General features: G+C 33.2%; 13 protein-coding genes and 1 long non-coding RNA gene across 32 annotated transcripts in view; 5 read left to right on the top strand and 9 right to left on the bottom strand.

Moving 5' to 3' along the window:
• Window positions 1–13956: 13956 nt before the first annotated feature.
• Window positions 13957–20296, bottom strand: LOC115965678. Of its 6 annotated transcripts, XM_031084960.1 has the most exons (5): window positions 20116–20295; window positions 19490–19531; window positions 18830–19171; window positions 16310–16498; window positions 13957–14309 (listed from the first exon to the last, which is right to left on the bottom strand). In XM_031084960.1, the coding sequence occupies exons 3-5, from the start codon at window positions 19094–19096 to the stop codon at window positions 14226–14228; spliced, it is 540 nt and encodes a 179-aa protein (XP_030940820.1). In that variant the 5' UTR covers window positions 19097–19171; window positions 19490–19531; window positions 20116–20295; the 3' UTR covers window positions 13957–14225. The 6 variants fall into 6 exon arrangements, with proteins under 6 accessions (XP_030940820.1, XP_030940822.1, XP_030940817.1 ...); XM_031084962.1 differs by lacking the exon at window positions 19490–19531 and having other exon boundaries at window positions 18830–19086; window positions 20116–20296; XM_031084957.1 differs by lacking the exon at window positions 19490–19531 and having other exon boundaries at window positions 18830–19234.
• Window positions 20297–27769: 7473 nt separating this feature from the next.
• On the bottom strand, window positions 27770–28450 carry LOC115963451 (transcription elongation factor TFIIS-like). The gene is made up of 2 exons (XM_031082445.1): window positions 28384–28450; window positions 27770–28299 (listed from the first exon to the last, which is right to left on the bottom strand). Exons 1-2 carry the CDS (start codon window positions 28448–28450, stop codon window positions 27770–27772), a joined length of 597 nt encoding a protein of 198 aa, XP_030938305.1.
• Window positions 28451–31490: 3040 nt separating this feature from the next.
• LOC115965281 lies at window positions 31491–33718 on the top strand. Its single transcript, XR_004086018.1, has 3 exons — window positions 31491–31622; window positions 31920–32337; window positions 32630–33718. It is a non-coding gene; the product is annotated as an uncharacterized LOC115965281 (long non-coding RNA).
• A 202-nt stretch (window positions 33719–33920) lies between these two features.
• On the bottom strand, window positions 33921–44977 carry LOC115965280 (ADP-ribosylation factor GTPase-activating protein AGD1-like). 5 transcript variants are annotated; one of them, XM_031084452.1, is made up of 19 exons: window positions 44933–44977; window positions 44665–44741; window positions 44260–44360; window positions 42233–42303; window positions 41699–41761; window positions 40984–41028; window positions 40196–40261; window positions 40025–40072; window positions 39837–39932; window positions 39696–39737; window positions 39061–39285; window positions 38581–38712; window positions 38268–38492; window positions 38038–38124; window positions 37639–37947; window positions 36398–36543; window positions 36227–36320; window positions 34479–34972; window positions 34258–34369 (listed from the first exon to the last, which is right to left on the bottom strand). In XM_031084452.1, the coding sequence occupies exons 1-19, from the start codon at window positions 44975–44977 to the stop codon at window positions 34258–34260; spliced, it is 2478 nt and encodes an 825-aa protein (XP_030940312.1). The 5 variants fall into 5 exon arrangements, with proteins under 5 accessions (XP_030940313.1, XP_030940314.1, XP_030940315.1 ...); XM_031084453.1 differs by lacking the exons at window positions 41699–41761; window positions 42233–42303; window positions 44260–44360; window positions 44665–44741; window positions 44933–44977 and adding an exon at window positions 41196–41256 and having other exon boundaries at window positions 33921–34369; XM_031084454.1 differs by lacking the exons at window positions 41699–41761; window positions 42233–42303; window positions 44260–44360; window positions 44665–44741; window positions 44933–44977 and adding an exon at window positions 41217–41237 and having other exon boundaries at window positions 33921–34369.
• A 2341-nt stretch (window positions 44978–47318) lies between these two features.
• On the top strand, window positions 47319–51358 carry LOC115963203. 4 transcript variants are annotated; one of them, XM_031082132.1, is made up of 2 exons: window positions 47319–47452; window positions 48701–51358. In XM_031082132.1, exon 2 carries the CDS (start codon window positions 48780–48782, stop codon window positions 51027–51029), a length of 2250 nt encoding a protein of 749 aa, XP_030937992.1. In that variant the 5' UTR covers window positions 47319–47452; window positions 48701–48779; the 3' UTR covers window positions 51030–51358. The 4 variants fall into 4 exon arrangements, with proteins under 4 accessions (XP_030937992.1, XP_030937993.1, XP_030937995.1 ...); XM_031082133.1 differs by having other exon boundaries at window positions 47319–47458; XM_031082135.1 differs by lacking the exon at window positions 47319–47452 and adding an exon at window positions 47832–47866.
• A 4754-nt stretch (window positions 51359–56112) lies between these two features.
• On the top strand, window positions 56113–57474 carry LOC115965524. Its single transcript, XM_031084771.1, has one exon. It carries the CDS (start codon window positions 56225–56227, stop codon window positions 57023–57025), a length of 801 nt encoding a protein of 266 aa, XP_030940631.1. The 5' UTR covers window positions 56113–56224; the 3' UTR covers window positions 57026–57474.
• Window positions 57475–59436: 1962 nt separating this feature from the next.
• Window positions 59437–65713, bottom strand: LOC115965522 (receptor-like protein EIX2). Its single transcript, XM_031084765.1, has 2 exons — window positions 61782–65713; window positions 59437–61688 (listed from the first exon to the last, which is right to left on the bottom strand). Exon 1 carries the CDS (start codon window positions 65677–65679, stop codon window positions 62581–62583), a length of 3099 nt encoding a protein of 1032 aa, XP_030940625.1. The 5' UTR covers window positions 65680–65713; the 3' UTR covers window positions 59437–61688; window positions 61782–62580.
• Window positions 65714–80554: 14841 nt separating this feature from the next.
• LOC115965523 (ADP-ribosylation factor GTPase-activating protein AGD3-like) lies at window positions 80555–90344 on the bottom strand. 4 transcript variants are annotated; one of them, XM_031084767.1, is made up of 16 exons: window positions 90197–90344; window positions 89922–89998; window positions 89477–89577; window positions 86324–86394; window positions 85792–85854; window positions 85080–85124; window positions 84292–84357; window positions 84121–84168; window positions 83933–84028; window positions 83816–83857; window positions 83177–83401; window positions 82698–82829; window positions 82385–82609; window positions 82155–82241; window positions 81757–82065; window positions 80555–80749 (listed from the first exon to the last, which is right to left on the bottom strand). In XM_031084767.1, the coding sequence occupies exons 1-16, from the start codon at window positions 90239–90241 to the stop codon at window positions 80561–80563; spliced, it is 1821 nt and encodes a 606-aa protein (XP_030940627.1). In that variant the 5' UTR covers window positions 90242–90344; the 3' UTR covers window positions 80555–80560. The 4 variants fall into 4 exon arrangements, with proteins under 4 accessions (XP_030940627.1, XP_030940628.1, XP_030940630.1 ...); XM_031084768.1 differs by lacking the exons at window positions 89477–89577; window positions 89922–89998; window positions 90197–90344 and having other exon boundaries at window positions 85792–85850; window positions 86324–86355; XM_031084770.1 differs by lacking the exons at window positions 85792–85854; window positions 86324–86394; window positions 89477–89577; window positions 89922–89998; window positions 90197–90344 and adding an exon at window positions 85313–85350.
• A 3295-nt stretch (window positions 90345–93639) lies between these two features.
• Window positions 93640–96147, top strand: LOC115963447. The gene is made up of 2 exons (XM_031082442.1): window positions 93640–93788; window positions 95037–96147. The coding sequence occupies exon 2, from the start codon at window positions 95116–95118 to the stop codon at window positions 96145–96147; it is 1032 nt and encodes a 343-aa protein (XP_030938302.1). The 5' UTR covers window positions 93640–93788; window positions 95037–95115.
• Window positions 96087–102311, top strand: LOC115963445. Its single transcript, XM_031082440.1, has 6 exons — window positions 96087–96975; window positions 97106–97323; window positions 97716–97809; window positions 99517–99588; window positions 99688–99726; window positions 101150–102311. The coding sequence occupies exons 1-6, from the start codon at window positions 96166–96168 to the stop codon at window positions 101876–101878; spliced, it is 1962 nt and encodes a 653-aa protein (XP_030938300.1). The 5' UTR covers window positions 96087–96165; the 3' UTR covers window positions 101879–102311.
• Window positions 102312–109893: 7582 nt separating this feature from the next.
• Window positions 109894–113088, bottom strand: LOC115963160 (receptor-like protein EIX2). Its single transcript, XM_031082057.1, has one exon. It carries the CDS (start codon window positions 113063–113065, stop codon window positions 109979–109981), a length of 3087 nt encoding a protein of 1028 aa, XP_030937917.1. The 5' UTR covers window positions 113066–113088; the 3' UTR covers window positions 109894–109978.
• An 8281-nt stretch (window positions 113089–121369) lies between these two features.
• Window positions 121370–129039, bottom strand: LOC115965385 (signal recognition particle subunit SRP68). Its single transcript, XM_031084591.1, has 13 exons — window positions 128857–129039; window positions 128595–128661; window positions 128351–128461; window positions 127818–128013; window positions 127426–127511; window positions 126975–127170; window positions 125578–125689; window positions 124249–124376; window positions 123741–123947; window positions 123504–123613; window positions 122628–122757; window positions 122081–122227; window positions 121370–121819 (listed from the first exon to the last, which is right to left on the bottom strand). The coding sequence occupies exons 1-13, from the start codon at window positions 128912–128914 to the stop codon at window positions 121604–121606; spliced, it is 1764 nt and encodes a 587-aa protein (XP_030940451.1). The 5' UTR covers window positions 128915–129039; the 3' UTR covers window positions 121370–121603.
• A 2861-nt stretch (window positions 129040–131900) lies between these two features.
• LOC115965809 (glycerol-3-phosphate acyltransferase 9-like) lies at window positions 131901–137214 on the bottom strand. Of its 3 annotated transcripts, none has more exons than XM_031085101.1 (13): window positions 137122–137214; window positions 136909–136995; window positions 136756–136813; window positions 136530–136648; window positions 136187–136286; window positions 135414–135509; window positions 135203–135299; window positions 134160–134247; window positions 133984–134080; window positions 133529–133617; window positions 133072–133191; window positions 132843–132941; window positions 131901–132303 (listed from the first exon to the last, which is right to left on the bottom strand). In XM_031085101.1, the coding sequence occupies exons 1-13, from the start codon at window positions 137205–137207 to the stop codon at window positions 132255–132257; spliced, it is 1185 nt and encodes a 394-aa protein (XP_030940961.1). In that variant the 5' UTR covers window positions 137208–137214; the 3' UTR covers window positions 131901–132254. The 3 variants fall into 3 exon arrangements, with proteins under 3 accessions (XP_030940961.1, XP_030940964.1, XP_030940962.1); XM_031085104.1 differs by having other exon boundaries at window positions 136909–137013; window positions 137126–137151; XM_031085102.1 differs by having other exon boundaries at window positions 132132–132303; window positions 136909–137011; window positions 137122–137208.
• Window positions 137215–139970: 2756 nt separating this feature from the next.
• LOC115965325 (probable alpha-mannosidase At5g13980) overlaps window positions 139971–142447 on the bottom strand; it is an 11270-nt gene continuing 8793 nt past the window's right edge. For both annotated transcript variants that reach the window (XM_031084515.1, XM_031084517.1), the window contains 7 exons: window positions 141698–141810; window positions 141473–141557; window positions 141271–141381; window positions 141099–141194; window positions 140813–140860; window positions 140569–140637; window positions 139971–140479 (listed from right to left, as the gene is read on the bottom strand). In XM_031084515.1, coding sequence (XP_030940375.1) covers window positions 140276–140479; window positions 140569–140637; window positions 140813–140860; window positions 141099–141194; window positions 141271–141381; window positions 141473–141557; window positions 141698–141810 — 726 coding nt within the window. In that variant the 3' untranslated portion in view covers window positions 139971–140275. The remainder of the gene's footprint in view (window positions 140480–140568; window positions 140638–140812; window positions 140861–141098; window positions 141195–141270; window positions 141382–141472; window positions 141558–141697; window positions 141811–142447) is intronic.

The following is a 142447-nucleotide window of genomic DNA, read 5'->3' as shown; positions in this document are numbered from 1 at the left end:
TTGGTGGTTGAATAAGAGATCTGAGATTCAATCTTTGTCTATACCAAAAATCGATTGATGTCTTGGTTTAATGATAATGAATTATCATTAGGAACAGACGTCATAGATAAAAACTTTATAAAAAATAAAAAAAAAGTTATTCGATGACAATAGATGCAAGAATTGCTCATCTAATAGAATTAGCTTAGGTGATGTATTGACAAAAATCTGATCAAACTCGACCTGGAACATTGAGCACCCTTATATTTGTTCTTTCAACTAAATAAATATAATTACATGACATTGTATTTCATACAATTCGTTTATTTATATTTTCAAACTCATAAATTAAATAACATCATAGTGAAATGTTATTTTTACTTTCTAAATACTACTTATAAGGTGAAGGTTGATTCTAAATTCAAGATATTAATTCCATTCAAATCCCAATACAAATATAACAATCCTAAAACTAAATCATGACCAATGTTCTAGTCCTCATTCGAACAAGTTTTCATTTCTTCCAAATAATATATATATATATTATACTGCTTTTAATTTTAACACCTGCAACCAGACTTCCAAAGGGTACAAAGCTTTGTTATAATTATATATATGTGTCCATAAACATATCAGATTATAAGAAAATGAGCATGATCAATCTAAAATATTGAAGTTTAGTTAGACATTTAATGGATGAAAGTACAGGTAGTGTGTAAAGAGGCATAACTCACAAGTACTGCAGCACGTGAAATAACTTGGGACCTTAGACACAAACGTGCTCCATTTCTAGCCATACATGCAGGTTGACAGTACTTGAGCTACTTGATGATGATGCATGTATCTTAAACTTCCATCCTCTCAAAAACTATGGGAAGCTTATTTTGGACAAACATATAGGTACGTAGGAATCCAGATCCAGTGCAGGTTACGCATTTAATACCCATAGGGGTCCATAAGTTGTCTTATCAAAGAAAAATGTTCGGTTAATAGATATTCTTAAAACCTTTGTTAAAGAATCATTTTAAATAATTATTAAAAAAATTAATTACTTTTTAATTTTTTCATAATTTTTTTTAATTAAAACATTTTATAAAAATATATTTAGAAACTACTTTTATTTTTTGTTTTCAAAAGCTTGTTCTTAAGAATAAAAACAAAAAATAATTTTATTATGGTTTCAAAGTTTAAAACATCTCATTTGGTTAGTTTAAAACAACACAAAACTTAGTGAGCATTTCTTGACCCTATTAACTAAGTGATGAACCATTTTTTTTTCCTTTCCTTTCTTATCTATTCCATAACACTTTATTAATAGAAGGCAAGATACATGTGTGTAAATTGTCTTATGTCAACACAGCAGGTGCATGCACATGTTGCCAGAGCAAAACAAGCCCACTAAATATATAGGCATTGTATTGTATCTTTCAATGGCAACCAAAAGCTGAACATGAAATATAACCTGCAATCATGAGTTTTTGGTGGTGCACATATAGGTTGATGGTTGGTTCAACAATGGCAGTGCGGCAGGGAGGATTTCGTAGATGACAATAGGGAGTGGAGGAGGCAGAGTGTGGTGGGTTTGGCTGCAAGTTTCAAAATTGTTGGTTTTTATTTTTAATTTTTAATTTCCATTTTTTTGCCAAGATTTGAAGTCTAGTTTTATTATTATTATTTTTTAAGAATTTCAAATTATGGTGTTTGCTTCTGATAATTGTGCTCTTTGTAATCAAATTAAGACACTAATCAGTTTTTTATTCAGGCAGAGATAGAATTTCAAATCTCTTATTCAACCATGTCTAATCTCATTTAAGTGCGTTAGTTTCTCTATGTTTTCAAAATTTAAAACAACTAATTAACTATTTTCAATTTCCTTTGAAAATTAAGATTTGGATACAAATCTTGATTTCTATCTATTTTAAGTTACCAAACATGTTTTTTGGTTTAGAAGATATAAAATAGTTCTTGAAAACAAAAGATTGGGGGAAAAAATAGTTACCAAACATTTCTAAATTTTTTTATACCTTTTACGTTCTCTGATTAGACAGTTGATTTAACTTTTCATCTTGACCATTTACACTTTTATTGGATCTCAGTCGTAGGTGATACAAGTGTTTTAATCAATGTAACAACACTATCATCTAGTACCCTAACATGTTTTTTATTTTTATATATACTTACCCTTATCTAAAATATTTTACAAACCAAAGAAAATTAAAATTTTAATCATATTTAAATTGCTAGACCAAATCCTTCTTAGATTTCTTTTGTCCATTGTATTTAGAAAGAAGGAACAAGGTAATTACACATTAGTCAAAAGAAGAAACATTATTAAAACGGAGCGTTCACGATATCTATCTATCTATATATATAAAATAAGACCAACTTGATTTGTTGAACATCTTCTTCCACAATATCATAGCAATTTTCAAAGTTATTCTTCTATTACTTTATGGACTAAAAGAAAAAAAACAAGAAAATGAGGTAATTGTTAATGTTTTTGTTTTTGTTTTTATCGGTTCACACTGAATAAACGAGAAACATGCATGAAACATATAGTCACATTTACATATATTTTCCATATGTAGAGGGGTGACTTTGCTAATATAACAGGTTTTCAACCTGAGTTCACCCCTTGGGAAAACCGACAATGCCAATCAAGTGGAATTTCCCTAACAGCTGTTATTAGTTTCTTAGAAAAATATGTTAATATATAGTATGCCAAAACTGAAATAGTTTTATTCTGTTGATAAATATGAGAGGATTTGTCAATTATGCATATTCTTGACTCCACCGATGCAAAATAATGAATAGACTTATTAAACAAAATAAAACATACATCATCATCTATTTTTGGTAAACAACATACATCATCATCATCGTCATCATGGCTTTAAAATTATACCTACTTTTAAATAAAAACATGTTAAATAACATTTCAACCAAACTTTTGGATCGCTTATAAGAAATTAAAAATTACAGATTAGATGATGTCATATCTTATATTCTATATAGTGTGTGTGTCCATTGAAGATGTGTTTAATAGATAATGATTGAAAATTTAACCCTAATTTGTTAATCTCAGCTAGCTTTTAAATCAATTCACATATCATGCTTACAAATATTGAATCAAAACTCTCTTTCTGAAAATGTAAAGTGATACACCGAAGAAAAGCCACTCACCAGCTATAAATTGCCTTAATTATTTGTGTTATTAAATGCACATAAAAATAAGAGCTTGTGATGGTTTCGCTCTTTTTGACACTTACCAGCGTTGGCAGTCCCAGCAGTGAGAAAATTAATATAAATTTTGTGTGTGAAATTGTGAATTTTGACTCATTTAATTTGATTATATTAAAAAAAGAAGTTTAAGAATATAATAAAATATCACAATATTTTTATAATATCTTCATTTTTAGGATCCGAATAGATATTTTTTTATTTTATTTGAGAGAAATGCTATATTCATAATATTTTTAGAACAAATTCTAAATGACAAGTTATTATTGGTTTTAAAGTTTAAACTAATAACATTGTTATTGTTATTCTCAGAACATTTATTTTCAGTTGTGGTTAGTCACTGAAAACTTTAGGTACTGTAGCTACAGTGCCAGTTGAATAAACCAAAAGCACTGTAGTTCCAGTGCTATCCATCAATAATAGCTTACCTATGATTTGTTGTGAAATTAATGTTAAAATGTTGTGAATTTAGCATTTTTTTTTAATTTGATATATAAGAAATTGAGATTTCAACCATTGTGAAAATATTGTCAATAATTGTGAAAATATTGTGAAATTTGTTGTATCAGTATAACAATATAAATGTTAGCTTACATCAATATTTAAAAGAAAAAAAAAACACAAACCGATTACTAAAAAAAAAAAAAAAAAAAGACTAACTAAGCCAAAGCACTGTTGTAGCTACAGTGCTGCACAGTGCAAAAACACTGGATATACAGTGACAAGACACTGTGCGTGCAGTCGCGTTTTTATTATAAACATTTATTTTTAGTTGTAGTTGGTCACAGTCTTATATTTTATTTCGATTTGTAAAAAATTAACACATCAATAATTATGAAAATATTGTCAAATTTGTTATGTCAGTATAACAATATATATACCAGCTTACATAAATATTTAAAAGAAAAAAAAAACACAAACAGATTACTAAAAAAAAAAAAGAAAAAAAAAGGCATTGTAGCTACAATGCCTACAATGCCACTTGATACTATAGCTATAGTGCAAAAATAATGTACTAACAAGTGTCACAATATTTTTACAAAATATTTTTTTTCAGTTGTGGTTGATCACAGTTTCATATTTTATTATTTTATTTTGACTTATAAGAAATTGACACCTCAATAATTGTGAAAATATTGTGAAATTTGTTGTGTCAGTATAACAATATATATGTATAAAAAAAAATATAAACGGAAGACTAAAAAAAAATGCAACTACTGTAGCTACAGTGCCGCTTGGCACTGTAGTTACTGTGCAAAACTTAAACAAAAGGTTGAAAAAGAAAAAAGAAAAAAAAAAGACTCACGAAACCAAAGCACTGTTGTAGCTACAATGCTACACAGTGAAATACGTTGGGTGCACAGTGTCGAAGCACTGTAGCGGCATAGCTGCTTTTTATATATTAAGATAAAATTTGAATATTACTTATAAAAAAAAATTGAATATTAAGTTTGTAAATTTTCAATCGGCAATTTAAATATAATGATAATTTTTTTTTTACTTTGTGCATCTATTTTGGCAGGTATCGACCTACCAATATATAATTTCACAATGAGCTAAAGTAACAAATATACACGAGTTTATTATTTATGCATTGCCAAGAGTTATGTGATTCAAAGACATTGTTAGAATTAAAATTATCCATAAAGGATTTGATATCTTAACTAGTTCAATTGAGTCTTAGCCTAATGATAAAAAGAATATAATAGCATGTGGCATTGTGCACTTGTTAAGGAAGCTTTAAGGGAGTTTCTTGTGCATTGAAAAGTAACAAAAGTTTAATAAATAAATACTCTTTAAGTTAAAGGTGACATGATTCCTTATAAAAAAGCCAATAGATTACAATAAAAAGGTATCTGATTAACAAGTACCAAAATGCATTAGTTAAGATTAAATTTTTATTATGATCAATCAACTTGTTTAAGGGGTTGTACAATTTGCCTATTAGCTTTTGTTACGTTTAATACAATAAGACTCACTTGGTTCCTTCCTAACAAATGCAATCAAACACTCGTTAGCATATTCCGTCAAAATAAAACCAATATCAACAAATATCCTAAAACACAGGGACCTATATAAAAAAAAAAACAATCAGGATGAATGGACGGTCATAAATTCAATGGACAAAGAAAGGGCACACACGTGGAACAGATGAAGTCGGGTAGGGCAGTGTGTGAAAAGAGGAGAGAGAGAGAGAGAGAGAGAGAGAGTAAAACTAGAAATCAGGAAGACCTTACAATACAAAAGAGAGTGGACCCTACAAAAATGTGTCCCCTATGTAGCTTGCACTAACTAAAGAGAGTTGGGCCCACATTGCACTGCCTCCTCTCGTCTCAGCATTTTGGACAGTCCCCTAATCCCTCCCCTCTTGACCCCTAACCCACAGACCAAACCAACCCTCCTGCCCTTAAAATAAAAATAAAAATTATATATATATTTTTTAATATACTCGTTAACCTCACCCGCAGGTGACTAAAAAAAATTCCATCACCGTTCAACACATCAGCCACTCGTTGTACCTCCGTTACGGAACTGAAACGGGATTGTATTAGATTTAATAGTTTTTACAAGAAACTGATGGACAAATGAGTTGGAGACACGTGGAGGAAGTATAGTCAGTTCGAGGACACATGGCGATGTCAGAGAGAGTTTGGAGTGGGACTAGGTTACGTCGTAATCTGATCACGCACTTTGCATGACCCTCTTGGTTTAGGTTTGGTGGGGATGGAACGTTACGGCCTTACGGGGACTTGCATCAAATATCAATGCTTATACGTTATTTATTTTTATTTTTTGGTGAAATAAAATAAATTGGTTTTGTGCTTTTTTAAAAACACAGATTATGTTTTGTGTATGGATAAGTTCGACTCCAAACATGTTTGAAATTGTGAAGTCTTTGATTGGAAAAATAAATCAAAGAAAATTAATAGACAGGTTGTAAAAGAAGAATAGACTATGACATTAAGATATTTTGTAGAATATGTGGTGGAGAGTAAACTTTGGAAAGAATAGTATTGGGATTTGGTAGTGAACGATGCCGGCGAATAAAGACAAAAAGACAAACGATATATTTGCAATATTTTCATAATATTTTGATAACAAATTATAAATAGCAGGTAAAAAAAATGAATATAAATAATGAGTTCAAATGAAAATTAATAACAACTTGTTACTTAAATTTTTTTTTTGAAAATGTTGTGGATATTGTATTACTCTAGAATTTTAGATTTTGTTTAAAATAGCTATTTAAATCAAATTTGTGTAATTTGTTTTAATGAAATTTATAATTTTTTTTTTAAAATTTTAAAAGTAGTTATTGGTTTACATTTATAACTATACAAATTATATAGTATGATTTGTGATGCAATTTTGGTTCTTATTTGTGGTTTGCTTTGAGTTATTGAATATTGATGTTGATTATTTCGTTCCAATGGACAATTAGAAATGGAGTTTGAAATGGTATTGATAATATTGGTTAATTGTAAGGGGAGAGAGAGAGAAAGCTGTCGGTCATATACAACCAAGTACCAAAGAACTAGCCCCTCAACCACCAATAGTAGGGGGCGCTCTTTATTCATATGTATTATTTCAACAAGTTACTTAATTAGAGAACTAATGTGATAAAAATTACATATGAATGATCTTTTTAATTATCACATAGTAAGTTGAAGCAAGATGACTCCCAACATGTTTAAAGATGCATTTGATTATACGTGAACAAAGTTTAGCTCCAAACAAGTTCAAAACTATTTCTTTTGACTCATTATGTGGTAATTTATAAGACTATTTATGTATATTATCTAAATAAGTCACATGACTCATTATAAAAAAATTAGTGACTAAAACTACACATGGATGATTTTTTTGTCACTATATAGTAGGCTGAATAAAGATAGCTTCAAATTAGTTTGGAACTAAACTTTGTGCTTCTTATAATATGTGAGTCACACATGATTATATTGTGAAAGATTACAAAAGAAAATATACATATATTAGCTAGATACACACATGAGGTAATGGTTGTAACGACCCGTATAAAAGATAATAAATATTTGATGATTATGATCTACTACCATGTATGCTTTTCAAAAGATATATTAATGATTTGTACGCATAAAATTAACGTGGTTGTGTGTCTTTCTTGATCTTTGTATGCCTTTTAAATTTATTTTTAAAAATATATAAAAATATTATTTAGTGAAATATCAAATACAGGCGAACTTGTGCTTTTATGGCTCTTCACAAAAGCTAAAAAAACAAATACTTATTTAGTCCTGTTTTGTTTGTAAACAATGTCTATTGTTCATTTTCAAAAGTTAATGAGTAGTGTTTTTTTAATAAATTTATTACAAATTTTAATGATGCTTTGTTCTTTTTATTTTGTATGAGTTTAAATTACAAAACTATTACAAAAGGTAAATCATTTGTCATATGCTTGGTTATTGATAGAATGAATAAATTTTACATTTATAAAAAATTCTCTTTGAGATTTATTCAACATTTCAGGAGCAATTAATGTTTTCTTTCACATTATGAACGATGGTTTATCACCGTGCACTCTTGGCGTGATAGTAACTTATTTGTGGGGCGTGGGGAGTAAGGGCCGAGATTTAAGTTTCTAAAAGAGAGAAAAAAAATGAAGGTTTTTAAATTTAATTAATAAAACTTATTAATATGTGAGTGGAGAGCTAGAGTACAAAATAATTATTTATTTAATAGATAATACATCAAATGATGATCATTCAAAAATAGTTTTTTAAGGGAGACAAAATAAAATAAGACAAAATAAGTATTTTGACTCTCTGTCTTTCTCTCTGGGTGTTTTATTTATTTATTATTATTTTTTTTATAGGTTATTAAAAAAATATTAAAGGTCACCGATCCCTATCCTCTACTATTAATAAGCTTATCTTCAATTTTACGTGAAGTTGAACTATTAGGATAGACATATAACTTGAATAAGAATGGATGAAATAATAGACAAAGGATTGCTGATCGTGATGAATGATCCATCATGCATTATTGAGAGTTTATATACATGCTTTTATTGTTTTTATCTATGAGTAATGGTAGGGATAAAAAAATAGTGACAAATTTTATTTCATACTGAAGTTATTGTTTATTATAAATTTGATTAAAACAGTGATTAGGTTTTTAGTTTTACTCGTTTGTTTCGTTTGTTTTGATTGGCCCAAGAAGGTAAAGTTAATAATAAATTTACATCATCATCATAATTTTGATTTGGCCTTATAGGGAAAAGAACAAAACATAGGTGGCCTCTTTTTCATCATCATTGTTGATAGTTTAATGGGCTAAAGTAATAGTAATAATAATGGTGGCTGCCCAAGACTATTTTAATAGGAAGAAAAATGAAAAGAAAAAGAAGTGTGTGGCAATCCTCATTGGTGTGAGGAAAAGCGGACATAAAGAAAGAGGCAAAGGATTAGGCGTGAGGGTGATGAGGGGTGCACAAGCAATGGTGTACATGGGTTAGAGGACACAGCACACCAATCTTAATGATAATTGATTAGGGTTTTATAATTATTAATTATATCATGGGATTAGGGAGATAAACTCATAGATATGGAGGCTTGCAAGTATAGTTTAAGTAGTATTATTAGCAAAATGAGACAATTATACATATTGTATGCTTTCTCTTTTGGTGGGTGGACCAGTGGGGAAAGACCAAAAGACTGGGTCATAAAGGGCTAGAGATAATTCTACATCATCGACCAACATGGACCCCCAAACTTTTGTGGGGGCATAAAGATTGAAAGCTATTGTGTGAAACATGAAGCTCCCCTAAAATTTACATTAGGAGCATATTCCACAGGGCACAGTGTATATTCATTGCTTTTATGCTGTACCCACAAGGATGAAATTGACAAGGTTTGAATTTTTATCATTTTCCACACACGCACACAAACAAAAATGGTTAACTTTGTCGTCATGAAGCTATCCCCCTCTATCAAGAAATACCAATGAGTCAATGACACACTTTCGCACTTAGTGTTCAAATTTTGGGAAAAAAATTATCTCATACTTGATGTCTCATGGTAAGCAAGCATCATACACCCGTGGCTCCACATATTATGAGACTTTGGTTGCATACTTTTTGCTAAAAAACAAATGAAATTTGTAAGTATGGTCCCTACTTATTTAAATCTTACTTATAAATATGTGATTACTTGCATAATAGTAGAGTTTGCCATTACTTAAATTTATAATCTCGAACTCATAAGTGATAGGCTGTAAAGACTTCCTATCAACTACGCTGCCTCCATAAGTGATAAGACTTTGGTTGCATATAACCATTACACAGGACAGCTTCGTTAACTTTGCGATGTTTTTTTTCAAAATTTTTTTTTTTCTTTTTGGTTGTTGTTGTGGTCGTTGTTGTCGTCTTTCTTCGTAATTCAAGTGGAATATGGTGGGATTAGAATTCACAACTTGTCTTCCACTAAGTATTTAAGGAAATAAAAGTGTTATTTGAAAGGTCTATAACCCATCAGCAAGGTGTAAGGCATAAAAAAAAAAAAAAAGATTTTAAAACCTTTCTCAAAATTCCATTTCTCGTGGAACCACCCAAAAAAAAAAAAAAAAAAGATTTTATAAAAATGAGACTTTTTTATTTATTAATATTTTCATGCCATAACAGCATAACCTAAAGGGGTATCTTCAAAAGCAGACCTGAACCAACAATGAAAAAAAGATAAAGCTGCCATCTTTAGTGTAGCCAACAATTTTGATGGTCACGCAGGGACTTACACATTAATATGCATTATACGATGCGATTATGTATCTAAAACCTTAATCTTGTTATTATTCTTATTCTCTCTGTTGATTGAAAGACAAAATTCACGTCAATACAAGATGTTACCTATTTAACCAATCACATCATGTTGAAACACAGACTTCAATAAAATACAAAAGCTTTTGATTGATAGAAATATAGAATATAATATCTCCAGCCGACCACGCTTGTGGGAATCCTTTCAAAATTCTTTTGTTCTAACCCCAAATGAGGGGAAATAGTAGACAGATTTAAGTCTTAAGCATATATTACTTTTTCTTATTTTAGTCTTAACATGTGACTTTGCGAACCTCATAATCATTATGTACATGATATGTGATACTCTTTGGAGTTTGGATTAGACTTCTGGTAATGATACGTATAAAATATCACCCTCATTGGATTCTCAAGGAAAAAAAAAAAAAAAAATCAGCATCATTGTACATTTTACTACATGCATGCATGGTCAGACTATTTATTTTAATTGCATTTTACACCCAAAAAAAAAAAAAATACAAGTTATTATTTGATTTAAAAAAGAAAAAGAAAGAGAGAGATAAAAGAAAATGGTGACAATTAATTAATGTAGATAATATTCTTCTCTATAAAAATCATCCTATTTAACTATTTTAGTTTCTGACTCTCTTCAATAAAAGATTGAAACAAAACTAGTGATATAGAATGGTGAGAATTGTTTCTCAAAAAAAAAAAAAAAAAAAATGGTGAGAATATGGCATCCATATCCTTTTTTTTTATCGTAATATTTAAGCTGTAGGGTTTTGTTTATGCGTTGGTTTCTTTAACATGCAGGACTTCATTATTTATGAACTTTACTAAAGAATAACATGAACTTGGACGTTTAAGAGTCAGTCAGAGTTGTTAGTAATAATTCTTAGATAAACAAAAATGTTAAACATGTTTAACATATTAATTGTGCAATAGTCCCAATATGCAATCCAAACCCAAAAAAAGACTTCAAGAATTAGATATTGAGGCTTGAAAGTTGAAACACACAATTATTGAATATATTGATGCTTCATCTGTACTAAATCATAAATCAAACTTAAAGACTTTTATTTAGTAGAATAATTTAATCTTGTCTGGGGTACTTTTACTATTTCATTCCACGCTCCTTATTAGTTTAGTCCTAACTTAGATTAATTAAAGCAATGCAATTCCAAACAATGGGGCATGCTTTACTTTTGCAGTAGGTCAGTTAAATAGGATTCTAATCGAATCTAACTCTGCTCAACTAAACTTCATGTGTAAAAAAAAAGGGAAAAAAGAAAAAGAGAAAAACAAGTAAAACCCACCAGAGTTGAGGAGTATAAATATTTATGAATGCTTTGTCCTTTTAACCTTAAGAAAATAATAGATCACAGTGAAGGAATATATTCATGATTGATTGAAGATTTGAGTATTTTACTTCAACAAAATCACTAATATTGTGAATTTAAAACAATATTTCGCACCTAAAAAAAAGTTTCAAATACATATATTAATAAACCTTAAAATCCATTCATGAATTTAATCAACAGAAAAAAGTTGGTACATTCATGAAAATTTGAAGTACTTCTCATCTTCAAATACCTATATTCATTATATGCCCAACAATACTTGATTGATTTTTTACTATATATGCAGTTGCACTTGATTTTGTAAATTCAAAGAAAATAAGTTTGTATTTGTTTCATGTAGTGTTTGATTTTCCAGATGAGGATTGATGCCTTACTATACAAAGGAATTCTAAATTTCTAATCTTTCTATAATAAAGGAGATTACTGTTGGGGTCAGATTGAAGAGGACCAAATGCAATCCCCGCATCTTTAATCAAAGCCTAAAGTCAAGCCGACCTAAGACACCAATGGCCAAAGGGTATGTTTAATAAGGTGGTATTGTTTTTCTGGTTTATGTTTCCTATCCATTTTTCTCCACATTTGCAAACAAGAATAGGTCAAATTTCAAAGTAACATATAAAAAAACCTCACGTGTAAAGACACGAGCACAGTCCTAATCAGGAAAACTGGTCAATAATTATTAGTGGTGTTAGCCAATTTCACATCAAACTCAAAGGGCCACACACTAATTTGTACAAACCATACGTGTCACATATTTCATGTGCTTTAGCTTTCTATGTTCATGACTTGATTATTCATCCAAAACAAAAAAATAAAAAAAATAATTTTTTTTTTTTTGAGCTCTATCCATTCATACTAGAAAACCAGCTTTATATTAAATGAAAAGAATAAGGATTATGTTTGAAAAAACAGATAAAAGAAAATGGTAATGCTTTCTTGTACTCAACAAAGAAGATTACAACTCAATAATTCATGGAATTATGGTTCAAAGACCATAATTATTTTTTCTAAGAAGATAGGCTCAAATGCATTGAAATATAAATGCATATGTCATCCTGTCTTTTTTAAACCCAATAATAGATCCATGTGTCTGCAATTCTGTGATTAATTCTTCGTTTCTGACATCCCTAACCCTTTATAAAATTGGCTTATTGCATTTGTGTCAAAGATTTAATATATTTGTAATTGAAAATTACAACTGGTTGTGATAATGGTATGCAAAGTGAAAGAAGAAGAAGTTGTATTAAATAATCCATGTAATGAGGGAAGCACAAGAATTTTCATAAACTTAGCTTTGTCAGCAAGATTGGTAACATGTTACACTTTAACATAAACGTTTCTTCTATGAAAAAACAAAAAATATATTTCCACCGCCTTGTGTTATGTTACACATTTAAAATTTAGGTAGGTGCCGGCTCGACCTCCTCTCTCATAATGGCCATATATTGACGAGTCCTTCTGGACCTATCCATAACTACTTCCAAGATTTTAAACATGTCTGGGTGGGCCAATGAACTTTGTCATGGTAGATACCACGAATCCACTGAACTGACAGAAGTGTTCCTAGGAAGTTTAGAGAATGGTAGGTGTGAATAAAGATTATGTTGTATCACATTAATTCAAAGGTGAGGAGGAGCTACATTGTGGGGTTACTGTTTTACATTTACCGTTTTCTCGAAGTTTATTTAGCTTATTTGTTCATGTATAGCTTTTAAAAGACTCGATTTTTATAGGACACGTGTTCGCATCTTTACATGTCTAATACACTGATGCACTAGATACAAGCTTAACCCATTTATAAAGCTTAATCTAAATGCAGAGCGTTTGGATGGATTTTTTTGCAGAAAAACTACGAAAATTGGTTAAATTATAGTTGTGGGAATTGCTAGTATATGAGCTCTGCTTTCTAGCTCATTGCCTATTAACTGTTTGGTGGGTGTTCATTGAGATTCTACATGGGCTAGCTGACGTTATTAGTCCATGGATGATCAGATTGGAAGATCACTGGAGCAGTGTTCTATCTAAATATATTCCCCAAATTGACATTATCCTGTGCATACTAATGCTTAAATAGAAGGTAGTATAAGTCAGGAGACTCAGGACACACTGGAGATGTAACATAACTAGCTACACTTTTAGCGCTAATGGTATCAAAATCAGATCGAGAATTAGGAGAGACCAGATAGATGATCCATATTTTTTTAATTAGCATTGCCAATGCCAAAGCCAAAGCTTTGTAGTAGCCAACAACATAGGCCACAATAACGCGATTGAGTTGACGGGGTCATAAGGGCAACAGCTTTTCTAACATTTGGACGTTTATACATTTTTAAGATTGTACTTCTCTGCCATTTAACTTCGGCAAAGGATCCTTTCCCGGTTTTTCTTCGCAAAAGGAGTCATAGTTTGCATTTGAAATTCCAATCCTAATAAAACCCATTTATCAAACAACATTGTGCATAATCAATCTGCTTCCACCACTCATCCTAGCAACCATAACATGAAATGCATGCCAGCCACATAACTATCATCTACTTAATTTTTATGCAACTATATGATTCATATCAGCTTTAAAAGTAAACTTGATAACCGAAGAAGCCCAAGTATATGTGAACATAAAAGTTTGAAGAAGTTACAGCCATTCAATCATCCTTCTTTTCTCAACCCAATCAACTAAAAAATGTGGTATATCATGGGGAAACAAAAGAAAAAGCCTTAAGAACTGAAACTTTTATAGAGTTAGTTACGGATGCCATTTGTATAGGGCTAACTAATTTAATGCAATGGCAGCACATTTCCAGTGTTATACTCTCCAACAGTATGTATCATTATGTACACCAGGCATCAAAGTCGAGTCACTTGGAACTCTGTCTAGCAGTTTCTTCAACTCGGGTGAGTGCATCTGTGAGCACATCAATGGTCCAATCCTTCAAATCCTCCTGCACAAAACAAGTAAATGACATCACTCATGGGCATTTTGTGTCATCATCGTAAGGGGCAATCATATCTTTTCTTCATGAGAAGTAAACAAATGAGATGACCTTAGTGACATGCATAAGCACATCAAAACTTTATTCAAGCCAATGAAGAATCATTTTTTTATGTATCATTTCAAGAAGAAAAAAAAGCCCTCACATTAAATGGTCTAAAGTTGTTTGATCATGCAGAATCCTTCAATAAAAAATCTCTCACAGGGAAACCAGACCATAACAGTCAATGTGCCACGAGACCCACAAACAGTATGCAGATAAAGGTTCATTTTTTTTTTAAGTAGATAAAGCTTCATGAACTGACATAATCATTTCTTGCTTGATGTTTAAAGGCTTCCTTGTATGGCGTTGACTCTGATGAAACTAGAAGTTCCCAAGTGAAAGAACATTATGCAATCAACGCTGTAACTTATCAACGTAGGTCTACTTAAATTATTTTTACCTATAAAAAAAAAGGTCTTATGTTGGATTAAAATTTAAGAGATGCATATTCAAGGTTAGAACATTCAGCAACTATCCATTAAAATGTATTCGGCTAAGGTTTTTTTTTTTGTTTTTGTTTTGTTTTGTTTTGTTTTGGGGTGCTTATTTTACAAGTGCAACTTTTTAAGGCCTCAAAACTATATTTTTACACAGCTTATGTTTTAAACAAAAGAAGCCAATCAAAATAAGCTCATTTGAGCCCTCAGGAATGCTATCATATGTCAGGGAATGGTTAAAGTTGGGGAACAGATTGGGAAACTAATCAGGAAACAGGTTAAAGCTCAAATTGAGGATGATAAGGCCTACGCTGACTCCAGAGCAAATACAGAGATTTGTTATATATGGGGGAATTGCAGATAAAGGCTGTGTTAAGTGCTTATCCTGAGTGTTGTGCTCAGGGTGTTTGTAGTTGTGCTTTTTCTGAGTGTTTGAAATTGTGGATTTGTAGCTAACCTTGGTGAGGGTGAGGGGTTTAACTGTTGTAATTCTGGTTGCTGGTCTTTTGACCTGTGTGTGTTGTATTTGAGGTCCCTGTTGGATGCTGTTGCTGGTTTTCCCAGATTGTTGTTAAGAAAATTTTACTTGATTATTGCAAAAAAAAAAAAGCTTATCCAAACACATTACCGGGTCATTTGCAATGTCTCCATGAACTACAAAATTTTCCAACCAATGCTCCAAAGCAATATAACAACATTGAAATATGGATATTAAAACAATTTGGCAGTCATGTAATAACGATGATAAAATTCAAAGTGATGACTATAGAGCATTCTGAATAGTTAAGCTACGGCTTTTATAGGATAGGAGTGAAAAACCAGGTATATGTAGTACATCCAAGAGAATGAATGAGATAAGACATAAAAGAAGAACATTTTGATGATCATTTAAAACATTCCCAATTCTTTAAAATAAACCAGAGATTAAAATTACCAAACCAATTTCTTCATCCCTCAAGCTGCTTAATGATCAATACGGACTGTATAATTAACATGAAATTGAAAATGCATTGTTGTTTATATATAACCATTGCAATCCAAATTTTTAAGAAAACATTAACATTGAAGATCAACATCATGTAAGCATGCACTCAATAGCAAAGAAATAATTCAAATTCAGCAAAACAGGATGAATGAACACATTTGATCTTTCAGCCATCCTCCCTCCCCCCAAAAAAAGGTATTTGAATTTTATCAAAGGAACAGCAATGAGTGTCTTAAACAAATGAATATAAAAGCATATATGAAACTCTCACATTCTACTAATTCCACAGAGATTAGTTATAACTTAGTGTGAGCGGTATTGACCTGTATAGATTAGAGGATTAAAGGATCTCATAAGTCATAAAGCATAACATTGAACAGCAAAGCACACTAGAGTCATAGCCTATGTCCATAAGCAATCTTCTCCACAAAATAACCAAGCAAGAAAGAAGAGTAGAGTATATATAAAATGATCAGGATCCTGACCTTGTGTAGTTGTTCACCAGTTCTAATTCGTGCATTAGGACGCGCAAGCTTGGATTCAAAGGGAGTTCTAGGCCTCACTTCTCGAATTTCTTCCCACTCCTCACAACTCAGCATTCTAACTGTGCCTTGCCCAGCAGGAGCATTCTTTATTTTTCGCTCTATCAGTTCCTGCGACCTTGAATCATCGTGCTGCCACCACACCACATAAGATTCAAATCACGTTAACCAGTCTATAGACTAAAATTGCCTATGCAAAACTACGGCAACATTTTGTATCTTATCAAACATAAGATGCCAACATGAAGCCTCCACAACAAAAATCCAACCTTTCAATTGGTGCACCATTTCATTAAAAAAAAGGTCACATTAACCACTCCTTAGACTAAAATTGGCTATAAAAAACTATGACGGAAATCAAACCAAAAACAAAGCATTTGCTATTTTATCCAACATAGACGCCAACATGTTTACAGTTAACCCACCTTTGTTTTACAGATGATTTGGTGGTTTTTACCGATCTTCCATCTATTCAAGTAATAAAAGGAGTGTTGGAGGAATTCAAAAGTATGTCTGGTTTGAATGCGAAAAGTGGAAGGTGTTTTTTTGGATAAGCGAGGAGAAGTGAAGTTTTTGGCTCAGGCACTTCTCCCTTTACCAGAAAACAGATTTTTGATGGTTAAATTTTCAAAGAGGGTAAGTTACAAGTGAGGTATTTGGGTGCTACTCTGATATCAGGCAAGTTGAGTACTCCAGTTCAGGATTGTAAGCCCTTAAACGAGAAAATCATTGCCAAGATAAATGCTTGGAAATGTAAAAAGCTCCCATTTGCAAGTAGACTACAACTACTGCAATTAGTACTCTATAGTATCCCATTTTTCTAGGCTAGTGTGTTCAAATTTCTTAGAAGTCATTAAGATTATAAAGCAGAAAGTTAATAGGTTTCTGTGGAAGGGCCAAGATTATGGTGCTATAGGGTGTTAACATTTATTGGGATTTTGTGTGTTCCAAAATGGGAATGTGGCTTGGGTCTGAAGAGGCTTGAGTGGAATAAGGCAAATGTTATAAAACATATTTGAAATCTGTTTGTAAAAGCAGGTTCCTTGTGGGTAGCATGGGTGCATAATAATATCTTGAAAGGTAAGAGTTTCTAGATTGTTAAGGTTCCTCAGGAAAGCACTTGGGGTTGGAGAAAATTATTAAAATTATGAAACCTTGCTAGACCTTATCTGAAAGTTGTAATAGGAGATGGTAGACTTCTACGAGGTTGACATGACTGGTGGCAAGCAGTACTATGGATGCTAAAGTTTCTACTATGCTGACAGGCAGGATTGGTATTAGAAACCTGCTTGATCAGATGCTCGTGTCCATCTAGAGTGAGCTATGTCTTGTGAAGTTTGGGGATAAAGATCAAGCTGTTCGGAGTATTTCTAAATCAGGTACAATCAAGTCCAAGCATCCAGAGATTAACTGGTGAAAGCTAGTATGGTTCAAATTATCCATACCAAAGCATGCCCTAATCAGTTGGCTTGTGTTTAGAAACAGGTTGACAACTAGAGATAGACTCCTCTAGTGGGACAATAAGGGGAGAGCAGAAGCCATTTATTCTTTGAGTGTGCATTTACTAACAGAATTTAGAAATAAATCATGGAAGGTGTCTTGTTACAAGACCTGAATGCTGCTGAAAATATGTAGTTGAATGGGGCGTTCAAAACCTTAAAGGCAACACTTAACAGCTTCATGGAAGTGTTGTGCAATCTTACATCTGAGGTTGCCTTGTATAATATAACATTTGGAAACATAGGAATATCAGGATGGAGGTAATCAGAACTAAGGAAGAAATTTTTCATGGGGTATCCCCTTATCTGTTCTGTCATGATCTGGAGTTTTAGCTTTTATCTTTGTAAGGTTTAGGCTAAATCATGATTAGTTGAGTGTGTCTGTTTCTGTGTATGCAGCTTACCACTGCATGTTTGTAAAATTACAGTGTTTCATTAAAAAAAAAAAAAATAATAATAATATCAATTCTCTGATTCATAAAAAAAAAAACGAAACCTTCACAACAAAGTTCCATTTTTTTTAAAAAAAAAAAAAATTGATGCACCTTCTTATGTACAAAAAATAAATTCAAAAATGACTTTTTTATAAGAAAAAAAAACAATGCCCGTCAAAATTAATTTGAAAATCAATAGGAAGCAAGCTTCAATTAGTCCATATAGAAAGAAGAAGAAAAAAAAATGACAAATGGGTGTCATGGAAAAAAAAAATTCACAACAAAATTCCTATTTTTCTAATCAAGGCAATGCACCTTTCTTATATACAAAAAAAATTAGGACCCACATTCAAAAAATTACTTTTTTCTAAGACAACAAAGATGCCCATCATCAAAATTAATATGAATATCAACATGAAGCAATCTTTAATTAGCTTGATAAAGAAAGAAAGAAAAAAAGGGAAATGAGAAATGGGTGTTGTGGAAAATGAAAAGAAAGGGAGAATAGAAGAGAAGAGAAGAGAGAGTACCATCATGAGGAGCTTAGTGAAGAGGCCAACGCCGACAACAGTGAGAATCATAGGCAAAGAAGCAGTGTCAAGGTAGGATTTGGACTCGGGAACTTCGACAATGAACTGGTCCTTCTTTATCTTAAGGTTCTTCTTGCTTTTCCTCATCTTCTTCAATTCGGCAATCTTTCTCTTCAAGGTCTCACTTGGACCCTCATGGGACGACATTGTATGTAACTGTAACTGTCTTTGGATCTGACATAGCCTTCGGCTAACCCCTACGTACATGATTTTTGTTTTGCTTCAAGTTCAACTGTGTTTGTGACTGAAAAGCTTGTATTGTGTTGAATGAGTTCCTCTCCTCTGTTGTGAACTACCAAAGTTTCAACAACAGTAATCTACTATTCCTATAAAACTAGTCGCTAACTTGTGCATTGAAAATGAAGGAAAAATAAATAATTTCGTTCAAAATAAAGGTTCAAATAAAAAATTGGTCAAATGATATTAGATATTATGAATGAAGAAGCGCCAGCTAAAAATACAGTTTGGGTATTGTGGTCTAATTGGTTTTGGTAAAAAATTTGGAACATTAAATATTATCATAGCTAATAGGAAAATTCACCGCAAAAACTACACAAAAGAATATAAAGAGAAAAATTCATAGAGAAGAAGAGTGCCTACCTGGATAAAATCACAGAATTGACACAACACGTTCCAAGAAAACTATTCAAATTGAAGAATGTGGTAGTTCAAATTAAAAGTCTCCAATGTCAGATTAGTCAAGAACACAAACAAAAAAGACCATTTGAAAATCAAACGGATAGACCCAATACAATGAAAAGCTCAAACTTTGAGACACATACACCAATAATCCCAAACTTTGTAAATTGCAATACTCAAATCAGTTGGAACCTTACTCTCCATTGCAGTCCAATAACAAAAATTCAAAACTGTAACTGAACTATCAAGAGGCTCCACAGCACTGGCATGACATTGAAAAAACAAAACTTAACAACCACTTATGAGTTTAACATATCAACTTATAGCATAATAACATATTTCCTAGTTTTAACAATTCTTTCTAAGGATCATAGCATCTTAGGCTTAGAAATTAACATATGATTTTACAAACTATAAAGTACAATTTAATTCATAATCAGAAATTTTTTCCGACCAAACCCAAATTCTCACCAACACTTAAACTACCTGCTGTAGTAATTCATTCACTGGTGAGTTGCAAAACAAATTATGACCAACAGAACCTATCAAAAGAAGGGTTTGGAAATGAGTTACAAGAAGGTTCTAACCTTGTTTTTGCTGATGATTTATTGCTTTCCAGTGGTATGTTATACCCCAAATCAGACTACCGTAGGAAGAAGAAGAAAGAAGGAGATGGGAGCTGAGTTTTGATTGAGGGCCGCCACTACAGGAGATGGGCCCAATTCCTAATCTATAAATACTACAAACCCAAACTCATAAGAAGGAGATGGGTCCAATTCTAAATCTATAAATACTATAAACTGAGTTTTGCTTGGATTCATTTTGTTTTTTTTTTGAACAAATTCATGAATATGAGACTCAATTTCAATATATATAAAACTTGAGATTTGTGTGTGTAAAAATATATTTATATGGACTTAAGATTTGATGGTGTAATTTTGTAAATAAGTTCAATAGATACCAAATTATTATTTATAATTTATTGATAATATAAATAATATATTTCATAGTAAAAGTTACAAATAATTTTTGACAATGCGAGGGTGGTGAATCTAAATTTTATAAATTTATATTAAAAAAAAATCATTCTATCCAATTAACTCAAATAATATAGCTTGGACGGTAATTTAGTTATTAATTATTAGTATAAATTTATGAATGTGCAAAAAAATTTAGTCATTATGTTTACTATATAATAGGGAAAGAATTAGTCAAAAATCAAGTAGTTGGTGAACAAACCCTTCTTTCTTCAGTAAGAAAATAAACTAAACTTAAATATGAAGTCTTACTTAGTGATGAGTTTGTGTTGAAATTAAAATAAAATAACGAATCATGAACTTTTAAGCCAGCTTGACTTAACTTGTTTACAATCCTACCTCTACATGATTAATTAGTGAGCCTAAAATTATATTACTTTTATTTTATGTTTAAATGGGAGAGATGATGAATGGAAAAGATACAAGAGAGAAAAGAAGCCCATGTTTATTTTTAGGTGCCAAATTATGTATAAATTCTTAGGCATTTACATCTTAGAGTTTTCGATTAAATTCAATCATATGACTTATTGCAAATGTAGTAGAACCATATAGTTTATTGGCTTGTTAGCTGATGCACTTCCTTTAGTATAGTTACAACTTCTAATGCTATATGATTAAATTTATTTAAAAAACGTAAGGTACAATATCATTGGTACATATAAGTATATAACGCTAAGTGATAAAATAACATTAGTTTATGCACGGAAATAGGTCAAATTTACTTCTTACAACGAAATATAATGGAGATGCATAGAAGATTTGATTGTCATATACATGATAGAAAGTTTAGGATTTAAATTTAAATTTTTTGATAATTTGATAGTTGGGGGAGAGAGAATTTGAACCTTGAATATTTCATTTGAAAACAGTTAAGAGGTCTCGAGTGGGAGGTGAGGTTCAAATCACAGATATGAGGCGCTACCACAAATGATTTTATTATCATTGGACTATCATTTTATTATTACCAAAGACATGAGTTATCATGTTGGTTTAGTGTTTGTTTGCATGCTCTGTGACAGTGCTCGAGGCAAAGTAGATGTGTGCACAAGGTTTTATCAATTTTTTTTCCTAAAGAAGACTTGTGATGTGGCTAATTCTATTTAATAAGACTACGTGAAAAGTATTCAAGGCTAAAATCTCTTACAAGTTACAAGGAAGCACGAGCATACATATGAGGCATGGGTGCAATATGATACAAACAAGATGACACATTTCATTTTTTAAAAGTTTAGGTATGATAAAGCATGTTTGTATGCAACAAAAATTCCTTCACAATAAAGGATATGTAGCTAACTTACTTTCCTAAAAATCATATACGATTTAAAGATCTAGGCTAAGCTTCCCCTACATCTATATAAGAAGCAAGAACCCTCATAGAAAAACTAAACAACATTGTAGTTATAATTTCAAATTTCAAGCCATGGGAAACCCATTGTGGAAACATTAGCGAGACATATAGAAGGAGAAACACACTATGACCAAGTACAAGAAGATCATCCAATCTTCACGTGCCAAATATGTGTAGAGCCCTCCATGCAATCAAACTAGAAATTCAACTACAATAACAAATGTGTGCACCCTTTTTTATGATGCAAAATACATCGAAACCTAGATTGATAACAAGGTGCCAAACATTAAATGTCCTATATTTATTTATGATACATGAATTGCATATTTAAATAAAAATTAATAAATAGAACTTAATATCATATATATTCTATATCTATATTTGCTACCTTACTTTAAAGGCTTCACAACATCATTATTATATTTATTTGATTTTTAAACCAAATTTTACCACCAAAAATTTGTTTCTCTTATATTTTCGTTGTGTACCACGGTCCACTTTGGTTCTATTTAGTCCATTTTGTCCACTTCGGTCCTATTCAGTCCACTTTGGTTCTATTCAGTCCATTATGTCTACTTTGGTCTTATTTGGTCCATTCGGTGTTTTCAGTCCACTTTGGTCCTACTTAGTCTATTTTAGTCCGATTCGGTCCAATCAGGTCCAGTTTGGTCTTATTTGGTCCCGTTTGGTCCTATTCGGTCCATTCTGTACACTTCGGTCTTATTCAGTCCACTTGGTTCTATTATTTGGTCCAATTAGGTCTATTTTGGTCTTATTCGGTCCACTTTGGTCCTATTCGATTGTCTACTTTGGTCTTATTCAGTCCACGTTGATCATATTCGATCTAATTCAGTCTATTTTGGTCTTATTCGGTCCATTTCGGTTACATTCGGTCCATTTGGTTCAGTTCGGTCTAATTTAGGCTCTATTCGGTCCAGTTCGGACCTATTAGGTCCCGATCGGTCCACTTTGGTCCATTCAAACCACTTTTGAAAATAAATAAATAGTATATATATAATATATGTAAGGACTCAATTTGTAACGACCCTAAATTGGTGTATTGGGTTCGAACGTTAAAGGCCCAAACAATAAATTTATAGAGAATGGGCTAAAAGGCTAGGCCTTGGTCACTGGACAGTGGTTAGTCATGGTGTTCAAGATAATCACTCAGGGGAGAACCATGCTTGCCCAAGAAGGCTTTCTCCTCGGCACGGCCTGGGAGGCTCTGATTTTTGGCCCTACCCCTCTTTTTGGATTGCTTCCTTCTCCTTTTTATACTAGCCTTTACCCCCCCTCCAACGTCCACGTGTAGGTTCAGCTTTCTATGACTGATACTTGTCCTATCAGTCCATACCCAAAGTGGTTGGGGGTGGTTGTAAAAGCTGAAAAGCATTACTCTGTCAGGCGCAGAGTACTTAATTGCAGTAATGGTAGCCTTTCCCTTGTCCTTTGTCACCACACTGTTCAGGGGTCCTTTCCCCATCAATGCGGAGGTGTTTAGCTTTTCCATGAACCGCTCCTATACTGTACTCTCCCTTTCTTCTAGGAGCGTTTTGGGATGCCGAGGACAGAATCGTCCTCGGCTATATCTCTTGGCCACTTGGACTTCTGTTGTATGTCTTCGGCAACACCTTTCCTCGGCGTGGGCCTTGGGTCCTAATGTAAAGTGGGCCGAGATCACAAATTCTCTGGCCCCACAATAGCCCCTCAAAATCCTGCTGTCCGGCTCCTCAGACGGAGAGGAGGGTTTTGATGACGTCGGGCCTATGTCATGGTTTGCCAAGACTTGTCCTTCATCAATGCCGGAGCCTCGTCATTTGCCTGGGACACGCCCCTAGTTGTGAGACATTCTTTTGGTTTACCCACATTGTGCTCCTGCCGTTTCGGTACACGAGGCGCGCCTTTAATAAGGTCTTTTTACGAGGCGACGCAATTCCAACGGCTGAAAATTGCTTTGGGAATTGAGCGGGACTTATCTCGTTTGTAGTTTTTCTTGGAGATTCGTACAGATTAAATGCCGCCAGGCTTGCCCTCCATATAAGAAGCACGGTGGGAGGTCATTTCCTTTATGTACAAACCTTTTAAGCTTTTCAAATCCTTAACCCTCCAGTTGTGCTCAAAGTCCCCACTATTACTGTGACTAAGTCCTAGGGAGTGATATGGTCAAGTCCAGGATGAGGTCAAAGGGACCACACCCTCTCCAGAAGTATTGGGTTTCCCCGAGACTCAAGTTGGCCCGGTCAGGGTAAGGGAGACAAAGACTCAAGATACTTCTTCCCCTTGATAAAGGCAAGAAAGGGGCCTCTTCTTCCTTCAGCCAAAATTCGAAGCAGGTGGAGGTCGCATCAGATTTTTGGTGAGATGGCACTGAGATTTCTCATCGTCGGTACCATTCGCTCTCTCTCGATTGCTGCTAATATGATACCTGCTCGATTGCAGTCAGAGCTGGTACGGGGATTAGGCATCCCCGCTTCTTCCTCTCTTCCATCACTGGGGCCATCTTGACGTGCTTAGTCGCTGTCAGAGCAAAATTTGAAGGATTTATCGTTCCCCTCTATCTTTTTCTTTTTGTTTTTCTTTTTGCTTTTGTAGTTAGCTTTTGGTATAGGCTTGTTTAAACCTCTTATTGTACGCTGTACTATTTCTTTGTCTAATAAAAGGTGACTTTATCCCATTTTGTGTGTTCTTTCTTTTCTACAATAATTATTTTGTGAATGGATGTGTTGGTGTCCTTTTCTTTTGAACAATACTTAGGGCCGAAACCCTTGTTAACAAAGAGCTATCACTTTGAACTTATTAAAACTGACGGGCACAATAATGCCGACTTGAAGTAGGATAACCATATAAGGCTAACCGAGATAACAGCTGAATGCTCTGTATTGCATATGGGGTGATCATCCGAGGATGGGTAACCTAAAATGATCTATCCAAGAGGGTCGCCGAGCACTAGGGTGCTTTGCCACGTTCCTGACAACATTCATAGCCTTAACCTTTTTTAGCATCCGGTCCGAGGACCGAGGTATGACTGTACCGGGTCTAAACACTCGGTTGTGTTAGTTTCCTTAGAGCTAGGGATCCGAGGACATTGCGGGATTTCCATTCTGTCTAGGACTTAAGCCATTTTCTAGTGACTAGTTTCCCTATAGGTTTGAGTCCGAGGACCATGCAAGACCTTGGTTCTGTCCAAAACTTATATTTTTGAAATAGTTGGTTTCCCTATAGGTTTGAGTCTGAGGACTATGCAAGACTTTAGTTCTATCCAAAATTTAGATTTTCTTAAAGTAGTTGGTTTCCCCATAGGTTTGAGTCCGAGGACCATGCAAGACCTTGGTTCTGTCCAAAACTTGTATTTTTGAAATAGTTGGTTTCCCCATAGGTTTGAGTCCGAGGACCATGCAAGACCTTGGTTCTATCCAAAACTTAGATTTTCTTAAAGTAGTTGGTTTCCCCATAGGTTTGAGTCCGAGGACCATACAAGACCTTAATTCTGTCCAAAACTTGTATTTTTGAAATAGTTGGTTTCTCCATAAGTTTAAGTCCGAGAACATTGCAAGACCTTGGTTCTATCCAAAACTTAGATTTTCTTAAAGTAGTTGGTTTCCCCATAGGTTTGAGTCCGAGGACCATACAAGACCTTGGTTTTGTCCAAAACTTATAGTTTTTTTTAAAGTAGTTGGTTTCCCCATAGGTTTGAGTCCAAGGACCATGCAAGACCTTGGTTCTGTCCAAAACTTAGATTTTCTTAAAGTAGTTGGTTTTCCCATAGGTTTGAGTTCGAGGACCATGCAAGACCTTGGTTCTGTCCAAAACTTATAGGAATTCGGTGAATCAGGCTACTGGGCCCTCGATGATTAGCCCCTTGACAAAGGTGTATGGGGCATAAACTTGATGTTGGAAGCCCTTAGAACTGCCTGCGCCACTGGCACTTCGAAGTATAGCTTTGAGTGGGAGCTGAGTTAGGACGACAACTGCGTGCTGCTGGAAATGATGGAGGAGCATCCGCATAGCTTGCACCACTTACCCTTGTTGACAGGGGCTTGATCCTACCATGACTAACCGTTGCCTGCACCAATACACAAGCCTTTCCATAGACGGCGCTAATTGTAAGGACTCAATTTGTAACGACCCCAAATTGGTGTATTGAGTTCGAACGTTAAAGGCCCAAACAATAAATTTATAGAGAGTGAGCTAAAAGGTTAGGTCTTGGTCACCGGATAGTGGTTAGTCATGGTGTTCAAGATAATCACTCAGGGGAGAGCCGTGCTTGCCCAAGAAGGCTTTCTCCTTGGCACGGCTTGGGAGGCTCTGATTTTTGGCCCCCCCCTCCTCTTTCTGGATTGCTTCCTTCTTCTTTTTATACTAGCCTTTACCCTCCTTCCAACTTCCACGTGTAGGTTCAGTTTTCTAGGGCTGATACTTGTCCTATTAGCCCATACCCAAAGTGGTTGAGTGTGGTTGTAAAAACTGAAAAATATTGCTCTATCAGGCACAGAGTACTTAATTGCAGTAATGGTAGTCTTTCCCTTATCCTTTGTCACCATACTGTTCATGGGTCCTTTCCCCATCAATGCGGAGGTGTTTAGCTTTTCCATGAACCGCTTCTATACTGTACTCGCCTTTTCTTCTAGGAGCGCTTTGGGATGCCGAGGACAGAATCGTTCTCGGCTATATCTCTTGGCCACTTGGACTTCTGTTGTATGTTTTCGGCAACACCTCTCCTCGGTGCGGGCCTTGGACCCTAATGTAAAGTGGGCCTGGATCACAAATTTTCTGACCCCACAATATATTACTAAATAAATAAATATCATATATTATTAAATAATTTAGTGAAATAATTAAAATTAAATTAATAAAAATCACATTTCCGAAATTCTTATTTTAAGTAATTTTAGGTTTTTCGTTTTATATTTCAATTATAATCAATTGGTTACTTTGTTATAAGAATCCCAAACCATAGTTTCCATTCTTCTCTGGCGTAAATGTAGTTTTTTTTACATGCATTCAAACGTATGCCTATAATCTTCAAATATGGTTACAAAATCATTTTAATAATTTTTGTGCAATCACTAAAACCTATTGTTTGTATTAGGCAATTAATCAAATTAATAGTTGGATAGCTCATTGAAATATTATCCAAATGTTGTGTGAAACTCAAAAAAAACAACTAAATAGTAAACCAAATATAAGTTAAACCAAAGTGATGAAAAGAGAAAACTTATGATTGAGAACACAAAACTACCAAAATTTATATACCATTACAAACCTTCCAAAATAGAGAGAGAGAGAAAAAAAAAAGCCTAGAATAGAATAGATAACAAAGAGAATTTGAGGTGACAATTAAATAAAAATTAACAAAAAAATTCATTATTCTTTGACATAGTTTAGCTCCTCCCTCTTACTTTAACAAAATTCTTCTTTTTGTTTTTATTTAATTTTTTGGTTCTATATTAAATAATTAGATACCAATTTATGCTTTGGTTCGATTTCTATATTTATATATATCTTATATATGGTTTATGGGCAAGGGCAGGGTTCAAGTGTTCAAGGGGGAGTTTCATACACCTATACACTTAAATTAAAATTCTTTTAGATTAAAAAGAATATTAGGAAAAACTCAAAGAGAAAAAAAAAAAAAAAACTTTAATTAAGATGTCCAATTGGCAGAAGAGAAACTAATCAAACAGAGGATGATTAAAAAAAAAAACTTGATATATTAGAAAAAAAATCTTAACATATAAAACTAAAAAGGTAGGTATATCTTGAATTATATTGTGGAAAAATAATGGAGCTAATTCCTAGCTAGACTAATAATTCTTTTCAACAATATTAGTGTTCCTCAGAATCAATTCTGCAAAACTAGACCTTCCAGCGTTTGCTGCATTTGACGCAAGTGACATAAGTTGTCATGGGTTCATCGGCACTCCGTGTCTGCAACTGGTAGTAGGTGCACTTGCGCTCGCGGCACCGGCTGCACTGGAACATGTCAGTGGTGGCCTTATCTTCTTCATTAGCATCATGCACACATCTCTTCAACGTTTTCAACTTTATCTGAATATTCTCACGCTTCCTTTTCTCACTGGCCATCTCCTCGGCACTCATGGTTACAAGAGTCTGTGCATTGATCTCACCAAGAACAACCTTTCGCCTCAAATCTGAGTTTTTTGGGTCTTTGAGATTGAACAAGACGGATTGATACTTAGCCTTCTTGATTGGATTGGACCACCCAATTCTTTCGTACATTGCAGACTCCACTGAAGCAGCGACTTCAACTGGGTCAAAAGCTGGTGATATGCTCTCATCAGTTTCAGATGATACTCTGGAAAAGGCCTCTGCCAACAGTTTCCTAACGCTCTCTCGATAATCAGAGTTCTTGATCGACTTGGAATCTTCTTGATGATGATGATGATGATGATGATCAATCTTCTTCTTCACTGTTTCTGTTTCTGTTTCTGCCTTAGGATCAGCAATACCCGACTTGATTATCAGTCTCTTTCTTTTTGGAACCCCGAAATCTTTTTCAATGCTCAGTGCCGCCATTGTCAAGTTTGATTCAGAATCTTGGTGATCAAGAAGAATAAACTTCAATATCAGCCTCTTAGTCTTAGGAACCCCAGTACGTAATCTTGTGTCTCTGTTAAACCCTTACCCTTGTTCTCCAAATTGAAGAACGTATCAGAAAACAAACAGAAACTCAACACTACGTAATTCAGCCTTTCCTTTCAAGGTTGTTTTATACTCATGAGTAGTTGTTGTTTCCGACACCCTCAAGGAATACGAATAGGTATAGGAAATTTGAAGGTCGGTGAGGTGATGAGGGCTTATTTAAATTTGGTTCTAGCCGTTGGAGCTGCGGTTTGGTATTTATTTTCGAGTTTTATTTAACTTTTAAGAGAAAGATAAACCGAGTTTTACTTTTTACTATTGAAGATTGAGAAGATTTTATTTACTGAGTGGCTTTTAAATTTTTAATAAAATTGTCGTGAATATAGCATTTCTCAATTATTAATCATCTAATTTCTATTTTGCAATTTGCGTTAATCCATGTCGTCATCATCGTATTTCATGGGTACCTAAATTTTAATTTTAATTTTTATCAACAATATACAGTATGGTACAGAATTGTGTACATTCTGTACCAGAGAAACTTGACCTTCTTCTGATAGATTTCTTTCGGATTTCATTCATTGCATCATTTGCATGTACCTGACTTTGTTAGACTAGTTAAATTTTTGTTGGTTCCCAGAAAAATTGTTATTGTTTAACATTAAAGGGATGTAATTGTGGATTTACAGACTTTATGTAATTATAGATGTGTTAGTGCTGGACGAGATATTGTGTTTCATAGTGCATGTTTGCTCCTCTTGAGAAATAACCGAATTGATGATAACACAATTTGACACTAATGCAGCCATGAACTCTTATTAATTTTTGTCACAAGAGATCCTTGACCAACTTGGCAAGATTGATCTGGTTGTGAATTTCAAATGCATAGAGGATAGCTTCATGATATTTGTGGTGGATTCACTTTGTATTGTAAAAAGAAAGGAATTCAGCAGAAAAAATTGTTACTTCATTAGAATATAATTATTTAATGTAGTAGCCTATCAGATAATGGAAATTTGTATGCTCCTTTTTGTAAAATTTTCTTTTTATATTGTTTCCATTTGTGCCAATTGATTTTCATTATGATGGCCTCATTCATTCCCACTAGAAGCTCATTCTATCCACTTTGGTCCTATTCAGTCCACTTCGGTCTTATTCGGTCTAGTTTGGTCTTATTTGGTACAATTTGATCCTATTCGGTCCTTTGCAACTAGATTTTTTTTTTTTTTTTTTTAATTAGAACTAGAATTATTTGATTTTCATTTGATTTTTAACTCATTGTAGCATTGAACAAAAAATGAAGATATTTAACATTTGTTAACTATTTGGTATATCACACGAGTTAGCTATAATAAAAGACAATAGACTATTTCAAATAATTGTATTTATCAAAACAAAAAATAAAAATAAATAACACAAGTGGTGGGATTATCATTTAATGTTAGTTGTAAAACCAGTTTTTGTTTTTGATTCACAACGATGAGTGAGGCAAAATCATTGACTTTGAGGATGACCAAAAATTAACTAGACAATGGAAGAGAAAGAGAAATATTATGCCTACAACATTTTCAAAATACTTTCACAATAAATCTTAAGTGGTAGGTTGCTATTGGTTGTTATGAGTGAGCAAAAAAGTAATCTAAGTCGTGGATCCGAATTAGAACTAATAATAAGTTACTACCTATAATTTGTTGAGAAAGTGTTGTAAAATTTTTGTAAATGTAGCATTTTTCGAAGAGATAAGATCAACCATTTGGATATTGCGAGATCCCAGGAGCAGATGTTATTTTTAATTGAATTTATCATCATTTAGTTGTAACGTATTTGAGTTAAGTTGAGTAGTTGTTACCGAGTCCTTAGCCTTAGGAATTCTAAGAGTTCTGTGGGCTGAAACTAAATCCTTAGCCAAGTTGAGTTACATTTTAAGATATATATAATATCAGTTGAGTTACATTCAACAGCTGCACAGCATCTTTAATCTCTATCTGAACTGCAGGCCAAGATTGTTACAATACTCTAACTCTAACTTTGCATCAACCTTCTTCAATGCGATCTAAGATAGGCATAGATCGCCATGAAGAAGAAGGTTAAGGCAAAGTTAGATTGGAGTACTGTGCCTACTACTTGAAGAATGCTATCAATGACAACATTTGTGCCAGTCTTACTTTGGCTACTCATTTCTCACTTTTTGCAAATCCAAGAGATAGAGCACTTCAAGAATTACTTCAATAACTTCGGTTATTGAAGTAATTCAGTTATTGAAATAATTCTTGAAGTGCTCTATCTCTTGTATGGAAACTTTTAACTTTTTAACATCAAGAACAACTTTCATAGTTCAACGCTTTGCTAGTCCATCTCCTTATGTATATTTGTTGGAAGTTGTTGTTTACTATTTATGAAGTGATGTTTCTTTTCATGTCATTGAAGTTTTTTCCCTTTCAAATTTTGTTATTTACTTCTGCCATTTGAAACTGTGTAGATTTTGGTGTCTCTGTCTTAGCAAGGATCTTGAAAATTGGTTTTCAACCAAACCATATAACTCTGAACATTCTTGTCTAACGGCTGTGTCTTCAAGGTAACATTGTAGGAGCTGTGAAAAAAGGTCTTATGCTAAATAATCATGTGCAGCATTCTTTGATGCATCAACATCCAGAAAACTTTTATTTTTTGTTTTTTGTTTTGTTCTGATCTTAATTTTATAAATTTCTCTTTTAGAAAATTTGACTGCTGAAAAGTTATTGCAATGCATTGTTATTGTAAATTGTAGAGTTTGAGAAACTTATATGCCTATTGGCATGTCAAATTAAAGTTTTCTATATTAAATGTATGTTCAATTTTATGGAATAGTAGTATAGATATAACATTCAAGCATATTGTATCACAATCTATTGATATAGTGCAGCAAATTATTTATGCATGTATGCAAGCTGATTTATTTTCCTAATAAGCTTTGTGGTGCTATTGTGTAGTGGATCATAACCTTTGGAGTATGTTCATCATTCTGTATCTTTAGAGCTGTTCATCCTTCGTTTTGTTGCTAACATGTGATGCGAATGAGAATTGTGGGAATGTCCAGTGGATTTGAAGCCTGTTATTGATGTGTTGGGTGAGTGTTGAATCATTGATCTGCCTATACAATTTTCTTATCCATTTGTTTGATTGATTGATTTTTTTTTGGTTGAATTAGACTTTCTTTTAGAGAGAAAAGGAAATTAAATATTTGTAATATGATGAAAACCTTAAAGTTGGTAGATGATGTATTAGTCTAGGATATGGTCTTGGACAGTGAAATATATGATGCACTAATAGATGCCCTATGCAAAATGGAAAATTTCTCTGAATTGTTGAGGTTACTTTATGGAGCGGGAGAGCAAGGACTTACACTAAATCTTGCTACATGTAGAACTCTAATTCGTGGTTTTACAAGATGGGAAATATGGACAATGCAGCAGAGGCTCTGGAAAGTATGATTAGATTTGGATGAGTTCCAGTATCCAATTTAAGTGGCTTAATCAATGAAAGCCAAAGTGTTGCAAACTCTGAGAAATCTGTTAATATCTCGAAGCAAGAAATATCCGGAGTTGCTTGTCAGGCAGAAGCTTAGAGAACTGGAACTTCTGCTCCCAGTGTTTCCTGTCTATGGCTTCATGGTTGCAAATTCAGGTTCTGGCCTTAGCAGGGTGCTAAAGTGAATTAACCCTAAATTGGGTATAGCAGATTGAGGTGACAGCTCTCAGTAGCAACAATGTCCAGCTTCTTTTTTTGTTAACCAGTTATTGTGGATTCTTCCAACCAAAGATGTGGAATCAACACTTAGAAAGGTAACCCTATTTTGCATCCTCTTTTGTTAGATGAAATCCTCCCTGTGATAACAATTTTTTTTATAGAATAGGGCAAGGTTGATATACCATTCTATATGTTTGCTAAAGCAACTAGGTGGTCGATGTTGTTCATTAGAACCGACCATCCCTATGTTTTTTCCCCTCACTTTACTTGTTTACTATGTTACTATGTTACTATGTATGTCATCTATATTTGAAGTTTTTCGTCCACTTCTACTGACAACTTGCATACATTGCTAATTTATTATAATGGCTGTTATATTTGGGACAGGCTGAAAGATGAAAAATGAAAATTTGGTGCAGTAGGCTGTTGCCAGTGACAATGCTGAATAATAAGTATGGTGATTTTGAGTGAGAAGGTTGACTGATGGTGCCAGCCAAAATCAAGGGCTGAATAATATGTGGCTGGAGAAGTTGCTAGCAATACTTGTAAGAGTACCGGCCAAAATCAAGGGCTGGTTTTCCTTCCTTTTAGTAAGAAAACCTCATTGAACATGCATGCTGGTCGTTTTGACCATGAGAGACAACTGAAATTGCTACTGATTATTCTTTGTTATGTAGATTTTTCTTGTAACTACGGCTGCTATGAAGTGGCATACTCTTGTTCTCTTTCATTTTATGTTCTGAATTCAGCCGGTGTTATGCTGGTCATTTTAACCGTAAGAGAACTGAAGTTACTATTGATTATTCTTAGTTATGTGGTTTTTTCTCGCAACTATGGCTGATATGATGTGGCATACTTTCGTTCTCTTTCATTTTATGTACTGAATTGAGCTGGTTTTTCCTTCCTTTTAGTGAAAAAACCTTATTGAACATGTATGTTGGTCATTTTAACTATGAGAGAGAACAGAAATTACTATTGATTATTCTTTATTATGTAGTTTTTTCTTGTAACTATTGCTGCTATGAAGTGGCATACTGCTGTTCTCTTTCATTTTATGTACTGAATCTATCACTCTGCAGGGGTGGCGGTATCTCATGTAACCACTGCATGCAATAGCCCTTTAGGGCAGGAGCTGATGTTCTCTACATTCAAGGCTAGTGGAATATTTTTTGTTCCAGCTCAGCACTCTCATGGTGTCCATTTCTTTTAAACCTTTCCTTTTTCTTTGGCGGGATAAAACTTGTCTTTCTTTGTTGGATGAATTGGAATCACTAAAAAGATTAGGCACAATACAATGCTCCTAGTTCATATTTTGTAAGTGAAATGATTAAAACAGTAGAGAAACTCGTTTTTATATTGTGGGTAATAGCTTTCTTTTCGTCTTTTTTTTTGTGTGTGTGTGTACATTCTAAGTTTGAAGAATATCCTCTTGATTCTTGAGTCCTTGCACACTTGCACAGTGGTATATCTGCAAGAACTTTTAATCATCGTTACATCATATTCATCTACAACTACTGTCACCAATCAACATCATTGGTCATGATTCATGATGAAGTTTTAGTGGCTCCCAAATGAAAGAAAAGTTTTCCCTAATGATGTTATGACTTGCCCTCGAAGTACCACCTTGCACATTTTCAAGCTTCCATGATTGAAATGAATCTACCTATCCTCACAAATATATAAAACCTGAACTATATACAAGATAATATAACTTGCTGCTACAACATCCAAATTTCCTGACTAGTATAGCCTATATTGGGAAAAATTATTGCAAGAGCCTGGCAAACTCCACTAGGCAGATACAGTAATTTCTTCTATTTAGCCCTCAACCAGAAAACTGTACTAAATATACACTTTTGAAGGGGAAAGACACACATGACCTAGTAGGCCAGTTCTGTCCTGAGTCCGACAACTTTTGGCCCTTCCATGTAGAGGGAACTAGTTCTCAATTTTATGTAGTATAATACAAAATCTCTTTCCATTTTGTCTCTTATATGTTGTTCACAATTATACTATCATCTGTTTTTCTCTGTTAAGAGAGCAAGGACACCGCGGTTGAATTCTGTTTCTGATACAAGACTCAGTGGGGTATTATCTTCTCTGTCAACAGCTTTTGGATTTGCTCCCCTGCAGATAATATTGTAGACATGAATTTAATATCAATAGTGGAATGGACTAGAGATAAATAGACCGCAGACTAGCAATTGCAAGAAAAAGAGAAAGAAAAAAGAATCACCTTGCAAGAAGCATTTTTGCAATTGCAGTTCTCCCAGTGACACTACAATAATGCAGTGGTGTCCGACCTTTTGAATCAGAAGCATTTATGTTTGCACCATACTGTAATAGCAACTCCACCATGCCGATGTCAGAAGTTTGGCAGGCAAGGTGAAGCAAAGAACAGTCCTCGGAAATGTGCCCTGTGCACTGATCTTCACTTCTTTGTGGTGAACTCAAATTACTCGAGGAGGCCTTGTCCAAAGAAGAATCACCTGCAAGACATTCTAAGTTGGACTCAACACTATCCTGTTCTTCTAACTCCATTATTTTGGCCAGACTTCTGGACGTACTAAATAATGCTTGCCCATTAATAGCATTGACATCTGCCTCAGAACTGACTATATGGCGGTAAACTGCTTTCTTGTCATTAGCACGGACACTTCCCCACACCTGGGCTGCCACTGAAAGGAGATCATGATTGTCTGTCTTGCGAACGAAGGCTTTCTCTGCATACTGCAATTAGAGGAACATCAATTCTAGGCCTTAAATGATAACCTATCAGGCGAGCACATCAAAAGTTAAACAAAGTAAACAGAATTTGAATTTGCACGTCTGAAATGACATCCCACCTAAACGTACTTGCCTAGAATGTGTTTTATTTTATTTATATACGTTTTTCAGGTCGATTGAAACCTGATAACTAGGCTCATGAGATTTGTTGTTGTCTTTCCTCGAAGAAAAATAAGTGATTCATCAACCTAGGGCTACTATAGTATCATTTTCTATAAGCATGTTCTGCTCTTTTGGAAGTGGAAGACTCTCTTCAAGGGAAAACATGGAGTGAAAATTTTACTTCCAAGCTTTTTACTCATGTTTCCTCTTCTTTCGGCTTGTAGCTAGCTTGCTTTTTCCTAACTACTTTTCCTTGATCTACTCCTATTTCCTGTCACAAGCAAAAGAGAAGGATATATAGAGATTTGAATCCTACATGTCTAGAAGGATAGTTACAATGGGGAAGGGGAAATTTGAATCTTGCATGTTTGTGTTGAAAATACCAAGAGGTGCCAGTTGAACTAAAAGGCTCTTGGCAAAAAGATATGGACATATTAGCATACTGAAGAATTTAATAACTTATGTAATAGTTGTATATGACACCCCTCACACATAGAGATTGTTCTCATGTTTGTGGGGTCCACAAATATGTGAGAGGGGCATTATATGTAAGTATACTATGCAACGGATACATGTAGCCTCCCTCTCACAGTAGGTGGAACCCACTGATGTGTGGGACCCACGTGCTGTGAGAGGGAGGCTATATGTATCCGTTACATGGTAAAATTTCCCATTATATGCCGCTGTTACACAAGATACCACCTTATATGCAGCTTTTACAACGTAAGTGTATAACGTAAATACCATGGAAGTGATAAGCAGGAAAATTAGTCATCTCACAAGGTTCTGCAACAGACAAATCCATGATTAACTGGTTGTTCCAAATTTTGTCTCTTTCAAAATCTCAGATGTGATTTCTTTTTAATATAAATGTTCCCTTGGGAGCAAACAATGCAGAGGGTCATGTAATCACTAATCAGGAATCACCTCGCCATTGCTTCAGCGAGACTATTACAAAGGGTCAACATGTAAGCTATTATAAATGAATATATTACAGTTCTCTAACTTAGGCAGTTCAGCAAGAGTAACCAGCCATGTGCCATTTTTTTAGCAGCATGTACCCAAGGAGAGCAATTGAATTTGTTAGAGGAATACCTTTAAGTGAATGAATTTCTCTTTTACTGAAATAGGATCATCATTTCTGGGTTTTTTCATATTCAACAGGTCCTTTCTACCCATTTTGGAAAGGCTACAAGGGAAAGAACCAATGGCACATCAGCATAAAAACAAATACGTTTTAGTTAAATCAAGTTATGCATTACTAACCTTCTGCGCGTTTCATCAGTCTGAAAAGAAATTTTTGATTGCAATAATTCCTCCCAGATTGAGTTTGCATAAACATTGCCCAGTGACTTGAACAAATTAAGCACCGGAGGGTCCCAAACTTTTACATCAAGCCTCAGTGATCTTACCTGTGTCAAAAGTTATCCGCATAAGCTTCATGAATTAATGGATAGAAGAAAGCATGATATCATGAAAATATTTATAAGACAACTGAGAGGAAGCCTAACCATAATAATAATAATAATAAAAAATAAATAAATAAAACACCAACCAAAACTTAAATTTTACCTGCCCTGGATGATTTAGTTATCACACTTAATATTCTTAAGATATGGTCAGCAATGATATCCTCAAGATTGAAACATGTCTCGCCTACTAGAAACTTCAAAGGATGGTTGATTACTTGCGTTTTTATTTATACAGACATACAAACATATATATGAAGCTGCTGTAGCCATGGACTTGCTAGAGAAGAAATATCCAATTTAAAAGCCCAGTACAAGGCATCTGGATTTTATGAAAATAAGGAAGACATTTCAGTCAGTGAAACTTTCCATGGTAGTTGTTTAGGTCTTATAAGTATTGTCACTGCAGCAGTAAAAACAAATAGGATATTTTTGTCCATCTGGTTTCATATAGCCAGATTTGTTTCCCTTAAAAAAAAAGTTTCTAATTCTATTATATCATAGGCCTTTTAAAAAAAAAAAAAAAAATCTGGTTCAAGGTTTTGAAGGCAATTCTCTCATCGAGGGTATTTAAAGGGTATGTTAGATTATTTGGAATTCATAGCTTATAGTTTTATTCAGGTTGCCTGACATTTCTCTTCTTCGCAGGTTCTGTTATGTCTCTATCTCACTCACATTGTTATTCTAATTTGCCTCTTTCAATCAATTCTCCTTTCATTTTTTTCTTAAACTATTGTCTACTGTGAACCAAACCAGACAGAACTTTCATAAAGGCCTAATTTGCTTTCCAAAGCTCTCACTATTGAACCCGAATCAGTCCTGTCATTTTACACATCAAAGTACTGGAAGTTGCAGGGTCCTTCTGTGTCTTTAATAAAATGTTATTTTACATTGAGACTCTCAATGAGATTTTGAGCCACACGCATCAAAGTTCCTAAATCCTAGCCTCAGGCTTTAATTTAGAACTACTACGAACATGAATAATTTTTTTCGCAACATAGAATGAGATAGTGCTCAATACAAGCCTGGAAAACTTACCTTTGATATATGTACACCAAGATTACGATGAACACCAGAGCATTCAATGCATATAAGAATACCAAGGTTCAAGGATGCCCAGTCAGGTTCAGGCGCACCACAATCAGCACATTTGTCATTCCCACAAACCCTTCTGAGCAAATCAATTGGCTTCTCTTTTCTCATACTGTACTTGTATTGTTGCAAACTTCTAGATTCACGTAAATGATTATTACAGTGGATTTTCTTCGATGTATTCTGATCACAATCAGAATCACTCTCGCTGGTAAAGCCATAAGAATCGCTTCCCAAAGGTGAAGTACACAGACTCTAAATATAATTGGTATATCCATTACAATGACTATAGAAACACATATTTCTGCAATGAAATTAATTAAAAAATAAAAAATAAATGTTTACTTTCTCAGGAGGCTGGGAACTCAATAAGGAAGCAATTACGCTAGTTATTTTTTCAATCCAGTCCATTTGGTCCAGTGCATTCTCTGCCTGCATTGCAAAGGAAATAAAATTTAGAATCTGCTGCGAAAAATTCAGGCAATAATAACAGCAAGGTTTATATTAGTACACCATCAGTTCAGACAATGAAAAGCCAAACAAGATGTCAAGCTAGCTGCATTTAGGAAAAGTACCTGCAGTGTGTAGTTCTTAGATGGTGAAATAATCCTGAAGCAGAACCTTAAATCTGTTTGATCTGCATCTATCTTAATTGTTGATGTCAGTAGGTTCACTGTATGACGTGCAACGGACTTTTCATCATGTACACCACCATGGTAATGAGAAGAAAGCCACCGACTAAGAATCCCAGAACTGTTTTCAGAGGAACTATTCCTCTGTGCAGAAGTTGGACTCCCAGACTGAAAAATGGTATGTTAAAAAGTTACTAATAAGTCATAACCAAGATAAGATTATAAGAGAAAGAATATTAAGTTAATAGTGACTTACAGATGACCAGTTCCATGGTTTGCGATAGTAATACAGCATCCCTCGACTATCAAGAACAAAAAACCTTCTCTTCCAGTCACCCCTCAAGTTGGAGGAACGTTTTGAAAGATAGCCTTGTCGAATGGTTTGAACCTGAAAATTTATACCTTTCAGCTATAGATGCAGAACAAAGAAACTTTTTTATTAAGAAAACAAAAAATTAAGTGTGCGTTTATCATTGATTATTTTTGCCAGCTTATTTTACTATTCAGCTTATTTTTGCTACTATTCATGAGTCTTACTGCACTTTTTGATATTATTCATGAGTTCCACTGTACTATTTCAGTTAATTTTTACCTTTATCTATAGTATTTTCAGTAAAAAAAATTTCTATTTCAGCTAAATAAACTGTTCCTAAAAGGACACTAAGTTACGTTTGTTTTGTAAACAAAAAGCTTATATTAATAGAAAATGTGGAAGAAAAATCGTGTCAGAAAATACCTTTCCCTGAGCAGCAGATTGCATTGCTGCCTCAATCACTTTATTTGATGTCTTAGTATAAGGTTGCATACCATGATTATAATCTCCATTAGAAGAAACGTGATACACATTCAAGGAGTGCCTAGATTCTCGATCAATCTGCCTTTTGTACTCTTGCATCCTTTCACTGAGTGAATCCTGCTCATAGTTGGATCTTTCTCTCGACTGTTGTGAATAAGCCAAAACCTGTGACACAAATGAACTGAACTTTGACATTTTTCCCTTATAAAAATAAAAAAATGAAACTTAATAGAAATAAAACATAGAACCCCTGGAAGTTAATGGCAAGAAACTTCAACAACTTGACTTTTTTTGCTGTTTCATACAAACTGCTGAAAGATAAGTGTTCAGCATAATAGATGGAAAAATCCAAGACTGTTTCTTTCTTTAATCTTCTGGGGAGCATTCACGTGACTTGTGAGGAAGATAAGTTATCAAGCTTTTGAGCTAGCACTGTGGTGAGCTATCTGTTATACCTACTAGTTTCATCATTGCAAATTATTACAAAATTTTACTTATAAGAGAAACCTGTATTTATTATCCAGATGATTTGGATTATACCGTCAACTTATAGAAAAAATTTGTTGATAACAAACCTGATGAATAAAAGGCTCCATCTGCTGCAATAGTTCATATCCCTGCCAGAAAAATAGAAAAGAATCAGAAGCAGCAAAAATTCAATATTTCACACATTTCGCAGACCAAATCAGTTGGTATCATATTATAATCTTACATACCTGTTTGAAGTATCGAAGATGAGCATCCATCATACCACTAACAGCCTCCAAAAACTCAAACCTCTTTTTGGCCTCAACATTGCAGAGGGTACTGAGCTGGACATAAAAGTATGCTATATGAGTAAAGCCCAATTGTTTATGCACTGCAATTATGTTAAACCAACATATCCTTGTGAAAATTAAGTTACCAGATTGAAGCGGGATTGCTCAAATGAAGCCCGAGCAGCATGAAATTCCTGGAATGTCTCTCTACCAAATTAGATTTGAAAGGATAATGGTTACCCATGACAAATTATCTGATCAATCTATGCACCAAAAGGATAGGTACTCTAATCAGGATAAACAAATATTGGATTTACCTCCTCTATGACAGAAGCAACATCCATCCTAGTGCTCTTCCTCAATGACATAAACCTCTCACGTGTCTGTGGCACAGAAAGAAATTGGTTTTAAATTCGCAGTCATGAGATACAAGTTGGAAGTTGGAACCAATAGCATCTACTTCATAAAATTCTCTCTACAATCCAGCAATTGATTTCATTTAGAACAACTGCTGCAACTCCAAATTGAATTTACAGAAGCTTGTCTACTTCATTCGAATGTTGAATAAATATTTAGTCAATTTAGCAATCTATGAATTAACTTAGGAATCAAGTCATTCTACTTCCAGATGGAACAGTATAAAATATACATCAGACAACCCTGCGTTTTAGTAGCGTGTCTTAAAAATCAAGTGACATGTAAATCTGCCCACCCAGTGACATACCCAAAATTCTGGGTATCTCAAGTGGGTATACCAACATATTCAAGCATCAATTCCCATTTGCAGTCTCTCCTGCTTGTTCTATAACAATTCAAACCAAGAAATGAACTAACAATATGATAATCCCCAAAAATTAATCATTTTTTATAATCTTACTCATGAAACCACTTTGCATAAGAAAGATGCAAATTTAAAGCGAAATATCTAACTTATAAAGGATAAAAGGCACCTTGAGTGGATAAAGACATCCCTCTCTAATGAAAGAACATAATTGAAAAAATAAGAATAATAAGCCAGTTGCAGAAGTAACAATCAAGAATATAAGATTATAATACTATGAAACTTCTAAAGTTTTATTGTGGGATTTTCAGAAATGAAACCCACCTGTTCATATGCAACGGAAGCCTTGTCAAAACGCTTTCGAGCTTCCTGCATAAACAAAAGATTACTTATTGAGTTATCAAAAAAAAAAAAAAAAAAAAAGATTACTCATTGCAAAAGGAAATATGGAATTTTCTCAGGCATGTGATACGGATAAGAAAAGGCTATGTAAACGGGTGATGATGAAATTATGCTATTTAACCAACAGAAGTTACATGCAAGGAGAAAGTGCGCACACACATGCACAAAGAGAATATCCTGAATGCCACACAACCATAACACTATCCCAAAGTCTGTAAAATATGGTGCATAAGTTAGTCATTAAAAGAGTGGCATATTTGTGTCAAAACCATGACTATGATTTTACATAACATAATGAGATGTTATGTAAAACTTTCAAATGACGAAGTAATCAAGGTCTGTCAAGTGGAAGAAGTGCATATAATATGGTTTAAAAAAAAAAAAAAAAAAAAACTTCCAAGTATAGGAGAAAATCAAAGATATAGGATATATAACAATGTAATAGAACATAAAATTCTTTAAATCTGTATTTCATGTATGCATGTGCTAAAGCTGTTGAGGCAAACCCATGCAATACAGAAGGGGTAAAGATTAGAAAATTGTCTTTAATAAAAGGCAAATATTTTGAGTCACCCTGCTTAAGTGTAAATCAAATATGCTACTAATCTATTAAGCATGTATTCAAAACACACAATACCTTAACCTCATGGAGGTCATCATTGACAAAGTTTAGCAACCGATCGTTTAGCATGTGGTCTACCTGACAAAGCCAGTTAAAGATAGTCAGTGAAGCATCATCAGTCAAACAATTCCCTATAGACAAGACGGTTGAAGATAGCAATTGCATGGTTTTCTCTATTTTTAATATCCTTAGTAAATGCAACTCCATATAAGCAATACATATTGCTTCACAAGAAGTATCAAAGAAAGAATAAATACACAAGATGGTTGAAGCTAACAGGTACAGTGAAGAAAAGTGCTGTTTGTCAATTACTTTTTCTCTGATTAACCTACCTTTACAAGAAATATTGATTCCATAAAACAAGGCATATAATGTTCAGTAAATAATGATATATGGAAGATGGTAGCAGCTAGAAACAATGAAACAGCAGCAAGATTGCTTCCCAAATATATTCCAAATGGTCAGTAAGCAACACAAAATTACAGTACAGAACTGGGGTAAGAAGAGAAACAATAACAACAATACTAACAAAAGCACAAGAATTACTACCTGTGACCGAAGAGTTTCCTTGTATGTCCCAATTTCTCTAAAAGCAAGTGTGAATTTGGTCATAACAGGGCCTAAGAAAAAAAAAAAAAAAAACAAATTAACACCAAATAAACAAACATATTGAGCTTTGACAGATAGAAGTATCAGTTACCAGTCAAATATTTCAAAGAGAGCTCATTTGGTTGGCACATATGTAAAAAAAATATTTCAATAATTTTCCTTATAAAAATTTTGTAATCTTTATTATTTTATTTTATAAATAAAATAGAAAGACAAAGTAATATAGTAATTTTATTATACCATATGTGTTTGCAAACTTGAAATTGCTTGATAAAGTGACTAATACCAATACACATACTTCGTGCCTACTCAAGAATGTAAATATTGTTTTGATATAATAAAATGCAAATATCCTTAAATTATTTTTGGCTAAAATGCAGTAGTCATTCTTTATGTTTCACTAGAATTCATTTCGGTCCTCTAATTTTTTATTCACTTTAGTTATATAAGTTTAAAGTTTATATGATTCTCCCCCCCCCCCCTCCAAAAAAAAAAATTCAAGTTTATTCAATTAAGGTCTTTCCATCAAATTTTGATAAATGTTGCATTTAATTGACCAAATTTTTAATTTTTTCTTCAAATTTTTTTTAATTAAAAAAAATATCCAATTAATGATTGAAAAATATTTTCCAATTTTTTTTTATAAAAAAATTAACGTAAATTGATGGATGCCTTAATTGAATAAACTTGAAACTTACACAATTGAAATAAACAAAAGTAAAGTTAGATGACTGAAATAAATTCTAGTGAAACTTAGAGAGTGAATTTTTCATTTTAGCCTTTTTTATAATATTTTTTATTGTGTGTTATTAAATTTATTTTTTCTTTTGTTGGACTTTGTTTCAATTGTTGCAAAAGCAACTAAATTTGAGCAAGAATTCTATATTTCAAATCAATTGTTTCTCATATAAATCTTAGAAAAATGACATCAAAAGTTTATTATACTTTTTTTTTTTGAGAAAAAAGTTCATTATACTTAATAACTAATGCATCACTTAGATTAATTAATATAACAAAATAAATGTATTTATCCTATCAATTATCTTTTTAATTACATAGAATAAAGACTATAATGTTGGTTCCACACATATATATATAATGGAAATCTAAATGATTAAGATTAATTTTAGTGAATTCACAAATATTTAATTTTAGATGGCTTGTATGTCAATTGTTATCAAAACAACTAAATATAAGGAAGAATTTCATATTATTATTATTATTCCAAATAAAAATTGTTTCTTATATATTAATTAAAAAATAATCATATAAATTCATTTAATATAAATAATTAATGCATAATTATAGATTATTAATATATGCATTTACTCTACTATCTAATTCAACGAACTAATACCTTAATATAGATGCAAATTTTGTTGAGCTAAAAATCTAAATATATAAAGAGAATCTTAAGGAATATACCATATAACAAAACCTCATACCCACTCACATAACTTCTCTATTTTTTATATATACACACACACATAAAGTTTGGCCAAAAAGAAGGGTACATAATAAGCTGCCATAGAAGAATCGAAGCAAAATTTGTCTGGCTTGGGCTTGTGTAGCTCATTCACTAGCCTAAAAGTACAAACCACATACATAAGTCTTACTATACTCAATCTCTAACCTATTTAACCTACAGCAATGCAATGCAACAATAGTGCATGCTTTATATAGGTTGAACATCTCTAACGTTGATTAAAGGGTAATATATATCTTTTGCTGTGATCATCTTAAGTAAAAAACTAAAAATATCATATCAAAGTTTATTTTTGTATACATGTCTGGAGGGATCGGTCATGGGTTTGAGTCTAGGAATGAGCTTTAAAAAAAAAATTTGAAGAGTGAGGCTGCCTTCCAACCACCCCTCCCAGACCCCCACAAAAGTGAGAGCTAGTTTTTTGTGATCTTTGACCTTTTAAACATATTTTGAAGGTAGAAAACAAATCAAAGGGACATACCTCCCATAGCAACAAAAAGAGGATCATAATGCCCTCCTCCAAAATTTTCTAAGGAACTTGCAAAAGCAACGTCCACGTCATACCCCTCTGAAAGCCCTTCTCTGAAAATTAAAGAAAGTTAAAAGCACATAAGATGGTTTAAAAAGAGGAAAAATTTACAATCAACTTCCTTGTGTTTGGTCCTATCAAAATTTAGTCCACAAATTTTCCATTGTTACATTTAGCCCCCAAAGGTTTTGACTAAAATGAAATCATAAGAGTTCCATCCAAAGTATCCTTAAACAATTAATTTGGACAAAATCTTAACAATTTCAACAAATGTAGCAATTGAAAATTTGTGGATTAAATTGTGATCAAGCCAAACCACAATAATGGAATATATAATGTATGTATGTATGAGCTTACGTATATTTTCGACATCCTTTGTAAAACTTAGCACATTTTGTCCTCAATGATTCAGTATTTTCTTCCAAGCCTTGTAACTGCATTATACCAAAACAATAATTTCTAATCAAATGCTAATTAAGGACAAACTCACAATGCTGAATGCGTTTGACATGGTTAATGCTAATTGAATAAAAAATCATGGTTGATTAATATTAGTGCATAGATTAACAACAATAATGATTTAGTAATTAGTATATTAAAATTTGAACAAGGAAAAAAAAAAAACCTGTTGGCGGAACATAGGAGAATCGTCGAGTTTTGAGAAATGCATTTGGGAAAATCTGTGGCTGCTAATCTCTTTTTGAGTTTTGTAGAGCAATGAATTATCGGATAATGTAATCGTTTTCCAGTCAAGAATGAAAGAGAAAGAGAGAAACAAATTTTCTCGGTGTTTAGTTTGGGAAGAATAAGATTAAAATTAATTTAAGTTAATAAAATGGTGATTAGTTTATGGGCTTATGGTTAATAATAAAAGGAGATGGAGGAGATGCGCATTTGGAGGAGGCTGTATTTGCTGTTTTTAACCCTTTAAACGAGAGTTTTTTAATTTTTGTCTGTTACAAAACTTTTAAACTAAATAGTAGCGACATTTCATCCCTGTCCACTCGCTCCATTTCTCTTACCCGCGTTTTCTCTCTCTCTCTCTCTCTCTCACCTCCCTGTCTTTCTCTCTCTCTCTTAATTAAATAATTAACTCACATACGCTACTAAAAACGCGACCAATAATCATGTTTTTTTAGCTGCGTTATTAAAAAACACGGCTAAAAAAAATCAAAATCAAAATCAAAATCAAATTTTGCTGTTTGTATAGACAGCAAAATTTGATTTGATTTGATTTTTTTTTTAATTTAATAATTAGAGATGAGGTTTGAACTCTAGATGTTCATGTTGAAAAAACTAAGAAATACCTACTAGAGTTATAACTTATAAGACTCTTGACAATTCTTTAAGAATTATATCTTAATTATTTAGTAATATTTTATTGTTTATTACCACCTAAGTTAGGGTGTGCATCAAATCCATCAACCTGATGAAACGGACCCGACCAGATGTTTTGGGTTGGTTTTGGTGGGTTAGGTTGGGTTGAAATTTTATTTGGAATATAAATTAAGCACATTATATGAAAATGTAATAATTTATTGAAAATTTTGTTTAATAATTGATGGAAGCCTAATTTTTTACAAGGTATAAAATATTTATACACAATCCATCAACTCATGTAGGTTGGGTTTGGTTGATTTCTACATGTGTAATGGGTTGGACTGGGAATTTTTCAACTCGTCAAAGTTAGGTAGGGTTGAAAAAATTCTCCAACTCGACCCATATACACACATACCCTCAAAAAACCTATTACAAAGACTATATCAGTCACATGCTCTTTCTTTTAACAAAACTTAGTTACAATTATTGAACCTTAATTTTCTCAATTAAATTCAAAATTAAATTACAAATTACATCCTTAAAGTTTATGGTAATTATGATTTTTTGCCCATTTTTATTTAAAAATTAGATTTTGGTCCCTAACGTTAACTTGATTAAAGCACTTCCATCCATTTAGAATCTCTTGAGCGAACAAAGTGTGACTCCTAAATTATTGAAGGTTTTCACTTATTTCTTGGGGGATTCATATTATTTGAAAACTTTTCATTTTATAAAAATCAAATTGTGTACAAGATACAAACTATCACGTTATTTAAATTTTTTAAATAAAGTGCCAATTTATACAACTTTGAATATGTAAAAGATCCATTTTCATATCTATACTTATATTTAAAAAATGAAAAATGCCAAGGCTACTTCAAATCTTACTAAAAAGAAAATGTAGTTAATGAATATTGAAATTACTCTTTTTATTTATTTATTTTTGTAATTGGGGACACATTTATAAATTTTAAATGTTCAAATTTGTAATATTTCTAACAAAACTCTCATAAATTACACGTGATATTGTGCCACTTTGATAAAATGACAATGACAGGTGGCCCTAGAGATAGTCACAAGAAAGAAAGAAAACCATAAGAACAAGAATGTGAATTGCTATTCCCCAAGGCTGCAAGACTGCCTACTTTGAAGGGGATAAGGAGATGCCAAAGTTGTTATTGACTCTATTAACATTTTAGACTTACACCTTGGCTTGGATTTTCATTTGGTTGTAAATTGTAATTGATATCGGAGCTCTTCTTTGCAAGTTTATTATTGTATCATTTTCCTTTATCCTCGTATCCTTTAATGGGTTAGATCATAATTTCTTATTAAGGACTTTAATCCATCAACTCTATCTTTTCTTGGACTCTTGTAGATGCTAACGGACATGTTACCTTATTTTTTTTTATTTATATATGAAATAAAAATCCTACTCTAGCCTAGTATATATGTCAATACATGTATGAACTCTGGCTTTGTTAATAAAAATATCATTATTTACCCAAAAAAAAAAAAAAAAAAGATAAAAAGAGATGGTGAACCAAAGGAGAATCCAAAGCTGGGCTTCTTTTGTTTTTTCCTTGTGAACAAAATGGGCCAAGTCCTGAGGTAAATGGGCTTGGATAGTTGGGCTTGGGTGGTTCATAAGGTGGCCCCTTAGTTAGCTACTGCCACTGCCACTGCCACTGCCATTGGATACAAACTACAACACAGCATTTACATGGTAAAGGCTAAAAGCAGCTCCATTCTGCCAACTGGGAATTGTGTACTTCAACACTCACTGTAACCTTGAGAGTTGAAAGATAAAGGAAGAAGAGGAAAGGTTAAGGTTCTCTTCTTTTATTTCTATTTTGAATTGCAACAGACATTGGTCTTTTGTCTTGGAAAAAACTTTCTGGGTTCTTTTTCATTGTGTTTCAGTTAAGGTTTTTGTTCTTGCTTATTTTATTTATTTATTTCTTGTGTTCCCTTTTGGTTGGTGGGAGAATGGTGGTAAAGTAGAAGGAAAAATGTGAGAAACTGGTGGGACATGATATATATCATGTTAACTTAGCTCATTCTGTGATTATGATGTATCATAAAGTATGTGATGGAGCTATATATGCTATTTCATGAATGAAAATGTGAACTTGATTATTATATCTTTAGAAAGTTATATTTTTTTTTTGGGGGTCATTTTTTGTTGTTGTTGTTGTTCTGGTATTTTGCTTGAATGGGTTGAGGATTGTTGTTATGGGTATGTAAATAGAGACTTTGAATTGTGTGACCGATCAATAATATATATTTTTTTGATGGGACTGATCTATAAAATTAGTTTATGATATTGTTTCACATACAATGTTCGTGAAAATGCCTATCTAAAACAAGTATTGTATTATGAACCAGTGTTTATTCAGTTTTCTGTTTCAGTGGCCTCATAGGTCAAATCTGCTAATCCATAATTGAAATTTTATTTTGCTAATTTCCTCATAAAACATAGTTACTCTTGTATAGTTTAGCATGGAAAAAGTAGCTAGAAATTAATGGTTTTGACTGAATGCTTCTCATATCAACTTAGAGCATTCAGCTTTTGGTTTTAATCTCTGGGTACTGATCACCATACGAAAGCATGAGTTGAGGTTAACTAAATGATACAAATATGGGCAGTAGATATATATATATACACACACACAGGAAGCCTTTGTTGTGGGTTTGCTGAGAGGCAACTTTAGGTGGTTTTATTTTAAATTTTGTGTTAAATTTCTTACAGCCTAGTGGGGTGGAATATTTTTGTAGCTTTCAAAAGTTTGCAATAATGCATTTGTTTTGGTAATGTCTCTGTTAGGGTGATTCTTATTGTAATCATTTTATAATTATCTGTCATGATAGAGGTTTTACAAAGATGATTCTTATTGTACACATGGAAACAATGATGATGTTTCCCTTAGGCTGCCCATGAACAATGATGTTTTTGTTGGTAAATATTGCCTTAAGAACCTCTTCTAACTCTTGCTAGTGATAATTTTCCACATTGTAAGTTATACATTTTCCTCATTGTTGATGTCAATTTCATCTATCGCTTTGATTGCAGTTTCAATACTTGGCTGATTTGGAATCACTAAATTTGGGATCATTTGGAGTTGGTTACTGAATTTGAGGATATTTAGAGGATGCCAGACATGAACGAAAATAGAGTGAAGGCTCTTCTAGAACAGCGAGATGCTGAACAAAAAATTATTAGTAGTAAAGACTATACTGGTGCCAGGTTTAACTTACTCAAGGCACAACGGCTTTTTCCAGCAGTTGATAACATTAGCTCAATGATGACTGTCTGTGACATGCTATCTGCTTCCAATATAACGGTTCCTGGTTATGGAATTGATTACTACTGGGTTCTTCAGCTTAAACCTTATTCTACAATGGATGCTGTTAAATCTCGTTGCCAATGGCTCCTCACATTGCTGCAACCAATCAAGAAAACATTTCCTGGCACTGAATTGGCTCTGAAACTTGTAGCAGATGCATTCTCCATTCTATCTGACCACGAGAAACGTTCTGCATATGATTTGACAAGAAAAGCTTTTTGGGGGGATAATCAATCTTTTAATAAAAGAGAATTATCCTGTCAAAATATTGCAAGTACGGAAGCAATGAGCAATGCTCAAAACTCTTCTGTGTGTCAGAGTGGTTTTTCAGGCCAAAGTTTGGGTGGCAGCTGTAGAAAAACTATGATATTTTCAGAAGACATTGGAACTTTGGGATTCAAACTTCAAAATTCTCTTGATGTTGAGCAGCAACATGATAGAATTATTTGTCAACAATCATCCAGTAAGGTTCCTGAGGATTTGAATTCTAGAGGGAACATTAGAGGGGACACAGATTTGTCTATAGACGATATAAATTTGTCAACATCACAGCCCATCAGTTTGGAGGAGAATTTTTCTTGTTTTTCAAAACCTTTGGCACAGAAAAGGCCTTGTCAGGACTACTATACCTTTGAGAATGACAGAAAACCTGAGCATTTCAAGGTAGGTCAGATCTGGGGTGCTCAATATAGAGCAAATCTACCTCATAGTTTTCGGTATGCTCGAGTTGCTTGCAAATTAGCACGATCAGTTCTTGTTACATGGTTAAAGCCAATCCCTATTAGTGTTGGTGAGAGAAGATGGTGTGATGCTGGCTTACCTGTTGCTTGTGGGTCATTTGATTTGAATCCAGAGATGAATGATGGAGAGAGCTGGCCAGTGGTCTCATCCTACAAATGCTCATGGATTCATGGCGTCACGGATGAACAATTTGATATTTACCCCAAAAGAGGTGAGATTTGGGCACTGTATAAGGATTGGAACCTTCATGAATGGGCCCATGATCTTAGTTTTGTAAAAGGATGTAAATTTGAGTTAGTTGAAATTCTCTCAGATTTTTCAAAATATTTAGGTGCAGATGGTGCATGTTTGGTGAAAGTAGATGGTTTCAGAAGCATCTTTGAGAGACAAAAAATTGGAGGGAGTCCTGTCACTTTCCATATCTCCCCGGATAATCTGTATATATTCTCTCATAATATCCCGGCATATAGGTTTAAGGGTGGAGAAATTGATAAAGTTGTTGATGGGATGTTTGAGCTTGATCAGCTGGCCTTGCCTGATAGTATGTTTCAGGAGATTATTGACTCCCAAAAGGCACCAAAGAATGGGAATGCTAGTAGTTTTCCTAGCTCTATTCCATTGGGAGGACTTCCTTCCCCAAAATCATCTCCACAAGACAAACTTTTGAAGCCTAGTTGGTCATTAAATGATTTTGCCACAGGTCAGGTATGGGCTGTGAACAGTGGAAAAGATTTTTTGCCACGGCAGTACACCAGAATAGATGATATAATTTCTGAGAGCCAAGTATGTGTGACTTTCCTAGAACCTCTCCCCATTCTTGACCATGAGATTGACTGGAAGAAAGAAAACCTACCCATAGTTTGTGGGAAATTTAAGGTTAGTGGAGCTAGTGTCAACCTTGAAATGTCACAGTTCTCCTACAATGTTAACTGCCAAAAAAGTACTGTTGAGCCAATCTACGAAATTTACCCGCTAAAAGGTGAGATTTGGGCCATGTACAAGAACTGGAATTGCAAATGGAAGCGTTCTGATTATGAAAATTACCAATGTCAGGTTGTCGAAATTCTGTCAGACTTACACGAAAGGGATGAGATAACAATTGCCAGGCTGGAGGAGGTGAAGGGTTGCCTGACTTTCTTCTATAGGCTACAAATTGATGGGTTTGATGTCACTCATCCAGTTTCCCAATCAAAGATGCTTGGTTTCTCTCACCGAATTCTTGCTTTTAGAGTTCCTGGAATTGGGAAATATGACATTCCAGAAAGCTCTTGGCACTTGGAACCAAATGCTTTACCTCCCAAACGAAGAATATGATATCAAGAGAAACCTAATGGTGTTGCACCATATAATACTGAACATGATTTCTAAACATGTGTGCATTCTCTACCTCTTGTGTTCAGTTCAGTATAGTCTCTGTTGATAAAGGATTAAACTAGAAACAGTGTCACTCATTAAAGAATGTGGTACGTATTTTTATTTTGAAAAAGGTTATTCTAGGTGGGCAGATTTCCCTGTGATGTATAGAACTATGAATTCTAAACCAACACAAATGTCAGGACAACATGAATGCCAAAGAGATGTGTTTCAAGGCTTTGCTTATGCATTCAACCTATGAATAATTATTAATTTCTATTACAACCAAATCCCAGATGAAACTTGTCAGGTTTCCAAGCTCCATCATCACATATGCAACCCAGATCACAACTTTGTGGAAGTCAAATGAGTTTAAGAGGCATGAATACTTGAACAGATACACTGTAATGGAATGCCCATTTGGGAAAATTGTGTGCATGTGTGTGTATATATATATATATATATATTTACACAAGTATTCGCCCACTAACCCACTCAGTCCCAACCAAGCCGAATTGGAGTTATAAAATGCTTTGAAATTTGTTTTCTCAAAAAAAAAAAAAATTGCTTTGAGATTGTTACACCCTTTTAATAACCTAATAATTGTTAAGGAATTAAAAAAGAGGAAATAAAGTGTTTTGAATTTTTATAATTAAATCTAATTAATGGTCAAATGTTTTATTGTTATAATCATTCTGTGGTTAGTTGGCAATGGCACTGCTATCAATTCATTAATTTAGTTTCCTCAAAAAAATAAAAAATAATTAATTTAGAAAATTCCAAACGACTGGCAAACTTTGTAGCTTTATAGAGAAACCTGGAATTAACTTTTCTTTCCTTAAGACAAGAGAGAGGAAAAAAAAAAGAAAAAAAAAAGGGGAAGGTTTTGCAGAAATATCTCCAAAATTTTCACAATCCACATGAGAAGTTAAGAACCAAAGCTACCCAGGGAAAATCCGAAGCTGGGTTTTTCCTAGTGAACAAAATGGGCCAATCTTGAGGTGTATGGGCTTGAATAGTCAGTTGGGCTGAACCATATCCTCCTACCCCACAAAGAAAGCTTGGTTGCTTTTTGTTATGGTTAACCACTGCCACTGCCACTGGGTACAATACAATACAAATGTACAACAACACCATTTCCATTGTTCAAGACTGAAGGCTATGCAGCTCTATTCTGCCAACTGGGAACTGTTTACTTCAACACTCACTGTAACCTTACCTTGGGAGTTGAAAGATAGAAGGAAGAAGAGGAAAGGTTAGGTTCTCTTCTTTTATTTCTATTTTGAATTGCAACAGACATTGGTTTTTTATCTTTGAAAAAAAAATTTCTGGGTTCTTTTTCATTGTGTTTCAGTTAAGGTCCTTGTTCTTTATTTTAATTATTTCTTGTGTTCCCTTTGGGTTGGTGGGAGAATGATGGTAAAGTAGAAGGAAAATGTGAGTTACTGGTGGGACAAGATATTTATCATGTTAGCTGACTCTGTGACTATTATGTATCATAAAGTATGTGATGGAACTATATATGCTATTTCATGAATGAAAATGTGTACTAGATTGTTACATCTCAAAAAAGTTACATTTTTTTTCTTTTCTTTTCATTTTAGTTACTGGTAAATGGTGTTTCTACAACCTAGGATCATTTGTTTGTTGCCCATATCAACCTTTTTGTTACTGTTAGTATTGGTGGATTAATTCTGGAAGTTGGAAGTTATGGGGTGATGCAAACACAGTACCTACATACATGTGTTGTTTTTTGCGGGTATGGTAGTTTTTGCTTGAATGGGTTGTGGATTGTTGTTATGGGTATGGAAATAGAGACTTTGAATTGGGAGACTGATCTATAAAATTAGCTTATGATATTGTTTCATATAAAATGTTCGTGAAAATGCCTAGCTAAACCAATTTCTGAACCAGTGTTTATACAATTACTGCTTTAGTGGCCTCAAAAGTCAAATCTGCTAATTCCTTATAAATCATGGTTACTCGTGTAGTTTAACATGGACAATGTAGCTACAAATTAATGGTTTTGGCTAAATGCTTCTCAAATCAGCTTAGAGCATTCAGATTAATCTCTAGATACTGATCACTTTACAAAAACTTGAATTGAAGTTACCTGATGGCAGCAACTTTGGGAAGTGAATTATGGTCTAGTGCATGATATCGAGCCTATTCTTGATGCGATTGAGCTTAGTGTTGTACCTTTCCTTGATAGTCTGTTGTGCTGGCGACATCCTGCCCTCAAAGAAAATTCGATTTCTTAGAGTCATAGTGACTCAATTACCATTACTTTCCAGGACATGGCGTCTCTTGGTTTGCCACTGGATACTACTGTGGTATTTCCATAGTACACAACCAAATCAACTCCATCCTGCCAGCTGGGTACTGTGTTATTCCGCATTCACCGTAACCTTGGTGTTTTATCATTTTTTTTAATAAGTAACAGCATTCTTTCATCATACTAATCAGAAAAAAAAAAGAAGAAATTGGTCTTTTATCATGGGAAAAATTTCTTGGTTCTTTTTCATTGTGTTTCAGTTTAGGGTAATTGTTCTCAGATGAAGTATTAGAATGGAAAACAATATATATAAGAATTGATACCAAAAATTCATTGGATAATCTATAAGCTTTGTGCCAGTGCACTCTTTTTTATTTGTCTAGGTTTTAGGGTTCCTCAGATTGTTCATCCAATATAGAGTTCCTTGTTTCTCTTAGACTAGCCTTTTGATTTTTGTACTTTTCCTTTCATTGTTCCTTTGTGTTCATCATCATGAACTAAATGATTTTATTATTTTTGTTCAATATAACCACACTTATTACCTATCAAAAAAAAAAAAAATGATATCATCATCCATTTAGATAATGAAGATCAGATTCTAGGTTATGTTTTAGGAAGGATCAGGGATCCCTCGTGAAGAGGATTAAGTTGGCCCTTGTAAACAGCTTGATGCACTGACTGCATAATTGAAGAAGAAAGATTCACTAAAATCAAGTGGTTTCTTTGTGCTAAGAATGGATACTTGGTGTTTTCCAGAATTCTGACTTGGGAATACCTTTGACCGATTTTGATTTTATTTCTTGTGTTCCCTTTTGGTTGGTGGGAGAATGGTGGTAAATTTTTGGGTCCTTTTTCATTGCATTTCAGTTTAAGGACCTTTGTGTTGAAGTTGGTCTTACTAGAAAGCCTTTTATTGTGGGGTTTCTGATAGGCAATTTTGGGTGGTTTTAAATTTTTAATTTTGCGTTGAATTTCTTACAGTCTGGTGGGGTTGAAATTTTTTGTATGGTTTTGTAAGCTTGCAATAATTCTTTTTTTTTTTTTTTTTTGGTAATGCCTCTGTTAGGGTGTTTCTCCACAAGCACGTAACTGTATTGCTGGACCCAAATTAAGATTTGAGCAATCATTTTAAAAATTATCAGTCATGATATAGAGGTTTTGCAAAGATGATTCTTATCATACACATGGAAACAATGATGATGTTTCCCATAGGCTGCCCAAAAACACTGATGTTTAAATTTGTTTGCTTTATGTTGGTAAATATTTCCTTAAGAATCTCTTCCAATTCTTGTGAGTGACAATTTTCCACAATTTAAGTTACACATTTTCCTCATTGTTGATGCCAATCCCGCCTATCACTTTGATTGAAGTTTTGATACTCCGCTCATTTGGAATCACTAAATTTGGGATCATTTGGAGTTGGATACTGAATTTGACGATATATAGAGGATGCCAGACATTAATCAAAATAAGAAGAGGGCTATTCTAGAACAGTGAGATGCTGAACAAAAAATTCTTAGTAATGACCATACTGGTGCCAGGGATAACTTACTCATGGCACAAAAGCTTTTTCCAGCAATTGATAACATTGGCGCAATGTTGGCTGTCTGTGACATTCTATCTGCGTCCAATATCAAGTTTACTGGTTATGGAATTGATTACTACTGGGGTTCTTCAGCTTCCTTCGTCTACATTTCATGCTGTTAAATCTTGTTATCAAAGTCTCCACACATTGTTACAACCTATCAAGACAAAGTTTCCTGGCACTGAATTGGCTCTGAAACTTGTGGAGGATGCATTCTCCATGCTATCTAACCGAGAGAAACGTTCTGCGTATGATTTGAAAAGGAATGCATGTAGGGAGGATTATAAATCTTTTAATATAAGAGCATTATCCTGTCAAAATATAGCAAGTAAGGAAACAATAAGTACTGCTAACAACTCTTCTGTGTGTGAGAGGGGTTTTTCAAGCCAAATTTTGGGTGGAAGTTGTAGAACAACTACGATATTTTCAGAAGATATTGGAACTTTGGGATTCAAACTCCAAAATTCTCTTGATGTTAAGTGGCAATGTGATAAAATTATTTGTCAGCAACCCATCCAATAAGTTTTCTGAGGATTTGAATTCTAGAGGCAACATTAGAGCAGACACAGATTTTTCTATAGGCCGGATAAATATGCCAACATCAAAGCCAATCGGTTTGGAGGAGAATTTTTCTTGTTCTTCAGAATCTTTGGCACAGAAAAGGCCTTGTCAGGACTACCATACCTTTGAGAATGATAGAAAATGAGCATTATAAGTTAGGTCAGATCTGGGGTGCTCAATATAGAGCAAATCTCCCTCATAATTTTAGGTATGCTCAAGTTGCTTGCAACTCAGCACGATCAGTTCTTGTTACATGGTTAAAGCCAATCCCTATTAGTGATGGTGAGAGACGATGGTGTGATGCTGGCTTACCTGTTGCTTGTGGGTCATTTGATTTGAATGCAGAGATGAATGATGGGGAAAACTGGCCAATGGTCTCATCCCACAAATGCTCATGGATTCATGGTGTCACAGATGAACAATATTTACCCCAAAAGAGGTGAGATTTGGGCTCTATATAAGGATTGGAACCTTCATGAATGGGCCCATAATTCTAGTTTTTTTGAAGGATGTAAATTTGAGTTAGTTGAAATTCAAAAAGATTTTTCAAAATATTTAGGTGCAGATGGTGCATGTTTGGTGCAAGTAGATGGTTTTAGAAGCATCTTTGAGAGATAAAAAATTGGAGGGAGTCCTGTCACTTTCCATATCTCCCCAGATAATCTGTATATATTCTCTCATAATGTCCCAGCATATAGGTTTAAGGGTGGAGAAATCGATAAAGTTGTTGATGGGATGTTTGAGCTTGATCAATTTCCCATGCCTGATATTATGTGTCTGGAGATTGACTCCCAAAAGGCACCAAAGAATGGGAATGCTAGTAGTTTTTCTAGATCTATTCCATTGAGAGGACTTCCTTCCTTGAAGTCATCTCCAGAAGACAAACTTTTGAAACCCAGTTGGTCCTCAAATGATTTTGCCACAGGTCAGGTATGGGCTGTATACAGTGGAAAAGATTTTTTGCCACGGCAATACACCAGAATAGATGATATAATTTATGAGAGCCAAGTATGTTTGACTTTCCTAGAACCTCTACCTATTCTTGATGATGAGATTGACTGGAAGAAAGAAAACATACCTATAGTTTGTGGGAAATTTAAAGTTAGTGGAACTAGTGTCAACCTTGAAATGTCCCAGTTTTCCTATTTAGTTTACAGTGTTAAAAGCAATGATGAGCCATTCTACAGAATTTACCCAATAAAAGGTGAGATTTGGGCTATGTACAAGAACTGGAATAGCAAATGGAAGCGTTCTGATTATGAAAATTGCCAATGCCAGGTTGTCCAAATTCTATCAAACTTATGCGAAAGGGAGGAGATAACAATTGTTAGGCTGGAGGAGGTGAAGGGTTGCCTGACTTTCTTCCACCAGAAACAGTTTGATGGGTTTGATCTGACGCATGCAGTTTCCCAATCAGCGATGCTTGGTTTCTATCGCATTCCTACTTTTAGAGTGCCTGGAATTGGGAGATATGGCATTCCAGAAAGCTCTTGGCACTTGGAATTAATTGCTTTACCTCCCAAGCAAAGAATATGATTCCAAGTTAAACCTCATGGGTTTGCACTGTATAATACTGAACACGATGTCTAAACATGTTATAGCATAACTACAATTGAGGTATTGCCGAGTTGCTCTGCATCTAAGAAGAAGAAAATCAAAACCTAAATTTCACCAAAACCAATGAGAATTGAAGATCAATCTCAAGACTCTGTTGTTATTTGCTGATCAAGGTTGAAGCCACAAGAGCCTATTGCTAGTGTGTTATTGTGGAGATCAAATCTTCAAGGTGGTCATTGGATTCGGTCCTTGGAGTCATTGACACAGTTTGTAGAAGGTTTTCAAGATAAAAGAATCCATGCAACTTGGAGCCGATTATAGGTTCATGTCAGTCAGTATCTACTGCATAGAGTCTAGGGTCATGAGTGCGATTCATGTTGCAAACTTTAATCCATTGGTTTTCAATATCTTGTGTTATTTTCTTTACTGCTTGTTATTTTATACTTTGTGACTATGCTCGTGGTAATTAACAGGTAATAACTAAGTAACAGAATTGGTTAATTAACAAATTGATAAATTATGCTGTGGTTTCAAATTACTTCTCAACTTGCACTTGTGTTGGTATGGTAAAAACTCTATGCCAGCTTGCTTATAAGAACTAGAGAAAGATGAAATAACTAGTCCATTTAATTTTTTGCGTTTTTTTCACTAGTCCTTTTTCAATATTTTCTTTCACAATTTCTTATTTTGTGTTAGTCTTTATGGTATATTCTGGTTTTTCCAGTTTTGAGAGTAAGGCAATAGGATAAGATGTTCCCTATATATTCTTGACCCAAAAGGTAAAGCAATTGCCAAGCTCAGGAGTTTTGGTTAGTTTCTTGTGGGAGCAACACAACCACCCTGAACATGACACATAAGATGAAACTATTGATGTTGCCTGAATATAGCTACTTGTGAATGAGAAATTATTCTTTACCGTGGAGGGTGGCAACTAATACCAATTACACATGTTCAACATATTACTCTAGCAAAAAACTTAAGACAATCAAGTCAGTTATAAGGTTCTCTTTAATTAAGAAAAGCCAAAATTGTGATTATTATCAAGAATGCCTTTTACTATTTTGTGTGTTTCATGAGAGGGAAGAAGGAGATAAGTTAGAGAAAGGAAGAAGATGAAAAAAAATATATATCTATATTATATTTTACTTAATTTTTTTTTAGTTATCACGAGTCATTTTACTTATATTTTTTCCAGTCATTGAGCTGAAGAAATTATCAATATGAGAACTTCACTTGTCCTATGGATTAAAAAATTAAATTGAAACAACCGGAGTATGTGTGAAAGTGACCCTAAGTTGGAGGGTCTTTTGCATTTTGTCATAGTTTACTCACATAAAACATGGTTAAAACATTTGACAATATTTTTTGTTCTTTTTTAAGCCAACAATTTTTTTGGTAAACTCAAGCCAACAATTTGTACTATTGGCTTGCTGGTAATTTTCCTACAGCAAAACAGATTTGTATGAAAAAGATTTAGATCAGTCAAGATGCCAAGGGAATAAAGAAAAGTAAAAGAGATTGATTTTTTGAACTTAAATCTTCATTATAATTTGTAGAAAAGATTGGAAAGGAAAAATAAATTAATATACCGATAAATCTAAAAATCTTCGTCGTTGATTATTACTACTACATATAAACTTAAAATTTGATCCACAACAGAGCGTACACTAAATTAAAAATCTGAAAATTTTATTCGAAATCCAAATAACATTTCTAAATTCAAGAAAAGCTAAAAACTTTTAAATTCTTCTGAAGAAAAATTAAAATATGTGTCATTTGAACAAAAACTATCAAGCCCATATACCTATAATTAAACACAAACCATGCACACAAACAAAATGGAGCTCTATAGAGGTTTTTATTTTTTGGTTGAAAATTTCATTAATCCAGTTGAGTAAAATAACATCAAATTGGAACTAACAAAGTTTGCCTGAAAGTGACCCATAGTTGAGAGAAGGTATTCGGTCAAAGAAGCAGTGTCCAAGTCGTCGTGCTTGTTATTAATTTTAGTGAGGTTATTCAAAAATATGGTTAAAAACAGATTACGCTAATTATTATTATTATTATTATTTTGGGTAAAATTCATCCCACCAATATGTAGTGTTGATGAAACTTCCAATGCCACTTATTTTAAAGTTCCAATTGAATATATCAATAGCGTAATTAACTAAATTCAATTGGTCAATTAGGAAGAAAATATCAAATAAAATACTAATGGTTGTGCATGTATTTTTTACTTGGGAGGAACTTAGGACTAATTGTACACCGCCTTTCCCAATACACTCAACTCGCTTGGAGTATTCCCTAGCGATTTTAAAGATTATTGACCTGTGATGCAGACAATGAAGAAATGCAAAATTATACCCAAAAAATTATAAAACTTATAAAAATAAAAACAAAATGGACCTCTATAGAGGTTTTTTTTTAAATGAAGTGGAGCTCTATGAGTTGAAGCACCTCTGATTCAGTACATTCACATGCTGACATACACTGATATCGACACAGAGAAGGTAATGCTTTTTGCCACTGAGTCATGCGTGGAAACACATTAACAACTATTGTTACTGCTCAATCAAACATCACAACAACATATTGGTAATTGACTCAAAGCAATGGACTGCAACAAATTTGTAATTAACTTTGTCTTGACACATGAATGGGCACAGCAGTGAGCATGAGTTTGTGCCTTTGTGGTTGAAATCAATGAAACATTGAAATGAGAGGCCTTTATCAAATATGCCAACGAATTGATCATTGCTACAAACTAATTTAGACTCCAGATCTTTACACATAACTCGTTCGCAAACAAAAAAAAAAAAATTGTTGACAAGTCAAAAACTTAACAAGCAAACCTTGACCAGAAATGGAACAAATGGTGTAAGTGTCAAAATTCATAAACTTTTGTGACAGTGAAATTCTATCACGCATTCAAAATAAAGATAGATAAAAAAGACTTTGCTTCTATGTTGGGTTCTATGCTAGCATGCATATAGCATATAGGAATTCGAGAAAGATGAAATTAACAAGTCTTTCTTATTAAAAAAAAAAAAAACCTAAAATAATTGTTAAGTTATTGTTGACAGGGAGTCCCTCTCTTTTTTTTCCCCCCTTATTTTCATTTACAACTTATTTTGTGTTGGTCTTCATGTATTTTTCATTTTTGGCTTTTTAGGTTTCGAAAGCAAGGCATTAGGATAAGATTTACCCTAGATATCTTGTAGAAGAAAAAACAAATAAGATGAACCATCGAGGTTGCCTGATTGAAATCTGTACTTTGCTTTTACTGCTAACTGCTAGTGAACACAGGCAGCTCCTTTGATGATGACCATAGAGGTGGTTGGCAACTAATACCAATTACATATGTTCATCATTTTACTCTACCAAATAATTCAAGTCAATTAAATCAGTCATAAGGTTCTCTTTATTTAAGAACTGCATATCTTCATCCAACAAATCTTGCATCCTTAGTTTCAGATAAGAATCAAAATTTTAGATAGCAGTAAGCAAATTATATCTCCTCAAATCCACACAATTTATCATCCAATTCATACCTTAAGTTTTGATATATATTGAAACTGTCTTAATATAACTCTAGCTCTTCAAAAACGTCATAGAAAATCTCTTCAATAGTCAAAGTCACCTCCTTTCTGCTTCAAGAGTTCCTTGATCACTATAATGTCTTGTGCAAAAGAGCTGAAGATGATTCTGCACACCAGAGCACCCTAGACCAAATTTGCCAATATAATTACCATTCCACCTAATTATATTGCACAGGAATTCTTAAAAAAAAAATTAAGTAAAGCAAACTAAGTCCCATCCTTTGCCAATCGAACAAGATAGTCAAGTATGCCTACATGATTCAAATAGCTTTTGTATGTGTTAAATCTGTACAACCAGGGTAATCTTCACTTGCTCCATATTTAGAGTTAACCAAAGGATTCACTGGAGATAGAGGAAGGTGAAAGAAAAAGGTAAACAATAATATTCTAAAAAAGTAAAATTTACATAAAAACATACGGTTAGACAACCTTATCAATCAGTTATGAGGAGAAAAGAATCAGCTTTCATTCGAAGCAATATGCAATAGGATATACCTTGTGTTGAAGCATTTTGGTCTAGATGAGCAAAGAAATCAGCAATGTGAGGAGCGATCAGCATCTTGAAGAAAATATTATTAAAATGAGCAGGCAATAATCTATCATAGAGAAAACTTAACTAACTATGTTAGAATTATCATGCCATTAATGTTAAATAAAATGCAGCTATAAGAAATGCTATTTTAATCCTTCAGTTCCTAGAATGCAATTGTGGCATGTGATATACAAAATCATATGCAAGTACTCACAGTAAAGAGCTAGGAGTCCTAAAAAAAAAAAAAATTGTCACAGTTAAACACATGCTCCTAACCAAGCCTGTTACTTGCAAGTTGCAACACTATGTGTCACCAATATGTTACTAAGACTCAAAAGAATAATGCAGCATAATTAAGGAAATAGACAACTCAATTTCCATACCTTTCAACTAAATCAAGAGTATCAATGCCTGGAGGTCAAAGGAAGAAAACCTCTTAGTGCAACGCCTCTATCAAACCACGAAGCCCAAAGATACACACTGAATAAGCCAAGCAACTGTATATACCAACCTATGTAGAGACACAAAATTCAAAATTACAAAAGAATAACATGTATTTATTAATTCACTTTTTAGAGTTGAGTTAGATTTTGGGATGTCGTACCTGACCAGCATGGAAGGACATGACCCACAATCCCTCCAATTCTTCATGGTGATAAAAGCTGCTTTGATCATTTTAGAAATCCCCATAAGATTCACATCCACCATGAACCTCACCTCATCCAATCCCTCTCTCTCAAATTTTCTTTGATTTCAAATATTTCTCCTTGATTGGCCTGTATGCCTTCCATGAGTGTGATCTAAGAGGTTTAGTCACAAGACATGGAACTACATAGAAATTTTCTGAACCAAAAAACTATAGCATACTAGTACACTGTGTGTCATATCACCTATTTCCCAATGAAAATCAAAGGTTGAATTTTTCACCAGGGACAAAGTAGACTTTCGAGATGCACTCCTCTATAGCCTATGCTTCCTTCTTAGATACTAGTTGCAAGGAATCCACCAAATAGCCTTCAATTTGTAACAAAGAGAATTTTTTGTTTGCCTAGATATGCAAAAATCTGTTGTCTTTTTTATTGAGACTTTACAGAGTGATCACTAAGAGACTCTAAAGAAAAAATGGGCATCATTGCAAGGTATTGAATATTACTTTTAATAAATCAATTACTTTTATGAACTAAAATGTAATTTTACACCATTAATCTATAGGAATAATAAAACTACAACTTGGATTGTCGTTGATGTTCACAAGAAGAAACATCATATTCATAAATTTTAATGGAGTGAATTTAGCAAGAAATACAAGAATTAATCATCTTGAAGATGATAAAGAAATAATCAAACTATTGATTAATATGATTACATGATATTTGCACTAAATATTAAGAATCTTACAGCATTTACTTACAATGCTTCCAAGTTTGTGCCACTAAACCCCTAAGCTTGTACTCTAGGTGATCCAGGAATTGAAAGTACAAAAATCTCCACTGCTTGTACAACAATAAAGGACTCAATACAACCCAAAAACCAACAACAAATCCAAGTGCCATGCTCACATAAAACCAATCCACATCAACTCCACTAAAAGCCTTGCATTCTTTCTTTTTAGTGTTAGGTTGTACATCCTTTATAGCACAGTTATCAATAAGTGGAGGTCCACAAAGTTTGTTTCCAAAAAAACTGGATGCATCTAGACTTTGTAGCTGAGTGCTTGAAGGGATTTTCCCAATTAAATTGTTGTTTGACAAATTCAACCGACTCAAAAATGTCAAACTTGACATACTTTGAGGAATTTGACCAGAAAGTTGGTTACTTGAGAAATCAATAGACTCCACTGATCCCATATCACCTATATTCTCAGGAATCCTTCTAGCCAAGATATTAAATGACAAATTTAATGACTGTAATCCTTTGAGATGCATCACTTCTTTAGGGATCTCCCCTGATAAATTGTTGTTGGAAAGGTCTATAATTTTTACCAGTTGAAGAGTAGTGGAATACTCAAGATCTTTTCCCTTAATCACAACCAATTGACTTTCAAAAGGCACAGAAACATAATCTGATGACCAGGGCAATAAAGAAAAGGGATAATCTGAACTATTACTTGTGGCCATGGCACTAAAATTGTGGACACATTTAGGTATGCTTCCAAATAGCTTATTATGTGAAAGGTCCAAAATTTGGAGTGAAGTTAGAGAACAGAGTTCTTTTGGGATGTAACCATGAAAATTATTTGAGTGAAGGGTAAGAATCACCAAGCTTGAAAGTCTATGTCCTATCCAAGAAGGTATGCTTCCAACAAAATCATTCTTAGCAACATCAATGGTCACCAACTGCTTACAATTTTTCAAAGAGGATGGTAATTTTCTAGAGAATTTGTTGTTGTCTAAGTGCAAATACGAAAGATGAACCAAAGATCCAATGGAGGTTGGAATACTACCAGTGAAATTGTTTTTTCCCAAATTTAAGGCATACAAGTTTTTCCACATCATCCAACAATTACTTAATTTCCCTGATAAAAGATTTTTTCCAAGATTGAGGAACTCCATAATTTTGGGCTCATTCATCTTGTAACACAAAAAGTGAGAAATAGATCCGGATAGTGAATTGTTAGAAAGATCAAGAAAGGTCACATGAGAGGATATACAAGGTAATGGACCTGTGAAGTTATTTGAACTCACATCAATTATTGAATCATAGGACAAAATCATTGGGATATGTGAAATCTCTCCATAGATCTGATTATGAGAGATATTTAGATAAGTGAGCTGAGAAATCAAGTTCCAAAAGGAAGGAGGAACTGCATCTAAAATCCTTGTGTTGGATATGCCCAAGGTCAAAAGTTGCCTTTGTGAACAGAGCCACAAAGGAAATTTCGGCCCTAAATTCCATGATCCCAAATGTAAATGGTTAAGTTGAAAAGGAGGGGTCCAATTGTCACTTACTTCTAAAGTCAGTTGGTTCTGAGATGCAACAAGTGTTTTCAATCTCATTGAATTGGCAAAATGAACTTCTAAAACCACACCCTCCAACATATTTAAACCAATATTCAGAGACTCTAATTTTGAAAGCTGTCCTAAACTTTGAGTGAAAGTTCCATTAATTTGATTACTCTCAAGGTCCAAGGATCTCAAGGACGAAAGATTTCCTATAGACCATGGAATTGGACCTGAAATTGAATTATACCCCAAAGAAAGAATGACCAAATTTTTAAATTGCCCAAGTTCCGCAGTTAACGGCCCAGACAGTTGAGCATTAGACAAATCTAAGATCTCTAGTCCATTTGAAGCACATCGTAATAGACTTTCAAAGATTTCAGATATCTCTTGACTCCATTTGTTGTGTGACAAACTAATTTCCCTTAAGTTGCAGAGATTACCCAAAGATCTTGGTACCTTTCCTACAAGTTTATTGCCTAACAAGTCTATGCTAATGACAGATGTTAGGTTTCCAATGGCACTAGAGATTGTACCCTGGAAATAATTGTAGCCGAGGTTGATGAACTCAAGATGACTAAAACTGTACAACCAATTGGGAATTGAAGAGTTGAAATTGTTCCAAAATAGATCGAGGTGCCTAAGGGAAGTCAAGTTCTGGAGATGAACAGGGATTGGACCATGAAACAGATTCCAAGATAGATCAAGAGAAACCAGATTATGAAGACCAAAGACCCAAAACAGAGTCGAAGTGTTTTCAAAACTGTTGTATGAAAAATCAAGGGTAGTGAGAGATGAGAAGTTAATACTGGGTATCGGTGGGACAAAACCAGAAAGGTCGCAAGATGACAATCGCAACTCTAACAAGGAAGGGAATTTGTTTATCTCCTGTAGCCAATCAGAGGCTTTGCTAAGGTTTGCAGAACTCAAATCAAGGTGTTGTAGTAAAGGAAGACCAGAGAGCCATTGAAGATTCTTGACATATAAATAATTATAATAATTACCTCCAAGATTGAGATAGTGCAAATTAGAGAGATTCCCAAGTTCATGAGGAATCAATCCCACAAATCCCACATTGGAGAGATTAAGATATCTTAAGCTCCCCATTGAACCGAGGAATTTGGGAATTTGAATACCACCAAAATCATTGTAACTGAGGTCCAAGTAAATCAAATGCTTCAAATCAAGCAGAGAAGGATTTATCTTACCGCCGAACACTGACCTCTTATAAGCTTCATATTGAGCTTCCTGTTGTTCATCAGTAGTAAGCTCGTCATACGGAGGATAAAAGGTTCTGAGATGGAGTTGGAGGACATGACCGGTGCGGTTGTCGCAGACAACACCGACCCAGTGACAGCAATCCACGTCAGATGCAGAAGCAGCCCAAGAGGCAAGGCGGTTAGAAGGATCTGTAAGGTGTTGCTTGAAGTTGAGAAGGGCATGTCGCTCGCTTTCAATGCAACGAACCTCAGAGTCAAAGTGGGCAGTGCAGAAGTTAGGAGGATGAATAGTGAGCAAACAAAGGAGAAGGGTTAAAGTAGCAGCTATTATTATTCTCATCATCGTGCTTTTATAAAAATAATAATAATAAAACTGATTTATGATTTTGTTGTGTCTGGTACCAATGGCATAGGACTTATTTATAGGAAGCGGACCCATCCATCCATCCATCTTATTGTATTGTGCTGGAGGAGTTTGTTTGATGCTTTCAATTTCAACCACACATTAGAGATTGATTGACTGAGTAAGTCTTATAGATGGGACCCTCTATTTGTAGGCCCTTAGGTTCATTTGTATACATATCAATTTTCTATCTTTATGAAGGTGCAACGCACTTTACACGGTAATTTGACTGGTCAAATACTCATTCATTACTTGTATTAAAATTCAACAATCTTTAAAACAAAATATTAGTTACAGACTTTACCACATGTTGTTTGGTGATAGGCTGTTAGAGTTGGCGGGAATTTTTGTTTGTTGACTTGAGCTGAATCGGTTTTTAATGCTTTAAATTTGTACCACGTGTTAGGGTTTTGGCGTAAAGCATTGACTCGGTGAGTCTTGTATATGGGACAATTTTGTGGGACATTAATAGGTTCATTTTTGGATACACATATCAAAATTTTTTTTTTTTTTTGAGAAATGATTACAATATATTGCTAATCCCGCAGGTTGAATCCTTTCCCCCTTAGACTCCCAAGCACTTTGTGTATGGAGAGGTGCCAATTCAGCTACAAGCACTTTTCTAACTTGAGAAAAGTGCACTGCAACTTATTTTACACGGAGCTTTGATTTGTCATCATCATTCATTACTTTATCAAAAAAAAAATTCAAATATTCAAGGATCATTAATATAGAATATGTCCCACTTTAATTTTAACTTTTTGTTTGTTGACTTGAGCTTAATCGGTTTTTAATGCTTTAAATTTGCACCACACGTTAGGGATTTGGTGTAAAGCATTGACTTGGGGAGTCTTGTATATGCGACAATTTTGTGGGACATTAATAGGTTCATTTTTGGATACATATATCAATTTTCCTTTTTTGAGAGATAATTACAATATGTTGCTAACCCCACAGCTTGAACCCTTTCCCCCCTACACCCCCAAGCACTTTATGCATGGGGAGATGCCAATTCAGCTACAAGCACTTTTCTACCATGAGAAGAGTGCACTACAACTTATTTTACACGGAGCTTTGATTTGTTATCATCATTCATTACTTTATCAAAAAAAAAAATTCAAATATTCAAGGATCATTAATGTAGAATATGTCCCACTTTGATTTTAACTTTTTGTTTGTTGACTTGAGCTTAATCGGTTTTTAATGCTTTAAATTTGTACCACACGTTAGGGATTTGGCGTAAAGCATTGACTCAGTGAGTCTTGCATATGTGACAATTTTGTGGGACATTAATAGGTTCATTTTTGGATACATATATCAATTTTATTTTTTTGAGAGATAATTACAATATGTTGCTAACTCCGCATCTTGAATCATTTCTCCCCTAGACCCCTAAGCACTTTGTGCATGGAGAGGTACCATTTCAGCTACAAACACTTTTCTAACTTGAGAAAAATGCACTGCAACTTATTTTACACGGAGCTTTGATTTGTCATCATCATTCATTATTTTATCAAAAAGAAATTCAAATATTCAAGGATCATTAATATAGAATATGTCCCACTTTGATTTTAACTTTTAAGTGGCCGTGTATTTTTTTACTCAAAAAAAAAAAAAGTGACTGTATTTATTATAGTGATTTTTTATTTTTTAAAGTGATACTACTTCGAAGGATAGAACATTAATAATAATAATAATAATAATAATATGGGGTTTAGCTGGATTTTACTTTGAAATATTGTGGAAAAAGGGACAAGATTTAATGGGATCATTAGGCAAATACAGTTTATTGGAATTACAAAAAAAAAAAAGTTTGGTTAATGGATGCCCTTGGAATTATAAAAAAATCTTTTATCTTTTATTTTTATTGTTTTCTCTAAAAATGCAAAAAATTATAGGTAAATCCCTTCATGACTATCTCTGATATTTCAAACATGAGATGAAACAAACAATCAAGCCAATGTTCATTTTTAAGTTGATATCATGAGATACTTTATAGGCAGGGAAGGGATCTCAAAGTGCCACACATTGAACTACTTGATGAATTAACACAACAGATCCCTATTATTATTAATCAATCAACCACTAATCAAAATAAGCTACTGGACATATAAGTTATACGTTACAACTAATTAGTTGATTTGTTGAATGAAATCATAGCATTTTAAGACTTTCCAAAATATTAAAAAATATGTGAACAAACTTATCAAGAAATTGCTTTCTCAAGATGGTTTAGTTCCATATGGCGCCACAGAAAAACTCAGAATTTGAGATTTCAATTCTAGTTCCTTGTGAGTTGTGACTACTCATTTAAAATGTTAGTTTTTAGTATTGGCTCCATGATGATAAATTTCCATATATTTTGGGTTTTATTTGTACTGTAATTCTAGGCAACAAAGGCTAGAGTTGAAGCTGCAAAAGGAGTGCTATTCATAAGCAGGACAGAACCACCATTGGCAATTTTGTATATGTATGTGTACTAATTTTAGCAATTTTGTTTTATAAAATTATATTTTGTTTCCCTTAAACAATATCATTGATTTTTTTAAGAGTAATGCTATACTCACAAACTTTTTTACAACATTTTTATTAACTGTTTTGGTAGCAAATTCATATTGGTTCGCATATGGGCCCATCACTCACCATTATTTTATTTGCCAGTAACCATTTATCACATCAATAATTTATATATATATATATATATATATATATATAAACTTGTAGCTCTAGCATTTTCCTCATTTTAGTGACCAAAAAAAAAATTATTGATCTAAAATCTAAAACAAAATATACAAGCCCCAAAAATAGCTCAACAACAAAAATTACCAATAATAAAACTTAAAAAAAAAAAAGAAAAAAAAAAAACCCTGCCCTTTAAAAAATTATAAACAAAAATAATTTTGTTCTTACCCACCCAAAAAAAAAAAAAAAACTTTGCAGTTAAGTAGTAGCAGAGTCAAATGTTAAAACCGCTACAGAATCAACTAAGTGGTAGCCTCATTGGCAATGGCAACAAGCAAGGTCCTCCAATTTCCATTAGAAAAAGAGGGTTGCAGAATAAAGCATCAAACTTTGTGAATGGTGATAGCATTTATAATATACAAGTAGTGCGTGCTTACCAAAAAGAATATGCCTTGAAATAGGCTTTGCATTTTAATTATGAATCAAATTCATTTTAAGGTCAGATGAAGCAGTGTCCACTGTCCAAGTCGTTATACTTTTTACTAATTTTAGAAAGTTTATTAAAAAAATGAAGCATTGCCCTAATCAACTGATTGAATTTAGTTGAATAAGATATTATTATATCCAAATGAAACTTTAAAATAAGTAGCATTGGAAATTTCATCAATATTGCACATAGGTAGAATAAGGTAACAAACTAGAGCGTCATGGGTAAATGTATTAAAAGTTAAAAAGAAAGTCTTGTTAGTGTTTCTATCTTGGAAGTCTTCCTCGTGCTAGGCACAATTTTCTTAGAAAATATCTCACTAGGAACAAATTTCTTTCCAAGCACACCAAGGTTGAATATACTCTAGTTTTTTCTCCACTTGATAATATATTGTGGAAATTGTCATTCAAATTAATTGAAAATGTGTGATGCTCTGGCACAAAATCTTTCCCAATCAATACTAGTGTGCAACCAAAAGTTCATGAATGTGCAAGTGTCAAAATCTAAATTATTTTGACACACATTGATTTTAGATTTTGACACACATTGATTTTATTGTTAGTGTTTGTATTTGGGAAGTCATCTAGGCACACTAATGTTGAATCAATATACTCTAGTTCATTTGGATGCATTTCAATTTTCTATTTTCTAATTTGACCAATTGTGCATTGTATTCTAGACTGAACTTTGATTGGCTATCATCATTCATCATTCATTACGTGTATCAAAATAAAAAAAAATAGGAGTAAAATAAAAATTCAAAGGATCATTGAAATGGAATAGGTCTAACTCTGACTTTAAGTCACCGGGTATTACTATAGTTTTTATTTTTTATTTAATTGAAGGTTCTACTTGGAACCATAGAACATATATATAATAGCGAAAATTATATAAAAACAGTGAGTTCCGGTTAGTTTAACTAATAAAGTCTCTTATTATCAAGTAAGAAATTTGGAATTCAAATTTCAAACTCCATATACATAAAAAAAAAAAAAAAAAAACTTTTTTTTTTTGAGAATCAAATAATTTCCCGTTGCCGGCACATAAAAACTAATTGATATCTTACTTGATGATATAAAGGCATAAGTTAAATTCTATCTTTTTTTTTTTTTTTTGAGAAGAAAATTCTCTCGTATTTAAAATATACATAATGATAATAATAAATGGATGGAGATGGTTATTAGCTATTTTTTGTGATCTTATATTCTTATTCACATTAAATTTAAAAAAAAAAAAAAAAGAGGTTCAAAACAGTTGACATACAATTTTTTGTTGGTTAAATTCAAGCCACTAATATGTACCACGAACAGAGGAGACTTCATATTCTACTAATATATTAATACTTAATCAACTGGACTGAATATGTTGATTAGGAAGAAAAATAATAAAAATAAAATACCAATGGTGTTCTATATAGAAACGTGGTTCTATATCTTATGCATGAATCTTTTAGATAGAGAAACTTGGGAGCAAATGGAAACCGCCTTACCTAAAACAATTAATATCCTTACCTAAAACAATTAATATCCCGCCAAAAATTTTTAATTCAAGAAATAATAAACTGGAATTCTAATCGTGAAATAGATTTTAATTAATATGCCAAACACAGAACAAGTATGACCTCTCACAAATCACAATAGCAGATTGTTTTTAAATTTGCTTATGATCCATACCAATAGATATTAGAAAATTGTAGCCGTTGTAGTTAGTTAGCTAATTCTTGTATATAAAACAGAGACGTATTATTTCACTGCATTAATGAGAATTACGATCACATTCTCTCAATTATTCATTTATACACTAATTACAAATCCGAAAAATTTATTCAAATTCTAAATAACATTTCTGTATTCAAGAAATTAAGTTCAAAAACCTTAAAATTTTTGGGCATTAATACTTTTTTTTAAATTTCCAAGGGAAAAATTAAAATATTTGTCATTTGAACAAAAACATTACTAAGATTAAACACAAACTATACTCACAGCACAAGAATTTCAAATAGTATTGTCCTCCTATACTGAATTCATTGTAGAATAAAGCACTATTGGTGGTTTAACCAATTTCGACTTTCCCTAAAAATCAAAGTCCATCTTTCTCAACAACAAAAAATGAGAGATTTTACAGGGAGTGCATAATGTATGATTAAACGTCTAGTTCCACTAATTTTAAAGTTCCTATTACAGATATTAATAGCTTAATTAACTGGATTGAATACGTCAATTAGGAAAAAATAATGAAAATAAAATTCCAATGGTGACATGTACAGAAATATGATCAAGAGTCTTTTACTTTAATGGCATTTTTGGCTCTTCTTTATACATTATGAGGATTGAGGACACCCTCCCCATGTTGTAACAATTGAATTATTAAATACAAAAAAAATCCTTGTGCATGAATGTTTTAATTAGACTTAGGATCAATTGGAAAGTGGAAACTACCTTACATAAAATAATTAATATCCCGCAAGAAAATTTAATTCAAGAATGATCAATTGGGATTCTAATCATATAATAGATTTTGGTTGGGATGTCAAGCCTAAGTCCTCTCACAATGGCAGTTTGTCATTAAATTTTCTTATCCTGCGATCCATACCAAAAGATATTAATAACATGTTTTATAATCTGTTACTTTTGCAACTTTATAATTTGCCAGCAATAAGATGAGTAAAAATGGAAATGATGGCATAGCCTTGAAAATTAATGAACCTTTGTGACAAGGTACTTTATCATGCATACAAAATAAGCATAGGTTTTTTTTTTTAATCTTTTTATATATATATATATATATATATATATATATTAAAGGCTATTGCTACTGTGTTCATCCTTATAGGAATATAAGTGTAGATTAAATTTTCATTTTTTTTACTATTCCTTTTTTCTTTAATTCCTTTATAATTTCTTCTTTTGTGTTGGTTTAAAATTTAAATGGATTTTTTCTCAAGCTTTAGAGCATGAACTTTAGATAAGCTATTCAACTCTTAAACACTAAGAGTGCGTTTGGATTGGGCGTTTTCGCCCAATCCTGCGTCTACGTTTTTCATTTTTTTTTTTTTTTTTTTTTTTTTTTTTCACGCGTTTTGGGTTTGCGGCTACTGTTCATGCACTGTTCAATGAACAGTAGCCGCAAACTTTGACTTTTCAAATTTTTTTGGACCAATCACTGCACATCGTGTACTGTTCACGGACCCACAAATTTCACTTTTCAGCAATTTTTTCATTAAAAATGGGTCCCACGATACTATTCACACATTTAAAAATTATTTCGCTACAGTGTTTTTCAGTTTTCAGTTTCAGTTTTCAGTTTTCAGCTGTATCCAAACGGACCCTAAGCATTGACTATAAGTCTTGTACAAGGAACAAATCAAGATAAGAAATTAAGAATATGGTCCATTTTGGTTGGCCTTATAGCTGATTTGTCTAGATATCAATTTTCTTCCTTGCCAAAAGTTTGACTTATTTTGGATGGAAATTTCTTTGATTATTACTTGTATACAAAATTTAGGGATCATTGAATTGGAATAGGTTCCTCACTGACCCAACAAAGTGACTAGGTTTAAACTATTAATGTATTACTAGGATGAAATTTCCGTTGTGTACACTCCAAATTTTTTCTGCATTTCATAATGATATGTTGTGGAAATGGTCATCAAAGTCCAATATATGCTTGAGAACTGTAGTTGAGACCATGGCCCAGCTGAAGCCTTACTATTCAATACTTTGTGTGGATGAAAAAGTAAATACTTATTTGATGTAATAGGAGATAATGGAATTTGACACCGTACACACTAGGGTTTGTTCTTGATGTTGTGAAATTGCTGTAGGTACTAAAATCTCTAGTATGATTAGTTGGAAAGTCATGTTCTTTAAGTGTGAAAAGTCTAAAATGGAAAACTTTTTATGTTCCCACAATGTTTTGGAGAGAATTGCTAGCCCCTCATCCCATTGGGACCCTCCTTATTTATACAAAGGAAAAATGGTCCAATTTTCCTAAGTGTGACTTACTATACTAAGTGTGACTTACTATCCCAACTGCCAAGTATAGACAGAACATATGATATCTACTATATGCATTAATCCACTGTGTGTGTTGCTTGATCCCTTGAAGCCTAGTTTTTAAGCCCGCTCTCTACAAATTCATTGTGTTGGGCTCTTTGTGTAAGACAAAATTCAGAGTGCAGCGGAAACAAAATAACATACACATACCTTCAGCCATAGTTGTTTAAGTGTTTAGAGAAAAAGAAGACTCACTATATGATAATAGTGTTTATAAAAGGTGTCTTCTAGTCTATGACCTTTACTTTTCATATTTCCTTTTGATGGAGACAGACCATATATATAGGCTAGACTAGGGACCCTTTTAAATGAAGATTTTTATAACTCTCCTTCCATCAAGGAGCTTAAAAGTTGTAACTTCATGGTGTTTATTAACCAAATGAGTTATACCATTTGAGAGTTACTAAAGAATGTTACATCTAACATGTAACTTTCACAAATAGGAAACTTAAGACATGAAATAAGAAACTTAAGACATGAGTTTCATCTTCACTCAAATGTGGGCCACATAAAATTCTCTTTAAGGAGATATAATCCTACACTTTGGGCCTGAATCCTTCTACCTTTTGGGCTCAGGATTCAAAACGCCATCCCCACAATTATTATTATTATTATTATTATTATTATTATTATTATTATTATTATTATTTATTTATTTTCTTGCTTAAAATTGTGTTTATTAAAAACTAAGTAAGCTAAACATAATAGAGACATATGTAGGAAAATGATATTCATTATCATTCTTAAAAGTTTTTAGTAAGTGGATTTTGCCTTTAGAAAATAGGTTATAAAAAAAACAATCATTGAAAAATTGATATTTCATATATTAAATAGCTACTCCAAGTTTGTGTGTAATTAAAATTTTTATATGAATAAAATTAGTATTGTATGACTTGTATTTTTAAGTATATGATTTCATAGCTATTTAGATAGTAGATCTATGTTAATTTTTTCAATCAAGAGATAGCATGTGCCTTACACGTGCCACCAAAACTAGTCCACTAAAAAGTGATGTGCATTACGTGTAATAAGCAAATGAGTCCAATTGGTCGATTAGGAGGAAAGTAATCAAAATGAAATTTTCGTTTAGAAAAACGTAGGACCAATTATACACCACCTTCCCTAATACATTCAGTTAATTTGTAAGAATTTTTTTTTTTTAAAAATAAAAATAATCAATTGGGATAATAGTAATCCCAGATTAATATAAATTTTGGAGGAGAGGTCAGTCATCTAACAAGTAAGTCCTCTCTTGGTGCATTGCGTTTTGTTTTGGAGACAGAGGCATCAAATCAGAATTATTATGATAGATTGGGAGAAAGTTAAAGGCAGCTTTAAAGGGTTTTTACAAGTCAAGGTCTCGTAATCCCCATGAAATTTCTTAAGGAAAAACGCGTAAAGTTAATTAAAACTACCAAAGAAAATAGACCACACTTTTCCTACGTTTTAATGTTTTGGAGAGAAAATTTGGTTGCCCCAGGTCATATTAGGAGGAAAAAAATTCCATTATCCCGCTGTGCCGTACGTTCTCAAGTGATCACTCTAGAGGCTATATAATATTTGGCAATTTGCAACATAATTCCCATGTCGTGACGATTGGGATAATAATTGTGGCAGAACAACATGCACACCATTGGCCCCAAATTATTATTATCATTATTATTTTTGAAATTATTTTTATCCCTTAGTGATATAGTTTTATTTACAAGGAAAAATTCTAGTTGCCTGTGGTGAAACCACATACAAAGTCATGTGTCTAGCTTATTTTGATTAGCATTGGATAAATAATAATAGGGATTTGTTGTGTTAATTCAACCAGCAATTTAATGTGTGGCCTTCCTCGCCTACAAAGTGATATATTTCTTTGAATTAGCACCAAAAGCGTTCTCATGATCTCAAGATTCTCAACTTAAAAATGCACATAGGCTTGATTGTTTATTTCAGCTTATGGTAGAACTTAGAATTATCAGAGGTTGTCATGAAGGATTCACCTATGATTTTTGCGTGATGAAATGGAAATGACTATCCATTCTTCTCTCTCTCTCTCTCTCTCTCTCTCTCTCCAGACCACAAAGTAGTTATCACACATTTTGTTAACGAATTAAAATTATTAAATAGAGTGGGACATATTTGCTATTAATAATTCAAGAAGTATTGGTGTTTTAAATTTTTTTAGTTTGATTTATTTCGCGTTTTGGGATTTGTTTAGCTTTTTAAATTTCATTTGATATTTATGCACTTTTTTTTAATTAAATTTAGACATTAGGCCCAATTTTGTATACTATGATCATAAATTTTATATTAATTTCAAATAGTTGAATGAAGATCAAAACTTGAAAAACAATATTAATTTTTCTCAAAAAAAAAAAGAAAAAGAATATTAATAATAATACCTTAATTGGAATCTCTTTAAAGTGTTATCTCCTTGACACATATAAGTGAAAAACAATATATTAGCATTTTTTGCTTAGTAGGGGTTAATTGTTAGAAAGATAACAGGGCGCTCATTTAGTCTAGGGAAACACTTTTTTTTTTTTCACTACTTTTGTAACAATTTGATAAAGTGGTCGGCAATAAATAATCGACAATCACTTTTTCAATGCAATGAACTACAGACTCTACAGTGCTGAAGTTAGGATAAATAGTGAGCAAACAAAGAAAAATGGTGAAAGTAACAGTTATTATTCTCTAGAAACCATCCATTATCATGCTTTATAAAAACAAGGGTTATGTTAACAGAACACGCCATCTCACAAAACTGCTAGCAGCAGTTGGAGACGCGGAGCTCTATATAAACACTACTCACTACACTCACGCACCTGATGTGGGACACAAGCCTATTTTTTTAATTAACAAAACACGTCATCTCACAAAACTGCTAGCATGCTAATTTATAGGAAATGGACCGTCTTTATTGTATTGTACCGTGTTGTGTTACGTTGACTACCTGCTAGGAGTTTGTTTGTTTGTGCTTAATCGGTTTTTTGCTGCTTTAAATTTCTACCGCACATTACGGATTAATTAACTATGTAAGTCTTGTAGATGGGACCCTTCATTTGTGGGCCCTTTGTTGCATTTGGATTTACATATCAATTTTCTAACTTGTGGAAAGTGTTTACCGAAAAAGAAAACTTGTGGAAAGTGCATTTGTGGTCCCTTTGGTGCATTTGGATTTACATATCAATTTTCTAACCTGTGGAAAGTGCATTTGTGGTCCCTTTGGTGCATTTGGATTTATATATCAATTTTCTAACTTGTGAAAAGTGCAACGGAATTGAGACGGTAATTTGATTGGTTATTCATTACTTGTGTCAAAATTCAAAAATTCAACAATCTTTAAAATGGATATGTCCCACACTGTGACTTAAGTCTCTGGGTATTATCACTGCTTGGAACTATAGAACATATAGTATGCTAAAATTAAATAATAATAATAATAGGATATCGTGCGAAGTTTACCTGGATCTTACTTTGAAATGTTGCAAAGAATAAAAGGAACAAAAGTTGTATGATGTTGTAGATTCGTAGACAAATAGTCAAATACTCCTTATTGAAATTACAAAATTAGGCTGGATTCAGCTAATTCTAAATCTCCAAAAGTGAATCATCGTTAACTTAACTGATTAATGGGCTGAGTTTCTTGATTTCACCTACAATTGAAAAACAAATTTATTGCATTAAGGGGTCAAGCATAATGCATTATTTAGCTATGAAATGCCGAAGCACAATGTTAATTTTATCATCAAGAAAATCAAAAGTTTATGAGTGTGCAAGTGTCAAAATATGTTGACACAATTATTTTCTTATTAGTGTCTATATTTTGGAAGTCTTCAGTCTTTCTCATGCTCAATACAAATTTCTTAGGAAAGATTTATCTAGGAACAAATTTCTTCCCATGCACACAAACATTAAATATACTCTAGTTTTTTCTCCATTTGATAATATATTTTGGAAATTGTCATCCAAGTTAATTGAAAATGTGTGATGCTCTGGCCCAAAATCTTTCCTAATCAATACTAGTGTGAAATATGAACAATTCAACATTCCTTTGGTGGAATAGGTGACATTGGAGTTTCCTATCGTATACAATGAGTTTGTTTGATATTGTGAAATTGTTTTAGCTAGCTATTGAAAAGTCTAGTATGATTAGTTCCAAAAGTCATGTGCTTTCGAGTGAAAATATGAAGTAATTATTAATCAAAATTGTGATTATTTTAGGACCAAAATTGAGATTATATATTAAGACTGCATTTTATGAACATGTCATGGATATGAGCAAATTTGTTTCATTAAAGACACTATTGGTGGTTTAACCTAATTTCAAAATTCCCTCGAAAACAAAGTGAGTGCATAATGTTTTGATTAGGGGTGGCAATTTGTGTTCGTGTGTCGGGTTTGTGTCATGTCAACTCATGAGTATCCAACTATATGGTTTAATATTAACCCAACATGTTTATTAAACGGGTTAAGATTCCTCTACCCTAACACCACCCATTTATTAAACATATTAGTCATGTTGACCTGTTTATCAGATTTTATCAAAATGAAAAAATAAACAAATAAATATTTTTAATATAAAATTAAGAACTAACGAGTAACTGCATCACAAATAATCATTTAAAACTAAAGCATATCTCAATATCACAAAAAATCAATCACAATATGTCAAAGAAAGTAAGCCACAACAACTAATAAATTTATATAGTTAGGGTTTAAAGAGTATATTAGTAAAATGTCATTTAAGTAAACGGGTCAGAAGGGTCAAACGACTTCTATACATTGAACGCTAACCCAACCCATTTATTAAAAGGGTTAGTTGTGTCAACCCGAATATGACGTAAACCCATTAAGCCTCAACCCATAACCTGTTAATTTCGTGTCGTGTTGTGTCGGGTTCACAAGTCGTGTCCAATTTTGTCATCCCTAGTTTTAATGTTAGGGGCAATGAAATGGTGTCCTAGTTGTTCTGTTTATTAGCTATTTTAGTGGTCTTGTTCACAATCTGACAACATTGTATTGTTTTGTTTAGTTTGAAATTCATGCCAAAAATACGTATGATGTGTTGTAGGTAAAATAACCCGAAATTTCCAATCTGTGAGAAAAAAAAAATAGAGAAAACACACGCCAAAGAAAAACAATCACACACACAAGACAATATTTACATGGTTCGGCAATTTGCCTACATCCATGGAGTTGCAGGGATTTCACTATTATCAGAGAAAAATACAAAGTGCGACAGTACAGTTTTTTCTCTCTCAAAAACACAACAACAACAAACCTTAATCACAAAGCTGAGTTTTCTACATTCTGCGTACAGGATTCACAATGGGCTACAAAACAGGCCAAATTTTTTTTCCTAGGGGCGTCATCCCCGGACCCCCAAGAGACTTGTCCATGAGCACTCCGGCTTGAGCTTGTTAGCCCAAGACTTCACTCCATGGACTAAGTCTCAAAAAATCTCCCATTAAAAACCATGCAACATTATTCGGGTCAGGTTGGGTTGTCAATCGGATCAAACACAATTAGGCTCCACAAAGCCCAACATGATGAAACTTCTAGTTCCACTGACTTTAAAGTTCCTATTGCCAAAAGTCCGACCAAGGTAGGCATAAGATAGTTTGAGGCCTAAGGTGAAAATTTTATAGAGATCTTTTTACATCTAAATATCAATTAAATAATATTTAGTTTATTTTTTATTATATATTTTTATTTCAAATCTATTATTAATTCTTACTTATTTATATGACTAATTCACCCAAAGTAAGCTAACGATACTTACTATATAGGTTTTACCTGCTAGATTTGTAACGATACTCATTTAAAATGTTAGTTTTTAGTATTGGCTCCATGATGATAAATTTTTATATATTTTGGGTTTTATTTGTACTGTAATTCTAGGCAACAAAGGCTAGAGTTGAAGCTGCAAAAGGAGTGCTACTTATAAGCAAGACAAAACCACCATTGGCAATTTTGTATATATATGTGTACTAATTTTAACAATTTTGTTCTATAAAATTATATTTTGTTTCCCTTAAATAATATCATTGATTTTTTTAAGAGTAATGCTATTCTCACAAACTTTTTTATAACATTTTTACTAACTGTTTTGGTAGCAAATTCATATTGGTTCTCATATGGGACCATCACTCACCATTATTTTATTTGCCAGTAACCATTTATCACATCATTAATTTATTTTTATATATATATATATATAATAAAAAATAAAAAATAAAAAACTTGTAGCTCTAGCATTTTCCTCATTTTAATGACAAAAAGAAAAATTTATAGATATAAAATCTAAAACAAACTATACAAGCCCCAAAAATAGCTCAACAACAAAAATTACCAATAGTAAAACTAAAAAAAAAAAAAAAAAAAAAGCTCAATTAACCAATTTTATAAACAATAAACAACTGTACCCTTTAAAAAATCATAAACAAAAATAATTTTTTTCTTACCCACCAAAAAGAAACTTAGCAGCTAAGTAGTAGCAAAAGTCAGAGGTTGAAACTGCCACATAATCAACAAAGTGGTAGCCTCATTGGCAGTGGCAATAAGCAAGGTCCTCTAATTTCCATTAGAAAAAGAGGGTTGCAGAATAAAGCATCAAACTTTGTCAATGGTGATAGCATTTATAATATACAGGTAGTGCATGCTTACCAAAAAGAATATGCCTTGAAATAGGCTTTGCATTTTAATTATGAATTAAATTCATTTTAAGGTCAGATGAAGCAGTGTCCACTGTCCAAGTTGTTATGCTTGTTACTAATTTTAGAAAGGTTACTCAAAAAAATGAAGTATTGCCCTAATCAACTGATTGAATTTAGTTGAATACGATATTATTATATCCAAATGAAACTTTAAAATAAGTAGCATTGGAAATTTCATCAATATTGCACATAGGTAGAATAAGGTAACAAACTAGAGCATCATGGGTAGAATGTATTAAAAGTTAAAAAGAAAGTCTTGTTAGTGTTTCTATCTTGGAAGTCTTCCTCGTGCTTGGCACAATTTTCTTAGAAAAGATCTCCCTAGGAATAAATTTCTTTCCAAGAACACCAAGGTTGAATATACTCTAGTTTTTTCTCCATTTGATAATATATTGTGGAAATTGTCATTCAAATTAATTGAAAATGTGTGATGCTCTAGCACAAAATCTTTCCCAATCAATACAAGTGTGCAACCAAAAGTTCATGAATGTGCAAGTGTCAAAATCTAAATTATTTTGACACACATTGATTTTATTGTTAGTGTTTGTATCTGGGAAGTCATCTAGGTACATTAATGTTGAATAAACTCTAGTTCATTTGGATGCATTTCAATTTTCTATTTTCTAATTTGACCAATTGTGCATTGTATTCTAGACTGAACTTTGATTGGCCATCATCATTCATCATTCATTATGTGTATCAAAATTAAAAAAAAAATTAAAAAATTCAGAGGATCATTGAAATGGAATAGGTCCGACTCTGACTTTAAGTCGCCGGGTATTACTATAGTTTTTATTTTTTTGTTTAATTGAAGGTTCTACTTGGAACCATAGAACATATATATAATAGCGAAAATTATATAAAAATAGTGGGTTCTGGTTAGTTTAACTAATAAAGTCTCTTATTATCAAGTAAAAAATTTGGAATTCAAATTTCAAACCCCACGTACATAAAGAACTTTTTGATTGCAATAATTCCTCCCAGATCAAGTTTGCATAGACATTGCCCAGTGACTTGAACAAATTAAGCACCGGAGGGTCCCAAACTTTTACATCAAGCCTCAATGATCTTACCTGTGTCAAAAGTTATCCACATAAGCTTCATGAATTAATGGATAGAAGAAAGCATGATATCATGAAAATATGTATAAGACACAACTGAGAGGAAGCCTAACCATAATAATAATAAATAAATAAATAAATAAATAAAACACCAACCAAAACTTAAATTTTACCTGCCCTGGATGATTTATTTATCACACTTAATATTCTTAAGATATGGTCAGCAATGATATTCTCAAGATTGAAACATGTCTCGCCTACTAGAAACTTCAAAGGGTGGTTGATTACTTGCGTTTTTATTTATACAGACATACAAACATATATATGAAGCTGCTATAGCCATGGACTTGCTAAGGAAGACATTTCAGTCAGTGAAACTTTCCATGGTAGTTGTTTAGGTCTTATAAGTATTGTCACTGCAGCAGTAAAAACAACTAAGGGTTCTAATTCTATTATATCATAGGCCTTTTTTTTTTTTTTAATTTTTTTTTTATAATCTTGTTCAATGTTTTGACGGCAATTCTCTTGTCTAGGGTATTTAAAGGGTATGTCAGATTATTTGGAATTCATAGCTTATAGTTATATTCAGATTGCCTGACATTTCTTTCGTCTTCACAGGTTCTGTTATGTCTCTATCTCAATCTCATTGTTATCCTAATTTGCCTCTTTCAATCAATTCTCCTTTCATTTATTTCTTAAACTATTGTTTACTGTGAACCAAACCAGACAGAACTTTCATACAAAGCCGTGAAAGGCCTAATTTGCTTTCCAAAGCTCTCACTATTGAACCCGAATCAGTCCTGTTATTTTACACATCAAAGTACTGGAAGTTGCAGGGTCCTTCTGTGTCTTTAATAAAATGTTATTTTACATTGAGACTCTCAATGAGATTTTGAGCCACACGCAGCAAAGTTCCTAAATCCTAGCCTCAGGCTTTAATTTAGAACTACTATGAACATGAATAATTTTTTTCGCGACATAGAATGAGATAGTGCTCAATACAAGCCTGGAAAACTTACCTTTGATATATGTACACCAAGATTACGATGAACACCAGAGCATTCAATGCATATAAGAATACCAAGGTTCAAGGATGCCCATTCAGGTTCAGGCGCACCACAATCAGCACATTTGTCATTCCCACAAACCCTTCTGAGCAAATCAATTGGCTTCTCTTTTCTCATACTGTACTTGTATTGTTGCAAACTTCTAGATTCACGTAAATGATTATTACAGTGGATTTTCTTCGATGTACTCTGATCACAATCAGAATCACTCTCGCTGGTAAAGCCATAAGAATCGCTTCCCAAAGGTGAAGTACACAGACTCTACATATAATTGTAATATCCATTACAATGACTATAGAAACACATATTTCTGCAATGAAATTAATTAAAAAAAAAAATTAAATGTTTACTTTCTCAGGAGGCTGGGAACTCAATAAGGAAGCAATTACGCTAGTTATTTTTTCAATCCAGTCCATTTGGTCCAGCGCATTCTCTGCCTGCATTGCAAAGGAAATAAAATTTAGAATCTGCTGCGAAATATTCAGGCAATAATAACAGCAAGGTTTATATTAGTACACCATCAGTTCAGACAATGAAAAGCCAAACAAGATGTCAAGCTAGCTGCATTTAGGAAAAGTACCTGCAGTGTGTAGTTCTTAGATGGTGAAATAATCCTGAAGCAGAACCTTAAATCTGTTTGATCTGCATCTATCTTAATCGTTGATGTTAGTAGGTTCACTGTATGACGTGCAACAGACTTTTCATCATGCACACCACCATGGTAATGAGAAGAAAGCCACCGACTAAGAATCCCAGAACTGTTTTCAGAGGAACTATTCCTCTGTGCAGAAGTTGGACTCCCAGACTGAAAAACGTTATGTTAAAAAGTTACTAATAAGTCATAACCAAGATAAGATTATAAGAGAAAGAATATTAAGTTAATAGTGACTTACAGATGACCAGTTCCATGGTTTGCGATAGTAATACAGCATCCCTCGACTATCAAGAACAAAAAACCTTCTCTTCCAGTCACCCCTCAAGTTGGAGGAACGTTTTGAAAGATAGCCTTGTCGAATGGTTTGAACCTAAAATTTTATACCTTTCAGCTATAGATGCAGAACAAAGAAACTTTTTTATTAAGAAAACAGAAAATTAAGTGTGCGTTTGACATTGATTATTTTTGCCAGCTTATTTTACTATTCAACTTATTTTTGCTATTATTCATGAGTCTTACTGCACTTTTTGGTATTATTCATGAGTTCCACTATATTATTTCAATTAACTTTTATCTTTATCTATAGTACTTTCAATAAAAAAATTTCTATTTAAGCTAAATAAACTGTTTCCAAACGGACACTAAGTTATGTTTGTTTTGTAAACAAAAAGCTTATATTAACAGAAAATGTGGAAGAAACATCGTGTCAGAAAATACCTTTCCCTGAGCAGCAGATTGCATTGCTGCCTCAATCACTTTATTTGATGTCTTAGTATAAGGTTGCATACCATGATTATAATCTCCATTAGAAGAAACGTGATACACATTCAAGGAGTGCCTAGATTCTCGATCAATCTGCCTTTTGTACTCTTGCATCCTTTCACTGAGTGAATCCTGCTCATAGTTGGATCTTTCTCTCGACTGTTGTGAAAAAGCCAAAACCTGTGACACAAATGAACTGAACTTTGACATTTTTCCCTTATAAAAATTAAAAAAAATGAAACTTAATAGAAATAAAACATAGAACCCCTGGAAGTTAATGGCAAGAAACTTCAACAACTTGACTTTTTTTGCTGTTTCATACAAACTGCTGAAAGATAAGTGTTCAGCATAATAGATGGAAAAATCCAAGACTGTTTCTTTCTTTAATCTTCTGGGGAGCATTTCACGTGACTTGTGAGGAAGATAAGTTATCAAGCTTTTGAGCTAGCACTGTGGTGAGCTATCTGTTATACCTACTAGTTTGATCATTGCAAATTATTACAAAATTTTACTTATTAAGAGAAACCTGTATTTATTATCCAGATGATTTGGATTATACCGTCAACTTATAGAAAAAATTTGTTGATAACAAACCTGATGAATAAAAGGCTCCATCTGCTGCAATAGTTCATATCCCTGCAATAGAAAAATTCAATATTTCACACATTTCGCAGACCAAATCAGTTGGTATCATATTATAATCTTACATACCTGTTTGAAGTATCGAAGATGAGCATCCATCATACCACTAACAGCCTCCAAAAACTCAAACCTCTTTTTGGCCTCAACATTGCAGAGGGTACTGAGCTGGACATAAAAGTATGCTATATGAGTAAAGCCTAATTGTTTATGCACTGCAATTATGTTAAACCAACATATCCTTGTGAAAATTAAGTTACCAGATTGAAGCGGGATTGCTCAAATGAAGCCCGAGCAGCATGAAATTCCTGGAATGTCTCTCTACCAAATTAGATTTGAAAGGATAATGGTTACCCATGACAAATTATCTGATCAATCTATGCACCAAAAGGATAGGTACTCTAATCAGGATAAACAAATATTGGATTTACCTCCTCTATGACAGAAGCAACATCCATCCTAGTGCTCTTCCTCAATGACATAAACCTCTCACGTGTCTGTGGCACAGAAAGAAATTGGTTTTAAATTCGCAGTCATGAGATACAAGTTGGAAGTTGGAACCAATAGCATCTACTTCATAAAATTCTCTCTACAATCCAGCAATTGATTTCATTTAGAACAACTGCTGCAACTCCAAATTGAATTTACAGAAGCTTGTCTACTTCATTCGAATCTTGAATAAATATTTAGTCAATTTAGCAATCTATGAATTAACTTAGGAATCAAGTCATTCTACTTCCAGATGGAACAGTATAAAATATACATCAGACAACCCTGCGTTTTAGTAGCGTGTCTTAAAAATCAAGTGACATGTAAATCTGCCCACCCAGTGACATACCCAAAATTCTGGGTATCTCAAGTGGGTATACCAACATATTCAAGCATCAATTCCCATTTGCAGTCTCTCCTGCTTGTTCTATAACAATTCAAACCAAGAAATGAACTAACAATATGATAATCCCCAAAAATTAATCATTTTTTATAATCTTACTCATGAAACCACTTTGCATAAGAAAGATGCAAATTTAAAGCGAAATATCTAACTTATAAAGGATAAAAGGCACCTTGAGTGGATAAAGACATCCCTCTCTAATGAAAGAACATAATTGAAAAAATAAGAATAATAAGCCAGTTGCAGAAGTAACAATCAAGAATATAAGATTATAATACTATGAAACTTCTAAAGTTTTATTGTGGGATTTTCAGAAATGAAACCCACCTGTTCATATGCAACGGAAGCCTTGTCAAAACGCTTTCGAGCTTCCTGCATAAACAAAAGATTACTTATTGAGTTATCAAAAAAAAAAAAAAAAAAAAAGATTACTCATTGCAAAAGGAAATATGGAATTTTCTCAGGCATGTGATACGGATAAGAAAAGGCTATGTAAACGGGTGATGATGAAATTATGCTATTTAACCAACAGAAGTTACATGCAAGGAGAAAGTGCGCACACACATGCACAAAGAGAATATCCTGAATGCCACACAACCATAACACTATCACAAAGTCTGTAAAATATGGTGCATAAGTTAGTCATTAAAAGAGTGGCATATTTGTGTCAAAACCATGACTATGATTTTACATAACATGATAAGATGTTAGGTAAAACTTTCAAATGACGAAGTAATCAAGGTCTGTCAAGTGGAAGAAGTGCATATAATGTAGTTTATTTTTTAAAAAAAAAAATCTTCCAAGTATAGGAGAAAATCAAAGATATAGGATATATAACAATGTAATAGAACATAAAATTCCTTAAATCTGTATTCATGTATGCATGTGCTAAAGCTGTTGAGGCAAACCCACGCAATACAGAAGGGGTAAAGATTAGAAAATTGTCTTTAATAAAAGGCAAATATTTTGAGTCACCCTGCTTAAGTGTAAATCAAATATGCTACTAATCTATTAAGCATGTATTCAAAACACACAATACCTTAACCTCATGGAGGTCATCATTGACAAAGTTTAGCAACCGATCGTTTAGCATGTGGTCTACCTGACAAAGCCAGTTAAAGATAGTCAGTGAAGCATCATCAGTCAAACAATTCCCTATAGACAAGACGGTTGAAGATAGCAATTGCATGCTTTTCTCTATTTTTAATATCCTTAGTAAATGCAACTCCATATAAGTAATATATATTGCTTCACAAGAAGTATCAAGGAAAGAATAAATACACAAGATGGTTGAAACTAACAGGTACAGTGAAGAAAAGTGCTGTTTGTCAATTACTTTTTCTCTGCTTAACCTACCTTTACAAGAAAGATTGATTCCATAAAACAAGGCATATAATGTTCAGTAAATAATGATATATGGAAGATGGCAGAAGCTAGAAACAATGAAACAGCAGCAAGATTGCTTCCCAAATATATTCCAAATGGTCAGTAAGCAACACAAAATTACAGTACAGAACTGGGGTAAGGAGAAACAATAACAACAATACTAACAAAAGCACAAGAATTACTACCTGTGACCGAAGAGTTTCCTTGTATGTCCCAATTTCTCTAAAAGCAAGTGTGAATTTGGTCATAACAGGGCCCAAGATAAAAAAAAAAAACAAAAAACAAATTAACACCAAATAAACAAACATATTGAGCTTTGACAGATAGAAGTATCAGTTACCAGTCAAATATTTCAAAGAGAGCTCATTTGGTTGGCACATATGTAAAAAAAAATATTTCAATAATTTTCCTTATAAAAATTAGTAATCTTTATTATTTTATTTTATAAATAAAATAGAAAGACGAAGTAGTATTGTAATTTCATTATACCATGTGTGTTTGCAAACTTGAAATTGCATGATATAGTGACTAATACCGATACACACACTTCATGCCTACTCAAGCATGTAAATACTATTTTGATATAATAAAAATGCAAATATCCTTAAATTATTGAAAGTTCAAAAACGTGTAAAAACACCTTTGAACGTTTAGACCCCCAAATTACAACTTAATCAAATCAAGCAATATGTCAAACAACTAGTGTGCGGAAACTTAACATATGCTATAATATGAAATTGATTAAATACTATCTAAGCCATAACAAATTAAAATCCACAGCAGATAAATGAAAAGGCAAAGATAAAGAGGAAGGAAGATGCAAACACAAAGACAACACGCAATGTGTTATCGAAGAGGAAACCGAAGCCCTCTGCGTAAAACCTCTCCGCCGCCCTCCAAGCGGTAAGCAATCCACTAGAAAATACAGTTGGGATACAAGGACAGCAATAGACCCTCCAAGCCTAATCTACCCAGTGCACCTAAGCCCTCCAAGCTTCTTGCTCCAACGAGGTTGCGCCGAACCTTTTTCTTTTCTAGCTTCCCGGATTCCGCTACTAGACCGTAGCATCAACCAATGAAGATTGGTTCCTTCCTAACTGCTTCCCAGAAATCCAAACAACTGTCTCACAGTGATGATGATGGTGAGAACCAGGTTTGGTATAATGCCTCTCAAGGATTTAACAATGGAGAGGAAGAAGTTGAGGAATTTGAAGAGACTCTAAGGTAGAGATTGTGGGTGAAACAATCTAGTTTTTTTTAGGGTTTCTCTCTCAAAATTCTCTCTGGAAGCTTTCTTTCAATCGTGAGTAAAAGGGGTATTTATACTGGTGGGGAGGAATGTGAAACGTCAGGTTTTACAAAACAGGGGTGGCTCGCGGCTTGACCTCGCGGCTTGACCAAGTCGCGAGATCCAGTCGCGAGATAACCGTATGGCCAGTTGTCCTGTTTTGTCCTGTAGTGCTCCAGCTAGCATGACTGTTCATCTTCCAGCATGCTTGGCACGTGTGCTGCTTCTGGCGGCTTGCAGCCGCGAGTCACCCTCGAGTCCCAGCCGCGAGTCACCCTCGAGTCCCAGCCGCGAGTCTCTGTTTTCTTGCACACTCTTGAGCAATCTTCACTCTATCTCACTCACTACCCTTACATCAAACCCACCTAAATACAGGGTTACTAAATGCTGAATTACAAGCAAATTTGGCACGGAATAAAGCCAATTAGATGGTTGAATAAATTCAACCTTACAATTATTTTTGGCTAAAATGCAATAGTCATCCTTTATGTTTCACTAGAATTCATTTCGGTCCTCTATTTTTTTTTCATTCGTTTCAGTTATTTAAGTTTAAAGTTTATATGATTCTCCCAAAAAAAAAAAAATCAAGTTTATTCAATTAAGGTCTCTCCATCAAATTTTGATAAATGTTGCATTTAATTATCCAAAATTTTAATTTTTTCTTCAAATTTTTTTAATTAAAAAAAATCCAATTAATAATTGAAAAATATTTTCCAATTTTTTTTAAAAAAATTAACGTAAATTGACGGATGTCTTAATTGAATAAACTTGAAACTTACACGATTGAAATAAACGAAAGTAAAGTTAGATGATTGAAATAAATTCTAGTGAAACATAGAGGGTGAATTTTTCATTTTAGCCTTTTTTATAATATTTTTTTTATTGTGTATTATTAAAATTATTTTTTCTTTTGTTGGACTTTGTTTCAATTGTTGCAAAAGCAACTAAATTTGAGCAAGAATTCTGTATTTCAAATCAATTGTTTCTCATATAAATCTTAGAAAACTGACATCAAAAGTTTATTATACTTTTTTTTTGAGAAAAAAGTTCATTATACTTAATAACCAATGCATCATTTAGAATAATTAATATGACAAAATAAATGTATTTATCCTATTAGTTATCTTTTTAATTACATAGAATAAAGACTATAATGTTGGTTCCACACATATATATAATGGAAATCTAAACGATTAAGATTAATTTTAGTGAATTCACAAATATTTAATTTTAGATGGCTTGTATGTCAATTGTTATCAAAACAACTAAATATAAGGAAGAATTTCATATTATTATTATTATTCCAAATAAAAATTGTTTCTTATATATTAATTAAAAAATAATCATATAAATTCATTTAATATAAATAATTAATGCATAATTATAGATTATTAATATATGCATTTACTCTACTATCTAATTCAACGAACTAATACCTTAATATAGATGCAAATTTTGTTGAGCTAAAAGTCTAAATATATAAAGAGAATCTTAAGGAATATACCATATAACAAAACCTCATACCCTCTCACATAACTTCTCTATTTTTATATATATATATATACACACATAAAGTTTGGCCAAAAAGAAGGGTACATAATAAGCTGCCATAGAAGAATCGAAACAAATTTTGTCTGGCTTGGGCTAGTGTAGCTCATTCACTAGCCTAAAAGTACAAACCACATACATAAGTCTTACTATACTCAATCTCTAACCTATTTAACCTACAGCAATGCAATGCAACAATAGTGCATGCTTTATATAGGTTGAACATCTCTAACGTTGATTAAAGGGTAATATATATCTTTTGCTGTGATCATCTTAAGTAAAAAACTAAAAATATCAAATCAAAGTTTATTTTTATATACATTTCTTGAGGGATCGGTCACGGGTTTGAGTCTAGGAATGAGCTTAAATTTTTTTTTTTGAAGAGTGAGGCTGCCTTCCAACCACCCCTCCCAGACCCCCCACAAAAGTGAGAGCTAGTTTTTTGTGATCTTTGACCTTTTAAACATATTTTGAAGGTAGAAAACAAATCAAAGGGACATACCTCCCATAGCAACAAAAAGAGGATCATAATGCCCTCCTCCAAAATTTTCTAAGGAACTTGCAAAAGCTACGTCCACGTCATACCCCTCTGAAAGCCCTTCTCTGAAAATTAAAGAAAGTTAAAAGCACATAAGATGGTTTAAAAAGAGGAAAATTTACAATCAACTTCCTTGTGTTTGGTCCTATCGAAATTTAGTCCACAAATTTTCCATTGTTACATTTAACCCCCTAAAGTTTTGACTAAAATGAAATCATAAAAGTTCCATCCAAAGTATCCTTAAACGATTTCATTTAATCCAATTGAAAAAGCTTATGAAAAATGTAAAATCATTTAATTTGGACAAAATCTTAACAATTTCAACAATGTAGCAATTGAAAATTTGTGGATTAAATTGTGATAAAGCCAAACCACATGGAATATATAATGTATGTATGTATGAGCTTACGTATATTTTCGACATCCTTTGTAAAACTTAGCACATTTTGTCCTCAATGATTCAGTATTTTCTTCCAAGCCTTGTAACTGCATTATACCAAAACAATAATTTCTAATCAAATGCTAATTAAGGACAAACTCACAATGCTGAATGTGTTTGATATGGTTAATGCTAATTGAATAAAAAATCATGGTTGATTAATATCAGTGCATAGATTAACAACAAGAATGATTTAGTAATTAGTAAATTAAAATTTGAACAAGGAAAAAAAAAAAAAAAAAAACCTGTTGGCGGAACATAGGAGAATCGTCGAGTTTTGAGAAATGCATTTTGGAAAATCTGTGGCTGCTAATCTCTTTTTGAGTTTTGTAGAGCAATGATTTATCGGATAATGTAATTGTTTTCCAGTCAAGAATGAAAGAGAAGGAGAGAAACAAATTTTCTCGACGTTTAGTTTGGGAAGAATAAGATTAAAATTAATTTAAGTTAATAAAATGGTGATTAGTTTATGGGCTTATGGTTAATAATAAAAGGAGATGGAGGAGATGCGCATTTGGAGGAGGCTGTATTTGCTGTTTTTAACTCTTTAAACGAGTGTGTAGAGAGGGAAAATTCCCGACCTATCACAAGCTGACACGTCACATTATCAAGTCCACAAAATACAGCCAATTACAGAGCACCATGTATTGCTGCTAGGTTTTGCTATCACTATTCAGAAGCCAATAGAAATTTGCCAAGTGTCATGCAAGAACCAATCACGCATCAGCGCACGTGTAAGCGATGACTCAAGCAGCCTCGCACGTGTAAGCGATGACTCAAGCAGCCTCGCACGTGTAAGCGATGACTCAAGCAACCTCGCACGTGTAAGCGATGACTTAAGCAAACCAATCAAGCTGTGACATGTGTCACCAATCAAGCTCCGCCATGTGTCGCTCACCCACCCCAAAACTCCTATAAATAGAAGCCTTCCTGAGACATTTAGGAGAGGACCAGATTCAAAAGGGAAAAAGCTCTGCTGGAATCAAGCCCTGAAGCCTCCAGGAACTTCAAGAACTTTAACCCCAAAATCGGAGAACATTCGAAGCAGAATCATCCAGATCATCTGCCTAGATCCTAAAGTTTGCGGGAATCAAGCTCAAAGGTCCGAAAACATCAACAAATCATAAATCAGTGAAGTTCTACGGATTCAAGCCTCCAAAGCCCCGAAGAACTTCCACCACAAATCTTCAAATACGAAGAACATTCGAAGCAGAATCATCCAAACTATCTGCCTAGATCTCAAAGGTCACTGGAATCAAGCTCAAAAGCCTCCAGAAACCTCAAACAACCACAAATCAGCGAAGCTCCATGGATTCAAGCCTCTAAAGCACCGAAGAACTTCCACCACAAACCTTCGAAGACGAAGAACACACGAAGAACACAAAGAACACGAAGAACAAAGAATTTCTAACAAGCTCATAGCCAGAGATTCATTGTAATTCTGTTCCAAAGATCTTCGATCCATTCCTCAACCAAATTGAAGGATATCTTGTGTTCAAAACAAAATCACATCATCACAAATCCAATCAACAAATCTTTTAAGGAGATCGAATCAGAGGATAACTCTTTTGTAATCACAGAGAATTGTACCACACAATCATCAATACAAATTCGCATTTGTGAAACTATTTTACTTGTTTGATTTATTTCCAAACGAGAAATTTAGTCGCTTACAGAGTGTTTTTTAATTTTTATTTGTTACAAAACTTTAAAACTAAATAGTAGCGACATTTCATCCCTATCCACTCACTACATTTCTCTTACCCGCGTTTTCTCTCTCTCTCCTCCCTGTCTCCCTCTCTCTTAATTAAATAATTAACTCACACATGCTACTAAAAACATGACCTATAGCCACGTTTTTTTAGCTGTGTTATTAAAAAACATGGCTACAAAAAAATCAAAATCAAAATCAAAATTTGCTGTTTGTACAGACAGCAAAATTTGATTTGATTTTTTTTTTTTAATTTAATAATTAGAGATGAGGTTTGAACTGTAGATGTTCATGTTGAAAAAACTAAGAAGTACCTACTAGAGTTATAACTTATAAGACTCTTGACAATTCTTTAAGAATTATATCTTAATTATTTAGTAATATTTTAATGTTTATTACCACCTAAGTTAGGGTGTGCATCAAATCCATCGACCTGATGAAACGGACCCAACCAGACGTTTTGGGTTGGTTTTGATGGGTTAGGTTAGGTTGAAATTTTATTTGGAATATAAACTAAGCATATTATATGAAAATGTAATAATTTATTGAAAATTTTGTTTAATAATTGACGGAAGCCTAATTTTTTACAAGGTATAAAATATTTATACACAATCCATCAACTCATGTAGGTTGGGTTTGGTTGATTTCTACATGTGTAATGGGTTGGGTTGAGAAATTTTCAACTCGACAAGGTTAGGTAGGGTTGAAAAAATTCTCCAACTTGACCCATATACACACACACCCTCAACCTATAACAAAGACTATATTAGTCACACGCTCTTTCTTTGAACAAAACTTAATTACAATTATTGTACCTTAAATTTTCTCGATTAAATTCAATATTAAACTACAAGTTACATCCTTAAAGTTTATGGTAATTATGATTTTTTGCCCATTTTTATTTAAAAATTAGATTTTGGTCCCTAATGTTAACTTGATTAAAGCACTTCCCTCCATTTAGAATCTCCTGAGCGAACAAAGTGTGACTCCTAAATTATTGAAGGTTCTCACCTATTTTTGGGGGATTCATATTATTTGAAAACTTTTCATTTTATAAAAATCAAATTTTGTACAAGATACAAACTATCACGTTATTTAAAATTTTTAAATAAAGTGCCAATTTATACAACTTTGAATATGTAAAAGATCCATTTTCATATCTTATACTTATATTTAAAAAATGAAAAATGCCAAGGCTACTTCAAATCTTACTAAAAAGAAAATGTAATTAATGAATATTGAAATTACTCTTTTTATTTATTTATTTTTGTAATTGGGGACACATTTGTAAGTTTTAAATGTTCAAATTTGTAATATTTCTAACAAAACTCTCATAAATTACACATGATATTGTGCCACTTTGATAAAATGACAATGACAGGTGGCCCTAGAGATAGTCACAAGAAAGAAAGAAAACCATAAGAACAAGAATGTGAATTGCTATTCCCCAAGGCTGCAAGACTGCCCACTTTGAAGGGGATAAGGAGATGCCAAAGTTGTTACTGACTCTATTAACATTTTAGACTTACACCTTGGCTTGGATTTTCATTTGGTTGTAAATTGTAATTAATATCGGAGCTCTTCTTTGCAAGTTTATTGTTGTATCATTTTCCTTTACCCTCGTATCCTTTAATGGGTTAGATCATAATTTCTTATTAAGGACTTTAATCCATCAACTCTATCTTTTCTTGGGTTCTTGTAGATGCTAACGGGCATGTTACCTTATTTTTTTTATTTATATATGAAATAAAAATCCTCCTCTAGCCTAGTATATATGTCAATACATGTATGAACTCGCTTTGTTAATACAAATATCATTATTTACCCAAAAAAAAAGAAAAAAAAAAAAAAGATAAAAAGAGATGGTGAACCAAAGGAGAAACCAAAGCTGGGCTTATTTTGTTTTTTCCTTGTGAACAAAATGGGCCAAGTCCTGAGGTAAATGGGCTTGGATGGTTCATAACGTGGCCCCTTGGTTAGCTACTGCCACTGCCACTGCATACAAACTACAACACAGCATTTCCATGGTAAAGGCTAAAAGCAGCTCCATTCTGCCAACTGGGAATTGTGTACTTCAACACTCACTGTAACCTTGAGAGTTGAAAGATAAAGGAAGAAGAGGAAAGGTTAAGGTTCTCTTCTTTTATTTCTATTTTGAATTGCAACAGACATTGGTCTTTTGTCTTGGAAAAAACTTTCTGGGTTCTTTTTCATTGTGTTTCAGTTAAGGTTTTTGTTCTTGCTTATTTTATTTATTTATTTCTTGTGTTCCCTTTTGGTTGGTGGGAGAATGGTGGTAAAGTAGAAGGAAAAATGTGAGAAACTGGTGGGACATGATATATATCATGTTAACTTAGCTCATTCTGTGATTATGATGTATCATAAAGTATGTGATGGAGCTAAATATGCTATTTCATGAATGAAAATGTCTACTTGATTATTATATCTTTAGAAAGTTATATTTTTTTTTGGGGGTCATTTTTTGTTGTTGTTGTTGTTGTTCTGGTATTTTGCTTGAATGGGTTGAGGATTGTTGTTATGGGTATGTAAATAGAGACTTTGAATTGTGTGACCGATCAATAATATATATTTTTTTGATGGGACTGATCTATAAAATTAGTTTATGATATTGTTTCACATACAATGTTCGTGAAAATGCCTATCTAAAACAAGTATTGTATTATGAACCAGTGTTTATTCAGTTTTCTGTTTCAGTGGCCTCATAGGTCAAATCTGCTAATCCATAATTGAAATTTTATTTTGCTAATTTCCTCATAAAACATAGTTACTCTTGTATAGTTTAGCATGGAAAAAGTAGCTAGAAATTAATGGTTTTGACTGAATGCTTCTCATATCAACTTAGAGCATTCAGCTTTTGGTTTTAATCTCTGGGTACTGATCACCATACGAAAACATGAGTTGAGGTTAACTGAATGATACAAATATGGGCAGTGGATATATATATACACCCACACAGGAAGCCTTTGTTGTGGGTTTGCTGAGAGGCAACTTTAGGTGGTTTTATTTTAAATTTTGTGTTAAATTTCTTACAGCCTAGTGGGGTGGAATATTTTTGTAGCTTTCAAAAGTTTGCAATAATGCATTTGTTTTGGTAATGTCTCTGTTAGGGTGATTCTTATTGTAATCATTTTATAATTATCTGTCATGATAGAGGTTTTACAAAGATGATTCTTATTGTATACATGGAAACAATGATGATGTTTCCCTTAGGCTGCCCATGAACAATGATGTTTTTGTTGGTAAATATTGCCTTAAGAACCTCTTCCAACTCTTGCTAGTAATAATTTTCCACATTGTAAGTTATACATTTTCCTCATTGTTGATGTCAATTTCATCTATCGCTTTGATTGCAGTTTCAATACTTGGCTGATTTGGAATCACTAAATTTGGGATCATTTGGAGTTGGTTACTGAATTTGAGGATATATAGAGGATGCCAGACATGAACGAAAATAGAGTGAAGGCTCTTCTAGAACAGCGAGATGCTGAACAAAAAATTATTAGTAGTAAAGACTATACTGGTGCCAGGTTTAACTTACTCAAGGCACAACGGCTTTTTCCAGCAGTTGATAACATTAGCTCAATGATGACTGTCTGTGACATGCTATCTGCTTCCAATATGACGGTTCCTGGTTATGGAATTGATTACTACTGGGTTCTTCAGCTTAAACCTTATTCTACAATGGATGCTGTTAAATCTCGTTGCCAATGGCTCCTCACATTGCTGCAACCTATCAAGAAAACATTTCCTGGCACTGAATTGGCTCTGAAACTTGTAGCAGATGCATTCTCCATTCTATCCGACCATGAGAAACGTTCTGCATATGATTTGACAAGAAAAGCTTTTTGGGGGGATAATCAATCTTTTAATAAAAGAGAATTATCCTGTCAAAATATTGCAAGTACGGAAGCAATGAGCAATGCTCAAAACTCTTCTGTGTGTCAGAGTGGTTTTTCAAGCCAAAGTTTGGGTGGCAGCTGTAGAAAAACTATGATATTTTCAGAAGACATTGGAACTTTGGGATTCAAACTTCAAAATTCTCTTGATGTTGAGCAGCAACATGATAGAATTATTTGTCAACAATCATCCAGTAAGGTTTCTGAGGATTTGAATTCTAGAGGGAACATTAGAGGGGACACAGATTTGTCTATAGACGATATAAAGTTGTCAACATCACAGCCCATCAGTTTGGAGGAGAATTTTTCTTGTTTTTCAAAACCTTTGGCACAGAAAAGGCCTTGTCAGGACTACTATACCTTTGAGAATGACAGAAAACCTGAGCATTTCAAGGTAGGTCAGATCTGGGGTGCTCAATATAGAGCAAATCTACCTCATAGTTTTCGGTATGCTCGAGTTGCTTGCAAATTAGCACGATCAGTTCTTGTTACATGGTTAAAGCCAATCCCTATTAGTGTTGGTGAGAGAAGATGGTGTGATGCTGGCTTACCTGTTGCTTGTGGGTAATTTGATTTGAATCCAGAGATGAATGATGGAGAGAGCTGGCCAGTGGTCTCATCCTACAAATGCTCATGGATTCATGGCGTCACGGATGAACAATTTGATATTTACCCCAAAAGAGGTGAGATTTGGGCACTGTATAAGGATTGGAACCTTCATGAATGGGCCCATGATCTTAGTTTTGTAAAAGGATGTAAATTTGAGTTAGTTGAAATTCTCTCAGATTTTTCAAAATATTTTGGTGCAGATGGTGCATGTTTGGTGAAAGTAGATGGTTTCAGAAGCATCTTTGAGAGACAAAAAATTGGAGGGAGTCCTGTCACTTTCCATATCTCCCCGGATAATCTGTATATATTCTCTCATAATATCCCGGCATATAGGTTTAAGGGTGGAGAAATTGATAAAGTTGTTGATGGGATGTTTGAGCTTGATCAATTGGCCTTGCCTGATAGTATGTTTCAGGAGATTATTGACTCCCAAAAGGCACCAAAGAATGGGAATGCTAGTAGTTTTCCTAGCTCTATTCCATTGGGAGGACTTCCTTCCCCAAAATCATCTCCACAAGACAAACTTTTGAAGCCTAGTTGGTCATTAAATGATTTTGCCACAGGTCAGGTATGGGCTGTGAACAGTGGAAAAGATTTTTTGCCACGGCAGTACACCAGAATAGATGATATAATTTCTGAGAGCCAAGTATGTGTGACTTTCCTAGAACCTCTACCCATTCTTGACCATGAGATTGACTGGAAGAAAGAAAACCTACCCATAGTTTGTGGGAAATTTAAGGTTAGTGGAGCTAGTGTCAACCTTGAAATGTCACAGTTCTCCTATAATGTTTAACTGCCAAAAAAGTACTGTTGAGCCAATCTACGAAATTTACCCGCTAAAAGGTGAGATTTGGGCCATGTACAAGAACTGGAATAGCAAATGGAAGCGTTCTGATTATGAAAATTACCAATGTCAGGTTGTCGAAATTCTGTCAGACTTACACAAAAGGGATGAGATAACAATTGCCAGGCTGGAGGAGGTGAAGGGTTGCCTGACTTTCTTCTATAGGCTACAAATTGATGGGTTTGATGTCACTCATCCAGTTTCCCAATCAAAGATGCTTGGTTTCTCTCACCGAATTCTTGCTTTTAGAGTTCCTGGAATTGGGAAATATGACATTCCAGAAAGCTCTTGGCACTTGGAACCAAATGCTTTACCTCCCAAACGAAGAATATGATATCAAGAGAAACCTAATGGTGTTGCACCATATAATACTGAACATGATTTCTAAACATGTGTGCATTCTCTACCTCTTGTGTTCAGTTCAGTGTAGTCTCTGTTGATAAAGGATTAAACTAGAAACAGTGTCACTCATTAAAGAATGTGGTGCGTATTTTTATTTTGAAAAAGGTTATTCTAGGTGGGCAGATTTCCCTGTGATGTATAGAACTATGAATTCTAAACCAACACAAATGTCAGGACAACATGAATGCCAAAGAGATGTGTTTCAAGGCTTTGCTTATGCATTCAACCTATGAATAATTCTTAATTTCTATTACAACCAAATCCCAGATGAAACTTGTCAGGTTTCCAAGCTCCACCATCACATATGCAACCCAGATCACAACTTTGTGGAAGTCAAATGAGTTTAAGAGGCATGAATACTTGAACAGATACACTGTAATGGAATGCCGATTTGGGAAAATTGTGTGCATGTGTGTGTATATATATATATTTACACAAGTATTCGCCCACTAACCCACTCAGTCCCAACCAAGCCGAATTGGAGTTATAAAATGCTTTGAAATTGTTTTCTCAAAAAAAAAAAAAAGCTTTGAGATTGTTACACCCTTTTAATAACCTAATAATTGTTAAGGAATTAAAAAAGAGGAAATAAGGTGTTTTGAATTTTTATAATTAAATCTAATTAATGGTCAAATGTTTTATTGTTATAATCATTCTGTGGTTAGTTGGCAATGACACTGCTATCAATTCATTAATTTAGTTTCCTCAAAAAAATAAAAAATAATTAATTTAGAAAATTCCTAACGACTGGCAAACTTTGTAGCTTTATAGAGAAACCTGGAATTAACTTTTCTTTCCTTAAAATAAGAGAGAGGATAAAAAAAGAAAAAAAAAAAAAAAGGGGAAGGTTTTGCAGAAATATCTCCAAAATTTTCACAATCCACATGAGAAGTTAAGAACCAAAGCTGGGTTTATTTTGTTTTTCCTAGTGAACAAAATGGGCCAATCTTGAGGTGTATGGGCTTGAATAGTCAGTTGGGCTGAACCATATCCTCCTACCCCACAAAGAAAGCTTGGTTGCTTTTTGTTATGGTTAACCACTGCCACTGCCACTGGGTACAATACAATACAAGTGTACAACAACACCATTTCCATTGTTCAAGACTGAAGGCTATGCAGCTCTATTCCACCATTTCCACTGGGAACTGTTTACTTCAACCCTCACTGTAACCTCACCTTGAGAGTTGAAAGATAAAAGGAAGAGGAGGAAAGGTTAGGTTCTCTTCTTTTATTTCTATTTTGAATTGCAACAGACATTGGTTTTTTATCTTTGAAAAAAAAATTTCTGGGTTCTTTTTCATTGTGTTTCAGTTAAGGTCTTTGTTCTTTATTTTAATTATTTCTTGTGTTCCCTTTTGGTTGGTGGGAGAATGATGGTAAAGTAGAAGGAAAATGTGAGTTACTGGTGGGACAAGATATTTATCATGTTAGCTGACTCTGTGACTATTATGTATCATAAAGTATGTGATGGAACTATATATGCTATTTCATGAATGAAAATGTGTACTAGATTGTTACATCTCAAAAAAGTTACATTTTTTTTTTCTTTTCTTTTCATTTTAGTTACTGGTAAATGGTGTTTCTACAACCTAGGATCATTTGTTTGTTGCCCATATCAACCTTTTTGTTGCTGTTAGTATTGGTGGATTAATTCTGGAAGTTGGAAGTTATTGGGTGATGCAAACACAGTACCTACATACATGTGTTGTTTTTTGCGGGTATGGTAGTTTTTGCTTGAATGGGTTGTGGATTGTTGTTATGGGTATGGAAATAGAGACTTTGAATTGGGAGACTGATCTATAAAATTAGCTTATGATATTGTTTCATATAAAATGTTCGTGAAAATGCCTAGCTAAACCAATTTCTGAAACAGTGTTTATACAATTACTGCTTTAGTGGCCTCAAAAGTCAAATCTGCTAATTCCTTATAAATCATGGTTACTCGTGTAGTTTAACATGGACAATGTAGCTACAAATTAATGGTTTTGGCTAAATGCTTCTCAACTCAGCTTAGAACGTTCAGATTAACCTCTAGATACTGATCACTTTACAAAAACTTGAATTGAAATTACCTGATGGCAGCAACTTTGGGAAGTGAATTATGGTCTAGTGCATGATATTGAGCCTATTCTTGATGTGATTGAGCTTAGTGTTGTACCTTTCCTTGATAGTCTGTTGTGCTGGCGACATCCTGCCCTCAAAGAAAAATCAATTTCTTAGAGTCATAGTGACTCAATTACCATTACTTTCCAGGACATGGCGTCTCTTGGTTTGCCACTGGATACTACTGCGGTATTTCCATAGTTCACAACCAAATCAACTCCATCCTGCCAGCTGGGTACTGTGTAATTCTGCATTCACCGTAACCTTGGTCTTTTATCATTTTTTTTAATAAGTAACAGCAGTCTTTCATCATACTAATCAGTAAAAAAGAAGAAATTAGTCTTTTATCATGGGAAAAATTTCTTGGTTCTTTTTCATTGTGTTTCAGTTTAGGGTAATTGTTCTCAGATGAAGTATTAGAATGGAAGAAAATATATATAAGAATTGATACCAAAAATTCATTGGATAATCTATAAGCTTTGTGCCAGCGCACTCTTTTTTATTTGTCTAGGTGTTAGGGTTCCTTAGATTGTTCATCCAATATAGAGTTCCTTGTTTCTCTTAGACTAGCCTTTTGATTTTTGTACTTTTGCTTTCATTGTTCCTTTGTGTTCATCATCATGAACTAAATGATTTTATTATTTTTGTTCAATATAACACTTATTGCCTATCAAAAAAAAAAAAAAAAAAATGATATCATCATCCATTTAGATAATGAAGATCGGATTCTAGGTTATGTTTCAGGAAGGATTAGGGATCCCTCGTGAAGAGGATTAAATTGGCCCTTGCAAACAGCTTGATGCACTGACTGCATAATTGAAGAAGAAAGATTCACTAAAATCAAGTGGTTTCTTTGTGCTAAGAATGGATACTTGGTGTTTTCCAGAATTCTGACTTGGGAATACCTTTGACCGATTTTTATTTTATTTCTTGTGTTCCCTTTTGGTTGGTGGGAGAATGGTGGTAAATTTTTGGGTCCTTTTTCATTGCATTTCAGTTTAAGGACCTTTGTGTTGAAGTTGGTCTTACTAGAAAGCCTTTTATTGTGGGGTTTCTGATAGGCAATTTTGGGTGGTTTTAAATTTTAAATTTTGTGTTGAATTTCTTACAGTCTGGTGGGGTTGAAATTTTTTGTATGGTTTTGTAAGCTTGCAATAATTCTTTTTTTTTGGTAATGCCTCTGTTAGGGTGTTTCTCCACAAGCACGTAACTGTATTGCTGGAACCAAATTAAGATTTGAGCAATTATTTTAAAAATTATCAGTCATGATATAGAGGTTTTGCAAAGATGATTCTTATCATACACATGGAAACAATGATGATGTTTCCCATAGGCTGCCCAAAAACACTGATGTTTAAATTTGTTTGCTTTATGTTGGTAAATATTTCCTTAAGAGAATCTCTTCCAATTCTTGTGAGTGACAATTTTCCACAATTTAAGTTACACATTTTCCTCATTGTTGATGCCAATCCCGCCTATCACTTTGATTGCAGTTTTGATACTCCGCTCATTTGGAATCACTAAATTTGGGATCATTTGGAGTTGAATACTGAATTTGACGATATATAGAGGATGCCAGACATTAATCAAAATAAGAAGAAGGCTATTCTAGAACAGTGAGATGCTGAAGAAAAAATTCTTAGTAATGACTATACTGGTGCCAGGGATAACTTACTCATGGCACAAAAGCTTTTGCCACAGTTGGTCATCAAATGATTTTGCCACAGGTCAGGTATGGGCTGTATACAATGGAAAAGCTTTTTTGCCACGGCAATACACCAGAATAGATGATATAATTACCGAGAGCCAAGTATGTGTGACTTTCCTAGAACCTCTACCTATTCTTGACCATGAGATTGACTGGAAGAAAGAAAACATACCCATAGTTTGTGGGAAATTTAAGGTTAGTGGAATTAGTGTCAACCTTGAAATGTCCCAGTTTTCCTATTTAGTTTACAGTGTTAAAAGCAATGATGAGCAATTCTACAGAATTTACCCAGTAAAAGGTGAGATTTGGGCTTTGTACAAGAATTGGAATAGCAAATGGAAGCGTTCTGATTATGAAAATTGCCAATGCCAGGTTGTCCAAATTCTATCGGACTTACGCGAAAGGGAAGAGATAACGATTGCTAGGCTGGAGGAGGTGAAGGGTTGCCTGACTTTCTTCCACTGGAAACAGTTTGATGGGTTTGATCTGACGCATACAGTTTCTGAATCAGCGATGATTGGTTTCTCTCATCGCATTCCTGCTTTTAGAGTGCCTGGAATTGGGAGATACGGCATTCCAGAAAGCTCTTGGCACTTGGAACCAATTGCTTTACCTCCCAAGCAAAGAATATGATTCCAAGTGAAACCTCATGGGTTTGCACCGTGTAATACTGAACACGATGTCTAAACATGTTATAGCATAATTACAATTGAGGTATTGCCGAGTTGCTCTGCATCTAAGAAGAAGAAAATCAAAACCTCAATTTCACCAAAACCAGTGAGAATTGAAGATCAATCTCAAGACTCTGTTGTTATTTGCTGATCAAGGTTGAAGCCACAAGAGCCTATTGCTAGTGTGTTATTGTGGAGATCAAATCTTCAAGGTGGTCATTGGATTCGGTTCTTGGAGTCATTGACACAGTTTGTAGAAGGTTTTCAAGATAAAAGAATCCATGCAACTTGGAGCTGATTATAGGTTCATGTCAGTCAGTATCTACTGCATAGAGTCTAGGGTCATGAGTGCGATTCATGTTGCAAACTTTAATCCATTGGTTTTCAATATCTTGTGTTATTTTTTCTTTACTGCTTGTTATTTTATATTTTGTGACTATGCTCGTGGTAATTAACAGGTAATAACTAAGTAACATAATTGGTTAATTAACAAATTGATAAATTATGCTGTGGTTTCAAATTACTTCTCAACTTGCACTTGTGTTGGTATGGTAAAAACTCTATGCCAGCTTGCTTATAAGAACTAGAGAAAGATAAAATAACTAGTCCATTTAATTTTTTACGTTTTTTTCCCTTGTCCTTTTTCAATATTTTCTTTCACAATTTCATATTTTGTGTTAGTCTTTATGGTATATTCTGGTTTTTCCAGTTTTGAGAGTAAGGTAATAGGATAAGATGTTCCCTATATATTCTTGACCCAAAAGGTAAAGCAACTACCAAGCTCAGGATTTTTGGTTAGTTTCTTGTGGGAGCAACACAACCACCCTGAACATGACACATAAGATGAAACTATTGATGTTGCCTGAATATGGCTACTTGTGAATGAGAAATTATTCTGTACCATGGAGGGTGGCAACTAATACCAATTACACATGTTCAACATATTACTCTAGCAAAAAAACTTAAGACAATCAAGTCAGTTATAAGGTTCTCTTTAATTAAGAAAAGCCAAAATTGTGATTATTATCAAGAATGCCTTTTACTATTTTGTGTGTTTCATGAGAGGGAAGAAGGAGATAAGTTAGAGAAAGGAAGAAGATGAAAAAAAAAATATATATCTATATTATATTTTACTTAATTTTTTTTTAGTTATCACGAGTCATTTTACTTATATTTTTTCCAGTCATTGAGCTGAAGAAATTATCAATATGAGAACTTCACTTGTCCTATGGATTAAAAAATTAAATTGAAATAACCGGAGTATGTGTGAAAGTGACCCTAAGTTGGAGGGTCTTTTGCATTTTGTCATAGTTTACTCACATAAAACATGGTTAAAACATTTGACAATATTTTTTGTTCTTTTTTAAGCCAACAATTTTTTTGGTAAACTCAAGCCAACAATTTGTACTCTTGGCTTGCTGGTAATTTTCCTACAGCAAAACAGATTTGTATGAAAACGATTTAGATCAGTCAAGATGCCAAGGGAATAAAGAAAAGTAAAAGAGATTGATTTTTTGAATTTAAATCTTCATCGTAAGTTGTAGAAAAGATTGGAAAAGAAAAATAAATTAATATACCGATAAATCTAAAAATCTTTGTCATTGATTATTACTACTACATATAAATTTAAAATTTGATCCACAACAGAGTGTACACTAAATTAAAAATCCGAAAATTTTATTTGAAATCCAAATAACATTTCTAAATTCAAGAAAAGCTAAAAAATTTTAAATTCTTGTGCGAGCATAATATTTTCTTTTGATAATTTTTGAAGAAAAATTAAAATATGTGTCATTTGAACAGAAACTATCAGGCCCATATACCTATAATTAAACACAAACCAAGCACACAAACAAACGGAGCTTTATAGAGGTTTTCTTTTTTTGGGTTGAAAATTTCATTAATCCAATTGAGTAGAGTAACATCAAATTGGAACTACCAAAGTTTGCTTGAAAGTGACCCAAAGTTGAGAGAAGGTATTCGGTCAAAGAAGCAGTGTCCAAGTCATTGTGCTTGTTATTAATTTTAGTGAGTTTATTCAAAAAAATGGTTAAAACAGTTTACGCTAATTATTATTATTATTATTATTATTATTTTGGGTAAAATTCATCCCACCAATATGTAGCATTGATGAAACTTCCAATGCCAAGATATTCGGTCAAAGAAGCAGTGACCAAGTCATTGTGCTTGTTATTAATTTTAGTGAGGTTATTCAAAAAAATGGTTAAAAACAGTTTACGCTAATTACTCTCTCCGTCCCACTTTGTTTGTCATCTATTTCATTTTGAGATGTCCCAAAATATTGTCCTATTTCTAAAAATAAAAGTCATTAATTTACTAATGTTCCTATTATACCCCTATTTTATTAATAATTCAATTTTTTGATAAATTTATTTAAGGGTAATTTTGAAAACTTATACATTTTTAAAAGGTAGACAAGATAATAAATGATGTTCCCTTAAAAAGTTTGACTTTTCAAACAGGACAAACAAAGTGGAACGGAGGGAGTATTATTATTATTATTATTATTTTGGGTAAAATTCATCCCATCAAGATGTAGTGTTGATGAACTTCCAATGCCACTCATTTTAAAGTTCCAACTGGATATATCAATAGCGTAATTAACTAAATTCAATTGGTCAATTAGGAAGAAAATATCAAATAAAATACTAATGGTTGTGCATGTATTTTTTACTTGGAGAAACTTAGGACTCATTGTACACTGCCTTTCCCAATACACTCAACTCTCTTGGGGTATTCCCTAGTAGTTTTAAAGATTATTGACCTGTGATGCAGACAATGAAGAAATGCAAAATTATACCCAAAACATTATAAAACTTATAAAAATAAAAACAAAATGGAGCTCTATAGAGGTTTTTTTTTTTGGTTTTTTTTAAATGAAGTGGAGCTCTATGAGTTGAAGCACCTCTAATTCAATACATTCACATGCTGACATACACTGATATCTACACAGAGAAGGTAATGCTTTTTGCCACTAAGTCATGTGTGGAAACACATTAACAACTATTGTTACTGCTCAATCAAACGTCACAACAACAACATATTGGTAATTGACTCAAAGCAATGGACTGCAACAAATTTGTAATTAACTTTGTCTTGACACATGAATGGGCACAGCAGTGAGCATGAGTTTGTGACTTTGTGGTTGAAATCAATGAAACATTGAAATGAGAGGCCTTTATCAAATATGCCAACGTGTTGATCATTGCTACAAACTAATTTAGACTCCATATCTTTTCACACAAGTCGTTCGCAAACAAAATAAAAAAATTTGTTGACAAGTCGAAGACTTAACAAGCAAACCTTGACCAGAAACGGAATAGATGGTGTAAGTGTCAAAATTCATAAACTTTTGTGACAGTGAAATTCTATCACACATTCAAAATAAAGATGGATCAAAAAGACTTGCTTCTATGTTGGTTCTATGCTAGCATGCATATAGGAATTAGAGAAAGATGAAATTAACAAGTCTTACTTATTAAAAAAAAAATAAACCTAAAATAATTGTTAAGTTATTGTTGACAGGGAGTCCCTCTCTTCTTTCTTTCATTTTTTTTTTCCCCCTTATTTTCATTTACAACATATTTTGTGTTAGTCTTCACGTATTTTTCATTTTTGGTTTTTTAGGTTTTGAAAGCAAGGCATTAGGATAAGATACCCTAGGTATCTTGTAGAAGAAAAAACAAATAAGATGAACCATCAAGGTTGCCTAATTGAAATCTGCACTTTGCTTTTACTGCTGACTGCTAGTGAACACAGGCAGCTCCATTGATGATGACCATAGAGGTGGTTGGCAACTAATACCAATTACATTTGTTCATCATTCTTCTCTACCAAATAATTCAAGTCAATTAAATTAGTCATAAGGTTCTCTTTAATTAAGAACTGCATATCTTCATCCAACAAATCTTGCATCCTTAGTTTCAGATAAGAATCAAAATTTTAGATAGCAGTAAGAAAATTGTATCTCCTCAAATCCACACAATTTATCATCCAATTCGTACCTTAAGTTTTGATTTATATTAAAACTGTCTTAAAATAACTCTGGCTCTTCAAAAATGTCATAGAAAATCTCTTCAACAGTCAACGTCACCTCCTTTCTGCTTCAAGAGTTCCTTGATCTCTGCAATGTCCTGTGCAAAAGAGCTGAAGATGATTTTGCAAACCAGAGCCCCCTAGACCAAATTTGACCAATATAATTACCATTCCAACTAATTATATTGCACAGGAATTCTTACAAAAAAATTAAGTAAAGCAAACTGAGTCCCATCCTTTGCCAATCGAACAAGACAGTCAAGTTTGTCTATATGATTCAAATAGCTTTCGTATGTGTTAAATCTGTACAAGCAAGGTAATCTTCACTTGCTCCATATTTACAGATAACCAAAGGATTCACTAGAGATAAAGGAAGGTGAAAGAAAAAGGTAAACAATAATATTCTAAAAAAGTAAAATTTACATAAAAACATACAGTTAGACAACCTTATCAATTAGTTATGAGGAGAAAAGAATCAGCTTTTATTCGAAGCAACATGCAATAGGATGTACCTTGTGTTGAAGCATTTTGGTCTAGATGAGCAAAGAAATCTGCAATGTGAGAAGAGCGATCAACATCTTGAAGAAAATATTATTAAAATGAGCAGGCAATAATCTATCATAGAGAAAACTTAACTAATTATGTCAGAATTATCACGCCATTAATGTTAAATAAAATGCAGCTATAAGAAATGATATTTTAATCCTTCAATTCCTAGAATGCAATTGTGGCATGTGATATACAAAATCATATGCAAGTACTAATAGAACAAAATCCATTTTCGGTTCTGTAGTAACTTGATCAAGGAGCTTTGCATTAAAGATAGTCCCAGGATTGAGAATGAAATTGAAATGTCTCCAAAAAACAATGAGTTCTAGTTTTAGTATTTTTTTTTGGGTTCAGATTTATTAAACATTTAACTTCTCATGAAGAGCTGGATGAATCATGAATGCATCTATACGAAGTTAGAAATAGCACCAGTTAAGAACAAAATGCAGGAAAGTTGTTATGGTTATCTGGAAATGCACACTGATATCCATATGATTCCACTGACAAAGAGTAAATCATATCACATTGAATGTGCTAAAAGGTCAAGAAATGAGTAAAGGAGAAATCTATCAAGGAGGCCTTTTAGCCAAAACCAGGAAATCGCAATTAGAAGCTTTATTGATTTGATAGTTAGAAATCCAATACATCTATCAGGGGATTCAGGTAGGCAGAACAATTTAACTTTGTAAGAGAATGTACAGAAATCAAAACAACTAGAAATTTAGAATGAACCGATACAATAAAGTTTTTAGGTATGAATAATTTTAGGTGAACACTTTTCTTAACAGGGGAAAAAAAGACAAAAATTTACCCATAGCCTCTAATGGAGTATAAGTGGGACGTCGGCTAGCACACAATTAACAGAGAAGTTGCCATTGTCAATGTAATTCAAGAACTGACTTACTGGATCCTAACTATAATTGACGCTAAGTGGAACATCATTTGCAAAATTTTCTAGCTCTTCTTCATGACCTAGGAAATAATCAGTTTCATCTACATGCCATAAGTAAGCCTTGAAAACAAGATTTACAGAGGCAAATGTCTTGACAAATTTAAGATTCTTTAAGAGAGACCATAAGTCTGGTTGGTTGAAGGCTCGGTCTCATCTTGTCCTAGGAACTGAAAGACTAGTTTTGCCATTTTGAATTAAATCATGCAGCAATTCTTCTTAGGAAAGCAACCTCTGGTGGTGAAATATAATTAACAATTACACTTTTTGATACAAAAAGTATAAAGCTTCTCATGCTCAAATTGTGTTGAGCGAAGAATTGATCATTCTGCACAAGTATTAGAACAACATGGTGGGTCAAATGATAACTGAGCAAATAGATCCTACATGTTTAGAGAAACATCTTACCAATGATAAGAAGAAAGAAGATCCAATCAAAAATTTAAGAAGGAATTGTGATCTTTTATTTACCTGAATGTTCAACAAGAAACCTAGTGAGAATTTGGAATGCATTGCCATCAAACTTGTTAGTTCGAGAGAAAACTCCTTATTGGAAGAAATATAGAAATTATCATTAATTGTTAATGCAAAATATTATATGAATTATATCCTGTTGATGTTTGATATAAATAAAAGGGATAATCTGAATTGGTTCTTGTGGCCATGGCACTAAAATTGTGGACACATCTAGGTGTGCTTCCAAATAGCTTATTATGTGAAAGGTCCAAGATTTGAAATTCTATGTCCTATCCAAGAAGGTATGCTTCCAACAAAATCATTCTTAGCAATATCAATGGTCACCAACTCTTTACAATTTTTTTTTTTATTTTTTTTTTTATGTTTATTTTGTTCAGTTGACTATTTTTTAGCATGCCAAACAGATTTGAAACAAAAATCTTTAATAAATCATTGCAAACAACATTAGAATCCCAACAAAACACCACAGAGAATTAAATTTACCCCACAAATTCTATGTTACCTAATTGGTTAAATCACCAATTCAACAAAATCCTATTTCACCTAGACCCAAATCCCTCTGCAGCAAACCTAATTTTATCAACATACACGCATACATCTAGGTACCCACCCAAATAGATACAGACATGCATATACAAGATTACAGTTCAGATTCTTCTAATGTGCAGTAACTTCATGAAAGGGAAACAAATCTCCAAGAATAAAGTATAGAGAGTTGAGAATCGTTTATCTCAATGCATCAAAAAATATGAACTTTTGCAATCGATAAATCCTATACGTTAAAAGCTGTTTGTTACATTTAAAGAAACTTACAGTAAAGAGCTGGGAGTCATAAAAAAAGATTCGTCATAGTTAAACACAAGCTCCTAACCAAGCCTGTTACTTGCAAGTTGCAACACTATGTGTCACCAATATGTTACTAAGACTTAAAAAGAATAATTCAGCATAATTAAGGAAATAGACAACTCAATTTCCTTACCTTTCAACTAAATCAAGAGTATCAATGTTTGGAGGTAATATAAGAGACTTGGATGTCAAAGGAAGAAAACCTCTTAGTGCAACGCTTCTATCAAACCACGAAACCCAAAGATACACACTGAATAAGCCAAGCAACTATATATACCAACCTATGTAGAGACACAGAATTCAAAATTACAAAACAATAACATGTATTTATTAATTCACTTTTTAGAGTTGAGTTAGATTTTGGGAAGTCGTACCTAACCAGCATGGAAGGACATGACCCACAATCCCTCCAATTCTTCATGGTGATAAAAGCTGCTTTGTTCATTTTAGAAATCCCCATAAGATTCACATCCACCATGAATCTCACCTCATCCAATCCCTCTCTCTCAAATTTTCTTCGATTCAAATATTTCTCTCTCATTGGACTCTATGCCTTCCATGAGTGTGGTCTATGAGGTTTAGTCACAAGACATGGAACTACATAGAAATTTTCTGAAGCAAAAAACTATAGCATACTAGCACATTATGTGTCATATCACCTATTTCCCAATGAACATCAAAGGTTGAATTTTTCACCAGGGACAAAGTAGACTTTCAAGATGCACTCCTCTATAGCCTATGCTTCCTACTTAGATACTAGTTGCAAGGAATCCACCAAATAGCCTTCAATTTGTAACAAAGAGCATTTTTAGTTTGCCTAGATATACAGAAATATGTTGTCTTTTTTGTTGAGACTTTACAGAGTCATCACTAAGAGACTCTAAAGAAAAAATGGGCATCATTGCAAGCCATTGAATATTACTTTTTAACAAATCAATTACTTTTATGAACTAAAATGTAATTTTACACCATTAATCTATAGGAATAATAAAACTACAACTTGGATCATCGTTGATGTTCACAAGAAGAAACATCATATTCATAAATTTTAATGGAGTGAATTTAGCAAGAAATACAAGAATTAATCAGCTTGAAGATGATAAAGAAATAATCAAACTATTGATTAATATGATTACATGATGTTTGCACTAAATATTAAGAATCTTACAACATTTACTTACAATGCTACCAAGTTTGTGCCACTAAACCCCTAAGCTTGTACCCTAGGTGATCCAGGAATTGAAAGTACAAAAATCTCCACTGTTTGTTCAACAATAAAGGACTCAATACAACCCAAAAACCAACAACAAATCCAAGTGCCATGCTCACATAAAACCAATCCACATCAACTCCACTAAAAGCCTTGCATTCTTTCTTTTCAGTGTTAGGTTGTACATCCTTTATAGTACAGTTATCAATAAGTGGAGGTCCACAAAGTTTGTTTCCAAAAAAACCGGATGCATCAAGACTTTGTAGCTGAGTGCTTGAAGGGATTTTCCCAATGAAATTGTTGTTTGACAAATTCAACCGACTCAAAAATGTCAAACTTGACATACTTTGAGGAATTTGACCAGAAAGTTGGTTACTTGAGAAATCAATAGACTCCACTGATCCCATATCACCTATATTCTCAGGAATCCTTCCAGTCAAGATATTAAATGACAAATTTAATGACTGTAATCCTTTGAGATGCATCACTTCTTCAGGGATCTCTCCTGATAAATTGTTGTTGGAAAGGTCTATAATTTTTACTAGTTGAAGAGTGGTGGAATACTCAAGATCTTTTCCCTTGATCGCAACCAATTGACTTTCAATAGGCATAGAAAAATATTTTGGGAACGAGGGAAATAAAAAAAAGGGATAATTTGAATTGTTACTTGCGGCCATGGCACTAAAATTGTGGACACATTTAGGTATGCTTCCAAATAGCTTATTATGTGAAAGGTCCAAGATTTGGAGTGAAGTTAGAGAACAGAGTTCTTCTGGGATGTAACTGTGAAAATTATTTGAGTGAAGGTGAAGAATCACCAAGCTTGAAAGTCTATGTCCTATCCAAGAAGGTATGCTTCCAACAAAATCATTCTTAGCAACATCAATGGTCACCAATTGTTCACAATTTTTCAAAGAGGATGGTAATTTTCTAGAGAATCTGTTGTTGTCTAGGTGCAAATACGAAAGATGAACCAAAGATCCAATGGAGGTTGGAATACTACCGGTGAAATTGTTTTTTCCCAAATTTAAGGCATATAAGTTTTTCCACATCATCCAACAATTACTTAATTTCCCTGATAAAAGATTTTTACCAAGATTGAGGAACTGCATATTTTTGGGCTCATTCATCTTGTAACACAAAAAGTGAGAAATAGATCCGGATAGTGAATTGTTAGAAAGATCAAGAAAGGTCACATTAGAGGATATACAAGGTAATGAACCTGTGAATTTATTTGAACTCACATCAATTATTGAATCATAGGACAAAATCATTGGGATATGTGAAATCTCTCCATAGATCTGATTATGAGAGATATTTAGATAAGTAAGCTGAGAAGTCAAGTTCCAAAAGGAAGGAGGAACTGCATCTAAAATCCTTGTGTTGGATATGTTCAAGGTCAAAAGTTGCCTTTGTGAACAGAGCCACAAAGGAAATTTCGGCCCTAAATTCCATGATCCCAAATGTAAATGGTTGAGTTGAAAAGGAGGGGTCCAATTGTCACTTACTTCTAAAGTCAGTCGGTTATGAGACGCAAAAAGTGTTTTCAATCTCATTGAATTGGCAAAATGAACTTCTAAAACCACACCCTCCAACATATTTAAACCAATATTCAGAGACTCTAATTTTGAAAGTTGTCCCAAAATTTGAGTGAAAGTTCCATTAATTTGATTACTCTCAAGGTCCAAGGATCTCAAGGACGAAAGATTTCCTATAGACCATGGAATTGGACCTGAAATTGAATTATACCCCAAAGAAAGACTGACCAGATTTTTAAATTGCCCAAGTTTAGTAGTTAACTTCCCAGACAGTTGAGCATTATACAAATCTAAGATCTCTAGTCCATTTGAAGCACATCCTAATAGACTTTCAAAGATTTCAGATATCTCTTGACTCCATTTGTTGCTTGACAAACTAATTTCCCTTAAGTTGCAGAGATTACCCAAAGATCTTGGTACCTTTCCTTCAAGTTCATTGAATGAGAAGTCTATGCTAATGGCAGATGTTAGGTTTCCAATGGCACTAGAGATTGTACCCTGCAAATGATTGAAGGGGAGGTTGAGAACCTCAAGACGACTGAGACTGTACAGCCAATTAGGAATTGAAGAGTTGAAATTGTTCCAAGATAGATCGAGGTGCCTAAGTGAAGTCAAGTTCTGGAGATGAACAGGGATTGGACCTTGAAACTGATTGTCAGATAGATGAAGAGAAACTAGATTATGAAGACCAAAGACCCAAAACAGAATTGAAGTATTTTCAAAACTGTTGGATGAAAGATCAAGGGTGGTGAGAGATGAGAAGTTAATACTTGGTATCGGTGGGACAAAACCAGAGAGGTGGCAAGATGACAATCGTAACTCTAACAAGGAAGGGAGTTTCTTTATCTCCTGTAGCCAATCAGAGGCTTTGCTAAGGTTTGCATAACTCAAATCAAGGTATTGTAGTAAAGGAAGACCAGAGAGCCATTGGAAGTTCTTGGCATATAAAGAATGATAATAATTAAGTCCAAGATTGAGATAGTGCAACTTAGAGAGATTCCCAAGTTCATGAGGAATCAATCCCACAAATCCCGCTTGGGAGAGATTAAGATATCTTAAACTCCCCATTAAACCTAGGAATTTGGGAATTTGAATACCACCAAAATCATTGCAACTGAGGTCCAAGTAAATCAAATGCTTCAAATCAAACAGAGAAGGATTTATGTTACCACCAAATCTGGACCTCAAATAAGCTTCATATTGAGCTTCCCATTGGTCTTCATCAATTGCAAGCCTGTCATACACAGGATAATGGCTTCTGAGATGGAGTTGGAGGACATGACCGGTGTGGTTGTCACAGACAACACCGACCCAGTGACAGCAATCCACGTCAGATGCAGCAGCCCAAGAGGCAAGGCGGTTAGAAGGATCTGTAAGGTTTTGCTTGAAGTTGAGAAGGGCGTGTTGCTCGCTTTCAACGCAACGAACCTCAGAGTCAGAGTGGGCAGTGCAGAAGTTAGGAGGATGAATAGTGAGCAAACAAAGGAGAAGGGTGAGAGTAACAGCTATTATTATTCTCATCATCGTGCTTTTATAAAAATAATAATAAATTTGATTTATGATTTTGTTATGTTTGGTACCAATGGCATAGGACTTATTTATAGGAAGCGGACCCATTTATCCATCCATCCATCTTATTGTATTGTGCTTGAGGAGTTTGTTGATGCTTTCAATTTCAACCACACATTAGAGATTGACTGACTAAGTAAGTCTTATAGATGGGACCCTCTATTTGTAGGCCCTTAGGTTCATTCGGATACATATCAATTTTCTATCTTTATGAAGGTGCAACGCATTTTACACGATAATTTAACTGGTCAATACTCATTCATTACTTGTATCAAAATTCAACCATCTTTAAAACAAAATATGTCCTACTATGACTTAAATCTCTAAGTATTATGGCAGTGAATTGTGATTGTTTAGCAACAAAGTTTTTAAAGTGATAAACTAATAGTAATAACTAGTTGTTAATCTATGGGATGCATGGATTAGTTGAACAAAAATTTTAAATTTTAAATTTGCCTAAAGTTATGATCACTTGAAAAAATAAATTATAATTTAAGAGGGGAAAAAAATACTAACACCAATAATGTTAGACATGCCATGTCTATTATCAATAGCATCCTTTCTTTAATGAAAATTTACATTTCAATCATTTTTTTAATATAATATAATCCCTTCCATTGCTCAATTTGTTTGCAAAATCCTGGGTTTTTTCTTGCCACATAAAATGCAACCAAAAAACCCAAAAATAATAAAATAAAAACTATAGAAGTTTTTACATAGAAAAATAATAATTAATTACACTCAGAAAAGGCATTGACACTCAAAAAAAGTCATTAATCTTGAGCAATAGGTTTTGGAATTGTTTTTTTTTTTTTTTTTGAGAATTAGAAAAGCTAATTTAGTGTTATAGGCAATAATTATAATATTTTAGCACGTAGAAGAACAACAACAAAAAGGCATATCGGATGAATAAATTGACTTTTTTAGAGATTATAAGACAAAGAAATGCACTGGAAAGACATTGTTTATTCACAATTGACAACATTTTTTATTTGAAATTCATGCCAAAAATATATATGATGAAACTTCTAGTTGGAAAAAAAATTGATATCTTTAATTTCAAATATTCATTATAAGTTGTAGAGAACATTGGAAAAGAAAAATAAATTCATATGAAAATAAATCTAAAAATGTTCGTCAATGATTTTTTTTTTTTTTTTCTGCAGCCAGTCATTGATTAATTATTACTGTATATAGACTTAACTGAAATTTTGATCCACAACAAAGTATATATTAAAGATTGAAGCAATTACACATCCCAGTGTGCTTTTGTTGCTTGGTTCTAAGCTATTGTTATGCTACTTGTCGTGTACATTGTTTCACTGCAAACTAAATTAAGCATCGTTTAGACTATTTATTAGTTACAGACTTTACCCCATGTTGTTTGGTGATAGGCTGTTAGAGTTGGCGGGAATTTTTGTTTGTTGACTTGAGCTTAATCGGTTTTTAATGCTTTAAATTTGTACCAAGCGTTAGGTATTTGGCGTAAAGCATTGACTGGGTGAGTCTTGTATATGTGACAATTTTGTGGGACATTAATAGGTTCATTTTTGGATACATCTATCAATTTTATTTTATTTTTGAGAAATGATTAAAATATGCTGCTAACTCCGCAATTCGAATCCTTTCCCCCCTAGACCCCCAAGCACTTTGTGCATGGGAATGTGCTAATTCAGCTACAAGCACTTTTCTAACTTGAGAAAAGTGCACTGCAACTTATTTTACACGGAGCTTTGATTTGTCATCATCATTCATTACTTTATCAAAAAAAATTTCAAATATTCAAGGATCATTAATATAGAATATGTCCCACTTTGATTTTAACTTTTAAGTGGCCGTGTATTTTTTTACTCAAAAAAAAAAGTGACTGTATTTATTATAGTGATTTTTTATTTTTTAAAGTGATATTACTTCGAAGGATAGAACATTAATAATAATAGTAATAATAATATGGGGTTTAGCTGGATTTTACTTTGAAATATTGTGGAAAAAGGGGCAAAAGTTTTAATGAGATCATTAGGCAGATACAGTTTATTGGAATTACCAAAAAAAAAAGTTTGGTTAATGGATGCCCTTGGAAGTATAAAAAAAACTTTTATCTTTTATTTTTATTGTTTTCTCTAAAAATGCAAAAATTATAGGTAAATCCCTTCATGACTATCTCTGATATTTCAAACATGAGATGAAACAAACAATCAAGCCAACGTTCATTTTGAAGTTGATATCATGAGATACTTTATAGGTGGGGAAGAGATCTCAAAGTGCCACACATTAAACTACTTGATGAATTAACACAACAGATCCCTATTATTATTAATCAATCAACCAGTAATCAAAATAAGCTACTAGACACATAAGTTATACGTTACAACTTAGTTGACTTGTTGAATGAAATCATAGCATTTTAAGACTTTCCAAAATATTAAAAAATATGTGAACAAACTTATCAAGAAATTGCTTTCTCAAGATGGTTTAGTTCCATATGACGCCACAGAAAAACTCAGAATTTGAGATTTCGATTTTACTTCCTTGTGAGTTGTGACTACTCATTTAAAATGTTAGTTTTTAGTATTGGCTCCATGATGATAAATTTCCATATATTTTGGGTTTTATTTGTACTATAATTCTAGGCAGCAAAGGCTAGAGTTGAAGCTGCAAAAGGAGTGCTATTCATAAGCAGGACGGAACCACCATTGGCAATTTTGTATATGTATGTGTACTAATTTTAGCAATTTTGTTTTATAAAATTATATTTTGTTTCCCTTAAACAATATCATTGATTTTTTAAGAGTAATGCTATATTCACAAACTTTTTTACAACATTTTTACTAACTGTTTTGGTAGCAAATTCATATTGGTTCGCATATGGGCCCATCACTCACCATTATTTTATTTGTCAATAACCATTTATCACATTAGTAATTTATATATATATATATATATATATATATAAATATTAAAAAAAAATTGTAGCTCTAGCATTTTCCTCATTTTAGTGACCCAAAAAAAAAAAATATTGATCTAAAATCAAAAACAAAATATACAAGCCCCAAAAATAGCTCAACAACAAAAATTACCAATAATAAAACTTAAAAAAAAAAGAAAAAAAAAAAGAAGCTCAATTAACCAATTTTATTTATAAAAAAAAAAAACAACCCTGCCATTAAAAAAATTATAAACAAAAACAATTTTGTTCTTACCCATCAAAAAAAAAAACTTTGCAGTTAAGTATTAGCAAAGTCAGAGGTTAAAACCGCCACAGAATCAACTAAGTGGTAGTCTCATTGGCAGTTGCAACAAGCAAGGTCCTCCAATTTCCATTAGAAAAATAGGGTTGCAGAATAAAGCATCAAACTTTGTCAATGGTGATAGCATTTATAATATACAAGTAGTGCGTGCTTACCAAAAAGAATATGCCTTGAAATAGGCTTTGCATTTTAATTATGAATCAAATTCATTTTTAGGTCAGATGAAGCAGTGTCCACTGTCCAAGTTGTTATGCTTGTTACTAATTTTAGAAAGGTTACTCAAAAAAATGAAGCATTGCCCTAATCAACTTATTGAATTTAGTTGAGTACGATATTATTATATCCAAATGAAACTTTAAAATAAGTAGCATTGGAAATTTCATCAATATTGCACATAGGTAGAATAAGGTAACAAACTAGAGCATCATGGGTAGAAAGTTAAAAAGAAAGTCTTGTTAGTGTTTCTATCTTGGAAGTCTTCCTCGTGCTTGGCACAATTTTCTTAGAAAATATCTCACTAGGAACAAATTTCTTTCCAAGCACACCAAGGTTGAATATACTCTAGTTTTTTCTCCACTTGATAATATATTGTGGAAATTGTCATTCAAATTAATTGAAAATGTGATGCTTTGGCACAAAATCTTTCCCAATCAATACTAGTGTGCAACCAAAAGTTCATGAATGTGCAAGTGTCAAAATCTAAATTATTTTGACACACATTGATTTTATTGTTAGTGTTTGTATCTGAGAAGTCATCTAGGCACACTAATGTTGAATATACTCTAGTTCATTTGGATGCATTTCAATTTTCTATTTTCTAATTTGACAAATTGTGCATTGTATTCTAGACTGAACTTTAATTGGCCATCATCATTCATCATTCATTACGTGTATCAAAATTTAAAAAAATAAATAAATAAATAAAATTCAAAGGATCATTGAAATGGAATAGGTCTGACTTTGACTTTAAGTCGCCGGGTATTACTATAGTTTTTATTTTTTATTTAATTGAAAGTTCTATTTGGAACCATAGAACATATATATAATAGTGAAAATTATATAAAAATAGTGGGTTCCGATTAGTTTAACTAATAAAGTCTCTTATTATCAAGTAAGAAATTTGGAATTCAAATTTCAAACCCCACATACATAAAAAGCTTCTTTTTTTTTTTTTGAGGATCAAATAATTTTCCGTTGCCGAGACATAAAAAACTAATTGATACCTTAACTTGATGATATAAAGGCATAAGTCAAAATTCTATCTTTTTTTTTTTTTTTTTGAGAAGAAAATTCTATCGTATTTATAAAAATACATAATGATAATAATAATAATAATTATAATAATGGATGGATATGGTTATTAGCTATTTTTTGTGATCTTATATTCTTGTTCACATAAAAAAAAAAAAAGAGGTTCAAAACAGTTGACATACAATTTTATGTTGGTTAAATTCAAGCCACTAATATGTACCACGAACAGAGGAGACTTCATATTCCACTAATATATTAATACTTAATCAACTGGACTGAATATGTTGATTAGGAAGAAAAATAATAAAAATAAAATACCAATGGTGTTCTATGTAGAAACGTGGTTCTAAATCTTATGCATGAATCTTTTAGATAGAGAAACTTGGGAGCAAATGGAAACCGCCTTAACTAAAACAATTAATATCCCGCCAAAAAATTTTAATTCAAGAAATAATAAACTGGAATTCTAATCGTGAAATAGATTTTAATTAAAATGCCAAACACAGAACAAGTATGTCCTCTCACAAATCACAATGGCAGTTTGTTTTTAAATTTGCTTATGATCCATACCAATAGATATTAGAAACTTGTTTTTTCACTAATTTGCTGCTTTTGCCAGCAATAAGCTTAGGCTTAGTAGAAAATTGTAACCGTTATAATTAGTTAGCTAATTCTTGTATATAAAACAGAGGCGTATTATTTCACTGCATTAATGAGAATTACGATCACATTCTCTCAATTGTTCATTTATACACTAATTACAAATCTGAAAAATTTATTCAAATTCTAAATAACATTTCTGTATTCAAGAAATTAAGTTCAAAAACCTTAAAATATTGGGCATTAATACTTTTTTTTTTAATTTCCAAGGGAAAAATTAAAATATTTGTCATTTGAACAAAAACATTACTAAGATTAAACACAAACTATACTCACAGCACAAGAATTTCAAATAGTATTGTCCTCCTATACTGACTTCATTGTAGAATAAAGCACTATTGGTGGTTTAACCAATTTCGACTTTCCCTAAAAATCAAATTCCATCTTTCTAAAAAAAAAAAAAAAAAAAAAAGAAGGAGAGATTTTACAGGGAGTGCATAATGTATGATGAAACGTCTAGTTCCACTAATTTTAAAGTTCCTATTACAGATATTAATAGCTTAATTAACTGGATTGAATTCCTCAATTAGGAAAAAATAATGAAAATAAAATTCCAATGGTGACATGTACAGAAATATGATCAAGAGTCTTTTAATTTAATGGCATTTTTGGCTCTTCTTTATACATTATGAGGATTGAGGACACCATCCCCATGTTGTAACAATTGAATTATTAAATACAAAAAAAAAAAAAAAAAAAAAATCCTTATGCATGAATGTTTTAATTAGACTTAGGATCAATTGGAAAGTGGAAACTACCTTACCTAAAATAATTAAAATCCCGCAAGAAAATTTAATTCAAGAATGATCAATTGGGATTCTAATCATAGATTTTGGTTGGGATGTCAAACACTTACAAGTAAGTCCTCTCACATTGGCAGTTTGTCATTAAATTTTCTTATCCTATGATCCATACCAAAAGATATTAATAACAAGTTTTATAATCTGTTGCTTTTGCAGCTTTATAATTTGCCAGCAATAAGATGAGTAAAAATGGAAATGATGGCATAGCCTTGAAAATTAATGAACCTTTATGACAGGGTAATTTATCATGAATACAAAATAAGCATAGGTTTTTTTTTTAATCTTTTTTTTTTTTAAAGGCTATTGCTATTGTGTTCATCCTTATAGGAATTTAAGTGTAGATTAAATTTTAGTTTTTTTTTACTATTCCTTTTTTCTTTAATTCCTTTATAATTTCTTCTTTTGTGTTGGTTTAAAATTTAAATGGATTTTTTCTCAAGCTTTAGAGCATGGACTTTAGATAAGCTGTTCAACTCTTAAACACTAAGCATTGACTATAAGTCTTGTACATGGAACAAATCGAGATAAGAAATTAAGAATATAGTCCATTTTGGTTGGCCTTATATCTAATTTGTCTAGATATCAATTTTCTTTCTTGCCAAAAGTCTGACTTATTTTGGACGGAAGTTTCATTGATTATTACTTGTATACAAAATTCAGGGATCATTGAATTGGAATAGGTTCCTCACTGACCCAACAAAGTGGTTGGGTTTAAACTATTAATGTATTACTAGGATGAAATTTCCGTTGTGTACACTCCAAATTTTTTCTGCCTTTCATAATGATATGTTGTGGAAATGGTCATCCAAGTCCAATATATGCTTGAGAACTGTAGTTGAGACCATGGCCCAGCTGAAGCTTTACTATTTGATACTTTGTGTGGATGAAAAATTAAAGGCTTATTTAATGTAATAGGAGATAATGGATTTTGGCACCATACACACTAGGATTTGTTTTTGATGTTGTGAAATTGTTGTAGGTACTAAAATCTCTAGTATGATTAGTTGGAAAGTCATGTTCTTTAAGTGTGAAAAGTCTAGAATGGAAAACTTTTTATGTTCCCACAATGTTTTGGAGAGATGCTAGCCCTTCATCCCATTGGGACCCCCCTTATTTATACAAAGGAAAAGTGGTCCAATTTTCCTAAGTGTGACTTACTATCCCAACTGCCAAGTAGAGATAGAACATATGATATTGACTATACTGTTTTGCTAAAGTTGTTTTTTACTCTAATTTAGAATTGGACATTTATAGGTAAAACATTTAGTTAGAATTGGACATTTATTTAGAATTTATAGGTAAAACATTTTAAGTCTTGTGCAGCAACTTTGAATTTAGTCATTTGGATACACATCAACTTTGAATTTTTTAACTTAACACATTTATTGATTTATTGTGTGGATAAACTTGACTGAAAGTGCAACGTATTTTAGACCGAACTTTCATTGGTAGTCATTATTCATTATGTGTATCAATTTTTAAAAATAAAAAATCTTTAAAATGGAATAGGCCCAACTCAAATTTTGTTTTTAAGTCATTGGATGCTTGCTTGAACTTGAGAAGTTATTCAAATTCTAAATAACATTTCTGTATTCAAGAAATTAAGTTTGATAAGCATGATGAAATCGTTCGTCCAGACACAGCTAAGGACGAGGATCGAGCCATAACGCGTATTGTTTCCAATCCGCATTTTTTAGTCAAGAAAATAGAATCATTAATCTCAATCCAAAAATTTCCTTCTCTTTTCAAAATCAATTCAAATAGTTTTATATTTTTCATTCCATTAATTAATGCTACTCATTATTGAATAAAGCTAAGAAAACAATTAAAGTTATTAAGTTTCCAAGGGTTTCAACTAATTTATGTTAATAAAACAGCTATGGTTCACATGTGATGGACTAGTAATTCAGATTGTTATTATTCTTGGTGGTGAGATTGGCAAATAGAGAAGATCCAACATCGTGGTGGTGGTGGTGGTGGTGGCTGAGCCTTGGATGTCTTGGCCATGGAGGTTCTTGGCTAGGTGGGTTTTGAGAGAGAGAGAGAGAGATGAATTAAACATAGGTATTTAAGTTTGGCATTAATGAACAATAATTCTTTTATGTAACAAATCGCTGTAGCAAAGTCGTAAAATATTTTTTGTTTCGACACCCAAGGAAAGATGGGTTTTAGTGTTTTCGAGTTCTAAAATAGCAATTTGGGGATTTTACAAATCCCAATGCTAATGCTCGAATTATGGCCAGCAAATTGGAACAGTCAAATGAACCCATTTCAAGAAATGGTTGGCCAATACATTGTTGATGGTTCATAGTATTTCAAACTTTATTCTCTTTTTCTCTCGCAGCAACCAAACTATAGAGTCAGACACTTTTTTTCTCAGTTAATTTAAAAAAGTTATTAGCCAAAAATTTTCACTGCACTACGTTCCAAAATTAAGAAAAGAAAATAAAAAATGAACAAAATCTGAACGCATGCAAAGGCTCTAAATACAGTTACAAGAATTCCTCAAATTTGACATGCAAGAAAATTCGTCACCATAGCCTTAGGAAGCCCTTCTTCTCTTTCTTCATCCTACTTTCAAGAGATGGGAACTCAATAAAATTATAGGCAAGGTCTAGAACAATAGGATTCCGAGGGATTGCTTGAAATGCAGGAGGGAAAACTTCAATGCGCGAAACACCCTTGACATTTGAATCACCGACTGCAGACTCGTAGCTGTCGAGTTTCTCAAGAAGGAATTTCTCCAACTGAAACAAATTCAAATCAAAATGTCACACCTATGTTAGAATGTACATGCATGCACATGGTGACATTTCTTATAAACGCACAAACCCATATGCTTCTTTGAAAAATAACAATAAGGAAAAGAGAGATCCAGGCAAACGTTACATAGCCATTACACAGAATGTCAACGTCTAACTATTGGTCAGAATGACTCAAGCATGAATGAATACAAGCTAGAATCAAGAATAATGTTTGGTTTATGTTCTGAGAAGAATTAAAAGTACCTTCTTGTTGGCTCCTGTTAATGACAAATTAGAGACTCTTTTTGAGAGATTCTCTGGAGCCTTCACCTCCTCCATGATCCCTGTTGCATGCTCTATACAACTGTTAGATCTGCACTCGTCACACAACATCTTCAACTCTTTGATTATCTGCTTATACAAAGAAAATAAATGAAGGCTTTCAAAACCAAATATTTTTGCTTTGCATATGAATTATCGGTGAACAAATCCAAATGCAAAAAAAAAAGAACGAAAAAAGAACATCAATATACCAATTTATCATACTAGAAGTACTTATCATATATAAGACAAAAAACATCAAGAATTACTGATCTTAGAAAAGTAGTTATTTAGTAAGATAAGGAGTCGATAAGAATTGGAAGTTTTGGGGTAATTTATATATATATATATATATATATATATATTTATCATTTTTGGTTATATGGAGAGCAAAGCTGCAAAGGCAGAAAGAAGACAAATGGGCAAGCCATCCCAAAAACATCAGTGGAAAAGACTAAAGAGTGATAGTAAGTTATATAAATGTGGAAACCTGATCATTCTCATTCAAAGTTCGGAATTTCTGTAGGGCGTCCTCAGCAAGAGACCGAGCACGGCAGTATAATGCATAAGCTTCTGCCCTCTTTCCAGCCAAGCTGTAAGATTTTGCTAAGTAGAAGCACCTGCCAAAATGTTGAGAGGCCTATAAATTAAATTTGAGCCGGGAACAACAAAAACCCATTCTAAAAATCAACTAGAACAAGTGTAATCTCAGTTATGATTTGGGAACCAGGCCATGAACCTTGTAGCTCAATTGATTGGCACCTCTTGGTATTTCCAATCGAGACATCTAGGATTCAAATCCCCATACCCCAATTATTGAATTATCAAAAATATATTTGTGAACCCGACACAGCCTTATCATTTTGGAAAGAAATATTTCCAATGAGCTCTAATTAAAATGACACCTCCTTCCCTTGTAAGAGCAAGGTGGAGGATGAGATCATGGGTTTAAGACCAATCAAGTTCATCTAAAACTTACTAATCAAAGAAAATAGAAATGCAAATGAATAATGGTTTTAATATCATACAGAATGTTGAGATGTTAAGAAACAAGTCCATAAGACCAGCATAGTTGAAATGGTGATGCTAATAAGGATGACAGGAAAGAAAAGGTTATGGTAGAACAAGGAACCTGTTAAAGCTAAGATTTCAAACATCCATAAACTATAATTTTCCAAAAGGTACTAAAAAAGAAAGATATGGATGTCTTAAGAAAAGAAATGAAGAATTGTGATGCAATTGAAGATCAATTTCAACATTTAAAAAGACATAGGGGTGTAATCCTTAAAATACTTGCAGGAGGAACAATAAACTAAATAAAAAGCATTTCCTAAGACCAGTAAAATAAAAAACTCAGAAGCCAAACCTTTCTGCTCGAAAGGACAAACTTTTAAGTGCACACTCTTCAGAAAATGCCAACTCTTCAGGTTTTCTATCTCTTCCAGAACTGACTAAATCTGAAAGATCAGATGTATTCTGCAAAATATAACAAAATCATTCACAAAGTTTTCTAATAAAATTTGAGGCTAGCATCTTGCAACTTCAGTAGTACATTTTATTAGAAGAAAGCCAAGTAACAAGCAATTAAATAAAGATAGTTAACCTGTAATAAAAGATCAAATAGGCGAACTAGCTCTTCAGGCTTGGTAACTTTCTCATTTTTGTCATCACGTCGCCTAGTAAGTTTACTCTTTGCAACTGTAACTAACAACTGGTTGCGCTCAATGGTTCTTTGTCCTAAAACAGCACTAACGGCTTTGTCAAGACCATTTAAGTCATCTTTCACATTTTCGGCATTCCCTGCACTGACCTAGAATATACAGTATATCAGGAAAGCAGTCTAAAAGATACAGTATAGGATTGAACTGTGAGAAAGATTTCTTACAATTTTTTTTTTAAAGAGTCATTTTTTTTAATGAATAATCTAATGAAGTCCTTTTTTCCTCTCTTTTTGAGAAGTGAATTTTGGCCCCAAGTGGAGGGGGAATGAAATATTTAAATGATCAACCCTATCATGAGTCATGGTTCCCAACCATGTTATCACTAGGGGTTAAGTGGACCTTACTTCTAATAAAAATAAAACAGTGACATTATGAAGTAACTTTCCATACCAAGTCACTACGAATGCAGCTCCTGGCTTCATGATATGCAGTAAAAATTTTGTCAAAGATGGCCAGTCTTTTCTCTGCTGGCAGTGAATCTGCGGCTGGACCGTGTAAATCTTTCTCCAATTCTTGAGCTGAACAAGTTTGTCACATAAAACAAAACTTGAGACTTTTTGGACTATAAAAGTAAACTAAGAAGGGGAGAAAAAAAACCAGCAGACACAACCATACTTGAATAAATTTCAGAGAAGTTACAAGTGCACTAGTTAAGCAAGAGAAAAAGGTATATTTTCCACAAACGGGATAGTTGCATAAAATATAATCATCGCCAAATATCCAATTGTGGCTGGAAACCATCAGAAGACTTTTAGTGTGGTTTAACTCAAGGGAGAGAAGCAAGACGGAGGACAAGCTGCAACAATATGTTAATAACAAGAAAACAAGAAAGGGTAGTCTCAGTTGGGATCAGCAACTGCAAGTTTTGCAGATTCAGTATCAACATGAATTACAAATACTCAAAAACAGCAAGTTGAATTCTTTAAGGTTGCATTTTTATTGGCACTCTAATCATTGTTTACATCAGAACATGTTATAGGCTAATTTTTGTAACTGAAGTTGTTAAACTACCGTTTGTCCCAAAAGCTTAACTAATAGAAGCCTACCAAACACCCTGACCATACCTTCTCCTAATATAGTGCCCCACATAAAAACATGCAATACCAAACTCTTTAAAAAACCTATTAGCATGTAATATGCCGAAGACTTGATACCATAACAAAACCAAACCAAACCTTGTCCAAATCTACTTAAAGACATGATAAATTCCTACACCAGAGTTTCCTCAATAAAATCTCTCCAAATGAAATAACTTCTAAACAATCCCATACATTATAATTTTAAAATTGACAACAATTTAACAGCAAATTTTGCAGGTCTGTTAATAAATCTAATAAACTGACCCATGAGCCTAATAGCAACATTTTTGGCATACTACTTTTAGTGAAACAATGGTACTGCAGTTTTTTGGTAGACCATCCATTTGAGCACTGAATTCAGCTACTCTCTTCCTTATATATATATATATATATATATATATATATATATAGACCATCCGGTTGAAGATTATCAACTAAATTATCAATTGCCAGAGAGAGACTAAGAGAGTAAGTATAAACAACTAGTCATAATCTGTTCTACTAAATCAGGAAAAATCCAGATTCACACTGCATGTTTGATGACACCAAGAGAGATGATCATTACAGCTGTATAACATTTTGTTGAACCCAAAGTAATGGTGCAATTCTGAATCATTATCAAAAATAGCTTTTCACCGACCTTTCAAAATGGCAACCCGAGTTTTCGCATTAGATATTGGAAACCTATGACCAAGCCAATGAAACTCTGTCATGGATGCAGCTTGTTGAGACCTTGCCTCTGCCATGACAGCCTGAAACCAAGACATTGAAAGACATCAGTACAATAGACAGAAGCTTCCAAAGGATGAAGTGGAAAATTCTCAGCACTTCCAACTTTAACTATAACAGGATAAAACAGATAATTATTTAATAAGACTAATACCAATAACTGTTTATCACACAAAGTCAAAATAGCCATAGCCTCACTCAAGTTGCAATAAGGAGGGGTGGGACCAATCAAAAAGTTGCAATAAGGTGGGGTGGGGTTAGGTCATGCTTCAATTCTTGCACAACAAGAAAAATGATAATTATTATACCATCAGATAGAATCAGAACTAGTCTTAAGGTCAACCAGATCATAAGAGATACTAATTTCCCATAAGCAAGAAGGATAATGTCTTTACTTTAAAAACCAGGCCTCTAATTACGTTACAATAGGTGATTTGTTCCCTTCCCTTCTAGGAATAAGCTACTTGAATTATTAAGCTCACCTTGTGAAACAACTTATTTTTTCTTTTTTGAGATAAACAACAGAAACCTTTGTGAAACATCTAGAAAAGAGAAAATTATGCATCATGAACTCACGACCTTTATTAAATTTAACAAACAAAGGATCACTTCTCACCAGAAAACTGAGGTTTTGAGTGCTTAAAAAAGACCAAGGAAGAAGCTTAGAACAAAGTCAAATTAACTTTATGAAAAGGCATGATGGATGAATTAATCAACCAAAAAGCAGAGTTAAGTCATAATATTACATTATGGACACCACAAAGCAACAATGACCTATAAATTAAGGGTGGGTACAACACCACATAATCAGAATTCGTACAAGCTTCCATGATCAGATGAATCTTGCAAGAATTACTGCAGTTAAATGCATGAAAAATGAACCAAAATACAGCAAAGTAATTATAAGGCAGGTTGCAGTTCAATAAATCTGGCGAGACTAAACTTATTGAGTGTAGTTGATGTGAGAATCATTCAAGAGATTGTTGAAGCACTGAGACACCTTACTTCAAGATATATGCTACCCACCTCTGATGAGTTAAAATATTCCTCAAACCAAGGTCTATCACTATGTTCACGATAAACAGACATTTCAGAATATTACAGAGTATGATAGCTACATGGGTGCAAGAGCGTCTAGATATTCAAACTGAGCTTCATCAACTGTTCTAATATAATTTTTTTCCCCTTTCCCTGAAAATGATTCATGTTTTCAAATTCTCATGCCTATAGCCAAAGCAACTGCCTGGAAGACATTGAAAGAACCCTATTGCATCATGCATGGCTTACTTTCAAGATAATTAAACTCACCTCCAATTTAGCTTTGAAAAGGTCCAGGGCAGGACCTTCCATCTCACCAATCTGCAGAAGCTCAGAGGCTTGTAGATTTGATTCGCCAATTTTGTGTAGGCAGTAACGAATACTAGGCTCTAGCTCCTCAACACGCTCTCGGCACAAAACTTGATTCTCTAGGTCCCCATATTTGCCAAGTTCCTCATAAACAGCCCTGTAAGATTAATAATAAATAAAACAGCCACAATATCCACCATTGCAACCAGAATGTGAAGGGTATAGAGTATAGACCAAACAATGAACAGCTCAAGGGATTTTCGAGATAAAGTTCCACTCAAAATTAATTTATGCCTAAATCAATTAATTCATTATTATTTTATTTTTGAGGTGAGATATGATGATAAAATTCATTTCCAACAGCAAAGTATCAAGAGTAAACATCAGTATATTTAAGAAGACAAGCATGCACCTGGCACTTTTGAAATTCATTAATGCTGTGTCCCAGTTCTGATCTTGTTCAAACAACAAGTTCCCTTTCATATAGGAGGCATAAGCCTACATATTGGAAATTGAAACTTAGCAAAATGAAAATGGAAGAAGTTATGTAATATTTGATTAACCAAAAGATAGTTCTCAAAATAGAGTAATCAAAAGAGAAGTATCAAAATATTCACTATCCCAAACAATTAGGCAGCAATTCAATAATCGACAAATGATTCACTGTATTAATGGTAAAAAGTGATGCACAGATGAAACAGTCTGTAGTTTTATACATGACCCACAGATCATTCATACTCCTATAAGCATGAAATTTCAAAATCCTGTGAAAACTTGATGGTGAAATGATATATATAGACACACCTCAGCTTCTAACGACGTTCTGGAATCTCCCTTGATTGCGCACAACTGAGCAAACAGTGTAGCCCATTTAACTGCTTTCCTCAGCCTACCAATCAAATAGATACGCTGGCGCGAATTTGGACCATCCGGAAGCTGCCTTTTCTCCATGGCATGGCTCCAAGCTCTCTCTGCCGTGTAAAGCACGAGATGAAGAAACCTATTTCAAATCCAACTAACGTAAACTGTTAAAGTCGGAAGCTTTATTAATTTACAGCAGCTGATCCTAAATAAACACTGTTTTTTTCATACTAACAATGCAAGCAAACACCTCTTTCTACTACATTGATTTTAAAGACACAATTAACTGTTTGAAATTAGCAAAGAAAGTAATCAGCTTTATCCGACCCCATTAATTTACATACAATGCCACTTAAATTTTTATAATTCAGTTCTAAAACTTCAATTTATGTGTGATTTGGATAACAATAACAATAATAAATGGAAAAGTTAAGCATTTGAAGCATGTGAATTTCATATGATGAGGCAAGACAGACCTAACTTCAGTGACAGTAGATTCAGTGATGGCTTTTCGGGTGTATTTACCGCGGCCATGAGTGAACTTGAGTGATTTGTACAACCTCCTCAAACGAGCCGTACAATACCTCCTGTAGATCAAAATCACAGGGACAGAGAGTAAATGCAAAGATTTATTGCTCAATGTGTGAAAGCTAATTAAACAATTAAGAAAATATTGCCAAAAAAACCTAAATGCGAATTGAGAATTCAAAGGCGTGGTACCTATAGCGAGTGTAATCGCCATGCCTCAATCCATGTTGCATCTGAGCAGATTTCAAGAGCTGCAACACTGGAAGAATATGATCATCAAGGTCAGGATTTTATCTAATACGATAGCGTTTGGTTGCTGAGAAATTAGGGGAAAAAAAAAAAAAAAAAACGAAACACAGAATGTCGAATCTTATGTTGAATTCTGGAGCCTAGAATTAATAAAAAAAAAATTAAAATACTAACTAAAATGAAAAGTTTGAAAGAGAAAATGAACCGTTGATTGAGAATTTGTGTTCGGAAATGTTGTTGGAGTTGGGATTGTCGATTTCCATGGCCGCCACTTGGGTCTCCTTCTGCTTCTAAGCTTTGTTTGGCTGCTGAGAAAACCCCTAAAGTTTACAAAAACCAAACGTCGTTTCGTTTCCCTTTTCCTTTCGTGACCAAAACAAATCGTTCCTGTACTTCATGTCGTTTCCTTTTTTTTTCTTTTTAATTTGGGGGCCCATTGGGCTTCTCGCCTACCAAAACGAGCTTTACCAATTTTTAAGGGCATGTTTGGCAGCCCTACTCAAATACAAAACTACATTACTAAATATTTTAAACAACATAACACATGTTTTCACACACATTTTCACCCACACGTATATCAAAAACACTCAAACAACATTACTCAAACTAACTCACCAAACAAACCCTAAAAATTAAAATTTCAAGGTTGATTATTTATTTTATTTTATTTCAAATATAAGCCAAAAAAAAAAAAAATCAAACTAAAGCCAAATTTGAGCTTAACAATAGTTGGAAAAAGGAGATTTGAACTTTATACATCTCGATTGAAAACACTCAAGACTCAGCACACCAAGAAATGACAATTAAGGAACACAACTCTTGACATGAATTACTTTATTCATTTATTCTTTTCCAATATACAATAAATATAGTGGGGGCCTTAGGATCGAGGAAGGGGTCATTGAGCTATTATCATTATTATTATTATTATTGCATCATAAACCCGAAGAGGGAATCCACTCAAGGAGGAGAAAAGACAAAGGACTTTGGGGAGATCCAATTGGGAAGGACAAGGTGTGGAGAGAGAATCATGGAGGGTAAGAGAAGTTTCCAGTAAAAAGTAGCTTATTGTCTCTACATTAAATGGTTAGCAACAACTTTATCAACTGTATTGATGAGGAAGTGATCTGAATAATGGAGTTCATAGTTAGGCAGTTTCTTCTATCACCTTCATCAAAAGTTTAAGAAGGCAAGTGTCATGATAAGAATTTGGGTAGGTGGAGATGAGGGGCCAAGATGTGAAGGATTGAGAAGTATATAAGGGAAGGAAAATTCCAAATGAAAGGGATCCAGAAAAGAAGTATAAAAAAGAGAGGGATGAGAACAAGAACGCAAACAGTGTATCATTCTGTGTAAAAATTGTCTCCTCAGGCAAGCTTGTGATAAGTCTTATATACACATAAACTTTGATTTGTAGCCATTCTCCCATATTTTTGTCCTCGGACTAAGCCTCCTCCTTTTTGTTTAACCCACTCTCTTACAAATATCTATTGATTTGGACCTAGTTGTGCTAAACCATCCTCATTATTCTAAGTGGGCTTAGGTTTGATTTCTGAGTCCTTACAAATATCATGATTAGAGTTTTTTATCCCTTCACAAACTTATACTAACAATTATATCTAAATTATAATTGAAAGTATATTATTTGAATTAATTAGATAAATATATTAACATGCACTTTGTGTTGTGTGCGTGAAAAATGTGTTTTTTTTTTTTTTTTTTCATCTCACTTTTCTTTTAGGGGAATGGGAAAACTTTTGAAACTTTGATATTACGAGAGATAAGATTAATCAAATTTAATGTTTATTAAACAATCAGCCATTTGTGTCAAATAATACTTTTATAAAATTATATGAAAAAATAGCAACTTCTAAAAGTTATTTTGTATTTTAATCTTTCCACGCTAAACTTGTCTCTCGAATAAATGAGTTTCATGTTAATGGAAGAGACTCTATCTCCAATTTTTTTTTTTTTAAATAGTCCTAATTAATAAAATAAATTTTAAAATAGTATTATTAAGCAAATGACCCTTACTAATTAGTAATAACTTAACAACAATCATTCTAACACTTTGAAAGAGACCACATGTCGCATGCAACATTGTTCAAGTGAGTGAATGAGTTTGGATGTTGAAGTTTAATATTGTCGGTTGGGTTGGACAATATGCAAATTTTGTGAACTAATTCCAATTTTCAACTTCATCTCAAAAAAAAAAAAAAAAAAAAAAAAAATCAATCTACAACACACTACATTCATGCAAGTTATGTGAGTTCCAGTTAGTTCAACTAGTAAAATCTCTGATAGTTGAATAAGAGATCTAGGGTTCAATCCCCGCCTACTCTAAAAACTAATTGGTGTCTTAATGTTATGATAAAGCGCTATCATCAGGAGCGGACGTCATAAGTTGAAACTCTTCAAAAATAAACATTCATACAAGTTTTGGGCCAGACAATAATATTCATTAGAAAATAAACTATGTGAAGAGGTTAACTACTTTTTGAGAAGATATGAAGAGGTTAATTCGACTTGTAAATAAATAAAATAAATAAATAAAGGTATTTATGGAACTTTGACTTATATGATTTTATTCCACCTTTGACTTATATGCTTCCAAAACTTAATTAAAAATTTGTTTTTCATCATTAAAATTTAGAAAAAGACAGAAAGTGAAATATTTTCAACACTTTAGGGATGAAAAACAAAATTTTTAATACTTTAGAGACAAAAAACAAACTTTTGTATATATGTAATACATATTAGGGAAAAAAAGGGACATTTAGGGGTGAAGTCTTAGGTATTTTGAAAGTAAACAAAGCTTAGAAATTCATATATAGGAAAACGAAATCTTAATCCTGCAAACAAGAAAGCAGTAACCTTGTCATAGGATTGATTTTAAACAATTATACATGAACTACATGCATTAATTAGCTCCCATATCGATTATTTGAAGAAGCCAATGGCTCCACTGAATTAATCTAGAATTATCAGAGCGGCAATGTAAAAGAGGCTTCAGTTCACACACATCTACCAAACTCAGTTTCCAAATCATGCTTATTAGCACCCTGGACTTGGAATCAAAATTTTCACCAACCATCTTGCAAGCAGTTTATACTTTATATACAAAATAAAGAAGCACTATTATCCTCTAGTTTGATATAGACTAACACGAGCACCTCCTACCTTCATTGTTCGCCATTAGTAATTGAACTCTTATGTTCTTGCTGGCTATGAAAAAATAAAAATGAACTCTACGATAAAGGTGCAGATTTCCATTGGAGCAAGTTTCATCACCAACTTTGCTAGATCCATAGGTCCACCCCTCAACACCTTGGGTCAATGGGTTCTTCAGAAGAACCTTCTATGTTCCCCTTGTTCCAATATCACCATTTGATCATATTCAAAGTTGACTTGGATGGAAGAAAAGTACAATTCCATTGCAATATTATTATGTAAAACTAGATATTATTTTGCACAATCATCAGTCTAAACTCTAAAATTTCTCACATCTGGGTATCCACTAGTTTATCAAAAACAACTGAAGAATAGTGACTATATATCTCAAAAAAGGTACAAGTATAGAATTAAACAAGATATATACATATATCACTTCTCCTCCAAGCGTCGCAGCATTGACTCAGAAAAGCTTTGTTGCCTACAAATGTGACAAAAACAAGCTTAGAAATGTAATTATCTTCTGGTCCAATAAAAAATTATCTATTATTCTCTTAAGATCAGAATATGGTTCAGCAATGCAATATGTGACAAATCTAAATTAAGCAAGGATCCTTTTGTTGTTGTTGTTGTCGTTGTATGCTATTAACACAATCAGATACAGAAAGTACAACATGAACAACACAAGCCGTCAATCAAACTCCTAAAAAGATAGTTGTGATGCAGTTCTGTATCAATAATACAACCAGTTATCACCCGACATTCAAAAATAAGCCAGTGTAATTAGTTCATGTGTGAAACTAATGCATAACATGAGATACCATCTTATAGCAAAAGTTTGAGGGAATGATCAAACAGTAAGGTTAAGGTAACCAGACGAGTATGCTTGCCAAGGAAAGACTATGATGAGTTCAGTCTTACTTATCAGCTTTGGTCAACAATAGCCATATAATCATGAGGTAGATTTATTTGATCTTTCTAATTCTATATGCTTATGCAAGAGAGAGAGATTGGACTTACTTCAGTTCTCTATGTTTTGGACTAGGGCGAGAGTACTTAAGTAATCCATCCCAAGGAACCTTTTTGAGACCCGCTCGAACAGATATTATGTCCCGAACCCTGCATAAGAAACCTTACATTTAACAAAAGCTATTCTGAAATATGAGGTTCTAATGCCAAGGAAATACATACCCATTATATTCACGAAAAGAAAAAATGTGTTCCGTGCCATTTACTTAATGCAACATACCTCTCTGCAAACTCTATGGCTGTCTCTCCAGGTTTAATATTTTGCGGCTCCAAGTACCAAACATCACACACAACAGCCCAGGATGTCATGAGCCGCAGCAGATGCTTTGTGAAGGATTGCCTGCAAACAGAGCACATAATCCAAGAATACATTATCATCCACAGCATGCCAACAAACACGAAAATCTAGACAAAAGACAAAGGTGAACCCCAATGCAATCCACCTAGATCCTAGCTGAAACAAGGAATTTATCTCACATATGGTAGTTCTAACACAAAACAAAAACAAAAACATGAATATTAGATGGTTTGATCTTTGGCAAAGTGTTGCCCCTAGATAAAGACATCTAATGTTCTTTGCCACCCTATCTAAAATGCTTGGGATGCTTTCAGTGCATGCATATCAAATTATCAATAAATGCACCCATAAATTTAGTGAGCTATAAGCAGCTCCTTACTTCCGGCTGTTCCAAAAAGCATCAACGAAAATTTTGTTGTACTTGATTGCAATTGGGCAAACAGTGCAGTCAAGTTCAAATGCACCACCCTACACATCATTCAAAAAGATGATAGTTAAAGAAAACTGAAGTATTGAGAATTCAAAGAAAAAGAAAAAAATTGTTTTCCCATTAGATAGAGGAAAATAAAGAAAAAGAATTTGTTGTTGTTGTTGTTGTTTTTTTTATTTCTTTTATTTTTTTTTTATTTAATAATTCAATTGTTAAAAATGGGAGATGGGGGATTTGAACCCTAGTACAGCCAATGCCACTGAGCTAAAAGGCCATTGGCTGAAAAAGAAATACCAAATGTTGAGAAGTAATTATCGGAAGAAACACAAGTTTGTATTCTCACCAATTAGAAAAGCAGAACTTCATCTATATTTTTTCTACAACATAAAATCATATAAATTTACCTTCTTGAACATAACAGTGTAGTTATTATTTACACAAGTTCCCTCTGGAAATATGAGAAGAGGGTTATTTTCAGCCCCTTGAACATGATCCCTCAACCTGAATATACAAGTTCATGTTATCATGAAATATATGATGTTCTGATATGATTATTCTCTACATTTTTAATATCACTTACTTCTTTGTTAAAATTTCACGATCCTTGACCTCTGTACGATTGAACCAGATACATCCGACGCTTTCTAATATGGTGCTTTGCAAGAGTCCTACAGAGAAAGTAAACTAAATAAAATCCTTCATATACATTCTTTTAAGAGTAATCCTGCCTTTCATTTAATATATACCCTAGAATAAATCGTCCCAGTGCAAATTGTTCACTAAATATAAGAAAATATACAACAAACTAAACGTACTAAACATCATCAAAGCCATTTTTTTTTCATTTATAAATATATAAATTTAGAGAATTATTTCCACTTCCAAAAATAGATTTTGGAACACACAAAGACTATCACTCAAGAATGCGCCTTTATTCATAATTGCAAAGGCATCTTTCTTATTAATAAAAAAAAAATTACAGTGCAAAAGTTTTTCTTGCTCATCTATATATTACAATAAAATCATTTAAGTCAATAACACATTGGACAAGTTGGGAGAGCAAAAGAATCTGTAAAAAAGAGTAACCTAATGACACAAAAACTACATATTTGCAAACCAAAGAATAAAAAAAAATCTAAAATCAATGCCTAAAATATTGACAACCATCAAATTCCAAGTTTCAAGCAGTTCGAGCAATTCAGGCATTATTGCAATACATGGACACTTCGACTGCATGCTGTTGATCTTAGTATCACCACCAGGTCTGGTAAAAACAAATGTGCAAAGTCCTCTTATGATTTATAAATATAATTTCTTTTTTTATAAGAAATAAAAGTACATTAAAAGAGAGCCAAATGGGCTTGCCACACTAGTACACCAGTTATGAATAAACTCTATTTCAACTTCCAAGGGGACTCAAAACACAGGACAGTAACCATAAATCATTATTAAGACTGATACCCTTTTTTTAGGATTGGTAAGTTACACAGTGGATCTAGAATTCACAATATCACCCTCCAACAAATTATTATGGGAGAAAGAAGTGCTAAATGGCAAGACTGTTAATACCTTATTTACAATAAGAACGTAATTTAAATGCGAAATTTGGCAGTAAACACTTACCAACCCATCCAGGATGCTTCTGCATAATAACAGCAAATGCAGTCATCTGTTCTAAGATAATGAAATCAATCATGGAGGTATGATTGGCCACAAAAACCTGTCAACCCATAGATGGAAGCAAAATACCACTCAATAGCCTGAATTATGTACACAAGCTGTTTAGGAAATATCAGGTGACATCCAAAAAAATAAAAATTATAATCAGGTATACCTGCTTAGGCCGCCTGCTAGGCCGTGGCCCATGGTATTTTACAACCCCAGTCCATGATGCAACAAAGAAGCTGCAAATTAACTCCACCAAATACCTCTAACAATAAAGTAAACATGGAATATGTTATATTTAACGCAAGACCAGCACTTTAATAAGTTATTAGAGACAGAAAACAAAAACAAAAACAAGTGGGGCATTAAGACACTAATTTACAATGAATGGGTTCTTTACTAATGAGAACATCATAGGTCCCTTCCAAAGATTTCACATGATCACGGATTCTATCAAATTCTCCTACATTTTAATATCATTTGTCCTATTAGTAGGCTACGGTGGGTGCTTTATCTATTCCAAAATGACCTTTAATTATAAGAATGCATTATGTTTTAGTAAAAACTAAAAACAGGTTCTACTGCATAAGATTATTACGACTAATACATAGAGTATGTCAAAGAAAATTAGAATTAGTACATTACTTCTTAGGAAAAAACAGTAGATGAACACAACATACAAGAGAGAACTTTATATTAATCTAATACCTAAACACCAACGTGCTCGCTCATAAGTATTCAAATTTCACAACACCAGACTGTTCCAAGTTTCCATTTCAAATAGATTTATAATAATAATAATGATATTAAAAAATTTAGATAAAAAAATAAAGATAAGAAGAAGTGATTTATCAAAAAGGATGCATCCAAAAAAGTACGGGATATATCACAAAATGTAGAGCAATAATTAGATGTAAATTTTTAAAATGTCACATTCCACACCTCGAACTTTTTCCTCAACTTGTCGTGCCCTTTCAGCAGAAAGTGCACGGGTATATAAGATGAAAGGAATATTATCCATCCAATTGTCAATATTAGAACCCTGCAAACATTCAATTGAGAAAAAAAAAAAAAAATTTCAGATAAGCAAAATCACATTAAGCACTTAATGCAGCAAACATTAAGAACATGATAAACCCCTCATTAGGTCATTATTCATCATCATTCAAAAAAAAAAAAAAAACCCCAAAATTTTATGAAAGCTTAATCTAAATTATGTGAGATATCGGAGGTCATTATTGTTTGAATGCATAGCATGAAGAAGCTCCATAGTAAAAGGTCTAACCTTGCAGGGAATAGAAACAAATATCGAATTACAACCCCAAGACACCATAGAGGAAACAAATACACATTCCAATTCCACGTTTCCGGTGGATTCGACTTGAAGCATCGCGTGAATGAGTCCTGCTCATTCATTATAACAACAGCAACAACAACAATTTCCTTAATTACAATGAACAACAATAACAAAAAATTTCTTAAATTTCAATGAAAACAAAAGGCTTGCTTACATCAATAATGGCACCAGAAGCCTCGGTTAGAGTAGGAGAAATGTCGAGCAAATCACGCCTGCAAATTAATTCCAAAAAAAAAAAAAAATTCCAGTATTTTCTCGGCAACCAAACAGAGGCACAAAAGAGAGAGAGAGAGAAAAGATGGATTACAGGCGGAGCTTGCCGGAAGGCTGATCGAATTCGAAATCCAAATCCAAATCCAATTGGGAGGTCAGCTTTTGATTCTGAATCTCACTGCTGCTATTCATTTGATCTAATTAATAATTAATAAGGAGTAATAATTAAGACGCGAAGCTGCAAAGATTAGATTATAAAATATAACTTATTAAAGAAGAAGAACAGGGTGGTTTGGCTCTGGTTCACCTGTGTGTGAGTGGGAGAGAGAGAGAGAGTCTGAGCTGAGCTGAGCTGTGCCCGTCTCTCTCTATTCTCTTTTCTCTATTAAACATCCGTGTATTAAACAAAATCCCTTTTTTTTATAAAGATAATTACACTTTTTTTTTATAAGATAATAAAGATAATTACACTTAAATTGACTTGTGGTTTGGATAATGATGAAAAGTTAGGAAAAAAAAATGTTTTGATTATTTTAGAAATAATTAATTTTTTTTTTAAGTCCTTGTCAATATACTAGGTTTCTTTAAATTTTTTTAATAAGTAATTGGATATTTTTGAAACTTTCGAAAGTGGTGTGGTGTGAGTATATTCTATTTCTATTCCATAATACTATAGTAGAAGATAAACAATTCATTTTAATTGAAACTCGGTATATTATTAAAGTGTTATAATAATAATATGGGAATACTATTAGGAACAAAACAAAATTATCTGATGTTTAAAAACAATTTTAAATAGAGTTTCATTATTTATTTAAATTTTTTTTATATATAATCTATTCTAATATTTAGTTTTTCATAATTTTACTGTCGCCTATGGGTATCCATTGGTCAATTTGGATCGGATTTTTGTAAGATTTTCATTTTTTTAAAATCTATTACGTTGATAAAACTACATAATTTCCAAATTATTGACTTGAGTAATTGAATTTTTGCATCACTAGTCTAGTACTATTTTGAATTAAAAGCATTTTTTTTATGAGAATTAAAAGCATTTTATCCTTTTGGCTTTTTCCTAATGCATGGGCGTTTTTAAAAAAACAAAAAAAAATTATGCACTTGTAATAGATCCTGTAAATTAAAGCTAAGGGTTGACTATCTAACATTTATGGCCAAAAAGTTTTGATATTAACTGAAGCATTAACTCTCTTACAAGTTAGAGGTTCCCAAATGTATGAAATTTTAACCATATAATACTTTAAATTAGTTTAAACCTCAATTTTAACCTGTCTTGCAACTACCACCTTAAGATTTGATCCTTTTAAGTGTGTGTGTTTTTTTGTATATGCTTGGATTAAGCTATTGTTGGCTTGTGGATTTGTTGAGACTAAAAAGTGATTGAAACATGCTTTCTTTTTTATTTATATATAATTTCACAATAACAAAGAGAGAGAGGAATTTATACCTAAATGTCTTTATGAGAAATACTAAGAGGTGTCAACTAGTTAAATTATAAGAAAAAAATAATTTATTGAATAATAATAAGGTGATGACAGTTAAATTTAAAATTTTGGAAATAAGTTTTTTTTTTTTTTTTTGGAAAAAAGAGTAAGTAATGAGCTCAAGTTCAACTAGTATTTAAAATAAAATTAAATGAACAATTTTGACATTTAATACATAACTCATCTCATTTACAAGCTTAGGTGTGGAAGTTTTTTAGAAAAACTTTTATTAACTTAAAAAACAATGTACTCTTGATGACTTTACCCTTAATTCTTCTCACAACTAAATCAAACTACATTGCATTTTTTTCAATAAATTTGGATTTAAAATAGGTGCTCTTAACCTTAACTTTTTCTTTCCCATAATGTAAATGTACAAAATATGGACAGAATGCACCGAATGGACAGAAGTGAACCAAAATGGACCAAGGTGGACTAAATGGACTGAATTGGACTAAATAGACCAAATTGAATCAAATGGACCTTGTGGACCAAATATAACTATATGGACCGAATAGGACTAAAGTTGACTGAAGTGGACCAAATAGTACCAAAGTAGAGCGAATAGGACCAAAAAGGGACAGAATAGACCGAATAGAACAAAGTGGACTGAATAGGACCGAATAGTGCCAACGTGGACAGAATGGACTGAATAGGACCAAACTGGACCGAATAGGACCAAAGTGAACCAATAGGGTATAGGTTCTCTATCTATAAATGCCTTTGCAATTTGACACAAAGGATCCCCCCCCCCCCCCCCCCCCGCCCCCAAAAAACCAACCCTCTTTTTTTATTGGTATGCTACACATCACCATGTGTAGAATGTATCTCATGGATCTAATATATGCATTCTAGCTCTCACAACACATAGGTCCCACATTATTATTAGGTCCACATACTGCAAGGGAGTACTCATATATCGATTGTATAAGATTATTATTGCACCATGTGAACCTTAAGGGTACTACATGAGCTAAAGGCCAAAGGGTTTTTGCCTTTTGTATTAACCAAGTTTCTTTTTCCTCTTTTGGCTTCCTTTTTTTATTTTATTGGTGGGGTTTGGAAGGGAAAGAGGGGGAAAGAGAGAGAGAAACAGATATATCATGTTTTTGTTTCCCAACTTTCCTTTGAATGTGCCATTAATATCTCAATTTGGATTCAGCACACAGAAACGAACAACTAGCTACCTCGTTGAGGTCCAAATGCAATAATCTCAGACGCCAAGAAAGGAGAACAAAGCAACTACAAGTGTAGTGCATATTCCTGATAACTAAAGCACTCTTCAATATTGGATCCGTGCCTTTAACTAGATTTTGCAAACACCTCCCTTATGTAAGAATGTCCAAGTTTCTACATCATGTAAATTGCTGATCAGTATATGATGAAATGAATATGACATGATAACTTAGCTTGAAGTAGAAAGGCAATTATTATGAATGTGTCTGTAATTCTATGTCATATCTCTATTTCTTGAAGTTGATAAGAATGACATATGGTCCCTTAAATAAGAGTGGAATGGGCCTTGAATGCTACATTAGTATACAAATATGAATACAATAGTAGAATGAATAAGTTACATTTATGTTCAAGATTGTGTAAAGTCATGGTAGTGTAAAGTGATGGTTATATCATAATTAATAAGTTATAATTAGTTTTGAGAATGAGTAAAAGCATAATGCATTATTGCTTACATTAATATTTGTGTACATTTTTTTTTGAAGAACGGATGCAAAGAAAATGATGATATGGCCACAGAAGTGGCTCAACAAACTAAAAATTCACTCCATAATTATTATTAGGGTTTAAACTAGTTTAGAATTAAAAAACCGGTTTCTGTCCAGTTCGGTCCTAAACTCTTATTCTCTCATTCTGTCTCTGAGGTCTCTCACTGTTAGCTTTCACTCTCTCACGGTCTCACCTCCTCACTCTCACTGCCAAGGCCCACAGCGCCACCTTTCATTAGTAACTGAACTCAATGATGAAGGTGCGGATTTCCATAGGAGCAAGGTTCACCACTAACTTTGCTGGATCGATAGGTCCTCCCCTCACCACCTTGGGCTCTTCTTCTTCAGAAGACCCTTCTACTTTCCAAACTAGCCTCTTCCTTTCCATTTCTGTTCTTTCTTGGTTAGCAGATAAACTCGTTTCCGTTATCTTCTTTATCTGAAAAACATGCAAAAAACACGCCCTTTAACAAAATATAATTGAACACTCAATAATAACGATGCCATGCAAGCAATTATTGCTTTTACCTTCTTATTTGGGAAAACTTTTTTCAGTTCTACACTTGTCATAACTGAAAGATCCTTGTCTTCTCCAACCTTGCATTTGTAACAAATAAAATAAAATTAGAATTTCTAAGTGAGCTTACCTGATCATTTGGTCAGGAGATATATTCTCATGAGAGACAAGGGCTTGATTAACATTTTAAAGTAGGAAAACTCCAAGTGGATGATACTAAACTTAACAGGCATGAAAAAGAAAGAAATCAGAAACCTCGTAAAGGTGTGCCAAACGAAAAAGAGCTTTTCCATCTTCCAGTTCCTGCAGAGTTCAACAAAAGGAACAAAGCTTAACTTGGAAACAGAATAATTATACAAATGAAAAGATCAAACTATGTGTGATAACAATTTCAATTAGAGTACTGAGTTTGACTCCATTAAGGTAGTAGATACATTTTCTCAACAATTGGTGTTCTTCACATTCCTATCTCTTCTCCAACAACTCAGGACAAAAGGATCAAATGAATGGTAGTTAATTAACAAGGATAAAAGATATAAACCTGGAGGGTTATTATTGCAACATTTTCAGGCAAATTGTAGGAGGGGGCCATCCCATGAAAGGTTGGCAAATGTAACTTTGTCCAATCATGTCCATCCTGCAAAAATATAATGAACGTTTTGTGAGTTACAGATCTACCGGATGGCGAACTATGCTTCAAGTTCTTCTCTCACCTGCTCTGTGAAGGCTACAAGAAGTGGAGAGTATATCTCCTGACCAAATGATCGACGCCATTTTGCACCCTCTCCTAAAGGATCAATTCTAAGATAATACTTTCCTAGGACCTGAAAAAGTATGTTATTAAGCAAACCACTTGTGAACATCATGGTCTTTCTGAAACTTAAAAGACCTTAGGGTCAGTTAGTATGCTCTTACAGTTAGTCCTGTGCAAGTGTTAGAAATGCAAACTGTCTCATTTAGTTGCTCTATAACACCTCTTGAATCATCTTGAACCAACCTCCTAGACAATAGGGAAAATCTGATGTTATTTACTGGAAATCTCTTAATATAAGGCAATAATTATCATGGTAAGCATCTCAAATAGACACGCAATTAAAGATCATGTAGAAAAAGCAGAACGATGGAAAGGGAAGTATAGACCTGTGAAGCATCAGTTCTAGTTGCCCATCCCTAATGCTGGATCCCCCCACAGATCGATCCACTAAGACAGAGAGCTCAGTACTGTTGTCTTTAATGTAAATTCCAAGATTAATCTGAAAGGAAAATAAGGTGGACTGTGTGATTTGATGCCTAAATTGACTGAAACTATTATACATTTCGAATTTCAGAATGATGTTTAGATGATTATAGAGAGCAGTCACAAAACTGGTTTTGCTGTACGAGTGTAAGAATAAGTGTTAAGCAAAATGCAAAAGAAACTAGAAAGCTATGCGATTAACTCTTGTTTGAGTGGCTCTGACGTGGACCCAACAAAGAATTGGACCAATTTCAAAATCTATAAACCATTTGGTCGTCAGTTCAAAGGACCCTTAATTACTAACTACTTGCTACATATTGGTGGGGGACACCAAATACAAGGTTGGTTGTTTTTCTTGTTTGTTTCCCCACATGTGCTGCATCACATGTGCCAGGGGATCAGTTGGGTGATGACAAATCCTTTGACAAATCATGCAGAAAAAGAAATGAAAAAAACAGAGTGGATAAATCTCTGGGAATATCATTTGTTCATAGCATTTATGATCATTCAGTAGATCACACCAGGTTGCACACAGCACTATCATTTGCAACTCGTGCATGTCTATAGGGAAATCACTGGAATCAAATTTAACTTATCAAATGATAATAATAAAGAATAAATGGGACTTCATCCCCTCCAAAGAACAAGGTGAA

This window comes from Quercus lobata, chromosome 10 (assembly GCF_001633185.2).
Source record: "Quercus lobata isolate SW786 chromosome 10, ValleyOak3.0 Primary Assembly, whole genome shotgun sequence".
NCBI classification, from domain to species: domain Eukaryota; kingdom Viridiplantae; phylum Streptophyta; class Magnoliopsida; order Fagales; family Fagaceae; genus Quercus; species Quercus lobata.
This window is presented reverse-complemented; position numbering and strand designations above follow the sequence as displayed.

What these genes read in the sequence shown, in the direction of transcription:
- LOC115965678 (XM_031084960.1), bottom strand. Translation starts at nt 19,096, where the DNA reads ATGTACGTAGGGGTTAGCCGAAGGCTATGTCAGATCCAAAGACAGTTA. An exon ending in TCACTAAGCTCCTCATGATG is followed by an intron (nt 16,499 to 18,829) that starts GTACTCTCTCTT and finishes GTGTGGTGGCAG; the next exon opens with CACGATGATTCAAGGTCGCA. An exon ending in CTGGTGAACAACTACACAAG is followed by an intron (nt 14,310 to 16,309) that starts GTCAGGATCCTG and finishes TGTTTTGTGCAG; the next exon opens with GAGGATTTGAAGGATTGGAC.
- LOC115965280 (XM_031084452.1), bottom strand. Translation starts at nt 44,977, where the DNA reads ATGCATTTCTCAAAACTCGACGATTCTCCTATGTTCCGCCAACAG. An exon ending in TTGCTTCTGTCATAGAGGAG is followed by an intron (nt 40,073 to 40,195) that starts GTAAATCCAATA and finishes GAGACATTCCAG; the next exon opens with GAATTTCATGCTGCTCGGGC. An exon ending in AACCATGGAACTGGTCATCT is followed by an intron (nt 38,493 to 38,580) that starts GTAAGTCACTAT and finishes ACCATTTTTCAG; the next exon opens with TCTGGGAGTCCAACTTCTGC.
- LOC115963447 (XM_031082442.1), top strand. Translation starts at nt 95,116, where the DNA reads ATGCCAGACATGAACGAAAATAGAGTGAAGGCTCTTCTAGAACAGCGA.
- LOC115965524 (XM_031084771.1), top strand. Translation starts at nt 56,225, where the DNA reads ATGTTTGAGCTTGATCAATTTCCCATGCCTGATATTATGTGTCTGGAG.
- LOC115965809 (XM_031085101.1), bottom strand. Translation starts at nt 137,207, where the DNA reads ATGTTTAATAGAGAAAAGAGAATAGAGAGAGACGGGCACAGCTCAGCT. An exon ending in AGTTGAGGAAAAAGTTCGAG is followed by an intron (nt 135,510 to 136,186) that starts GTGTGGAATGTG and finishes CTTTATTGTTAG; the next exon opens with AGGTATTTGGTGGAGTTAAT. An exon ending in CCAAAACATAGAGAACTGAA is followed by an intron (nt 132,304 to 132,842) that starts GTAAGTCCAATC and finishes TCACATTTGTAG; the next exon opens with GCAACAAAGCTTTTCTGAGT.
- LOC115965523 (XM_031084767.1), bottom strand. Translation starts at nt 90,241, where the DNA reads ATGCATTTCTCAAAACTCGACGATTCTCCTATGTTCCGCCAACAG. An exon ending in TCTTTTTGTTGCTATGGGAG is followed by an intron (nt 86,395 to 89,476) that starts GTATGTCCCTTT and finishes TTTTTATCTTGG; the next exon opens with GCCCTGTTATGACCAAATTC. An exon ending in AATCTGCTGCTCAGGGAAAG is followed by an intron (nt 82,830 to 83,176) that starts GTATTTTCTGAC and finishes ATAAAATTTTAG; the next exon opens with GTTCAAACCATTCGACAAGG.
- LOC115963203 (XM_031082132.1), top strand. Translation starts at nt 48,780, where the DNA reads ATGCCAGACATGAACGAAAATAGAGTGAAGGCTCTTCTAGAACAGCGA.
- LOC115965522 (XM_031084765.1), bottom strand. Translation starts at nt 65,679, where the DNA reads ATGATGAGAATAATAATAGCTGCTACTTTAACCCTTCTCCTTTGTTTG.
- LOC115963445 (XM_031082440.1), top strand. Translation starts at nt 96,166, where the DNA reads ATGAATGATGGAGAGAGCTGGCCAGTGGTCTCATCCTACAAATGCTCA. An exon ending in TGTCACAGTTCTCCTATAAT is followed by an intron (nt 96,976 to 97,105) that starts GTTTAACTGCCA and finishes TACCAATGTCAG; the next exon opens with GTTGTCGAAATTCTGTCAGA. An exon ending in GACATTCCAGAAAGCTCTTG is followed by an intron (nt 97,324 to 97,715) that starts GCACTTGGAACC and finishes GAAACTTGTCAG; the next exon opens with GTTTCCAAGCTCCACCATCA.
- LOC115963160 (XM_031082057.1), bottom strand. Translation starts at nt 113,065, where the DNA reads ATGATGAGAATAATAATAGCTGTTACTCTCACCCTTCTCCTTTGTTTG.
- LOC115963451 (XM_031082445.1), bottom strand. Translation starts at nt 28,450, where the DNA reads ATGGCGGCACTGAGCATTGAAAAAGATTTCGGGGTTCCAAAAAGAAAG. An exon ending in GAGACTGATAATCAAGTCGG is followed by an intron (nt 28,300 to 28,383) that starts GTATTGCTGATC and finishes ATCATCAAGAAG; the next exon opens with ATTCCAAGTCGATCAAGAAC.
- LOC115965385 (XM_031084591.1), bottom strand. Translation starts at nt 128,914, where the DNA reads ATGGAAATCGACAATCCCAACTCCAACAACATTTCCGAACACAAATTC. An exon ending in GAACGTCGTTAGAAGCTGAG is followed by an intron (nt 127,512 to 127,817) that starts GTGTGTCTATAT and finishes TCCAATATGTAG; the next exon opens with GCTTATGCCTCCTATATGAA. An exon ending in TAACAGGAGCCAACAAGAAG is followed by an intron (nt 121,820 to 122,080) that starts GTACTTTTAATT and finishes AATTTGTTTCAG; the next exon opens with TTGGAGAAATTCCTTCTTGA.